Source organism: Fistularia commersonii, chromosome 9 (assembly GCF_037954325.1).
Source record: "Fistularia commersonii isolate RoL2024-O1a breed Wild chromosome 9, RoL_Fcom_v1.0, whole genome shotgun sequence".
NCBI classification, from domain to species: domain Eukaryota; kingdom Metazoa; phylum Chordata; class Actinopteri; order Syngnathiformes; family Fistulariidae; genus Fistularia; species Fistularia commersonii.
Genome location: NC_141292.1, coordinates 3,128,208 through 3,272,386, shown reverse-complemented (window position 1 = coordinate 3,272,386; position 144,179 = coordinate 3,128,208). Strand labels below are relative to the sequence as shown.

Sequence of the window (144,179 nt, the reverse complement as noted above, 5' to 3'; positions counted from 1 at the left end):
AAAGATGAGCAGAATCTTCTTCTTCTCCTTCCGGCTGTAGCCATCATCTGCCTCCATCTGACCGTATCTTCTGCATCCTCTTCGCTCGCATCAACCAACTTCATGTCCCGATTGAGTCCATCCATGAATCTCCTCTTCGTTCTTCCTCTAGACCTCCCGTCTGGTAGTTCCAACTACAACATCCTTCTACCAATATATTCACATCCCTCCTCTGATGGTCTCCATCCTGATCCACTTCTGTCCCCTAAAGAGAACCTCAACATCTGCATTTCTGCACTCTCTGCTTCCTGGATTTTCCTCAGTGCCAACATATCTAAACCAGTAATATCACTACTGTCTTTACACTCAAAAATGAGCAAACTATAGGAGTCAAGGATTCAATACTTTTATTGTTGTTATTGTTGTTATTGTTGTTGCAATGAAATTTGGAGATGGCAGGTCACAGGTTTGGTGAAATCAAAAACAGACACAAACCAACTTTAAAAGGCAGGACAACGCAACAACAATAGCAGCATCTATGAGTTAGAGATATAAGGCAGAAAAAAATATGAAAAAATAGAATATAAGTATAAATAAAATTTTATATTACATAATGATATAAAAATAACAAATGACAAAAAATATAAAATACCATCAAGAATAAAAAATTGATAAATATGTGGACAGAAAAATGGGAAACGTTGGAAAAAAAACAGTAGGTATGTAGGTGTGTGTGTTCCTTGGGGTTTATTGCAGTGTGCTGTATGCAAGGCGCAAGTGTTGGGGGTTGTGCCGAATTTGTTGCGATGACTGCTCTGGAGTAAAATATAATTAGCTAAAATCACAATGAAAGTGCTGTACCCCACTCAAACAAACTAAAAAAAAAGGAATCTGCTCGGGATAAAAGGGTTTGCAAAATGAAATCGCAATGTCCAAATTCAAGCAGTGAATACATCAGCAAGAAATGACATAAAACGGAATATATGTGAAAATGAGGAAACTATCTTGTCATGCAAATTGTGCTTTAATTTGGTTCTGTGATGCTGGGTGTAATTTTGATTCATGCCAAAAAGCATTCCTGTCAGACGGGAATAAAATTCAAAAATCAAACCAAACATATTCTGATAACGTGTAGGCCAATTTAACTCTTTAATAAATGTCACAATCATGACAAAATACAGGAAATGGGGTCTTACAACACATTTATTTCTGTCATCCTTTTAGAACCCCCCATTTAAAAAAAACTTTTTTGAATTACAATTCGTATGCAGTCCGTAAAAATCCAACAGCGTTTATTGCAAAAAAAATTACACATACAATGACACTATTAATGTCAATCAATATTAATGCAATCTTTTGTCTTCCCTATCAGGAAGTTTCATTCAAAAAAAATGTGCTGCATCTGTGCTAATCTCTCACTCCATCGGGACAAACCCTGTCATAATCTCAAATCACCAGTTACACACCTTTTTTTACTACAAACAGGTTGATATAGCAACGTCTGCATGGCGGTTGCAGAGAAAAGCAGAAGTACAGAAGTCCTTCTCTGATTGGCTGAAACTTGCACAAGTCATTCGCCGAACACTAGGCAAACATAGTCATGATGCTGGAAAGCTGTGTAATTTTCTTTTACTGACACATTTTATAAACCTGTGCCGATCTGTTTGCAATCAGCGCTTCATTTATTCTTCCTTTAAAAAAATTTAAAAAAAAAAATCGCAACCATGAGGTTCGCTAGATTGACAAAGCGCTGTTGCCGCCCTCTACGCTCTCTGTTCATGTGAAATGTCGTAAATTTGGTGGGAAGTGGACATATGGTTGACTATAGGCGATTTATTTAACAGCGGTAATAAATGCAAAGCACCATGAAAGATTCACAGATTTTGACAATCCGTGATCTCCGAAGCCCTGAGGGGTGACGCGACAACTAGCGCGTCTTCATTTCCAGTCCAGCTGGTGACCTTTATTGCATTTCTTTTCCTGTTACTGTTGTTCCCATCTTCCCTGTCGGTTACCTCTTAAAGACCCAAACAAACGACAGAATTTGTGCATCAAAATCTGATTCTGATTAAAGGGCATTCAACAAATGTTGGAAATTGATTGAAGGCAATATTGATAGGGAGATTAAAAGCCCAACAAGGTATATTTCCCTTTTGGGTGTAAGTAAGATAAGATAAGAAAATTATTATTCATAGTATTATTATATCTATGTCCAGCATATCTGCATTTAAGGTCATGTGTGAAACACAAGAAAAGATAAGATTATTTATTATTATTATTATTATCATTATTATATCTATGTCCAATATATCCGCATTTAAGGTCATGTGTAAAACATAAGATAAGATAAGATAAGATAAGATAAGATAAGATAAGATAGTTATTATTATTATTATTATTATTATTATTATATTTATGTCCAATATATCCGCCTTTAAGGTCATGTGTTAACCATAAGATAAGATAAGATAAGATAAGATAAGATAAGATAAGATAAGATAAGATATTTTTAGTAGTAGTATTATATCTATGTCCAATATATCCGCATTTAAGGTCATGTGTAAAAGATAAGATAAGAAAGACAAGATGAGATAAAATAAGATAAGATAAGATAAGATAAGATATGATAAGATAAGATAAGATAAGACAAGATGTACTTTATTGATCCTGTCAGGGAAAGGGTTTTGTCACAGCAGCATAACTATGACAATATCAATTACGATAAATGAGTATACATATAAATAATAGAGACAATTAAAAGATAGGAAGAGACATCCACAAAAAAAGAGACTGCAAAATTACCAACAACAAGGATAAAAAAAGGCAACAAGTTTAACAGTTTATCGATTTGCATCGACTTGTTACATATTAGTGCTTTTTTTTTTAAATAAATAATAATCCAAAGCAGCCGTAGTTAGTACTTATGTAGAAGTAGGAAAAACACGTTGAGTAAAGCCCACTGGCAAGACATCCGTCGCTGTCCACACGGGAGCAACACAAACACAGACCGGCCAACATCTCTAGAGTCCAACCAACAGTGAGGAGAAAAGAGGAACAAAAAGCCTTGAATCTCTTGGCATTAAAAAACCTCCCAAAACAAAGTGGCAGTGATCAACACAGACCTTGACTATGAGACAGAGAGATTCTGTTTAAAGATCAAGAATGACAGGACACAGAAAGTCCCAGAAAGCCCGGTCCAAGGCCAGCAGGCAGCAGGAAATGCAAAGACTCCTGATGGAGAGAAGAGAAAACAGTTGACGAAGTGGAAATATTTTTATTTTTCACGAAAAGAAGAAAGAACCGTCAAGGATTTGTTTTTTTTTTTGTTTTTTTTTACGCCGACCACTTTGATCTTTTCAAGGAGAAGACTGACTTCCAAAGAACAACCAAAGGCATAAAATGGTCATAATCCCAGATGAGATGCCATGAAAAATGATGAATGAATGATGGAAGCAAAGCTCTTGGGATCGCCGACGAACCTTCTCCGTGACCGTGAATCGCCCGTGAGGTCAACCGCCATACCGTTAAAGCTCAATAAAAACGCATAGTTTATAAATATTGACCCGCAACCGAAATTCTAAAAATACATCTTGGCCTAAAGAAGACTCAGCACCCAACTTCATTGTCAGGACGTTGAAAATAGACTGTTCCCCAGAACGAAAACAACCGTCCGATACTGTTCTTGGATCTCAAACTCACATCTCACGTCATCATATACAGGCGCCGCCGTAACTAAGGGACAATAACAACCACAAGCACAAACGGAGCACCGGAAATCCCGCGGCATTTTGCTTCTGAAAGGCCGGCACACCGATGAAAGGTTGCGCGTTGATGATGAGCTTGAAGACGGCGAGCCTGCGCAAACCGCCATCAGGAAACCATCAGTGGCCTCGAGCTATTCGACAGTCACTAATCTTCCCGGGAAGCCGCGGCTCTTGTACTTACTGTTCGGATTCCTGCCTCAACTCATGTGGCCAATTACCGTCTACAAGTGTGGTTTTTATCATGTCAAGTGGCCAAAGAGTCGAGTGACTAGCCCGAAGGGACGTCTCCTGGGCAAAGGGCTCGACGTATCTCCCGGGGAAGGAATTCAAATGTGGCCGATCGCAGTCAATGATGACACTTAGAGAATATCGGTACTCGATGGTAAGAGGTTCTCCCGCCGCGACAGCATGCCGCATTCGTCGACGCAGAGGAGGATTTGGCTTTTGAGAAATGAAATTGAACTGGCAAAAGGCTACTCCGTCTGAACGCTGGCCCGGAGAGGAGGAGGTTTACGGCCAGGAAAATTGCCAGCGAAGCTATCGGACGACCGGATTGTTGCCGGATTGACACAAACGTCCCGAACTCCTTTTTTTTTCTTAATGAGAAAAATGGTTTCGAAACGCATGATTCGTGTTACTCGCCTGATGAATACGCTTCATCAATGCGTTTAAATTAAATATAAAACCAAGGGAAGCCAAAAAACCGAGTCCGTTTGGCGACGAGAGGGAGATTTTGACAAGAATTTGTTTATCAAGACACAGGAAAGTTCTTCATCCTTCATCGCCGAAGAAAAGAAACAGGTGGCCGATCCCTTGCATCTTGAGTCAATCCCGCTGAATGCAGACAGATGGGGAAACACATGCCGACTTGGACTCGCATTTCTTCCTCAAAGCGGCAGCAGCCAAGGGGCCACCGGCTCAGGTCGCGCCGTCCAGTTCCCGTTTGCGTGCCTTCCTTCGCCGACCGTCTCCCGGGAGGATGCCGGTGAAGATTGAGGATGTTTTATTATTCTGTCTGGGGCGGCTGAGCGACACGCCCAGATCCCATCCGTCCGCAGTGGACCCGCCATGACGGAGACGGACGGGAATGAAATTTAGAGATTAAACCAAATGTATTCTGATAACGTGTAGGCCAATTTAATCACTTCAATTACGGCAAAATGCTGGAAACGAGGTCTTATCAGCCAACGACGCGTCTCTTTCCGTCGTCCTTTGAGAACCCCCTATCTTAAACAATTTTATTTTTGCGTTACAGTCTGTTTGCGGTCTGTAAAAGTCCAGCTCTTTGAGCTATCAGAATTTGTTGGATTAATGAAGAATGATATCAATACATACATACGATGACAACATCGATGTTGAATGATGAGGTTTTAATTATTGTTATGTTTCACCCTTTGATAATGACCTGCGCTGATCTGAAAATACCTAGATTCACAGAATGTAAACACCAAATCCGAGACTGGATGATCTGAGATGGCGAAATATATGGAAGTCTTTATTTAGCCGTTATTGAACCAGGAAGTCCCTCGACTTTGAGATCTAATTTCAGAGGGAGACCTGGCCGAGACGGCTCCCCGGTCACAGTCAAGACGGAGTTGAAACACAACAGAATGAGATCACAGATATCAAATTTCTGTGATTAAACGGGCTTTTTAGCATTTAAGCTGTAACATGTTTAAAGGATAGGAATACTTCACTTATGGCACATATAGCAAATGTTTCTGCAGTGCTACAGGGTTGGGTACACTACATAAAACGAATATCTCTATAATATTTTGAATTGGATTTTATTGGATGTAAAAATTGTGAAAAAAAATAACCTTATGTATTGACCATCTGTATTTTGCCCCACCCTAAACACATCACTTTTTTTGCCCCATCTAATCATCAATAATAAATAAATCAAGAGGAGACTCAAAAAACAGATACAAAGGTGCATGTAAACACACGGGTTGTAACGTGCTGCAGTATTTTTAGGAGGGGGTTGTGACATGTTGTCGATGAATATACAGTCACTTGCTCTGACTTTTACATTTATCTATCTATCTATCTATCTATCTATCTTCCTGTCTGTCTGCTGCAGTGACCTATTTCCCCCAGGGGGGCCATTAAAGTTTCATCTAGCTCAATCTAACTGTGATCGAAATGCAACACTTAAAGGATGTGGCACCGGCGGATAGGAAGGGGAGAAAAAGGGGAGTGGAGTCGTCGGGTGGGTGGAGGCGGGAGGATGGCGGGGGGGGGGGGGGGGTTTCGAGGCTGGCTGGTTGCTGACACACGGAGCTGGGAGTGCGGTGTGTTTTTTAAGGGCCTTCCAGATGGCATGTTGACAGGAGGGTTCCGGGGAAACCGGCCCCTAATGAATGGGAGGGAGAATCACCTGAGGGGACAAGAGACATCAAAGAAAGCTTTCTCTGCTTCTCGCTCGGCGTTCCTCTTCCTCCTCCCTCATGATCGCTTTGTGCCGACCGCTCTCCACTCTTCATCCTCTCCTCGCACCGCCGTATCTGATCTACGCGCTTAATAGTTCCCTCCAGTTCACATTTTCCCAGCCTCCATTTTTCCGCTCGGTTTAAAATGTATCATAATGAATCTCTCCATTCTTTCTTCTGTGTCCCCCCCCCTCTAGTTTCCCAAACTAACCCTTTTCCTCGCTTCCTCTCCTTGAGCCTTATCGTCCCTTGGTGTTACTCACAAGGCATATTTACTTTTAATTTAGACTAATCATGAAGCTAGTTCATCTGACAAGAAACAGACAATGTGCAATTTCTCCAGGCTAAATCATTTTTCTCACCGTCAAAGGCGGTTTGTCAGAGAAAGTTCATTCAGTCATGAATGTGGGCTGTTTTTTTTTTTTTTTTTTATGTCAGCTGCAAACAACATGACACAGCAACAGCCGAATATAATGGAACTCCTCAACCAGAAAAGAAAATCGGTATCAGCTTTTATTTTATTCAGAGAGTCCGTGGAGTTGCGAGGCGACAGGCGAAAACTACCAACAACTGAGAAAAACAAATTCAAGTATCACTGTTACGATCTGTGCGTGTGTGTGTATGTGTGTGTGTGTGTGTACAAAATACTTAAGGTCACTTGTTTAACTCAGTGGTGATGAAATTGTGTCAACCCAGTTGAATTTTACAATTTAAAGTGTCCACACCATATAATCATATACAGTATTATATTTTTTGCCAACAGTGCATTTGTTTTTTTCAACAAGTTTTTGGTTTCCGAGGGTGTGTGTGTGTGCTTGTGTATGTGTGTGTTTCCCTTTCATGGAGGCTATAAAACAATTGCATATTGTAGCGTCTCCATTTTTTCCTGAATTGCCTCAAAGTAAGATATTGCAGTTCTTTTTTTTAATTTTTTTTTTTTTTTTTTTTTCAAGTTTCCACCTTGTCAAAAAGGCGTTACATGCATTTCGACGCTCACATCTCATCTTTTGTGCAGTGTGGGAGACGCTTCTTTGAGGGTCTGTCCTCGTGCAGAGCTCCTCAAGCAGCCTCCCGTCTTCTCGCTCCAGATACATTTTAAGGCAGTGATATCCTTCATGACGACGGCCTTGAGGTTGATTTCTGAGTCACAAGCACGGAAACCAATAATATTTTTTCTCCAGTTAAAATCCTGGAACGCGTGTTTGTACGCCTCACTCTGGCTGGTAGATGTCGTAGCACGGAAATACTGTTTTTGCGCTTTTGGCTCGATGGTTAAGGTTTCGATTCCCATGTTTTGTGTTTCCTCTCGCAGTGCGGAACCGGTGACCCTGATGTTTGGAAGGTTTGACGTCACTAATGACGCGTGAATGTTGCTTTTCGTGACCCCGGGATCGAATGGGGGGGGCGCCTTTTGCCCAATGGCACCTGGGATAGGCTGCAGCCCCTGAGTGCCATCTACGCATAATGAATGAATGAAAGTTTTCCAGTATGGGTGGATGGGGGTCTTATTGTTTTTGTTTTTTTTCATTACTATTTTTGCAAAATGTACTCAATGTACACAATGTAACTCCAAGTCAATCACACTTCTGTGAAATCAAACTGCCCACTTGGGAAGCAACACTGATTCATTTTGACTTGTTTTACATCAACGTTGGATCAGCCTGTTGTGTGTTTTTCCACTTTTGACTCCAAATCCAGACCTCCATGGGTTCATGCATTAGATTTCCATTGATCATTTTTGCGTGATTTCGTTGTCAGCACATTCAACTGCGTAATGAACAAAATATTTAATAAGAATATTTCATTCATTCAGATAGAGGATGTGTTATTTTAGTGTTCCCTTTATTTTTTTGAGCGAAAATTCAGACAGAATTTCATCGCTTGCATCGTACATCGCTTGCAAAAAAAACTTAATAATTTGGATAAGGTGAGGCTTTCATTCCTGTTGATGCTCAGTCTCAATTTCCTGATTTCCCCTCCTCTCCTCTCATCTTCTCTCCCTCTTCTCTTTTCTTCGTCTTACATTCCTCATGTTAACCGAGATAGCCGCGGGGCAGGTTTAGCTGTCGGAGACGGGGGCCCTGACATTCATTGACGCCAGCGGGTTCTCCTGCCGTAAACATGTTAACTGCCCTGACCGGAGACACGAACACAATCCTGGAGAGAGAGATAGAGAGACAAAGACAGTTCAAACATGCGTAGCTGTGTAGTTTATCAGGCTGTTGGTAATGATCACTTAGAGAGACAGAGTGTGTGGGAGGCAAGTGGTGAAAGGGGAGGTTGGGCTGCTTCAAAGATTAATACATTCAGGCACTTTCACATAAATATGTGGGTACTTTTCAGACTAAACTGTGAGATATCTGAGAGTTGGTGCATGTGAAGAGCCATATTTTATACATGCTTTTAGCTCAGAGACAAAGAATATGTATTGCATTTAGCTGGTTAGGATGCCACAGAAAAACTACCTTTTCCAATGAAGATAATATGTTGGAGATGATTTTACATGTGAATAAATATCTGATGTCAATATCAAATAAACACATTTTCACTTCAAACGTTCAACTGCACATATGATTTTTGTCTATGAATCTATAGTGAATATGATCTAATGATTTTAATCCCATTAAGATGACGTGGCATCAGATTAACCTTTAGTTTATTTTATGGCCTAATAACATGGAATTTAATTTTTTATTTATAAAAGATTGATTTTATAATAGTGGTATTGATTGTATCAAATGAAAAGAACGGAAAAATGCCGTAACGATGACAAACTGTCAGAAAAACAGAAGACTGACAAAAAAATCAAAATGAATGAGGCCGAATGTGGGAAGTTAAAAGAGTTAAAAGAAGGGCATCATAAGTAAAATAAAGTAGTATCGGGTATATTTTGCATTCAGAAATTCACACAGATTTTTACTATAAGTATGAACAGGTTTTTAGCAGGCCATTCCTGTACACAAACATTATATTCACCATTATTAAATCTAAAAATTGGTGGAATTCAGGTTGCAATGTATTTAATTTTTGCTGTTAGAGAGTCACAAATACTAACATTGTAAAGATTATTTTTCATGATGTTTGTGATGCACATCAAACTTTGCAGGTAAGCTTGCCTGTTTCATGCCGGTCGCTTGCCGGAGCCAGTGTTCACTGTTCCCTTCTATTTTTACCACCTTTTTTCTCCTGCCAATGAAGGTGGTTTCCTGTGGAGAACAGGTTCTTGTGGTGATTAGTCTTGGTAGCCACCATCTTCCGCCATCACGGGACTTCTTGATACTCTCACGTTGAGCTGAAAGCCGGGAGCTTCAACAACTCAACAGTCCTTTTAGGTTTTATTTTATTTTATTTTTTGCAAGAGGTCAGCACAGCCTCAGAGGGGTTCTACTGATACTGATTCAGGCTGCTTGGTCGCATAGGAAATCGCAAACTGTTTGTGCAGCACGTAACGTACTCGAGACTTCCGGTCTTGCCCTCGGTCAACTTGAATGGCGACAACATTATTTTATCTTGCAGCTTTACTGTTTAGACTGGGGAAAATTGAGGAGCCAAATGCAAGATAATAGCCAGGGATTTGGCGATATACAAGCTAAACTACTGATATGACATGAGAGAAGTTTACAACGTTAAATCAGGCAGGTAGGGGCAGAGGGGAGAAGACGCCAGGGCCGACATCAATGACCGACCGCCGAGACACAGGTTGAGATAATGGATCGACAGGAAGTGGGACGCCCGGACAGCTGGATAGCAAAATTAAACAGGAAGTACCGAGACAGAAACAGGAAAACATTGAAACACAGTTGAAACATCATTATAAAATCAGAAAACACCAACATATGAGCTGAAGTCCAGCCAAAAAAAAAAAAGAATCAAAGTCTAAGTTTCCATTTAAAAACCTTTAAAGGGCATGTCTTAATATTGTAAAAGTCAGTTGCTCATCAGCTTGTTATGAAACATCCTGGGGTTGTGAGGAGCTTTTAAATAATGAGGGAAAAAAAGCAGACTGTGTCAGTAGGGGTTATCTCAGTTTGGACTGGAAAAATTCACATATTTTAGCTTCAAGGAAAATCTCATCATTGTGTTTTAATAGCGTTTCCCTCAGTAACTTTGTGAAGACCATTTCATTTCCTTTGTGACTCAAATGGTAACTTCAACTTTTTTTGATAATGTGTCCAATCCAGCCGGCATCATATGCTTCAAGGATTCAAGACTTTTATTGCCTTTACACAAAGTGCAACCAAATTCTAGAGACAGCAGCTCTCAGGTTCAGTGGAATCAAAACAGACAAAAAAACAGCCTTAAAAAACAGGACATAACACAACAAAACAATCATAGCAGCATCTCTGGGTTAGAGATATAAGACAGAAAAAAATATATACAAATATTTTTAAAAATATATAGAAGTATGAAAAATATAATATAAATATAAATAAAATGTTATAGTGTACAATATTATAAAAATTAGAAAAATAAATTGATAAATATATAGAAAGATTAAAGTAAAAAGTTAAGACGTAAAAAAGCGAAAAGTGAAAAATAAAAAAGAGTTTATTGCATTTTAAAGTATGGGAGGTTCAAGTGCTCAGGGTTGTGCCGAATTTAGCACGATGATCGCGCTGGAGTAGAAAATGTTTTTTCAATCTGTTTTGGTCTTAAATTGTCCAAAACTGCCGTCTTGATGAAAACATTTGGAGTTGATGATGACCGAGGTGGGATGGACCTCATGTGATGGGACAAATATATACGCACCTATAGTATTCCTCCTTTGTGACAGAGAATTTGCCGGGGTGAGGATTTTGCTTTTGCGGAAATTTGTCTGAGGCACCCGAGAAAGCCACACTGGCCAGCCGTCGTTTATTTTCCTGACATGTAGCTTCAGTTTTTTGCGGCACAGGTCAGATGTCAAACTATATAGTATAAACACCAACGCCAATAGTGCTTTTAGCCTTTAACACACAACGATAAATCCGGTGTCCGATCTAGCCGCACCCTTTATTTCAACATCCCTGAAGAAAACAAGCAAATAGATTCTTCAGTTAGTCAGATAGTTTCCTCTGAAGGCGCACTAACCTGAAGAACTGTTTTCATTTGTCTCTCACGGTTAAATAAAATCCCTAGACAAAGTCTGCATTGGTTCAGGGGCAGGGCAGCACAGGGATGCAGTGGTTAGCGTTTCGGCCTTATCGCACAAAGCACCCCGGTTCGATTCCTATACTGGAGTTTTAATGGTCTGCGGCCCCCGTGGGTAAAATGCAGAAGCTTCATAGGGAAAATTGTCCAGATGTGCCGATGAGAGAGTGAATGGTTTTCTGTGGTAGACGATGGATGGGTGGCTCAGCCGCCCCTAGTGGTCAGAAGCTGGAAAATCATTGTTGTGATTTATTTATATAGAATAAAATGGATTTTATTGAACAAGAATTATGCAAATATCACATAAAATAAACATGAAAATAGCTACAAAAAAAAAATATCTAAATATCTTTTTTTTTTTTAAACACGCACACACCGACGCTGATATGTCTGTGCAGTTCTGTGAAATATTTTCAGTTCTAATAGTTTGTACTCCATTGGCTTGAAGCCATGCGTGCTCTGTGTGGGAGGTGAAATATCCCCCTTTAAGAATCTTTTGAATTGGAAAAAAAAAAAAAACTTTATCGTATCGTTGAGTTTTATTTGTCTATAATTGCATTCTTAGACCGTCACAGGAATAATCACCAAGACAACATGTCATATGATCTCAGCTTCATTTCAGTCCCCAGATCTTTCTGGCCTCGTCCCATTCAGTCTGATTTCCAGTGGATTCATGAAAACCGGGTCGATCGCAATCATTTATCTCAGGTGCTGCGGATTTAAAACGAGGTCCCGCCGAGAAAATAATAAAAACACTGAAAATACCTCTATGAATCAGCATTCGGCGTTGAGATCCGGCTTGAGTGACCTTGATGGTTTGTTTACTTTAACTGATGACACGCTGTCGATTTTTTCGCTAAGCGTGTTAGTGTTATGACGGCACTTGATTGCAGCCTGCCATTCTCAGCACAATTTCACACACACCAGTGCCGTGTTGTGTGTTGCGTCTGATTGGGAAACTATCAGTAGATTTTGTTGTGCAGCCGCAGACCCGGCACAACTCACCCGGTCAATTTGACCAGAAAGTAAGAACAGAGGGATAGTAAGTTTGAAAATGTAAAAACAATCCGATTAAACAAAAAAAGAGCTATTTTTCTTTTCTTTAATGCAATTTCAGATGCTCCAACACACACCTGCATCCACTTTACGGATGCATCTGCGGCGCCGCCGCCTCTGAAAATGCCATGCTGTCACTGCATGCATTACTTTACATGAATACCAGAACATGTGCTCTGCGACTCAGACGTGGCATTTGTCTCGATGAAAGGGTCACAAGGTTGCTTCTCAAATGCCTCAGACATTTCCAGCTTGACCCGTGCATGTTGTAATTCGGCGAGGGCCACACACACACACACACACACACACACACTTGACTTCTGCAGCATTAGTGTGCCTCTTAGTGTGCCTCTCTGCCAGATTAGACGAAGAAAAATTAATTAATTCTCTTTTCAGGTGAGAAATCTTGCAGCTCTGTCTGTATTTCCTCTTTTCCTTTTCTAATCCCCCCCCCACTCCTAACAAGCACTTAAGACAAGAGGATAACATTCATATTTTTGCAAGTGATGTACAAACGCCATGTACCTGTCTGTGTTTCCACATAGATACTCCGTGTACACACACACACACACACTAACGCTCACTCTCAAACGCCCCGTGGGCAGGAAGCTGCAGCGGGAGGGGAGGAAGTGTTTTCATAGGCTTGAACCAGATGCTGCATAGATCTGCTTCAGGAAAAATGTCTGCCAGTAAATACTAAATCATTTCCTTTCTCCGCGTTCTTTTTTGTTAATGACAGGCCGATTATTTATGTCATCTTTCTGAGTCTGACCCTCTCACTCTCTCAGCCCTTCATCTCCCCTCGATTCGCGGCACAGAAGATGAAATATGTTATTTGGGATACGATTCATATATCAGTTATGTCACTGCGGGAAGTGGAGAAAATGTGTCTGTCGTCTCGTTTTTCTATTTGTATGTAACCCCTCGTTTTTTTTTTTTAGTCCTGGAAGATTTATTGAATCTGCTATGTGAAGGAGGTTTTTGTGGGATTTCTTTTTCAATATGGAATAAGTGGAATGAACACCAGAGTGAAAAGGTGGAAGGAGAGACAGTTTTTAAAAACTGGCCATCTCGACATTTGACCTCAAGAATCTTTTATTTCTTATTTTAATTGGCGCATGAGATGAAATGAACCGATTCGGTCTTTCAGAGCATCACCGATCTGATCTACTGAGCTACATTTTCTCACTTTTTCATGCTATTATTTCATTTCCTTGCCCTTGCTGATATGTCCGTTGCAAATTTCTTGCTCAGGTTGACCACATCGCTGGCTGATATTGAAACATTTTACGGATTACTTTTTGACATCTTGTTTTTTCGCACCTGCTAATTTTATGATAATATCCTGCATACTAAAGCAATTTCTTGCACGGTCGCACCCAGCAAGAAGGCTCTGAGTTAGAATCCACTGGGCGACTGAGCCTTTCTCTGAGGTTTGCAAGATCTCCTTCAGACTGTGATGATTCTGAAGGGCCTTTCTTAAATTAAGTGTTAGATGATTGTTTTTTTGTGTGTAATACAATGTCTCCAACAACAATGAAACCTGAGACAAGATGAGATGTAATGATCCCACGAATGGGAAATTGTTAGACATATAAGAACAAGGCAGTGGCAAGATAAAAATACAAAGTAAAAAATTAAATTAGATTAGATTAAATTACATTAAATTAAATTAAATCTGAAGTGTAAAAGTATTAAGTATAATCTAAAAAAGAATGTCTATACATACAGGACTGTCTCAGAAAATTAGAATATTGTGATAAAGTTCTTCATCTTCTGTAATGCAATTACAAAAACATCATACGATCTGGATTCATTACAAATCAACTGAAATATTTCAAGCCTTTTATTATTTTAATATTGCTGGTTATGGCTTACATCTTAAGAAAACTCAAAAATCCTATCTCAAAATATTAGAATATCATGAAAATTAATTTTTGTTTTTTTAATTGCATTACAAAAGATGAAGAACTTTATCACAATATTCTAATTTTCTGAGACAGTCCTGTATTTACATATACACAGGAATAAATAATGAGCAAAATGGCAATGTGAAGTAGCACAGTAAGTGATTAGAGTGAGTTATTGTATAAGGTTATGGCATGAGGTGGGAAAGATTTTAGTTTGAAAGCTCTCGACGATTGTCCTCCGTACATCAAGTCGATACATAATCTGGGCGGATCTGGTCAGTGGACGTGGCTAAGATGGAAAAGGAGGAAGTATAGAAATCTATGCAACACAAGAGGAACCCGAATGTTTTTGCAAGAAGAAGCGTGTCTATTGCAAAAGATGGCGATGTCTTTGCCACAAATTCGCAAGGGCCAAACCGCATGTTCATATAACGAAAAATGGCAAAAGGAAATAGTTCCCAGCACTGTGTGCCTCGTGCCGCGGCTCAGTCCTCACATGAAACAACGTAAAACGATCACCAACGTCACTATTTCACTTTTACCATTGTTATCGTGTGTCGGCTCCCGCGGATGTTACACCTGGGCGGGGTCCGTGAGGACTGCCCTCAAGTTCTGCACCTGAGTTTCTCGATAACTATGAGACGTCCCGGCACAGAAAAACCTCGCAGACGCCGTGATGGTGGATCAGATTTCTTTCGCTGAAATACTTGTGGGGGCTCAGCGACTTTGTGCTCATGTGCCTTATGCATTCTTGATCCCTGCCTTCAGGTGGGTTTCTTTTTCTGTTGAAACGGGCATTTATATTCTACTAATCTGCTTTACGCTATGAAAGCTGCTAAGGTTTTTTTTTTATTCAGTTTAACAGGGTGAAGAATGAACAGAAAAACTTCCTCTTTTTGCTTTGCGTTTCCTAACGTGCAAGATCTTCACCTTAAAAGAGAGGATGTTATAGAGATAAGAATGATCTTCTTCAGTTCTGGTGCAGGTTCTCTTAAGTTCCTCTTTGGTTTATCAGACAAGAAATGACTCCGGTAATTTGCTTTTTGGTCAGTTGTTTCCATTTCAGTAGCAACTCAACACATCGGCTTCTTGCTTCCTGCTTTTGCATTAGCAGTCGGCTGAATTTTATTAATGACCAGCATTCAGTGCGTAATGTGAATGTCCCGTTCCTGACAGTCAGAGAGTAAACATAGCGACGAGGTTGCTAAGAACTCCTCCCGTCCAAATTCAGAGTCTTCTTGGAATAGATTATATTTTCATGTTGACACCAGTCCCTTTAAAAAGCCCCATTTCGTCAACTCTACGAATCACTTTGGTACATTGGCAGTGAGGGACAGTGTGTGCGAGCAGTTAGCCCCGTTCCCTTGTCTTGCAGCAAGTCCACCTATTTACCTTTCACTTTATTCATGCAGCACCAAGGCTTTTACCAAACTCAACATCCTGTGTGAACCAGAAATTGCTTTAGCTGCGAAACCTTTTTGCTGCTTGTGCTGTTAGATTTTCAAAAAGCAGAGGATTCATTATTGCCCCCCGTCTTGGTGGAATAATGGTGATACTGCAAATTGAAACTGAAAAACAGAACTTAAGATTTGTGAATTTTCCTGTTAAATTACCTCCACTCTTGTTTAGATTAACATATACCGCAGATTACAACAAACAATGACCGAAATACTTGCTATGATATCAGATATTATAATTACATGAATAAATACAATTAATGAATAGGGACAGAAGTGGACCGTGAGGATTTCAGTGTGCTTCAGTTTTCTTGTCCATGCATGATAATCCCAGGTCTCTGTATTACTAGGAAATAATTTATATTTTATATTTTCTATAAGTCAAGGTGTTGGGAGCAATGATAGAAGCTCTGTCTGTGACCAAGCTGATTTCAGCATGGAGATATTTGCAAGTATAATGTTCCTTGTCTCAGTTCATCTTGCTCACAGGTTATTGATTCTGTCATTAATCAACGCTTAACATAAAAAAAGCTAAGCTGATGGTAATATGTGATTAGCATTGCAGGGGTTTTTCCTCATAAATATAGCTACAACACAAATTAAACTTGGAATACATTTCCACTCCAGCATAAAAACATTACAGTATCAGTGGATAATCATCAATATCTCCAAATTGTTTTTGGAAAGGAATCTGTCTGCTGACTGCTCTGTACCAGTGTATATTTGTGCATCTAAAATATCATCACTGCCAGTGCCAAGATATGAGATAAGAAGATTATGATAATGCTATTATTTATGTAAATAACGAAACAGTGCACGATTTTGTTTTTCTGAACTCGTAATACCGCCTGTTGTCAGACCACAGAAGTATTCACATTCAAATGATTCCTCAGAAAACTTTAAAAAATAAACATTATCATGGCCTGAATGCTGCAATGCCAAACAGGAAATGGACACTTGTTTCTCTCCATTAACAAACCCTAAAAGTGGTGGTTCAGTCAGTGGTGTTGTTATGTAACAGAGTTTTGTCAGCAGACAAAGGGGTATTTTATTAGAAAAGTAGTGAATGTTAAAGTCGTCAAAATACACGAATACATAAAATGGATGAGACCTTAAAAAATTAAATTAAAATTGTTTGGGTTTTTTTTTCCTAAAAGCACTCAAAAAATACTTGAAAATTAATTGGAAATAAAAGTAGGAACTTAATTAATTCTCATCTGGCCAATAAAAAAAAGCCAGACTTTTATTTGGGCTTTATGACTTTAGCTGGAAATACTTGAGTCATTTATCAACCCGAAGCACCGAGAGCTGGATCTGGTTCCCAGAATAACCGAGATGAGAAGAGACGTCAGTTTGCTTCTATTGCAAATGGAATAGTGGTGTGTTTTTGGGCTGTTGCTTGGGGGAAAAAAAAAGCCAGTTGAATATGTCATCATTGGCGTTTTTGTCATTATTTTAACGCCCGCACACCCCGGCCGGTGCTGAACTCCACCTACAGCATTGAAAAATGTTTCAAAAGTGAGCGAGGAGCCGAGAAGGGTGGAGAGGGAGTTTATGTGTGGGAGGAGGAAGTAGATGTGAGACGTGACCTGGATGAGAAAACAGCAGAAGGAAATTACAAGACAGAAGAAACCAGAGTCGTTTTTTTTTTCCACAACTCCAGGATCCAATGATTGATGAGAAAATTTGAATCACCTCACGTGCTGCCAGACTGAACAATGATCTTACAAAGACATTAACACGTCTTTTAGTATCAGTGCTTCACAGACAACCTACTCTGAAAACATCAGAAAGTCAATGTTTATACTTATTTGATCAAATTATAAATTGACATCATAACAAGTCATTAACACTATCTAATATTCTTGTCAAAATCTTCTTGTCGTGACAACTGGACTTGAATTTCTTCACTTGAAGACATTTCGGCCATAAGTTCAGAATCAGAATCAAATGAAATAATATAAAATGAAAATTAATAAAATAATAAAATTAAAAAGAAAAAAGAGAGAAAAATTAGGATAATATATATAAATATACATCTATATAAAAATTACTTACATTTATTATTATCAATTTGTTATTTTATTTATTTATTATTATTATTACAAAATTGCGCAGTATGAAACGTCTTCAAGTGAAGAAATTCAAGCCCAGTTGCCAAGAATTCACCGTGGCCTGGATGACTGAGAACCTTCAGACTATCTAATATCATCTCACTGTTCACTGCAGCAGGTGGAACGGTGGCAAACCAGTTAGTGCAGGGGTGTCAAACTCATTTTGGTCTGGGGCCACATACTGTCAAGAAGGCCGGACCAGTAAAATTGTGGCCTAATTACCTAAATGTAACACTAAGTCCAAATTTCTCATTTGTTTTGGTGTAAACGAGAACAGGCACATTTGAACTGTTCCTTTAAAAAATACATGACGAACAACCTTAGATTCATTAAGAAAAGTACCGGTATGAGCAATGTCAACAACACTATGCCTCAGTTGTGTCTTCTCAGTTCTCCGTGCATTTTGTTGAATTTTTTGCCACGGCAAGTCTCTTAGTGGCACCGAAACTTGCATACAGGTTTGTTATTAACCTCGACGAACAAATAAGAAGTGATCAATTTTTCTTGGAAAACCCTTACACTCAATGTCCACTTTTGTCTTTTTTGACAGCAGAAAAGCAGGCACATTTCCAACAATAAGTAAATATACTATTTACAGACCCGGAAGTCGCATTGCTGCCATCTGCCAGAAGTTCTGAGCCACATAGTGTTTTGCCATGTTGCTAACACTGACTAAAACAGTGCACCCCCAGCAGATAATATAGAAACTGTATTTTTATTTTAAAAAAGTAGCTCAATATTTTTATGTATTTTTTCAAATTGTAGATATATTCCGCTGGTCCCCTGGCGGGCCGATACTGGCCCGCAGGCCGTACGTTTGCATGTTGTGAAGTTTGCATGTCTTCATCGGTCTCTTCTGGGTTCTCCCGTTTGCTTCCAGTCCAAAAATATTTAGTAGATTCATTGGAGACTCAAATTGCCCAGGCTTGTGAATGAGAGAGCGATCGACTGGTGACCGGTCCAAGGCGAACCCCGGCCAATGGCTAGTGGAATAGGCTCTAGCACCCCCGTGACCCCGATTGCAGGTACAAATAATAGATGAGCGTTCATTAATACACAGGACAAGGTGTTACTGTCCCTTGTGCCCAAATCCTAGGAAAAAAACACGTAGAGGAGTCCAATGCGGGCTGTAGAGAAGCTATCTCTAATAAAAACAAGCCAGCTACCGGCAGGCTACCACCCCACCAAACAGACACCACTTACCTACATTAGCCAACAACAGCCTGAAGCATTTCATCAAGGTTTTCAAGTGGGCGCCTTCCATCATCCATGATTCGTCGAGTGAGGCCCACGACACCTCAAGAAGGCTTGTCAGTGAACTCAAACATCCTGGAAACACCCCGCTCCATACTACATAGTTGATTCAAAAGCTAACCGTCTTTCTTTAACAAGCTCCCCAGCTACCATGCTTCCTCCTTAGCCACAACCATTCACTTGCTCATTCTGGTGCCCGAGACATGTTGCTGACCGCAAGTTTCAGGCGAATGGCCAACTCTGTCAGTAGGGCAACGACAGACTCTGCTGCAAATGCACGACAGCCCACCTCTACAGGCCGCACCCGAACCAAAGAATAAACGTTTTTCGGTACTGTTATTCTGGATTATTGAGCGCACCTGATTATAAGCCGCACCGGCTGAAAATAACTAATGGTCCCCAACCTTTTTATCACATGCTTAACAATTTTACCATGAAACGGGGGAGAAGAGGGGGGAGGCGGTACATGTAGATTGTTTAGATTGCGACTATAATAATAAATGTGAATCCACTGTGTGAATCCACTTGTTCCCCTTTCGAAAAGAAACTTTTTCGTCTGACGTCTTTTGACGTCGTTTTTTACTCATTTTGTGGGTTACATTTTTGCCGCTCACGTGACCGAGATGTAAACGAGAGGACGTTTTTCAAAGTAAAATATTTTTCAAAATAAAGGTTGTTCAGAATCAGATAATGAATCCAACGGAAATAATTGGTTATTTCTTGCGCGACCCGATACCAATTGATCCACGGACCACTACTAAATAAAATATATAGGCCGCACTTGTCTATAAGCCACAGGTGTCCAAGTTGAAACATGAGATATTTACATAGAAACCTTTTTATTTTAACTTTTAATTAAACGCATAGCGGTAACATCCACTAATACATACTAGAAATGCTTTTTTCTGAATAGTGCCTGTAACATGGCTGCTGACAAAGATTATCAATGAATAACACAAGGAAAAGTCCATCCATCCATCCATTTTCTATCCCGGCTTTGTCCGACTCCAGCCGATCGCTATCGTCGTCTTCCTCCTGCACGCTAAAACCACTAAAATTGTCTTTTATTACGATATTACGAAGTGGATTGTGAGAAAATATCGGAAAAAATAAATCAATTTTTGGATGTCAAATGGTTCAACATATTATAATGTTGTTTTTTCCACTTCCCCCCCTGCCATCCTTGGCTATCGAGAGAAACTCTGGCAGCCAGCTGGTTATTTCAGGTGGAGAAAGAGAGAAGACTTGTTAAAAATATGAAAAAAATGGTATTTCGATGCCATCAAGAGTGAAATAATCATTTAAACCAGACTCCTGCATCAATATGAGCAGGACCAATATCCTGACATCCGCTCAGGGCCGGCGGGTCATGTGTCTGATACACAAAGCAAACAATCTAACCTCATCCCAACTTAATCGCTAATCAATTATGGTGTTAGACTGTCTCGGTCGTAACAGATGGTCGTCTAAAAATGTGAAAAATAAGTCTGTCCCTAATTTCTGTTTCATCCCTTCATATTTTCTAGTCGGTACTTACAGTTGAATTTTGTGGTGTATTTTTATGGTGATTCTCCCACACTTGGATTTCTCACCAGCTATTTGTTATTTTTCATATTCAACGGTAATTCAACGACGGAGTTTTCTGCTGATTTTAAAAACTGCCGTTTACAAATAAATTTAATTACCGACGGATATTCACAAACAGCATTTCAGCCAGAGATTGAACTTTCTCTGGGTATAGATAAGATAAGATAAGATAAGATAAGATAAGATAAGAATAACTTTATTGATCCCGAAGGAAATTGTTGTGCCAGAGTTACAGAAAATATAACAGTAATAAATAATAAAATAATAAAAAGAAAAGGCAGAATTAGAAATAAAAATAAACTATAAACTATAAAGTGTCTCAGTGAAACTATAAAGTGTCTTAGTAAACAAGTGATAAAACTATAAGTGTCTTAGTAACAAGCGAGGTAAGGAGTGCACAATAGTATGATACTGCTATGATAGAGCAGTTATAATAGAGAGAAAAAAAAACATGATACAATAAACTAAATTAAATATATATTGACATACTGTACTCAGCCCTACTATTAAGTTAAGAAGGAACTGAGCGAATGACATCATGATGATTTTTTTAAAATGATATTATTCTGCTCTACTCACCTACATCTCCCTGGGCACCTTCTCCTCAAATATCCTCTAACGCGTCAGTGGAGGTCCGGCTGGAGCGACGCCCTGTCTCCATCGATTCAGCCGTCAGTCGGAGCACAGGCCGGTATTCACTCTGGCCGTATACTAATCCTTTCATTGAGGCCCGGCCTGTCAAAGGCTTGACTGTGTGGGGAATTCGAGCGAGACCACGTCCGACACACAGAGATACATTTACAGATACATACAGCAAGTCAAACACTGAGACCATTTACCGCAAAAACACATTCTCGCTCAAGACTCACATTCACAGCTCAGTGTCACTCACCCTTCCCCAAAATGTTTTATATTTATTCAACTTTACTATCTTATCTTGCATTTATTACTTCATTGCTTTGTGGGCAATCTTAGATATCAAATATTGAGCAATTACCCTACATGACCCGTCATTTCAGGAGCTATTAATGCAGATCCAGCGAAATGGCGCAGAGCCCCTCGGCCGCTTTCTAGGAAGAAAAAAACACATACATGAAGGGATGTGTGAATGTACCTTTAGATGTGTGAAACATCTAAAGCACTTTTAAAAACTCTAAAGAGTGGAAGGGATTTGACCAAAATGTATAGGATTTTTAAGATATTGTGTTAAAAAGCACTTTGTCTCATTTCGCTGTTATTTTTCCACTTGAATGGTAATTTTTTCAATTTTCTTCTCTGTTTTTCAAGTCATTTGGTCTTTATTTTTATGTCTTTGTGGTTTCATTTAAAGTAAATAAGTCACTGGTATGTTTGTATCTATGCCTGATGTGATTTGTAATTTCTGATCGTTTGCTTTGTTTGTCGTTTGAATCCCCGATCCGATACGTTTTGCATCCTTTCTTTCCGATCATTTTTTCGAAAAACAAAACACGTATATTAAAGGTCTAGCGGGCCGAATTACTTGGTAACACCACCAGCGAGTCCCCGTGGGGGGTTTCTCCCCCAGGGACCGGATGAATAATCCAGCCATGACTTCGACCACGTTGTCCTTTACTTTTACATAATTTAATTTGAAGGGACCTCTAGAGATTAAATGACCATAATCAGCTTTGCTATATGTGTTCTCATACAAGGAATTTGCCTCCAGCTTTGTTTTTTTTTTTTTTCCACAGCCCTGCAGTGCTTAGACCAAATAGCCTATTACTATTCTAAAAGGCAAATAGTTAACATAAGAAAGAAATGCCGGACAAGGTGAGAGTTGTGTCATATCACAGTAAGACAGAAATGCAGATTGATGCAAAAACGCGGTCGTGTATCCAATTTGTATTCAGGTTGCTGAGATCGCTCAGGATGTATTCTGCAAAGTTGTTTTGTAATTTAGGTTTACAAGGCGGTTTGGTGTCTGTTTACATGCAAGGAGCTGCACAAATTCATTTTGGGAATGAGCAACGTGTCATTACAGACATAATCAGAAAGTATTTTCCGTACAGATTGGCAAGCTATTTAGCAGACAATAGCAGAGGTGTTTATTATTGGAGAACTCCAAATAGAAACTTCCGGGACGGAAACGTGAAATCACTGTAAAAGCTTAGAAAAAAAAAACAAAAACCACTGCATATCCTCAGAGAGGAGTTAAGACTGAATCCAAAGAAATGATATGTTCACAGATTTAAAGAAATAATATTTCGTATGTTTACAGGGTACTGTATGACAAATACAAACTTTGATAGACATATAAAATAACGCTTTGCTTCTTCAATTATGGAGAAATGCGCATTTTATTTTTATTATTCCATTTCTGTATTTCAAAATGACGTGAATATTAAAGATATGACCGAATTACAAATCTACAGATTTGTTTCACAATAAAACACCAAGCTAAACTTGCTTCATAACTAACCATGCTAGAAAGAAAATAACCAGAAAGTAACTTCCGTCTTTACTCCACAGTGCTTTTGATAAAGTTACCCTATCCTGTTTTTTTTCCGTCAGTGGAAATGTCTCGTTCCTCCTGGACTCGGGTTCAAACCGGCTGCAGATCGCCCTCCTCCGCCTGCCTTCCGATGTTTTGCTCACTGACACAAAACAGGAAACACTTCACCATCATGACACACATTGATGATTCTCTTCATAGCCCATAAGGTTGACTCCTCCTGGAAGATCATTCGCTGATTTCTTTTTTAACACATTCTTAACACATTTTTGCAGAGATTAAAAGGCCAACCTCTCTGCATGCCATAACTGTTGTTTATCAAGTACAATTTTAGACTCCCAAATATAGGGAGTTAGTGACTCAGCTGAGCCATCTAATGTGATCCATCTTGAAAAGAAGACACTGAAGTGTCAGAAATTATAGCTTGTAGTATATATGCATGAATTTGTAGATTCATTTCATTTAATTTTCTGTGAAATAAACCGGAATGAGTCATTTTTAGGACACTGTTCATCTAAGCCACGTGTCAAACTCAAGGCCCGCAGGCCAAATGTGGTACACCACATTAATTCATGTGGCCGGCGAGAACATCTTAAAAGGTCTGATTGTCTTTGAAAATAAAGAAGTCAAACGCATGCATTTATCATAAACTACATTTCCCACAATTCACGCTGATCATGTTACCCGCAAAATGAGGCTGCGTAGCCACATCAATACCATTTTCAACAAGTGGAATTAAGAAATACAAATGATCCCTAAATGTCCAGGAAGAGAATAGTTGATGCAGGTGGAAGTCTGTTTGAAATAAGATGGGAACATTTTGACACCCAACCCTGGAGCTAAGTATGCCAACGTTAGCCTTCCAAAAAAAATAAAACATTTTGCTTTTTTTATCCGGCCAGCCAAACAATTTTCTTTGAATATTTCAATCAGTATTTTCATTCAATATGAAATTCAGACACTCTTTATTTTTTCCTTTTGTTTAACTTTGTGTGGCTGATTACATACAAAATAATGTCGGTACATTTATATGATCATCAATGATTTTAAAGTTGAAATAAGATGCCAAGAAATATAAATATTTAAATTGCAATTTTCATTTTTTTCCAATCCCTAGTTGGCCCGCGCACAGAAATCAAATAAGAAATGTGGACCACTAGCCAAAGTAATTGCCCACCCCTGACAAAGATGTATTTTTGCATATATGGATGTTACTATTGGGGACTTTGAAATAATTATACCACTTATTGTCTACGTGCAGTTTTTAATATTAATAGTTTTTTTTTTGTTTTTTTTTGTTATCCCTATCTACATTCAATTCTGTGATTAAATCTTTTATGGTCAGTAAAAAGAAAAGTCCTATTAATGATATCAAGACGAATTGTCCCCTGAATATATTCAATAATCTTTTGTTGAACCTGGCTCGGGTGTAATATATGAAAAAAACATATTTTTAAAAGTATTCGTATTTCAACAATTAAAGAATTAATGCGTGTAAATGTAATTTAAACTGTGCTTATTCACATAATAAGACAGCCAGCACTCTGATGTATGAAGGAAATGTACAGTAGGCTTAAATTTCCTAAACTCACAAAGCCTTGAAAAATGGATGCCTTCCCACATAAGTGATGTATTAATGATAGTGATATATTATTAACCACATTTTTTCAATCTTTACTCAACATTTCCCCTCATTTAGTTTGAGTTAATTATACTGTATCTCTTGTGCACTTAACCAAATAGAAAGCCTAAGTGTTTTATCCGAAAAAAATTAACTTCCACCTGATAACTATGCCATCATTTACTGTACCACTGAGTGTGAGGAAGATTAAAATTTGTCGGTGATTAACATTGAGAAAACAGTGGGATCGGGCAGAAATGACAATAACAATAAAGTTTTAAATTCAACAATAAAAGAAAGAAGAGGAATTGACAATTGACAAGTTGAAATGAGATATAAAATGATGTAAAACCTAATAGAACAAAGATGAAGCGAATTGTTTTTAATGGCGAGAAAAGGTTGGAATTTTAAAAAGTTTCGATCAGAACAGTCCCAATGGAGCCGTCTCAGCGAAATTATTCTGCCCTTTCAATTTGCCATAAAAGAAACCTCATTTGTAAATCCTGTCGGAGTAACAGCCATTCCAACCGCACGTTTTCACAATACTTTTAGAGTTTTTGTTGTTTTTTTTTTTCTTACAAGGATGGGGATAAATCAAGATCTCTTTGAATGGATATTATATCTATGCGGTTTAAAAATGGAAGAATGAAATAGAAAGCAGTCTGGCAGTGTGACACTAAGCTCAGCCAGTGTTTACATTTTATACCAAAACCAAGAATAGATGAATGTACGAGGCTGACCCACTTACTTTTCTCTGCATCCAGTGAGCTCAAGCTCACAATAACACACACATAATATTGCTGCCTCTGAGTCTCGCACATCCATGACAACATTGCTATCAAGGATCTGTAAACTGAGAGGAATGCTTAGTTTGGCGTCAGGAGTAACTCTTAGCCATCCTAAACCAACATGTCACAGTTGTCTGGAATCCTTCTGATTTGTTACGCTTCGCAATGACATTGCAAATATTGGGGTTAAATAAGTGGAAAAAAAAAAAATTGTAGAGGGTCAAGAATAGGGCTGGGAAAAAAAAGCAAAAAAAAAAAATCCACTTTCTCAAAAGTGATGTGTGTCATATCTGAACATGTGCAGAAAAATCACATGTCGGCTAGCCAACACAAATAAGCCGAGTTAGTCCAAAACACAATGAGGGGCATTTTGGACACAGGAAGGGAGTTTGTTTGAGGTGTTCTCTGGATAGGCATACAATCGGGCTTTAGAAAAGAAAAAGAAAAAAAGCTCAGAGGCGCTCTCTTTTTTTTCAAATTAATGAATGCTTTTATTGTCGGGGTGTAATCAAGGACAGGGTTTCGTCAAATCAAGGATTACGCAGGAGGCCTGACCGTAATCGACCGATAGGCATCATCCCCTTTGGCTTGCAAAGAAAATTCAAATGAAAGGATGACAAGTTCTGGTATTAAATGTGACTTCACAGTGAGCCGATGTTCAATAGATAAAGTCAAGATTATCACCTAACAGGCTTTTCCTTCTCTCTCTCTCGCTCTCTGTTTTCAGGATACCGAGATGACGAAAGCAGCGTTGGCCAAGGAGGACATGCTTTCTTATGGAACGTAGCATTGTTGCTAAGCGTATCATCGTCGTCGTTACTCATCCTAATGTGGATTCAATTATTACCAAACACTTCACCTCCTTTCCCGGAGACATGGGAAGGCGGACAGGAAGTCGCTGACTGACCGTGAGGGTCGGTCGCAGTACATGCGAACAGATGAGTCACACATGAGTGATAGATGATGTAACAGTGTCTGGAAAGGAGGCTTCCTGACGACCATGGAGCTGATTTCGCGGAGGGGGAGGGAGGAAGTGTGTTTTCACAAGCCTTTCGCCCTCATTCGCTGACAAAAGCGACAAAAGTGATCCCGAGCAGTGAGGATGAAATGCAGATCGAATGACCTCACGCTGAATAAGCAGCCGGGTGATGGAACTTCATCACAAATGGACTTTTATCATTGCGGCCGGCGTGTGTGAGGTTACTTGATACTTCGATTTATGTTTGCGCTCGCGTATGAACTTTATACTTAATGCAGCGATGTTGCGGCGGGGGCTTCTTGCCAGGGTCTCCCGCGTCGGTGTCGTTCTGGTGCTTCTTTGCTGCTCCTTGCCGCTCCTCTATGTGATGACCTGTAGCCCGCCGCACTCCGACGACCCGCCGCTGAGTCGCGCGTTGCCCCATGCGAATCCAAACCACCCGAGCCTGGGGGGTCTGGGCCCTGGAGCGGGAGCGGGGGCCGGCGGGACGGGAGGAGCGGGACCCGTGCAAGGCGGCGCACCTCCGGGTGTCCAGTCCTACCAGTTGCTCCTGCAAGAGCGCGAGGAGCAACACCGACTGCATATTACTTCCTTGAAGAAGCAGATCGCTCAACTGAAAGAGGCGCTCCAGGAGCGCAGCCAGCAGCTGAAAGGTGTGCAGGAGAGCCTGAAGAGAGCCAGCCTAGCAGAAGGCCATGAAGCCGCGGCCGGATCCCAGGGTGGCGAGGCTCAAGGAGTGAAAAACCAGCAGGCCGACCTCCAGCACTTCCTGAGGAACCAGCTTTCAAAAGCGGAAGTGACAATCGGCTCCAGGTTGCCCAGCGAATACGCGGTGGTGCCCTTTGAGAGTTTCACCTTGCAGAAGGTGTACCAGCTGGAGATGGGGTTGACCCGTCACCCCGCGGAGAAGCCCGTGAGAAAGGATAAGAGAGATGAACTGGCGGAGGTGCTGGAGACCGCCTTGCACAGCCTCAACACCCCTTCACCCCAGAGGGACGGCCGCGCCCCCGCCGACAACGCTCAAAATAGCAAAGTCTACTCGCCGTCCGACTTCATAGAAGGTGAGGATCCGGCAGGCTGCTCGTGCACCGCGGCCGCATCTGACTTCGGCGTTGCGCTTTACAGGTGTTCAAGTTGCATAAAACCCGATTTCCTTACGATTTTTAAGTTACTAAAAGCAAATTGTTAAATTCAAGTCCAAAAAATACCACCTTTTTCCCCTCATCACATTTGACAAGGTGTCATCTGGAAGAGCCTCTCCCTTCTTCTATGTGATGCTTCGAGCGGCAACATCGCATTCCTGTCATTTTGGACTACGTTTAAAACCTTTTTTATGTCAAAATGATTATAAATGAGTGTGAAAAAAATGGATGAAAATCACCCGATGGTTACTCACGTGTTCACATCGCAGTCCGACACTCGGAAATATGTATTTTAAAGGCTATAAACAGCGGCGATTCAGCGGCTGGGAGCATTTTCACTTGCTTGCAAATTTCCTTTTGGTCTCTTCATCAAGTAATGAACTAAATTTCCGCTTCCTTGAGTTTCTTTGATCCCGTTTCTTTTATACAAATCCTTGGAAGGTCAAAAATATGTCTATTTTTGTGCAAGTGCAGCCAGGATATCCTCCTAGTTTGTTCTGCTGTGATCACAGCTACCGGAAATGAACGCAGCTGCTGCTCATCCACAGTGGAGCATCTCTTCAAACAGTGTGTGTGTGTGTGTGTGTGTGTCACCTGCCTCGCAAGATATGAGCCGTAGTTCACTTTGTATACGAAGCCTATTAAACACACCCTTGTGTTTGATCTGATGGGGTGTTTTTACGAGCGGGTGGACGTTGCGTGTCGTGTGTGAATCAGCCTTTCCATAAACACCCGGCGTTTGTTGTTCGGTTAGAACGAAACATCCGCTCAATCCTGCTTTTTTCCTCTTTTTTCCCTCTCCGTTCTTGGTGGGATTTAATTTGTATTGATTTTTACGGCAGACCCGGAACATGCAGTATTTTAGTCGAGGCCAGAATAAACAGCCGAATTGACAAAAAGTGTGTTCAGGGCGCTTTAAGAGGCGCATTGTAAAGAAAACGGCTGAGCTGAAATGGCACACAAAATGCAAAATGAAGCTTGGCAAACCTCTGAGGTTCTGTCTTGATGAGTTGGACTGCAAAAAAACAGGGACAGGAAGTGAAGGCAGTTGGGCTAAATTGCTCCACATATTTACAAAATTAAAGTGTCCCTCTGGGAAAGAAGGCCTCCCATCACAGGAAGCCGGCCAGTTTGACAGGAAGCCTTTAATTCGAGCTGCTTTTAAAACTCAAGATCTTTTTTCTTTTCCGTTTTCTTTTATTCCCCTTTCTTCTGCGTGTTTGTTTCCTCTTCCTCTTATTTATTTTCCTCTCAGTTATTTCCTCTCACTTTTAGACGCCGTGCTTTTCTGTTCTCTCTGACCCCAGAAGGTCAATTTGCATGTAATAATCTGAGTAATAGCAGAGTAATTGAAAAACAGCCTCTCCCCGGAGGGAATGGCTGACTAAAGAGTTACAACATGAACATTGGTCAGAGTGATCAGAATAATCTCTCTCTCCATGGGGGATGTATATGTGTGTGTGTGTGTGTGTGTAGCTCAGTGAAACACAAGAACTATTCCAGATACCCCCCTGTTATCTCTCTGCCACCAACTATACAGTTATTTCCGCCGCACAAAAGCGTAGAGATTAAACGTAAAGTGAGACTTTCAGCCCAAATCGTCCAACGATTGTTATTTTATTGTAAATATCTTTGATAGATTCTGAAGTTTTGAGCTGATACAATCAGGACATTTGGAATTATAATCAACAAGACAGTATATCTGGATGCAGCTGCCAAATATCGATTCGAGTTTCGAGTATTCGAGTTGAAATAGTTTTTGATATAAATCCGATTTCCCTGTTGTTCTTTAATTTATACTGCGTACGCGCCTCAAAAAAGGCGGCGGCTGGCAGCGGAGATCGTCATTACTTCTTTGCTGGCGTTGCCAAAAAGATGCAGAAATCTGTCACTTTGCCCAAATTCGAAAGTTAAATCACTGGGCTGCGCAGAAGACTTAATGTCTCTTTATCAGTGTATCTCCTCAGTAAACACAATTGTTGTCTTGTAACCTGTAAAAGGAATATAAATTCAACATTTATCATGAATATGAAGTATTAATGAAAACCAAACATAATCCCGTTTTCAACTTGAGCCCAGCGCAAAGTGATGATGCTGACATCTGAGAGGCCAAAATTAAAGAACGGAGAATATAAAAAAAAAAATGGGTCCACTTGGGATTGTTTTTAGTAAAAATGTTGATATTTCCAGAAAGGAATTCTTTGTATGTTTTTTTTTTTTCAACTAGGAAATGAAGTAACACTCCCTCACCAAGCAGTGGCATTTGTACTTAAATGAGTGGAGTAATAATAATCTCAGTCCATGTCTTAGACTTACCTTCAAGAAACAGGTAAAAACTTTTCTCTTTCAGGACTTTTTACTGCGCTGATGCCCCAGATCAGGTTAGGCAGCAAGTTAGGCCATGCAGTGTGTGTGAGTGTGTACGTTTGTGTATGTCTTTGTCAAAAAAAAAAAAAAAAAACTCACTAACCCAAGCTTACTGTTCTGTATATTTCCTGTGCATCGTGTATTTGCAAGTGTATTTGCAGTCCTTATGTCCTCTATTGTAAGTCGCTTTGGATAAAAGCGTCTGCCAAATGCAATGTAATGTAATGTAATGTCTGGCATTACAGTTAATTGTTGCAAAATGATCTCCAGAAAAGAGTTGCAATTCTTTAAAATGGCTTTTTTTGTGTTTGTGCGCTTTCCCGCCTCCAGGTATCACACGCATGGAGAAGGACAAGGGGTCGCTGTACGAGCTGACCTTCAGAGGGGAGGCCGCCAATGAATTCAGACGCCTCGTCCTCTTCCGTCCTTTCGGGCCCTTGATGAAAGTGAAAAACGAGCGTGTGGACACGTCCAACGTCCCCATCAACATCATCGTCCCGCTTTCGAAACGCACGGACAAGTTCAAGCAGTTCATCCAGAACTTCAGGTCAGACTCCAGCGATGAAACGTTTGTCTGTTTTTCGCTCGCAGCTATTTATTGTAAAAGAAGTCGCAAACGTGCAGCTCGAACCAAAAAGCCTCTCGCTGAATAATTCAAGTAGCGTTTCTCTCCATCTCGAGTAGTTAATTTACAAAAACGGGATCCTCTGATTTTTTTTTTTTTTTTTTTTTTTTTCTAGCCGTGTTTTAAATTTTAATTGGGGATTAGACAGACAGGGACGGTGAGGGAGATTAGGGGAGAAAAATTAACATCAGAGATGCTGTTTTTCCTCTTTTCAAATGAACGCGTAATTAACATTTGGAAACTGTACTCGTACCGTTATCATTAAATTAATTTTGGCGCTGGTAGACTTTATCGGAATGTAAAGTCATCGCGGATTTAAGTCGTTCGGGTAAGAATATAAATAAAGACGATTTTTAGACCCCGGGTCATTTTCTTCCGTGGCCACATGACCGTAGAATATGGGTTTCACATCTAACGAGATGCTAATAGGCGTCTCGAGAATACGCTTTATGTAAATAATATCTCAAGCTAAGTCTTGGATCAGAAAGTACGTGAAAATGCCGGCCTATTCGGAACAATCCCAATGATTTGTTCTTATGCACGGAAAATCAAGCGTCAGAACAACAAGGTTATCTTTCTCCTCTTGGTTTGGAAATGATTTACGGGAAACCCAACATCCCCGAGAACTTTGGCGACGGTGGGGAGGAAGGACTGCCTTTTTTTTTTACCTTTTTTTAACCTGATCCTGCTTCATTGCGGGCGGCTTTCTGTCTCTTCTGCAACCGAGAGAGCGTGAGAAAACGGCAGGGAGACGGAAAGCAAGCGTGCGACAGAGACAGGGAGGTTTGAGAGGTTTTGAGAATCTCATCCTAATAATAACAGTAGCGCTAACAGCGACATGTTCCAGCTGATGTAATACAATCATAGTTTTAATATTCATCAAAAAAATAATAGCGGGACCGGATCTCCGATGAAATGAGAGCCCAGGGACTCGGGAGAAGATTTATCGTTTCAAGAAAAACAGCACAAATGAGACATTTGTGTTAAGAAAGCTCATCTTTCTGCTGCCAAAATTCTCCGGCGGCCGGTTCTGGCTCCTCGGCCCGTCACCATCCGTTTCATCCTCGGCGGTGTCTGATTTATCGCTGCCGGTACCGTTGCTTATCACTTTTCTTTTTACATGGTAAATCTTGCTTAGAAGCAGGGTTTCAGCCCATTAAAATGACCTCCTGGGCAGACCAGCAGCAGTTGATATACAGCACGGCAAGAAGTGTACTTACTTGAAAGAGTTGTCGAGTCGCTGAGCAAACATTTTACCCTCATCCATATTAAAGGTGCTTGCGCGCGTGCATGTGTGTGTGTGTGTTTGTTGGGATACGTGTGTGTTTAGAGGGTGATAAAAGTGAAAAAGTATGTCTAACTGGAAAATAACTGAGATATGTTTACCCTGTTTAGAAAGGAGATAAAACTATGAATTCACGCAAAATACTTTGCAGGCACTCGGCGGTTGAAAAGGCAAATCCCCGCTATGATTTAGCCGCACGATGAAATGATAACAAACTCACGTCGCACAGGAAATCTCTTTACTTCGCACGCCTTCATTTAAGGATAACCTTTTTTTACGCTTCGAAGAGTATTATTCATGACTTTTTTTTTTTAGTATCCGGTGATCATCCAGATGAATAATGTTAAAAACGTCCTCCCATTAGACGCTCGGAGGACTCGGATCAGGTACGCCTTTTGTGTTTATCCACAATAGTGAAGACCTTTACAAAGAACGGTTTGAGGTTTAATGGTCCCCACGCTGTCGTATATTGTCTGCTGTTCACACGTTTGCGTGGCTGCTTCCTGCACGTACCCAGAGCTGTGAGGACAAAACATGTCATCGATATCTCTCAGGACTTGGTGAAATGAAAAATGAACACAAAATATGTGAAAATTGACAGGACTAACAAACAAAACAAAAAAAAAAACTGTATTTAATGTGCCTATTTACACAACTTCATTTATTTGTTGTTCTCTGCAGCCTTGCAGCAGTGCTGTTTCCCACTGCTGCTCTTTCTGGCACTTTGCATTTTTTTTTTTGTTTTATATCTTTTTAGTTTGCATCTACGCTTTAACGGATGAATCCACCCATGGGCGAGAGAGAAAATATTGGTTTGTAGATGCAATTATTATTATAGAAGTGACAGTATGTCCTCCCATCCTTCGACATTTTGACATCCCATCGGACAACCAAAAACGGAAAACCTTCCTTAACACAGACATCCGTCTTCATCTCTGCTGTTCCATCATCATAACCAGCAGGGGCTGATCGTTTCTCTAAAACATAAATTATCAAAAGTAGAACGTGGTTGTATTGTGCTGCGAAAAAAGACAGCGATATCTCCCCCCCTGTTATTTTTTTAAAAATGTATCACGCAATGAGTCAATCAGACCGAGGAGTAGGAAAAACTAGGCGAGAAAAACCAAGAGGTGTGATTTTTACATATTTATTTCCTTGTTGCGATCCTGTGGTTTTTTGTTTTTTTTTTTGATCCGAAAGACCGATCACTTGACCGTAGCAACGCCCTGAGCAGAGCCTGAAATGCTACCGTCAGTTTATATCGAAACAATCAGCCAGTTAGTTGTCAGCTCAGCCCGCAGACACTCTCTCTGGCTTATACGGAAAGACGGATTGATTTGTTTTTATCTGAAGTCATAGATCTTAATCATGATCCACTCTGGCTTTTTTAATTATTTTGCCCCATTGCTGTAGTTACATAGGGGAGCCTCTTAAGTGCCTTTAGCCCTGGTGTCTAAAGTCAGTGTCTCTGTGCATTATGTTAATACTCTACAAATACTTGCACCTCGCCGGCGTCCCGAGGGACGGGAGTCATCTTCAGCGAGTGTGTGATGTATTTGACAAGTCTCCCTCAAAGCGCCTGCAGGCGTCTCCCACCTGGTTTCCTCCTTACCAACATACAATCCCTCTCTGTGTGCTTTGACATCTTTTTGTGTCCTGATGAGGAAAGGTTGTGTTTGGTCTGGAGTTATTAACTTTTTTTTTTTTTTTTAATTATTTCTAAATTATTGTTGTTCTACATGGGCTGATTTTTCACCAATACAGTCCCGCAAGGGAAATATGAATTAGTGGAAGCGTAACAGTGGAAATGAAGTAAATCATCAGATGGAAAATTTGAAGAAGAAACCATTTTGGCATTAAATCCATCATGGAGGGCGGAGGAACGGCGAGGAAGAGCGCGGGAATCGAACCAGGAATGTCGGGTTCCAACCCAACATTCTGATCCCCTGAGCCACGCCACCCCGAGTCACATTATATATTGTAATTTACCTGACAAAAAACGAGAAACCTAGGATTAACATTTACTTTCCCTGGGTGCTCAATCATTAACTGTAATTAATATTAATTTCCACACATTTAAATGTTTTACAACCCCTTTGGCTTCTGTCTTTTTACAAGTTTTAAACCCAGCGCCAACAGTTCAGCAAAAATATTAGCTTAATTTATCTCATGTCAATTTCATATAAAGGAAACTCGACTCCCTTTTCCGTGGAGAAAGGCATCATCAAGTTACTGTAAATGCTATATTTCTGGAATAACTGTTCACGCTGTGTTCGAGGCTCTTTGGAAAGTTGAAAGTTATCATTTCTATAATAATGTACGGTGTAATGTGGATATGTAATGAAATAAAACCCCTCGGCCTGTCGGACTGTATCGTCATCAGTGAACCAAGAACAACAAATACACCTGAACTGAACACAGATACCGCAAAATTCAACTTTGATATTCTTTTTTCGCCTTTTTTCGACGGTGTAAATGCCCCATTTATGCTGTACATATTTTCCTTCCACCATTGCTCATCTCAACTGGGGTGGGCGGTGTCTTGGGTTACACCCTTAATATATGAAGTATCATAAACTGCTAAATGTACACGAGGTTTCAGATGTCGCAATATTTCATATTATTTTTTTTACATCAATCCATATTCTGAAATCCAAAGTAATCAAAAGACAATTTTTACGACGAACACTCAACATCTGTAAATGATTGCGCATGACAAGGCTGATCAATAACTAATCCATAGTTTTTTAATTATCTAATTAATCATCACCACTTTTGGACACGGTCGCAGGAAAAACGTTCATGCATTTATGTGACTTCCTCTCTCTGCTACTGTGCACGCAGGGAAGTGTGTGTGCGTCAGGACGGCCGGGTCCATCTGACGGTGGTGTATTTTGGGACGGAGCAGATGAGCGAGGTCCGCAGCATTCTGGAAAACACATCCAGGTGGGTTGGGAATTGGAACCGCGGCCAAGATCGCATCTTTGAACGCAATATAGTTCGCGAAATGAAGGAGGCTACAGTTCGAGGCGTCCCGGCTGTCGGCGAGAAAACATTTCCACACGTTTTTTTTTTTTGTTTTTTTTTCACACCGTGTCTCAAAAAACACTCAAAGCTTGCATCCTGCCTCGGCCGGTCATCTCTCTCTAATGAATAATGGAGCAGCGTGCCACCTAAGCTCGGAAGCTCAGAGCTCGGCCGGCTCTGCCAGCCAACACGGATAAATTACAGCAGACCCCTGATCAGTTGCGACTCGCGCGGCGCTCTTACACGGACCTTGACACCCACACCCCTGGAGATGAGCGCCGTTATCCGATCGGAGTCCGACACGCAATGCCGCCGATTCCCTCGTGGGGGGGGTTGCCATGGTGACGCATGTCAATCGGCATCCCCGAGGCTTTTTTGTGTGGCCTTCAATCAGACGGACTATCTCCCAACACCCCGCAGCATCTCTTTGTCTCTGATGCTGAGGAGAGAATACTGTGAGGAATAAATAAATAGAACCTCCTCGAAATTTGGGAGGAACGTAGCCGAGCAAACCTGGTGTATTATTGATTTCAGCGTGGACTTCTTGAAAGGGCGATCGGCGCGGGTCGCTGAACGCAAAGCAGCCGAAGCAGAGATGAAGGTGCAGTTAGTGCGAGAAGAATGTTGAATAAAATATATCATCCTGTAATCTTTCTGCCGGAGCAGCAGGTCTACCTTGAATCCCTGCCTAACAATACACTCATCAGTTATATAGCAGCCTATCTGAGTATGAATCAGTGCCCGCAATCAACTCCGCGCTCTTTTATCTGGCTTCTAGATGGATTTTTGAAATGAATGGGAATCATTTATGTGACAAAAATACCTGTGGTTTTATTATCTTGGAGCGCAGGGGGGGGGGGTTTCCCATAGATGCTGACGCAGGCACACTCATAAACACACACACACGTGCATTTATACAGTCGTACCAAATCAACAGCAAAGAGTGCACTTGTTCAAGGAGGAAGATGCAATCTTGAACATGCAATTGACTTCCAGCTGTGGAACATGTTCTTAATTCAGTCATAGTTTTTTGTTTTTAAAGGTCATTGTCGCTGCTCAAAACAGGTTGCGGCCATAAATCAGCACGATATCTCTGTAACGCTTTGATTGTATTCTTTCTTTCTGGAATGAGTGATTATATTCGCCGAGGGTCGAGGACATCGTGATCGCACAAAACATATTTTGGCCACACAGTCGGTGGAGAATTTCAACATTTTTACTCAAGTGTATTTCAAGATACAGAGAAAATAGTGGTGGATGGAGGAGGTCGAACTCTGGAGGGAGCGGCGTTTTTTTGCAATAAGACTATAAATGTATTTCAAAAGGAAATGATGGTGATGATGACATTTGAAACCCAAAAGGGCAACTTCGATATGACACTATAATGTTCCTAGAAAAAAAGACGTTTATCGTGTTCTGGAGCCTCAAATTTATACGAACAAACCACTAAATATAGTACATCAACCCGTCTTGTCAGTGGAATTTGGAGCAACGATCCAAAGATGCAGAATAATGACACGAATGAATCTTTTGTTAATTAAGCCATGAGTAATGTCTTAAAAGTGCATATTTGATGTTACTAATAGACAAGATGGGGGGAGACAGTTGGAGCCATCAGAATCACAGCAGGATCTTGAAGCAGAATTATTAATCAAATTCCATAAAAACAAAACAGGAACGCAAAGAGGCTAACAAGATTAATGACACGGAATACGAAACAGCACATCTGACAAAGAGTGAATCGGACAGAAGTGAAATGCAACAGAACTACAAACGGGAGAGAGAAAAAGAAAAACATTTGGAAGTCAAACGGTTGATTAACAGACAAGAAAGCAGGTGAACACACACAAAAAGCAAAACAGGATCAAAAACACACAACAGGCACGCCAGATAAGAACTTCCCAAAATAATAGAGAAAGTAACCAAAACAGCAGAACACGGGGGAATATTGACTTCAAACCAAAGATAACACAGAAACCAGTAAAAGACCAAAAGTTCGCTCTGGAAAAACTGGAAAAAAAAAAACAAAACATAAAACAAATGTGTTATTCAGCCGTCCAAGTGGGAACGGGACTCTGCTGGGAAAACTTCAAAGATGCATTTCTTAAAAGGCATGAGAGAAACCGACAAAGACCACGCGGGTCAATTTATTGAAAGAAACGCGGACCGTCCATCGAACGGAAGGCGCACTAATTAGCAAACATACGGCTCCTCCGAGCTGAAGGTAAACCTGCTGAGGAAAAGGTGATCGACCGCGGCGTCGATGTCAGACAACGGCCGGCGGACAAGTTGGTCTTCTCTTCCCCCCCCGGTGTGTTACATACGATGTCAATTCCGAAAACGGTTTGCGCAGAGTACAAAGCAGTCGGCGTGCCGGTGAGAGCCTACGAAATAGATATACGTTTATTTTTTTTTAACCTCTTCTCAGATTGACCAATCACCTAGAGGAAGGGAAAGACCAGGAATGAGTCAATTCCAAGGGGTTTAGTTGCTCTGGCGTTTGAAATAAAGCAGGATTTTGGAGATTTTTGGGGCGGGTTCAAATGATTATTCAACAAGTACGAGGAAGGAAAACTGATTTATCAAGCCATGAACCAAAGCCAAGGAGAAACAAGCAGCCCTGGCATCCATTATTGACAAGTCGTATGCTGTTACCAAGGGTGTTAGGAACCCAACACACTCTCTTTTTGTGTGGAAATCGAGTACTGGGTAGGCTGTCAGACGAGATTAGACAGGAATCTTCATGGATCATGATGTTTGCAGATGACATTGTGATTTGCAGTGAGAGCAGGGAGCAGGTAGAGGAACATCTAGAGAGGTGGAGGTATGCTCTGGAAAGGAGGGGAATGAAAGTTAGTCGCAGCAAGACAGGATATAGGTGTGTGAATGAGAGGAACTCAGGTGGAACGGTGAGGCTACAGGGAGTGGGGATCAAGAAGTTGGAGGATTTAAGGTACTTGGGGTCAACGGTCCATAGCAATGGAGAGTGTGGAAAAAAGGAAAAGAAACAGGTTCAAACAGGTTGGAATGGGTGGAGAAAAGCATCATGGGTACGATGAGATAGAAGACTATCAGGAAAGGTGTACAAGACAGTGTTGACACCAGCGATGCCGTAGAGACAAGTAACAGTTACAATGACCAAAAGACAGGAGGCAGAGCTGGAGGTCGCAGAGATGAAGATGTTGAGGTTCTCTTTGGGAGTGACCAGGATGGAGAGGATCAGGAATGAGTCCATCGGAGGAACAACACATGTGAGATGCTTTGGAGAGAAGCTCAGAGAAGCCAAACTGAGATGGTTGGGTCATTTACTGAGGAGGGATAGTGAATATATTGGTGGACGGATCCCGGAATTGAAGCTGCCAGGCAAAGAGGTCTAGAGGAAGAGAAGATTTATGGACAAAAAGAGAGAGGAGGTTACAGAAAATAGCGTTAGATGGAGTCTGATTCACTGTGGTGACCCCTGAAGGGAGAAGCCCAAAGGACTAGAAGAAGAAGAGTGTGATGGTTTAGTTTGATCTGACCACTTTGCAAAGAGCAGTTAAAAATTTTATAAGGTGATAAATCACCAAAAACAGGGGATGACGACCTAGAAAATCAGAGGGAAGCTGATGAATAATTGAAAGACTGCAAAGTCAACTGACCAGGCAGTGAAAAACAAATCCGGACATTTGTGACGTCTATTCAGAACCGAGATTTTGTCGGTCAAGTCCGTCTTGGGCAGAGTTTGCGTGTTTTCCTCGTCTTCGAGAGAGCGGATGGTCGTATGTCGTTATATGTGAACCTCACCTGTCGCACAATGACCCCAAGTGCAGGATAAGCGCTACAGATAAACGAACGAACGGTTATTCATCCCAGCAATGCATCATCGACACCAAATGTGACCGATTGACGAAAGTTCGCACACACCCAAAGCTCTTCGTCTAATTTATTTCCAACGTTCGCAACCCAACAAGTGGCAGCTGCCCCAAATTGACCGCAAGAAAATCTATGGCCCCCAAAACCCTCTCACCAATTATCTTTCATTTCTAAAATAACATGGACTTTGCGGTTTCATCATAGTGCACCAACCTTAAATTGTCTAGAGGAGCATTTACAAGACTTTCAGAAGCCGGTTCTTAAGTACATGAATAAAAATTTCCCATGAGTCTCACTGCAAATGGCTGCGAGGCCACAGTTGGCATAATGTGAGATATAAATTGCCTTGGATATCCACCTGCTTTCTAACCTCCATCAACCACTCTTCAGGGCTGAAATGAGAGTGGAAATGTGCTTTCCGCTTCTGGTGCTAATTATCTGAGCGTATATATATATATATATATATATATATATATATATATATATATATACTGCTCAAAAAAATAAAGGGAACACTTGAACAACACAATGTAAGTCCAAGTCAATCACACTTCTGTGAAATCATAGTGTCCACGCAGGAAGCAACACAGATTCATTTTGATTTGTTTTAAGGACATTACATCAAAGTTGGATTAGACTGGAGTGTGTTTTTACACTTTAATTTTGAGTGTGATTCCTAATCCAGACCTCCATGGGTTAATACATTTAATTTCCATTGATCATTTTTGTGTGATTTTGTTGTCAGCACATTCGACTGTGTAAAGAGCAAAGTATTTCATAAGAATGTTTCATTCATTTAGATCTAGGATGTGTTTTTTAAGTGTTCCCTTTATTTTTTTGAGCAGTGTATATATATTCATATACGTGTGTGTGTGTGTGTGTGTGTGTTCGGCCGTGACAGCGGACAAATCTCGGGAAAAGGAGCGACGTGGTATCGAAGCGTTTCATCAGACACCAGGAGCATTGTTTAGAATAAAAAAGATCGGTAGCTGATGATGGAGCTCCTCCGTCCACATTTCAAAGATCAAACTCATCTGAGACAACGTCGGGGTAATGTAAGTTTTAGAGCCTCGCATGCTGGAGAATCCGAAGTGAAAATTACACGAGATGAAGAGAGAACACGAAGACAGAGGAGGGAGGTTGTGTGCGAAGGGAAAAGTGAGCCATCTGTGTAAAGAGATAGCAGACGTTACGTATAAATTATTGCTGCCCTCACAAGAAAAGCTGAGGGGAGGAAAAACAAGATAGCAAGCCAGATGATATTCATGAAGATATGACAGGAACGTAAAACTTAAAAGAGAAAGACTTCCCAGCTAAGGATGAACAGTGTCAGTGGAGATCTCCGAGGTAATGGGATGCAAATAAAGAGAGGAAGACGGCTCGGGCTGAGAAATAAACAAATATTCGCTACTTCTTTCATGATGCATTTTTTTCGGCAGGTCACAGACAGGTCGACTAATCACCCAAGAGTGAAGCGAGGAGATAATGAACGGACGAAAATGACAAATAGATCATGTACGGTTTAAACCCGTACTGGAAATGACCGTCCTGCGGAGCGGCGAAGCGCGTTAAAGAATCGCTCGTAAAAGTTGGGAAGATTCGGACGAAACGTTTCTAGAAGTGAACGCGCTTCTCTGGGATCTCAGAAATGCGCGGAGACGGAATTGAACCCCGGGTGGCGCCGGCGTGAACGAGGGGGGGGCTTATAGCCGAGACGCAGTAAGTCATCTAAACTCTAACCGTATGCGAATACGGGTGAGCAAATATTTGTTTACGCGCATGCAGAAAAAACCCAAAGAGAAAATCCAGTCTTCTTCCCTCTTCTGTCCTGAGCAGAACTAACAGGATAAGGTTTGCAGCTGAGACGCAACACGGCAGCTCTTTACAGGCGTCTCACTCTGACACAATTTCATCAATTTAGCCCTTTTTCTAGGTGTCAGCCATCACGCCCACAGTAAACAAGTCGTCTATTTTAGGCCACAATCAGACTCCCAGGCCTGTGGTGGTAGAAGGATGAAAGCGAAAGGAGGATAAAAAGTCGTTCGGAGAACAAGTAGCGGTAGCGGAATTAAAAGTAGACCTTTCTGCTCAATTCTTAGGCTGTTTGTTTTGTCCCATTCTGTTGTCCATTCTTATCCTTGACGTTGTTGTTGTTGTTGTTTGTGGATGTCTTTTGCTATCTTCTTCTAATTGTCTCTCTATTTATATTTATATTTATATTTATATTTATATTTATGTTTATGTTTATGTTTATGTTTATGTTTATATTTATATTCATTGATACTATAATTGTTACACTTGACAGAAGAATTTCCCCTATGGGGATCAGTAAAGTATATCTTATCTTATCTTATCTTATCTTATCTTATCTTGTCATGTTTTATCTCATCGTAGCCTGTCGTATCTTATCTTATCATATTTGATCTCCTCTTATCAGATTTTATCTTATCATTTTTTTTCCATCTTATCTTATCTTATCTTATCTTATCTTATCTTATCTTATCTTATCTTATCTTTTATATTATCTTATCCTATCGTATCGTATCTAATCTTACCTTATTTTATTTTATCTTTTTTTTCTTATGTTAGCTTATCTTATCTTATCTTATCTTATCTTATCTTATCTTATCTTATCTTATCTTATCTTATCTGAATACACAACAACAAGCTCACGCTCACGTATTTTTTGTCTTATTGTGTTTTTTTTAAACAGCGAATGAAAACAGCATGCTCAGTGACTCATAAGTCACGATTTTTATCAAAGTTCACTCCTGTCAATCACACTCGAGTAGCTTTTATTCTTTCCTTTTCTTCTTATTACCAACCAATCAAACAAAGCGTTTCTCGGGCGTCTTTTTTTTCCCCCCCTCCTGTATTTGACAGATATGACTGAGCTCCCGAAAAGTGACAAGAAACTCGAACCGTTCCTCGACGATTTAGGAAAAAAGTGACAGTTCAGTGACGGTCGTCGGATTCAAACCATAAGCGATTCATGCGAGTCATTGTCGAGACCTCCCTTCCCTATTTGCTAATTTATAAGTTGAAACTGTAGTTTACTGTGACATTGTAGCGGACAGACATTAGCTGTTGTGCTTTCTCAGCTCCATCTGTGGATGCTTTCTTGCCAGCGGGTGGTTCCTGCTCTCCTGGGACGCCGCGAGACAGGCCGACTCTGTTCCGATGCGAAGACGTGACTGTTTGCCGACGGGGCCGAAACGCTTTTGCCAAAACGCACGCATACATGTTGTAATTCTTTCTGCAGTTTAAAAAAAAAAAAATGAGCAAACATTTTCCCAAAGTGTAGACTTTGTGTTTCTTGGCTAGTTGGACTTTAAAAAAAAAAAAAAAAAAACACGCTCATGCTTAATAGAGGCGGTGTCATAATATTTCTTCAGGATTTAAGACAGCGTTGTCTAGGATTTGTTTATGTTCAAGGCTTAATGGATAAAAAGTAAGACAAGGACAGGAGTAAATGCATAAATAGGCGCAAAAAAAAAAAAAAAAACGCCGTAGGAAATGATTATGTGGAGCGTGATTCAAGCCGCCTCTGGCAAAAACAAACTGACCGTGCTTCCTTTGGTCAGCCTGGCTTCCTCCACCGAAATGCCTGCCTCTGTCTACCTCCTCTCTCTTTCTCTGTCTCTCTCGCTCCCTCCGGATTTCTGCATGTGTTATATCACCTGATGCGGCATGAATGAAGGAGGCTTTATTTGTTCCGCCTTGGGACAAAACATGAGAACCAGTCTCATTTCTATGTGACTGTGGCTCCGTGAGTAAAGCATTAGTCACTAACAGGGTGAATTGTTACGGTTTAGGAAAAAAAAGCTACAGCTGTCTACATCTGGCCGCAGCTGTTCACACACACACACACACACACGTCCTCAAAGTACTTCATGCAGGAAGGTTTTGGCATGATTTCACTCCAGGTTAGATGCGGGTTTGAATCTTCTACAGAATCGGTGCAAAAAAATGTGAAAGTTGAACCGTCGTTATGATGATCCACGCATATTTGAGTGCATGGCTACGAAATTTAATTCAAGAGCGTCCGTAAGTTCTCGATCGTGGGGATGTCATCTCTCGTCTTCTCGGGCTTTTGTCGTCTGTATCCATGAAATCGAGCTGCGTGAAAAAAATGGGCCGTGGAAATATAACACGGGCGATCGCGCAAACATTATTAGATGCGGAAATGACAAGAGGAGAAGCGTAATTTTAACGTGGTGTCATACATTTGAGAAGATGGGAAAAGATGGGTTTATGATTCCACCGGCCGGGTTCTGAAATCAGAAACAGACAGAAGAGGGGCCGAGGCGACGACCCCGCAGAGCGAAAGCAGATTGGGATGATGGAGTTTTTGAATAAGGTTTTCTGATGACTCGTGTTGTCCTTTAAATTTCGGGGACAGATGGCGGAAGGCAGTGACGCCCCCCCGGCCCCCCGCTGACAAAACACTTAACTAAACTAAAAGGGATGGATCCGGCCCCAGACACCCGCAGGGTTCTTGGAGAGTCAGTGCCTTCATGAGCTACAGCTCTTTTTGTGACACTCGGGGACATTATATCGGTTTTAATGTTGTTTTTTTTCTAGCAGGAAAGCTTTTTCATTCATTCATTCATTCATTCATTCATTCATTCATCCACAGATGGAGACCCGCAACCTATACACACACCCGATAGTGTTTCCCGACCACATTAGTGTGTCGGGAGGGATCATCAGGTGTGTCGTGGAAAAATGTCCGCTTTCACCTGATTGGTCCAAAAATGTTTATTCAATGCAAATAATGCGCATGTTTACATCTATCTGTGTGAGCAGCATGCAGTGACAGGCAGAACGATCAAATGCTCTTCCACTAGATGGCATCAGGTAGTGGATAAGATAAGATAAGATAAGATAAGATAAGATAAGATAAGATAAGATAAGATAAGATAAGATAAGATAAGATAAGATAAGATAAGATAAGAAAAAAATGTTAAAACAAAATATGACAAGTTAAGATAAGATAAAATATGATTGATTGATTTATTGTTTGTTTGTTTAGAAGTTCATTAGGACAGTGTAGAATGACATTAAGCACAGAGGCCGAGATGTTTGTACTAGATTGTAGCTCATAGCTAATGAAGCTAATGTAGCTAATTTCCATCTGTAGTCCTGGACAATACAAATATAAAACTGTACAAAATAGACAATATATATAAAATATACAGATAGGCAATAAAATAACTATACAATATATAAACAGGCAATAAAATATGTACTTTGTAAGTTGAAAGTGCTATTGTCGTGATATTATTACTTTGGTCATCTGGGGGCCATCAGATGTTACCCAGATTTTGATTCCCATCAGGGAATTGTGTTGTGTCAGTAGCGCAACAGTAACCATAACAAAAATATCAACATAAATATGACATAGAAGAGTTATATAAATAGAAGAAATAAGTGACAAGAACAGCAGCAAGGGTGAAAATAGATTACAGAGTGAAAAAAAAAAAGATGAAGATAAAGGCCCAAGTATGAGTAGTGGTCAGAAGAAAGTGAAAAGGTGAGCTCAAGACAATATAATGAAAGTTATATAACATTTCCTTTGTTTCTGCAAGAATATCAGCTTTGTTTTCAACCAAACAAGGCCAGATTTCAAACTAAGTTAATTGGGACTATAGTTTCATTCGATTTTATTAAAAACATTTTTTTGACATATTTATTCGGTGGTGTGCCATGGCTCACAAAAGGTTGGGAAAAACTGCTATAGAGACATATAAAAAAAAAAGAAAAATTAAAAAAATGACATGTAATCATATACATGTACTTGTAAAAAATGTATATACGTGACATATATTTTAATGTATTTTTACATACCTTTAACTTTTATTTATTGATTGATTTATTTCATTGATTTATTTACTGTTCTTTTTATTTTTATTTTTATTTTTTTTTATTTTATATCGAGTTCTATTTTGATTATTCCCCACCTGACTGTAGCAGGAGCCGCTTTCAACGAAAAACAATTTTCCCCCCCTGGGGGATCGATAAAGTATTCTGATTCTGATACAACCATTCCGTCATTCATGTTGTGTAAAGAAACACGACATTCACACGACGTATTGAGACGTGAAAGCGAGGCGTTTTTATTTTGAGTGAATTCGAGGAAGGGTTTCCCTTCTATGTTCCAACCGCGGCGAATCTGTCTAACCACGGCTGTCTCTGCAGGGAAGTTAACTTTAAGAACTACACCCTGCTGCAGTTGGACGAGGAGTTTTCTCGGGGAAGGGGTCTGGACGTCGGCGCTCGGTCGTGGAAAGGAGGCAACGTGCTGCTCTTCTTCTGCGACGTGGACATCTACTTCACCGCCGACTTCCTCAACACCTGCCGCCTCAACACGCAACCCGGTGAGACACGTACGCGCCCAACTGTCCGAGCTGACCGCCGCCTCTTTGTCTGACACGTGCGTCGCTCTCCGTCTCAGGTAAAAAGGTGTTCTACCCGGTTTTATTCAGCCAGTACAACCCCAGTCTGATCTACGGCAGTCCCGAGCACATCCCGCCCGTCGAACAACAACTGGTAACAGCCAAGATATATTCTCTTTCTACCTGTATTCACTCGGGAGGCCACTCGTGGAAAATATATGCAGTGCTTTTTTTTTTTTTGTTACAGAAAAAGTTTGCTTTCCCTGCCGCCGGGTGTAGAAATCCACAGATGCATGATCCTATTGAAGCATCTCCCCCTGAGTTAAAAGATTTTCCTTCATGGCTCTCTGAGTTTTGCACTTTCTTCTCTTCTCAGGTGATAAAGAGAGACACCGGGTTCTGGAGGGATTTTGGCTTCGGTATGACCTGCCAATACAGATCCGACTTTATCAACATAGGTAACTATTAAAAAGTACTAGAAAAAGGAAAAAAAAGTGCAGACGTCCGCAGCCCGGTCAACCGAGTAGAGGTTTGAAAAAATCTGCATGCCAAAAGTGCTCCAAAAATGAAGATAATTTATTTCACATAGGGTACAAAAGACATTCTTGCATGACATTTCGTGCAAACGTAGGTTTTTTCCTCAGAACACATATCTCCGGTAAGCATCTGAGGAATAGCTTATGTTTGCTCGAATATGTTTATTGTAAAAATAAATAATATTTATTTTTGGAGCACTTTTTTTTTATTTATTTTTTCTATTTTTTTTTTCTCACCCCCGATATTTCTGCTACTATGTCATGTTCATGTCATCAAATTTAATGCGGTATATGTACCTATCATATCGAGAAAGACTGAATAAAATTTTAATTAAAAAAGCATATTCGAGCTTACGTTTGCTGGAATATGTTTATTGTACTCTATGTAAAATAAACTGTATTTATTTTTGGAGCGCTTTTTTTTTTAATTCAATTTTTATTCAGTTTTTCTCAATATGACAGGTACGTATACCACATATAATTCGATGACATGAACATGAAATAGTAGCAGAAATATCAGGGGTGAGGAAAAAATAAAAATAAAAATAAAAATAAAAATAAAAATAAAAATAAAAATAAAAATAAAAATAAAAATAAAAATAATAAAAAAAAAATCCACTCCACATAGGTAATCTAAAAGGATATGATGCTCATGTCCAGTCCAAAATTCTTTGAGTTTAACTTTATATGTTATACATATGTATTAGGTGCTCATCGTTTAGCTTTCGGTGTGCAGATTTTTTCAAACCTCCACTCAGTCGACTATTAAAAGTACGACTTGATGTCGTATCGTTGCTGTTGGAGCTTCCAGATCTGTGCAGAGGCGTCATGTAATGGGATTCCTGGATGACTATGAAAATATGTTATGTTATTAGCGCTTTCATGGGCGTTGGGGAATCAGAACGCAAATGGGTCAATATTACATTGCTTTTGTTAACTTGTGCAAAATGTTATGGCGTTACTTTGCAAGGATGAAGCTCTGAGCGGCGGCGGCAGCAGCATACATTAGCATATTTCATAGCTTTATGTCCTCCTCGCTCGCGCGTTAGCGGGTAATACGGGCTCTCAGGACAGATTTACATCACGTTAGTTTCCCTCCAAAGTGAAATCAGTTAGGGGGCTGCGGTATTTTATTTTGTAGGGCCCCGAACACACACGAGCATACAAATGTACTTGTAACTATTTTGTCATGAAAGTAGGTTCCTTGATGAATACATTATTCTGAGCGAGAGAGGAGAACAAGCGAGATAGAGAAAATTGATGCAAAAATGGCCATATATGCTTTTTCATTTTATAGATCCAAAAAAAAAAAAAAAAAAAGAAATGAGATATTACGCGTGGAATTGAGTTTCAAGGTCAGGAGCAGTATCTTTGAATCAAGCGTGACATTTGCCGTCGAGAACTGCAGCTTTTTGAAACCCAAGGTCATTTCAGATCAGTGTGATATAAGTACTTACAACTGACTTTCAGACAGAAATGTATATATTATAACAAGAGGAATATTAGTAATAGTGAGTAGAAAGTAGTGAGTGTTTTTTTATTTTTTTGGCACAGCAGGCTATCTTGTTCCTTTGTTTACGTTTATGCAAAGTTAAGCAAATTGCCTCCTGACTTCAGCACATATCGACCATAATGTATTTTCTAAAATGCGAAACGTCGGAAAGAATCATTTATGCGCAATGTTTTTCTTGAAACTGTCGCCTATATTTTTTTTTTCAAGCCACGACTGAGGGAATCAGATAGAATGTATTTATTCGTAATTTCTGGGCCAATAAGCACTCTTTCGTCCACATTGTTTGTATTCATCGGACAAATGATTGTGTTTTTCCTAATCGGGATGCGGTATCGGAAATACTCGAGGAGAAAGCGAACGCTTGAAAAGTACATTTCTCAGAATTATTTGAATATAAATACGCTGGATTTCTCCACTTTCCATACCTGAACCGTTTCCTGCGGTGATGCAATAAATATTTTATGTCGTATTCTGTCACCTCCAGGAGGTTTCGACATTGACATCAAAGGTTGGGGCGGCGAGGACGTCCACCTCTACAGGAAGTACCTCCATAGCAATCTCCTGGTGGTGCGAGCGCCGTCGCGCGGTTTGTTCCACCTGTGGCACGAGAAGCGCTGCGTGGACGAGCTCCCGCCGGATCAGTACCGCATGTGCATGCAGTCCAAGGCCATGAACGAGGCCTCGCACAGCCAGTTGGGGATGTTGTTCTTCAGGCATGAGATTGAAGCTCATCTCGGCAAGCAGAGGCGACAGCAGAACCCCAATCCCAAAAAGGCGTGAGGACGTCGAATCAATCCGTTACTGATCGGATCGATTCTTCTGAGCTACTTGAAGTTTGATGGAATAAGCTTATCCGCCGTTGATATCTTTTGGAGTATGACATTGCGGGGTAGCTTTGCATAAAAATGCCTGTCCTAGTTTTTTGGACATTTTGGACGCGTTCAGTCTTCCTGGTTGGTTTACGGCGGAATCGTCGATAAACTTTGTTTTCAGCAGAGCAAAGCCGGTTGTTTTCACGGCGTCTGTTTTTTTCTCCGCCGAGCCGAGCCGCCCATCACGGAAATGTGAGAATTATCGATCTTTAGAGTTCATCTTCAGCAAGGACGCGGATTTCTCAAACAATAAAATAATTCTTCGCTCGAGAATTTTTTTTTTACTCTTGCGAGACCCAGAATGTTTTGGGAGTTCTGGAAAGGACATTATCTTTAAATCCCATCATGACACTGATCTTTAAAACAGGAGAGGACACACCATTGGAAATTAACCAATACATTTCCTGTCTGATATATCCATCCGTATGCAAACGTGCACTTGTATAATCTCCTGTAAATACGGCGAGGCCCCATTTGAGCAAAACAATTAGCATCTCAGCTATAAGTCTTTTTCAACGGTGTGCCTTCCGAGGGCAAAACCTAAACACTGTCTTGCAAAGATGAACAGGGGCCTCCAAACATCGAGCTACATATCATTTATATATTGGTGAATAGCGCCATCTAGTGGACGGAAAATGAAAAGCAGGTGCAAATACTAAATGCTTAAAACAATGAAGGACTTGTTAAAATTAGCCTAGAAAGGACTTGTAACATACAGTTGAAATATAAATTATTGAGCATGTGTAGTATATTTTTTTTAATTTATGTTCCTTATCCTTGTGTAAATGCAACCATTTAAAGTTTTTTTATTTCCCCATGATTTTTTAAAAAAAAAAGCGATTATGATGTGGCATCGAAGGGCAATCTGTTATAAATGAACACATTTGTAGGTTATTTGTTGTAATGAAAAACACTTGATGAGCATCATGTGTGTATTTATGCCCACGATATAAAAAATACATATATATTTTAATTTTAATATATACATAGAGAGAAAAAAAATAATATTGTGAAATTAATTTGTGAATATAAAAGACTGGTCACTGTTTTGATGCTGACGATGACTTATCGGGTCAGAATGTGCCATTAATCATAACATCTTCGTTTCTGTCAGTCAAATGTGACTGATTTAATTTGAGTTGGAAAGAGATAAGAGTGCAATAAGTAATTCGATGAAAACCAACCACCCGTTTCATGTTCGGATTAATGTAAATAGAGACGCAGGTTTAGACGACCAACAAACTGAAGACAGTAAAATGAGATTAATCAATGCAATAAAGGCAATTCTTGTGATGTTGTTAAAAACAAAATATTGGACTGTTATTAGCGGTGCTAACAGATCAAGGCTTCTGTTTTTCACAGAGGTCACATAAAAGAATCCTTGCATGCTGTGAAGAATGGATGAAGCGATCAGTGATGGTCTCCATGGAAACACACCATCAAATCAGATTGTTTTTATGAAGTGTCAAGAGCACATCTATCTTTCCGTTCGCGCTGAATGCCAGAAATTTTGTCGAATAATTTTTTGATCTGTAGTTTTCAAAAGCATTCTGGGGTGATACAAGTTAGTAGATACAAGTAACGCATTCTTAGTTTCTGCTAAATTGGTGGAAATTTGTAGAATTAACCACGCCACAGGGAACGATGTGGTTTTTTTTTTAGAAAGAAGATCGTCTCTTGTCACTTCATTTATGTTTTATACGAGTGTAATAGAATGATAATCACACATGACATTCTGCTTCTGCACTTCAGTCCACCAGAGTGATCATGGAGGCGAATGGTCGACCAAAGATTTGAAAAGAGGCACTTTTTCTACCTTTATTGTTTGTTTGTTTGTTTTTCATTTTTCTTTTCTCTTCTTTTTTTTTTTACTGTTTCTCCACTTGTGTGCGAGGTTAAGTCAAATGTATTTGTCCATTGTGTATACTTTATTAAAAACTATTTGAATTTGCTGACGTGGCTGTTTGTAGTTCTTTTCCAGATTCTAGTTGAAAACTAAAACTTCCTGAGTAAATTTAGATGTATAGCAAAGACATATAATGATTTTTTTTTTTTTTTTTTACAGGTAAAGGTGATATTTCAAATAGGTAAAGAAAAAAAAAAAGTAAAATATTTTCCGGATGTTTTATTATGTCGTGTTCCTAATTTCAAAACGCCAAAGTTTACAACAAATGTAGAAGAATATTGTTTAAATTCAGACTCCCCTTTTAAACAAAAATTCATTCAGGGTTTTATTCCTTTTAAAGAGATGAATTGTGTGTCAACAAAACCTGGCATTTAAAACGGTTACCATCGTGAAATTATTTAACAGTTAAATGCCAAACAGATTTAGCTCAAATATAAATTAAATTAAATTAAATTAAATTAAATTAAATTAAATTAAATTAAGCGTTGTGAAACATTTTTGACAGCTGGCAAAATACATAATCCATGTAAATATTTATTTTATTTCTTGAATTTGTCCTTCTTCCAGGATCAAAAGCCAAACAAAAAAATGTGGTAACTAAGTGAAGTTCATTGATTGTTTTAGTTAAAAGGGAAAAAAAAAAAAAAATATATATATATATATATATATATATATATATATATATATAAATATTTGAATCTATGATACATGTAAATATATGATGAATATAATAAATATATATTTATATATATTTATATATATATATATATCTTTATGTTATCTACACATACACACACACATACATATATTCTATTCTATTATATTATATTATATTATATTTTGCACTTTAAAATACTTTTAGTTACAAAGGTTACAAAAAGAAAGAAATAAAATGAGTTCAAATGTGAGACCCTGAAAGACAATGATACAAAACAAACATCAGAAACTAGTTGATGCATCGAATGAAGATTTGCCTTCTTTTCTTCCACCAAAGCAACTGACGACATTCACTGAATCTCTAAACTGCAATGGTTGATGGCAACTTCATCTTTTATTTATCATACTTTGGTGAATTTGCGCAACATGCAGTGAGACTCTGCTGAAATTTAGAGCATGTCGGCACAGGATCACTGCAGCCGCAGGCGATGTTGTGTCTGGAGGTGGAAATCGTTTTAACTGTCAAAAGATACATGTCTAATCGCATCAAGTTTGAAAGGTATAACTGGAAAAATAGCTTGCATTCACTTCTGTGCTACAAACAAACACCTGGGAAAACAAAGGGGAGTAAAAGTTAAAGGAGCACACCGTCTTTGGGAAACTCACCCATTTGCCCAAATCCCTTTGCTCCTAGTAAGATGTAATAACGTTAAAATAATAATGTTAAATTCCAAAATTCAGAGCATAGAAAGCAGAAAACAGCTTTACTGCAGTGACTTCGGTCACAGGCGGGAACTGTTCATTCTTGCAGTGACAAAACCGGCTGTGCTGCATTTGTCCTTGAGAGAAGACGGAAAATGTTTGTTTTCTAAACAGAATTAATTCTTGTTGTCGTTCATTGTCTGCAGCAGTTATCCTGCACCCAGGCTGGCTAAAGACATACAACTATTCACTCTCATTGACACATCTGGGTAATTCAAGGTCTCCAATGAACCTCCTGCATGTTTTCAGACTGTGGGAAGAAATCAGAGCGTCCAGAGGAAACATGGAGGCTGGAAAGGCCCCTGTCAGAAACTTGCTGTTTGGTGGAAATTGCAGAAATGCAATAGAATTTTTTGTACATTTTAATAATAACTGAAGCATTTACAGTTCACCTACCAAGTATGTGGCTACAGACACACAAGGAGAATTTATGTAACTTTATGTAACGCTGCATCTTGATGAAACTCACTCACTTGTGCAGAATAGTTTATTAAATTTCTGTTTTTAAAACATGTGTGGATGAACAGCGTAAGTTATGGTGACTTTTTAAGGCTCTGTCAGAAAAACATTATCATTGCTGCCTTTCTGCACTTTCTGCACGGAAATATCGGGAACCGGAGGCCCAAATGGAAATTTGACGGTGGAATTCTTAAAAAACATAGTCATGATTTTTCATCTGGCAGTTGAGCGTCTGGCTGGAGAAAACTATGACTGCTCTGCATGGAAAGGGATCGTGTTGCAGAGAAGACATAATCCTTTAAAAATCAAAATATAACCCGTTTCAACCAGGAACTTTTATTGTCTGTGTTGATGAAAATGTGATAAATGATACCAAAATTCATTCATTTTATTTTACTAAAGAACACTAGGAAGAGAAAGATTTAGAAAATGTATTTGTTTTCTAAATCATTCCCATTTTCCATTATTTTTCCAGTGTATGTAAACCTCCCGGACACAAGATGGGGCTAGTTAGCAACTTTATCCCACACCATTTACAACAACAACTGTCTTCAACCTTTCTGTCAACCTTTCTTGACACTGAAGTAGAATATTATTATATTATCATTACTATTATCATTATTATAATTAGTAGTATCATTATTAATAATAGTAGTAGTAGTATTGGTAGTGGTAGTATTCCCAGGCAGTTATAGATTCCCATTTTTTTATCAGGCGATGGCTTCTTCGCATTTGCTTCCATGTTGAACGACAACCTATAATTTTAAGATTGTATTACTTCAGTATATAGGCAGGAAAATATTATGGTTTGGTTTACAACTGAATATCTGGCGTATTATAAAGCCTGGCTATCCATCCCTCCAGCAGACAGTCTTAGGAAACATGAAACTGTAACATTCGGGTCCTTGATTAATTATTTAAAGGATTTATCTATTGATCAATTTCTTTATTCATTCAGTTATTCAAAGTCAAATGTTGAGTTTGGCCGGAAAATAGGATTTAAATCCAACATAATCAAAACCCTGATCACCTCATTGTTATCCATCTCAGAATTAAAAAAAAATGTTTGTTTTAAGACAGAAGTATGATATATAAAATCAGTCAGCGATCCAGTCCGCTGAGTTAAAGGGAAGAAACACGATGTGTTTCGTATTTCCGGCAGATCAACGGGCAGTAAAGGCAGCAATGTGCCGAATAGAAGAATCGAAAGATTCGTTCGAAAGATTTGTTCGTTGAGTCATTCACTCGTCCCTTTAATAACGCCCGTTTTGAACAAATAAACGATTTTTAATAATTTCGCTATGAACTTACGCACTAGCAAGTGCACTAAATATGTGGCCGATTTCTTTTATGTGGTTTGTGGTGAAAAAAAAGAAGAAGCAAATTGTCTTCTGTGGGAAAGACAAATGAAGACGTCTATTTCTTCATTGCCACAGCGATATTTGTGGAGCTTGATGGACTTTGCTGCATCTCTTAATATTACCAAAACAATTTCACATGGAAATGTTCAGGCAACAACCGATCAAACGTTTATAATTTACATGTGATTTCCACAATGGGAGCATCGAGGTTCAAGCAGAAGTAGAACTTACAGGTGGGTCTGGGCAACCTTCTTGGCTGGGACTTTAAATATGGCCACTGTGAGCTCTGGTTGAACCATTACATCACATTATTTTGTCAGTTTCGCAGGAAACATAGATTTGAAGAAAATTAAGCTTGAATGAGAAGAAAAAACTAGGGTTGGAACTGCCAGGCAGGAGGTCTGGAGGAAGACCAAAGAGAAGATTTATGGATGCTGTGACAGATGATTCACTGTGGATGCATTGTTGATTCACTGTGGTGATCCCTGAGGGAAGTAACCAAAAGAAAAAGAGGTAGTCGGTCAACTTGTAATGCAAACTCAGAGATCCGCAAGCCAGTGTCTTTTTGAGCCGGTCCCAAGCCCAGATGAATGTAGACAGTTTGCGTCAGGATGGGTACCCGTCATAAAAACAAATATGGCCAAATATGCAAATGTACAATATGCAAATACAGTATGTGTGACCTGGGTTAACAATGACTGCCAACCTAAAGGGTGCCAATGGAAATTGGGCTACTTTGGGTCGAAGAAGGGCAGGAGGAAGGCGTGTTAAGAAGCAGAGAAAGAAGAGGAAAGGCAAGAGTCTGGGACTAAGAGTAGAATATTGGGAGTTTGTTGACATGATGCACAGACGGAGGATGGATGTACTGTCTTTTCAGGAGTACAGGTGGACCTGCGATCTTGAAAGAGGAGTTTGTTAGGAATGATTCAGAGGTGAAAAAAGCGTGAGATAAACTGATGTGTCTGAAGTTGGGATGCGAGTTAGAGAAGAGGGCGAGATTCTGGAGTGACTTCGATCAAATGATGCGTAAGATCCCCGTGGGTGAGGGAGTTGCAATGGGTGCAGTCATCAGTGGACACGTTGGTGCATGAAGAAGTGATGGGCAGGTTTGGTATCTAGGACAGGAACACAGGAGGATACCCAGAAGAAGGGGTTTAAAAAGAAGTGGGACACTGAAGAACTGAAGAGAGCAGACAGAAGTACAGGGAGATGCACCACAAGGTAAAGATAGAGGTACCAAAGGCCAAACAAAGGGCGCATGATGACTTGTATGCTTGGTCGGACAGTAAGAGAGAATAATATATACAGGTTACTAAGCAGACAGGCAGAGATGGGAACGACATGCATCAGGTTCATCATCAAGGATGCATCAAGGATGGAGAGGGAAATGTATCCATTGGTGCCAGACGAGTGAAGAGCTGAGGAAAGAGGAAAAATAGAGGGAAAGTGTAGAAGAGGTGGCCAATGTGGACCAAGAAGTTGCAGAAATTAGTACAGGTGAGGTGAGGAAGGTACTGGAGAGGATTAATTGTGGAAAGGTGGTTGGTTCTGATGAAATACCCGTGGAGGTGGAGCATGATGAGGTTGTTTTTGGGAATGAAAGGGGTGGATGGGATTAGGAGTCTATCAAAGGGAAAGCACATGTTGCTTGTTTTATGGGGTTTCAGAGAAGCCAAACTGGAACGGTTTGGTCATGTACAGAGGAAGGATAGTGAATATATTGGTAGGAGGCTGAGGCTGGAACTTCCAGGCAGGAGATCAAGAGGAAGACCAAAGAGAAGATTTATGGACGGAGGAGGTTGATTTGCTCTGGTGACTCCTAAAGGGAGTAGCCAAAAGGGGCAGAACACTGATATATAATTTAATCTTGTTATCGCAGCTACATGGTTGGAAACAGTAGGATTATAGGTCTAATGTACACATGTTTTCTGAATTTTGGGATCAGAGATAAGAGACTCCGGTTGCTCGCATGTGTTTCCTTCCTCGGAAATACCTACATTTCCTAAAAGCAGTATCCCTCAGCCAAAGACCCGTTTAGTGTTCTAAAACACAATTGTACAGAATGAGTCACCTTTTATTTTCACCCAGGCTTATTTCACTGTCTCTCCCAATTTATATACGTTAAATTCCCGTTTGGCCACGACGGTTGAATCGGTCGAACCGATTCTGTTCGAATCACCGTCAACCGATACATTATCGAACGATTCGTCCACCAAGCACATCCAAACGGCCACACGCCAGCTGCTCCGGACAGTCCATGGAAAGCTCGGCAGAAACCGGAATATATCCCGGGACACAGACTGCGTGTTCGTTTCACGCAATTTTTCTAATCCTCGGATCGATTGGGAAGAACCGGTCAAAGGAGGAGCATCCAGTCCCGCGTTTATTAACGCGCGGAAGGAAACGCAGCGGGGTTTTTGTTGGGAAGGAGACGAACAGGAGACAACATGTTCGACAGCAGAGGAATCCCTTTTGTCCTCCTGGACTTCGCCTGCCTAATTCTTGGTATGTGCTTAACACACACTTGTAAAACGTTTTAATTCAACCCCCATAATGTATATGTGTGTATCTACCTGGGTATTTCTCATGTTGATTTATATGCTGTTATTTAAGGATGATTTGATGCAATGAACTGAATGTTGCTCCTGCTAGATATCACGACCAAAAGCTTTTCCGCAGAAAGATCGAATAAGGGCCCGGTGGATTATTGATTTCGAATTGGGCTCGATTGACCCGTCGGTTTGCCGATATTAAGGTGTAGTTCACACTTAGGACTCGGTGTTACGATCCTTGATGGAGGTCCTCGGCTAATGGAGCTAAGACCACAACAGGAGACCGAACAGCGGCTCTTCATCCCTTGTGCACCTCAATTGTTTCTCTCCGCCGTGGTACTCGCTGCTTTGTTTGGATGGATTTTCTCTGGGCTTGCCTCCTGATCCCCAAGTCCTTCGAGAGCCTCATGGCGGAATTTGCGGCAAAGCCTCTGCGGCTCACTTCGACCGACCTCGCCTCAGTCCTCAGACCTCTTGTCGGATTTCCAGCCACCGGGTCGGAGTAACGGAGTCTTCTCCATCCTAAGGCGTTCTCCCAAGGGAAGGGCGACTCGATCGGGAAGACGAGATCCGGACGGAGAGTGGTCGCTGCGAAAATACGAGTCGCCGGTCCGAGTAGACAAGCATTTCTCGGACACTGTGTCCCTGCAGTTGTCTGGGAACCTGTCAAACAAAAAGGGCCGCGATGTTAGTTTCCCTCCCTCGCGGACAACGGCGTTGCCCGACGGACCTGGTCTTGGGTATGGAGAGGCACGCCGATGTCCGATACCCTCTTGGTCCCAAGCTCTTGGCTCGGACTTGGTTGTGCCACCATGCGAATCTGCCTTTCGTCAGGTCGGGCTCGCGTCCTGCCGTGCTGTAGGATGCTCCTGATGTGCTCGTGAGGCCGACGATGGACGGGCTCCGACCCAGAGATTCAAGCCGGTAGGGGACGAAAAAGACGTCGTACGCTGCTTTGGTGACGAAACCCACATTTGACTCCAGTCCCCGCTCCTCTGACCGGGTCATCTTTCTCTTCTCAACGGCATCCAATCTCGTGCACAAGCCTCGTTTGCCTCGCCTTCCGCGGATCTATCGGCTTCCTCGTGTTGCTCCTCCACCACCAAGTGTCTGCGTTGGCCTTTCTCTTGCGTTCCCCCTCTGCCTTGCCGGATGCACCCAACCATGTCTCGGTACTGGAGGGCAGCTTTAGCATCCAACACCTCAAGGAACTTGTGCCGTTTTCTTCCTGTGTCCAGCGTCGGGGCAAAATCTCTTGCCACAGGGTCTCGAGTTTGGGTGAATGTTATCTCCGGTGTTCAAGCACTATTATACTCGTCAACCAGACTGGAAATGAGCAGTGACATTTGGTTGTGTCATCCCAGGTGACACGACAGCTGGTGAATATTTGGTCAGTTCAATAAATTTGCCTGACTTGGCCTACAAGACAGACTGTGGTAGAATTATGGAGAGTTCGGTTGTTTTTCTAATCATAGACCTGAAAGTGTGTGTAGGTGCACTTTCAAGGATTCAAAATTTTTTGTTTATTGTCATTCCACTCTGAGAGAATGGAAGAAAACTTCTTTTTTTTTTTTCCCTTAGGCCAGGTAGACAGCCAGGAGCAGCGTTTCGAGACGTAATGAGATGTGAATGAAATATACACGATATAGGGGTAGGATACAGAGCAAACCGATGAACTAAATACACAAAACAAGTTGATAAATAAGCGTTGGCATGATAATGTGAACGCTGCCTCGTCAGCACGGCCACTACTTAGAGGGATTGTGTCTTCTAAATCTGATTATGAACTATGACTCATCTGCAGCGTCTCTTTGGGGTCGATCGAATTTGGCTATCGATTTTAACGGCTTTCGCGCAAGGTTGCGATCGACGAAGCGTTTTTCACCTCTCTGCAGCTGGGATGGACTGATGGAGAAATAAATGTGGTTGTTCAGCACAAGAGACGTTAAATTGTAATGGAGCTTGAAGCTGCTGGTTGCAGTCATGCTATACATAAGTATATATATATATACACTGCTCAAAAAATTAAAGGGAACACTTAAAAAACACAAATGAATGAAATATTCTTATGAAATACTTTGCTCTTTACACAGTTGAATGTGCTGACAACAAAATCACACAAAAATGATCAATGGAAATCAATTGTATCAACCCATGGAGGTCTGGATTAGGAATCACACTCAAAATTAAAGTGTAAAAACAAACTCCAGGCTGATCCAACTTTGATGTAATGTCCTTAAAACAAGTCAAAATGAATCTGTGTTGCTTCCTGAGTGGACACTATGATTTCACACAAGTGTGATTGACTTGGAGTTACATTGTGTTGTTCAAGTGTTCCCTTTATTTTTTTGAGCAGTATATATATATATGTGTGTGTGTGTGATTAAGTAATGCATAATCTCAGGAATAAGTTACTTCATTTGACCGTTGATATCCTGGGTCTCACAAACAGCAAATATATGTAATAATGAATGTGCATTTTTTCCTCCTCAGTGTCCTGCCTTTGCAGGATAAATCGGAAAAGCAGCGACTGAACGTTAGATTTACAAAGATACAGGTTTCAGACTCTCAGCCGACGACGGAAAGAATGATTGATGGGCTTATTTCTAACTGCGCATGATAATAAAAAAACTTCAGACAATATAAAATTGTTATATGAGGAAATCAGATGTGCTATTTGATCATTGATTCTCTCTGAATTGCTATATTTACCTGCCCGTCACATGTTGGAAACAGGTTTTCTCTGATAAATCTAATAACTTGATGAAGTGCAGATTTTCCTGACTGCATCGCTGTTTGTTCTGCTTACTTTCCCGTCAGATTTTATTGAGTCAAACAAATAAATATGGAGCATTAGTGTTTATTTCTACTATATTCACGCTCAGTTATCCACATCTTTCCTTCTCCGGTTGGGTGTTTTGGTTGGGAAGCCTTCAGCTGACAGAGATGAAGCGTAACACTGTGAGCGCGTGCTTCTTTTTTTTTTTTTTTTAAAGTTTTTTGGCATTTCCAGCTGCCGTAGCCGGTCAAGTAACGCTGACACGGCCAACAGCTGTAGAAACGACAGCGAAGACGGAGGGTTTGGCTTCCCGACAGTCTGAGGACGAGGACTGGATGAATCCCCGTCTTTGCGTGACACCACGTGTGTGTGTGTGTGTGTGTGTGTGTGTGTGTTCTGACACACGCTGCCGATAGGGGCGAAGGGCGTGTGTTTCTAGCTTGGTGTAAACAGGCCAGAAGTGACAGCGGCCCTATTTTTCAAGAGTTTGGAGCGTCAAACGGTCAACGTAATCTATCTTTTATCGCGTTCGGCCTTTTTCCCCGACACCTTACAAACCGGAGCTCCAGCTGAGACCTTCTCAACCCTCACAACTTTCCAAAGAGGGTGTCGTTTTATGTGCTGTTAAATTACCATTGGGCATTTTTTTTCACAGTGTAATAACACATAGATACTACAACTGCCCTTCATATTTATAGATTATTACGACATATTCCCCTGTCAATAGTTAATTAAAGATACATCAGTGAGTCACGGTGGATCAAATGTCTTGAGTTTTTCCACCGACACGGGGTCTGTCGTCGACCTTAGCTGCACAGTTGAAGTTTCTATAAAGTGCCAAATGCTATTTTGTCTGCAGCTCAAAATAATCTGTCATGAAATGACAGCTTTCGTCCGTCCGTCACAGGATTTGACCTCAGCGTGTCGACTGGTTTGTGAGTCAGCGTGGAAAAACATGTTAATCACAATATTCAGAGCTCGGTTTTCCATCTTGAGAATGATATTGTCCTGGCAACTTTTAAAATCACACATCAGACGACAACAACAACAACAACAACAAAAATCGGATATATTGCCGGACCGAATTGTGAGAAATTGATCTAAATCCATTTTTCCTGAATGTCTCCTGAATGCAGGAACCTTTAAAAATCAGTGATTATAAAGTTTCAGAAAATGCATGTTTCTAAAAGTGTCATATTTTGAAGGTCATTTCCTTGTTGCATAATATCATTATTTTTGGGCCATTTTTTGGGATATATATACAGGACTGTCTCAGAAAATTAGAATATTGTGATAAAGTTCATTATCTTCTGTAATGCAATTACAAAAACAAAAATGTCTTACATTCTGGATTCATTACAAATCAACTGAAATATTGCAAGCCTTTTATTATTTTAATATTGCTGATTATGGCTTACATCTTAAGAAAACTCAAAAATCCTATCTCAAAATATTAGAATATCATGAAAAAGTAATTTTTTTTAATTGCATTACAGAAGATAAAGAACTTTATCACAATATTCTATTTTTCTGAGACAGTCCTGTACATATATAATTTCATATCCTGTGTTTTCCAGCAATCTTTTTGTATTTCTTGTTTTGTTTTTTTGTTAATTTCCTGTTGTTGTTTTTTTCTCTTTTAATTTAAGAGTTTGTAGTGTTCAGACAACTTGAGCGATGAGGCGAGACTTTTTTTCCACTAAATAAGTTAAGTTTAAGTGAGTAAACAATATTGAATGTAAACAAAAGCATTTTCAAGCTTAAAAGAAAACATCACAATCCGCTTTTGACACATTAAAAAAAAAAAAAAAAAAGAAGTCCCACCCTTCTATTGTCCCTCCTCTATTTTTTGGAATTTCAATTCAGTCATTGAGTACAGCGTAACCACCCGCTTTTTTTTTCTACTTCCCGGTATTAAATGCTTGTTTTCTCTCTTCCTCCGACCCCTCTCGATCTTTCTGTCCACAGGAGGTCTGCCTCTGGCAGCGTTTAACCTGGGTAAGATCCGCCCCTATCAGAGGGGCTTTTTCTGTAACGATGAGAGCATCAAGTACCCTTTCCACCACAGCACCGTGACCTCCACGGTGCTCTACACCGTGGGCTTTGCGCTGCCCATTAGCTGCGTAAGTAGGAGTCGCGGCTTTTCCACGGACGCGCCGGCCGTCTGGTGGAAAATCTGTTGACGTGTCACTTAAAATTTGTTTCGGCGTCTCTGCTGCGACGCATGCTGGCTCACGAACCGCCAGAGTCCCTTCGGTCACAATTAAAAGCTAAAAAAATAAAAATAAAATAAAAGCACAACATGACCCCGACCCCCCGTTTGGGCTATCTGCGCGGAGACGCGCCGTTCCGGATGATCCTTTGCCTTTGCGCTTCGCAGCTTTTTCAAAGAGGAACCGATATCACAAGTACCAAGATTTTATCCGGTCATGCTTTTAGAATTTTTTTTAAAACCCATAAAAAAAAATTGACTTCTGTTAGAAAGGGCCGCTTTTTATTTTTCCAGCCCGGCGTCGCTTCGTAAATCTCCAGTTTTTTAATTCCCGGGGGATTCCTGAGACATGAATCACAGTTGGAATAAACACTCTTTGACTGTCAGAGACAGTTTGTGTTGAAATGATTCAACAGAAGAGAAAGAAAAAAAACAAAAAACAAAAACAAAGTGAGAGCAGGATCACCTGGTTTGCTGCGGATGCGACGATCTTAGCGCTCCGGGGTTTTCGGAGAACGGGGATCGGATTTTGGATCTAATAGCGGGCGTAAACGCAAAGGCAAGGAGCGCGTCTCGTGACTGATCGCCGTTTAGAACCAGTTGGTAAATGGGGTCGGATATCGGCCTGGAGAAAGGCGCGTTAGAACCGGGGAGTCTGTTGAATAAAAGAACAACTGGCGGGGCGGTGCCACGAAAAGGTAACTCAATACGCCCGGTGGCGAGGCAAATGCACAACTGAAATGCGCAGAGTGTATAAAATTAAGAGGATGTCCACTTAAAATCAGTTATCTAATGAAAAAAAACAAACGTTCGCCTTCCGCACCAGATAAAATGTGGCGAGTGTCATCGGTTCTCCCGGACGCAAGTTTTTGATAACCGCCGTCGATGGCGGAATTTTCCTCCGGAACGCAAGCCGTTGTTTTTGCAGAGCGACGTCGGTGGGTGTTTTCACCCGCGTGCGTGACGGGTGGTTTCACACGCATCGCGAGTGATCAGCATTTTTCCTCTGTCCGAATAACAGGTCATTGTTGTCTCTTGAAGGAAGGTGGGAGAGGAATAAGAGAGCTGTGCTGAACGCAGGGGAAAGGATGTGAAGGAGGAAATGTGAGCTCCAGTGTCAGTATTCACTGCATCTTTTAAGGTCCCGCGTGCTGATGGATTCAGCTGCCGCCCCATGAAGGGTCGGCCGGGCATCCGAGTAACATCGCCTCCGCAGCCTCACCGAGCGCTGAAAATCTCCAAAACGTGGATTTTCTTCCTAATCTTTTGCTCCTAAACTTGACTTGTCTTGATTAACCCTCACTCTTAACCCACGCCTCTTCACCGTCAACGGTTCGCCGTTTCCGAGAATTCAACGAGGACGACTCCGCCGACCCGGAGAAGCAACCTTTGCATGGCAACCTTTCACTGGCATGCCGAACTGCATCAGGGATGGGGAGCGGGGTTTTCGGTCGGGGGTTGGTTGGTGTTACAAAGCCCAGTATCGTGATCTGATGACCTTATTTTTTATTTTTTTTTTGTCTCTCATTGCTTCTCTGCTAGCTGGACTCCCTTTTGCAATACTCAATATTCGACAGAAACCTTTCCGCCGAGGTTTTTTCTGTAATGACGAGTCAATCAAGTACCCGCTTAAAGAAGAAACCATTTCCCCTCAGTTGTTAGGAGGGATCATGATTCCCGTCACGATACTCACTGTAAGTGCAATGTTTTCTGCTTAACAAGTTATTTATCTATCGGTCTTCTCACATTCTCTCTGCTCCTTTGTCCCGTCTCGCTTTCTCTCCATCCATGATCGCTTGTAAAAAAAAAAAAAAAAAAAAAAAATTTAAGGAATGATGTTTTTAATTGCTTGCACAAAGGCTGTTTTCTAACCGCATGCTGAGAAAGTGCTTTCACCAAAGCTTGTTGCCAGATGGTGATCTAATACTCGCAGCTCGAAAAGAATCAGTCAGAAGTTGGTTGTGAGCACATCTAATTCAGCTGGAAGTATTGTTGTTTTTTTTTCGTCATGGTCTATGATTTGCCATGAATTTGATGGAAAAAAAAAAAAAAGCGATTACTTCAAATAAAATAGAGAACTTCATGCATGTGCCTGCAAAAAAAAAAAAAAAAAAAAAAAAACAATGGTAAAAGGCTGTTTCCTTCAATTGTGACTCAGCGCTTGAACGTCCAGTCGAATATCACATGGCGGGCCGGGAACAACACCAAAATGGCCTCATCTGGCGTTTGGATCCATCTCTGGATATTGATCCCGGCAAAACCTTGTTTAAATGAGGCATGACGTCCAAGCGTTTTTTTTTTTTGTTTTTATATCAAGTAACTTATTTACCGCTCATATCCACCCGCCGGCCCTGTTTCAGCTCGAAACATGGATGCGGTCTGGATGAACGGCACCGACTTGAAATCCGTGACAAAGACACCTCCTGACACGGGCTCAAGTTTTTCCCCTCGATTCCCGAAGTCATGTTAAAACATTTTAAATAAAACCGTCACGGTAAAGGACGCAATCAGCGTTCCAGCGCAACCTGGAGGTTCCAAAAGTTTCAAAGATCCAAGTTTTCGGGCTCGTAAGAAAACGAATCGTGTGGATTCAGGCACAAACGGAGGGAAAGTGAAGGGAAAACGACATTCGTTTGTTTCGTTTCCGTATTTGTTTTTCTCTCAAATGGATAAAATAACATTGACAGGCAGTGACAGATTTGACCTGACAGAGTGCAGAACTGCAGGGAGATGTTAGCCGCCGTCCATCATCACAACGGCTCTTCCTTTTCCTTTTGAAAACAGACAGCTTAATAACATAGCAAAGAAACCACGTGGACAAAACTTGTTTTTCCTCTTTTTAATTTAATTAAAAAAGCCCTCTGTGGTCTCGTCTGTCAGCGCAAGCTGGAAAGAAACACCCCTAAAACAATAGGTCACTGAGATTCAAACACCCTCAAGCAGACATCTTTTACCCGAAGTAATTTGTCGTTCAAAAAGCCAGATTAAATCACGATCCGGTTTAAAATAAAAAATATGGGCGAAGGCATTTGTATTAGTATAGCATCATTAAATCTGCCTTATTGAAAAGTATGTAATTAAAACAGAGTGCGGTTGACAGAAGGCCCCGTAGACCAGGGCGGGTCTTGACATCTTCGCGGTTGAGCCTAATTTGAGCAGCGTTTTTTTTTTTGCCAAAGTTCAAGCCGTTTAGATTCACCGGCGGGCTTTTGCGGGTTTAATTTTCAATGAGAAACATGACGAAACGGCTTTAGACAATAAGTAGGACATGGAAACCGGTTCTGGATCTAACTGGAAGCTGCGTCTCACCAGCGTCTGTTTGAATCTAATCTTAAGTGGACATCCTCTCCGACGTTACGGGACTTTTTTAACGCCTGTGTTTTTCGTAAAAACCCGACAAATCAGACGGTTGCATGCTGAACGGCGTGTACGGAAACATCATTTAACACTGTTTTTTCCCCGCTTCTCCCGCCGCCCCGCAGATGATCTTTGGCGAGTGCCTCTCGGTTTATCTCAATCGCCTGAAATCCAAGTCGTCTTTCGGCAGCTACGTCACTTGCCTCTACAAGGCGATCGGCACCTTCCTTTTCGGTGCCGCGATGAGCCAGTCTCTCACCGACATAGCCAAGTATTCTATCGGCCGGCTGAGGCCTCACTTCCTGCACGTGTGCAAACCTGACTGGAAACAGATCAACTGTTTGTCGGGGGCTTATATCGAAAACTTCACCTGCACCGAAGACCCGGCGATCGTCAACGAGAGCAGGTAGGTGCTGATCTGACCGTCTTTGTCGGACTGAACGTGTCTTATTCCCGATGTATTCAGAGAAAACGTGAAACATTTTTTTAACACGTCTCTAAAATGATAGTTACGGTAAAAAACATAAGCAGACAACATTGAGATTTAGCGTTTGTATAGCTTAACAGTGGTTTGTTAAGCTGTGTTTAAAAGTCAACAGAACACAATTGTCCATTGTTATGTAACCTTTGGGTTTAGTACAAAGTGCAAAGGCTTTGTGGATCTCACGGCTTCATTATTATTATTTTTTTTTCTTGTGAAGTTTTGCTCTTATTTTCCGGCCAGATGGCAAATAGAGCCTGACGGGGGGGCAGCGGCGATGGGGTAGAATATGATCACAGGAACGTAAATGTTATTTTGACTGAAGTCCTTATCAGCTCGTAGCAGGGGAGGGGATGTACAGTTGGAGGATATCCACAACTCATTTTGGCCTCAGAAGGAGGCCGACGATAACTATAGAAATGCCGCAGGGTGTGTTTGGCAACGGCAGAGGACGTCGACGCTGCCTCGCATTCTTTAAAAAGCACCGGCAAGAGGCCAAGGTGGTTTCCGTGAAAAAGCGTGTCAAACCGTCCCCTCGCCTTAAGCTTATCTCCTGTCGATTGGCAGGGCGTGGCGCATGATTGCTGGGATTTCCTGGATCTTTTCAGTCCACAAAGCTTTTAATATTCTGTCTGTATGCAGATTGGTTCTTTGAAAGAACATGATTCCGCAATAACAACACAATATTTGGGAGTGAGGTTGGGTTTCCAATGAACCTCCTAGAAAAACACCAAATATGTAAACAAATTATTTTTACAATTACATGAGTCAACTTGAGTAAGGCGGTCTAGCTGGAATCCAGATTGGGGAATATATATATATATATGTACACACACATGTATATATATATATATATATATATAAATATACATATACATATACATATACATATATATATACTGCTCAAAAAAATAAAGGGAACACTTGAACAACACAATGTAACTCCAAGTCAATCACACTTCTGTGAAATTATAGTGTCCACTCAGGAAGCAACACAGATTCATTTTGACTTGTTTTAAGGACATTACATCAAAGTTGGATCAGCCTGGAGTTTGTTTTTACACTTTAATTTTGAGTGTGATTCCTAATCCAGACCTCCATGGGTTGATACAATTGATTTCCATTGATAATTTTTGTGTGATTTTGTTGTCAGCACATTCAACTGTGTAAAGAGCAAAGTCTAGGATGTGTTTTTTAAGTGTTCCCTTTATTTTTTTGAGCAGTGTATATATAAATATATTTTTAACTTCACGAAGGCCTTGACTGGCTGAGTGAAAAAGCAATCCAGCGAGTGAGGGTTCACTTTTTCTTTATAACTTGTGACCTATCGTTGGCATGGTGCTGACAGCATTAAGCAACCAGAACTAGCACCGATTTCTTTTTTTATGGCACCGCTGCCCCTCCGCTGTCACTTAAACCAAATATTTACAACACACGCTTTTTACTGCTCCGTGAATCTGCCAACGACACAAAAACTGCCGCTCGGGTATCGTTTTGAGTCCCGACATGATGGACAGTTTTCCTGAATTGAACAAAAATACGGTGAAGTGCTGAGGCTCGCTTTCGTCTTACCTCTGCAGGCTGTCCTTCTACTCCGGCCACTCCTCTTTTTCCATGTACTGCATGATGTTCCTGGCTGTAAGTACTTCCCATATTACATTATGATACATTGACACAACATGCACACACACACACACACACACACAGATAGGTAGACAATGGACACATCTAGAGCAGTATGGTTATAAAACTGCTGTCTCAGGATTTATTTTTCCAAGATTGCAATTATTTCCAATTCCCTATTTTTGAATGGTTTACACTAACAAGTTGATTTCCTATATTGTAATCGGCATATCTAGTAATTATTTACTCAGAGCTATTACAACATCCACCAGTATCCTGGAGCTCTGTTTTCACGGTAGTCATAAACCTAATGGGCTGCTGATTCATCCATCTCCTGAAGATATAAATAGACTCAGGGACAAAGTCCTGGCTCGCACATAAAGCCCTGCAGCTCTGCAAGGAGAGGAAGTTCAAGAAACAAAAGGTGACATTTACCTACAGAGTGCTTCTCTCTTCCCTGTTCGGTTTGCCCCCGAGAGCCGCCGGAAGAGTGACGCGGAGCCGGATGAGGCCGCTTTTCCAGTTTTTCGCCGCTCAAGACCAAAAGCACACCGTGTTACTCTTAACACATAAACATACTTGCCGAGCTTGCGGAGGCAGATCCACAACAGATGTCGTGTGACATGTTATACCGGTTATACGGATTCAATCGTTAGGCGGCAAACAGACTGCGTTGTACGGATTTCTTCCGTCTTTGAATAAAATATTGTCTCAAGGCTATGAAAAGTCATTTCAATTAAAACGATCTTAGTGCCTCCCCAAAACATCATTCTGTTTTAACACTTGTCCTCTCTTGTCAGTAAATGCCAGGGACTCAAGTTTGTTTATGTCTCGCAGCTCTACCTGCAGGCTCGGCTCCAGGTGGAGTGGGCAAGGCTGCTGAGGCCTACCCTCCAGTTTTTCCTGATCGCAGCCTCGGTGTACACGGGGCTGTCCAGAGTTTCGGACTACAAACACCACTGGAGCGACGTGCTGACTGGACTCCTGCAGGGAGCACTCATGGCCATCTTGGTGGTCAGTTCTGGGGTTCTAACAAACTCAGGCTGTTTCGGGGCGGACGGGGGAGGGGGGGGGTTCGTAAACACTTCGAGCCTCCGGGCTAAACTGTGATTTGTAACTCGCATTGGGAGGTTTTCTGTCGGGCTCCGAATATTAGATCCAGGACTTAGCTTGCACTGTTCACATACTATCTGTGGCCACATAGCTAAAAGGCTGTTGGGGCTATTTTAGGGCAACCGAATGGTTCTCAAAGAAATGCTGGGAACGGCTAAAAAAAAAAAAAAAAAAAAAAGAAGCTAAAATTGGATAGAAGCCAAGTAGTATTGGTTTCTGCAAAGCTGAAAATACATTCAAAATTTCAAGATGGAATTTTGTGTCAGCTAAGGGGAACAAAACGGAAACGTGAGAAAGCTAGCCTGGCCTACTAGAGGCAACCAAGGTGACCCCCTTCTATTTAACTAACATACCAATTGTTTATTTAGGATATTGGCTCAGACAGAACACCGTGGTTTGGATTAAAATGCAACTATTTGGCAAGCAAGTCACATGATCAAGAATACTTTCCCAAACTGTGTCATTAAGCCTTCACTGCCAGTCAAAGTTCCAAATGGCTGTATGCTGCATATAGTAATCTGAGTTACTTGAAGGTTTGCCGTGTGTGTGTGTGTGTCCTGCAGGTATTTTATGTGTCAGACTTCTTCAAGCGGCCGGAGATTTCCCAGAAAGAAGCGGACATCCCGCACACCAGCCTCCAGGAGACCCCCACCAACGGAAACCACTTTGAGAGTCCCAATTAAGCTGAGTGAGCGCGTGAAGAAGCCTCTGCTCTGCCCAAAGACACCAACCAGGATCCCAGCTCTCTAGCCTTTTTTCATCCCCCAATTCCAATCCAGTAACCTGCACGGATTTACAGTCGGAAACACTCGCTACGGCACCACTTAAGACCTACCTCGGTCCTATTTAAGGTTTTCAGAAGAATTACTTTCTGCGTTTTGCTGTCTATTCCACCCCTTTCTCTCCGAGAAGGAAAGTCCGGAGGCAACCTGTCCACCCTTTTAAGATCCACTTCTGGTGACTGAGCGAGACGGAAGGCTAGAGATCTGGAAAGACGGGAACTATATATATTTATCTACTGATTCGGTGGGTAGATTTAACTGCATGCGCCCACCAAGGGGTCTGACCACTGCTGAGAGAAAGAGAGAGCGAGGGCCTGAAACCTGTGAATGTAAGCCTGCTTTGTGCTTTTCCTTAGTGGCGGTCAAATCTGCTACGGGATCAGCTTTAAGTTCAATTTAAGGTCACCTCGTTATTCAGAACTTCGCTGGATTATGAGGGCGATTGTATATTCTAGAATGTGCTCACAACCAAAGCTGACCTTTTTTTGCCCAGGGGGGGGAAACATAACTCCTCACTAGAGCTGTTGACCCCTCAGGCCGCGGCTGCCTCGCTCCGCAACTGTCTGACCCCGGATAATCCAGGAAGTTTTTGAGTATGGAGGGGTTTGAGAGCTGAGGAGTAGACGAGTCCGTTTGACCTCGGTCGGACCTGCTATTCGCCCGTGTCCTCGGCGAGCCCGCCGCCAGTCCGCTGCTCTCGGTGTGTTTAACACCTCGTAGACGTTTTTCTTTGATAGCCGTTTTTGGACGGAGACGGACAAATCCCATTTGTCGTCGAAGCGCTCCGAATGTGTTTCAGGGCTGGATCTCAGAGCAGTCGATTCGTGTCGGGCTCTCCGAGCGAATCGAAATAGCGGGTCTGAACGGCTCCTTTGAGCCCCGTGTTGCCTTAGCTGGACTGCTGCTGCTGCTGCCATCTCAGCTCCCTGTGTATCGAAGAACTAATATAAGACAAGTGATGAGTGTGCTTTTGTATAATCTGTATGTAAAATGTTATGCAAACAGACTTTTATTGAAAAAGTTAAATATATACAAATGTCTAAAATTTGAAAAAAAAAAAAAAAAAAAAAAAGAGGAAAATTAAAGCCATTTCAATTCTTAACATGAACATAATTGAGACGTGTTGGTTATTTCCAAAACAAATTTGCATTTCTCACTGTCAAGAATCAAAAAAAAAAAAAATCAAGATGTGGATTCTCCAAATGCTCCTCTATGGGCAGATAATTAAAATGTTAAATATTTTTCAGCCCAATTAAGTCAATCTTGTCTTGCTCAGCTGCAAAAGGCAAACGTTCCATGTCAAATCGCGAGGAGAGAAAACAGCATTTTCCTCTGGACTAGCTCTCCATGGACAGCCGAGCTCAGGGGAGACGAAGGGATGTCGGTACCAGGAAAGCGATCTGCATGGAAGTGCTTTTCCATTATGAACGCTTTAAGCTGTCATGTAAAGCAAATTTGACTCGTAGAATCAGAATCAATGGCCCAATAATTGATCCCTTAAAAACAATTGAAGATAGTTCACCCACAAGTAAAAGGTCAAAATTCACTTTATCCAACGGCAGTCACTGCTCGTCCTGGAAAGCTGCGGTTACAAGTACAGACTGGCAGCGAACACGATGTCTCTCTTGATCTTTGTTATGCCTGTACAAAAGCAGAAATACAGACCATCAATTTTAATTGCTGATACTTTTGGCTCGTAAATATAATGAAAAAAATGAGCTAAAAAGATTGAAACAAAGCCTTTAAATGACCTCATAAAATGAGATCATGTTAGTATTTCTTTAAAAAAAAAAAAAAAAAACACTTCCACATCTCACTGTAATAACTAGAGACAACAAGAAAAAGCCATGTTTGTGAAACACTTGAACCACCTACTGGATTTTTCCACTCTAAATCAGTTAAGTTACCACACTTCCTGCAAGTCCTTCACATTAAGTGTCTTGATGAGGGAAAAACAATTGATTCAATTAATTGTTCTCAAAATGTATTACGTTTTTCCAAAACTAGAATGACATAGGGTCCTTTTGTGGCTCAAACTGTTGCTAAATGATCCTACTGTGTGTCTCAAAAACATTTTCCCTTCCACTTTTACTTTCCATGTCCTTGACAGCACTAATCCAGGACTCTTGTCCAGTTCTACCTCGAAAACACGGCCTCCGCGTGAATCTGCTCCTTCTAGACTTCCGATAAACACTAGTTATATGTGGATTATCTATTCTGACAGGCTCGCTCTGAAAGACGAGTTCGCCGGGTTGCAGACCGGGTTGTTTACCTTCAGCAAACTTGTTCTCCAGCTCAGTGTTGCCGATGGCTTTTGCTGCTGAGCACATCTGTCTCAGGACTTCCTCCAGACGGCGCATGCAGCGAATGATGCTCCCTACACACACACACACACACGGTACAATTTAAAACATAATTGACAACGCCGCCCAGAGACTGTGAAAGCCTTGTTGTGAAGTCAATAAGTGACTGTGAATTGGCCAATCTAAAGTCACTGAAGTCCTGAATTTTCCTTCATGACACCAAATATTTCCGGAACACACAAACAATGACATTTGTTACCAATTATAGAAAAAGTGGGGGGGGAAAAAAACACTTTCAGATAGTATTTTGGTCTGAAATCAATTTCAAAGGAAGAAGAATCAAGTTTTCATTTTAACTCAAAAGATATATAAAATCAAGGGAAACTTCAGAGGAAACAAATAAGAAGCTGGTTTGAAAATTATTAAATCAAATACATGAAAATAACATGAACGTTTCATTTTGAAATATCTCAATTCTTGTCTTGCTTGTTCGCCAAGAAAACTACGCTGAAATATCATTTTTAGCAGAGCAGCTTGGCAGTTTAGAGTTTATACTTGAAATGTGTTTCAAACACAAGCGATAAATCAATCATTGGGCCTCACAGCCTGCGATGAAGCCACATACCACCGGTGAAGGGGAAGAGAAACAGCGCTGCACACGCTTCAGCGGAACACACATTCAAGATGCTTGAGAAATAAGTGATGAGAGGCTCTGTGAAAAAGTGACGCAAGGCAACCTGGGGACGTGCGTTGGAAAGCGCCCGCCGCGGCCAATGCTTCTTTGCGTGAGCGACAAACCTTCGAAGACGTCGGTCATCTTGCAGATCTGGGCAAAGGTGGCGCCGTTGGCCCAGGCGAACACCACGTCCATCAGGTGAGGCTTGAACTGCCCGAGGTACGTCTCCTCGTCCACCTCCAGCTTCGCGTCGGCAGACACCTTGGCGATGCGCTTCGCGCACTCCTGAGCGACAAAGGAGCAACAGTCACATTTCCGCATTGGGATTTCCAGGGTTGCAAGAAACTGAAGTCAGGATGTCAAGGCAAAACGCAAAATGAGGACTTGGTGTTTACATTAGCTGGCAGCACAATGGAACACAAAATACTGGCGCCATTTACTGTCACAAATATTTATGTGAAGGAAATGAAGTGCTTCACAAAAAGTGAAGGCAAAATTAGTGAATGACCGACTGCAGATGAAGACATCATCATTAAACATCTTAACAGTTTAACAAAATATGATCAAATAAAATCATTATTTTAACGTTGAATGATGTCAAATGACAGTATTGCTGGGCAATACTACACAGAAAAATCTAAATAGCACATGGTGAATGAGGAAAATGGCAGTAGGGACAGACAAGTGAATCCAGAACTGAAAGTCGCATATGAAGAGCACTGAGTGGGAGAATCAAAACTCAATGAAAGGGGACTTACTCTATTTATGACTTTTTAGTGAGCAACTGAAAATTGTCAAATGAAACGTCTTGAAGATGGCTGTGTGGAACCCTCCGTTTTTTTTTGGCTTGAACTGTGAGATCTAGATTATTCCATGTACTCTCACCTGCATTTGTCTGAGTGGTGCGGCAAGTTGTTCGGTCAGCTTTGGCATCTCGCTGGCCTGCGGGGTAAAACATTAAAATGTTTGTGGTGGACGGGTTATTTTGTAAAAGCATTCATTTTGTAAAAGCATTCAAAGCATTCATCGCTTCCCAGTGGACGGCCGGATACTTTATTGAGCATTTCAAATTTTAAACTGATTGGATCGCAGTCAAACCATTGATCCCGTGGTCTCCGGTCACCCAATGCACTGTTTTACGACTTATTTTGATCTTGACAACCTGAAAGATCTGTCTTTATTTGCAATAGAAATCAATTTATTGATGTCCTCTGAACCTTTGAGTTGAGATTGACCTGCGAGGTTCTGACTATCATATCATGCCTTGATGATCCTCTCAGATATCAAATGGCATCCATATCAATCCTAAAAAAAACAATCGCAAGATGCTGATAGCAGATGTACTTTAATTTATCTTTTGATTGTTTTTCTATGCGATACTTGAGTCACACTGATAAGCAAATTCTGTTTTGTCACTTGCATTTTGACTCATGGGCCAAACAGAATGAGCCTGTCACATAAGTCGGTGAAGGAACATGAATTGCTGGTAGGAAATCACCTTCAGAGAGACTGATCACTGATTTTAGAAACTGTGGGCGGATTAACTAGCAGCAGGCACTGTGAGCAACAGCTGCCTTGTATTTGTAGTCACAGAACATATTGATTAACCGCCATTGATCGGATGGAGTAAAACAGTGGGAGTGATGATTGAGTCGGGCCAGAAATGTGTTTTGTTCTGATGACGGGGAGCCAAAGAAAAGGGACAGAAAACGGACAAACATCGACGCCGGGGTCCATGTTTTTGTGTGCAGTGTGCGGCGGCCAAGGATGCAGCTGGAGTTACAGAATGGGAAGTGTTTATCTCATTATTCGGCTCAGACGTTGTTTGGAATTTGGAGAATCCTCCATGTTTGTGTTTGTCATCTTGCTCCTACGTTTTCCTGGAAGACGAAGCAGGACAGCAGGGCAGTGGCTTGTTCGACCGTGAGATCGTTGAAGAGGCCGTTGAACACCATCTCGGTCAGCAGGAGCTCGTCGGCACTGAGGACATGAAGCAGATTTGATACTCTTCTAAGTTGACAAGTACGTTTTCTTAGAAAATTGAGGAACACATTTCTTCTTCTGGTCTTGAAACGCTGGCCTGCCCTCAGCTTGACTAGTAAAGACGTTTTCTAAAGAAAAATTCCGGGTCCTTTTCTGATCACGCCCCCCACTTAACCGTCATTTAGAAAATATTCTGTGCTCTGGCAATGAGCAATTTCACAAAACCAGAAACAAGAGTTAGAAGAGGTGTTCTTGAATGTGTGAGAACTCGCCAGGTAACAAATGAAAAAGCAAGAACAGGTCATAGAGACATTTACTTTAAACTTGAAGCCCTTGACTCATTAAAAGATTTACATAAATATTCCAGTCCTGTGCAGGGGGTTTTCTGTATGAATATGGTTGTGGGCGGGAGCTTGAATAATAACAAATATAAAGTCCAAATGCAGTTAGAATTTTCACAGGGGAAAAGTACAGATTGTCATTGTGTGAAAGAACATGTCATATCTGAAGCATTGCAAAATACAGGATTCTTGCTGAAAAACAAATAACTTTCCTGCGAAAAGACCTCCACTGAATCCCAGGACGTCAGAGTTGATTCAACTAGTCTGATTCATTCCTTTCAAATCCCAAAGGTGGGCTCTGTCCTAAATATTTCCTCGACTTGCTTATGAGATACAACCTCGCAAAACTGCTCCTTGGAGGAGGCGTCTTTTCAGGTTGACGCGGCGCTTCCACGACTGTCCCGATGCTTAAGACAATTTCCAAGCATTTGAGCTTTGAAATTCAGACTCAAGCGCATTGAGCTAAACCTCTGCTGAATAGAAGAACTGTTTATTTTTCCGATTTTAACTACTGGATTTAATTTACCTGTCCATTTACCTGTTTAATTTTCCAAATTTGCAGATTCTAGAGACCAAATCTGTTGATCTATTCCTCATCATTATTTATGGGCAAGGTTGGAATTGACAGTTGGAAGGGGCTTTATGGGAAACCGTTTACCCACTGACACACAATCAAACCAGACAAAACGTTGACGTCTTTATTGATTTTGCACGACGGTGATGTCGCCGCCGTACCTGCTGATCTCACAAGCAACCCGCCCTTTCATCTCGATGACATCAGAAGGACTGGCGAAGCCGAGGCGCCGCAGAACTCTCTTCCTGCACTTCAGCTTGTCCATCTGCAGGACGGTACGAGCTTTTTTAAGCTCTCGCTTGGCTGTCCGGACATCTGCTGCAATCTGAAACACACACGTGAACACACACACACACACACTGTGTGAGATAGGTGTTTTAACCCTGAGAAGCAGGACAGAACCTCTGTTGTGATAAACGAACAACAGCAGACTTTTCAGACCTCATTACTAATCAGAGTTGAATAATTCAATTTTCCGGCATCAGCCTTCAGACTTTCCCTTAAAACCTCAATTGCACTTCAGGGCAAAGAAGCTCCGGCGCACAGAGGGACTGGGATCCGTCACCATTTATCAGCTGCCCGACTGTTGTTAGTGAACAGTGAGCGGAGCCATGACAACATTTAGATCTTGTGACGTCTGTGCTGTGGAGCGGGGGCTGCAGCTGCTGTTTGCTTCGTTCTGCCAGCTGCTACAAGCACAACAATTGATTGGCGGCCTTGAAATGTGACGCCTCCCCCCCTCGTGATGAGAAACACACACATCTTTCCCAGTCTCTGATCAAGCTGTTTTTAGTGAAAGCTGTTGTTCCTCTAGTTAACCTGCAATGAAACTCATCTGGAGGCGAACTTGCAGGTATTTGGGTTTTCTGTTCACGGCGGTTTACAATTTCTTTCGATCGTTTCTCGCAGAAATCAGGAGATTTCTCATGTGTTTGAGGTAAATTTCTCAACTCTTTTTAAGAAGCCTCTGACAAAACCTTTTGGATCATCTCGTAATTTTCCGAAATTGCTTGCTAAATTGGGGAACAGCTTGCTGATTTTGTGTGTTTACTTTACATGCTGTTTCTTATTATTCCCCGATTCTGTTTGGTTTTTGGAAAATGATCTCACCCACTCCCACTTCTATGTCTCCAGACCCCCCATGTTGGGACCTCCTGCCATTTGAAAGAGAAGGCCAATTATGAAGACAAAGGTTTTAATTATAAGCAGGAACTCTCCCATTGGTTTTTAAATTGTTTTTCCAAGGAAAACAAATGCAGGACATGTTTACCTTAAGGCAAAGAGAAACATAAAATGTCCATGGAATTTGAGTGGACTTCAGCCACTATAAAGTTTGTGCAAGACATTTTGATTTGCTTTTCTGAATGAATTAGGTGCTGAAACATTCATGAAAGACAGCGCAAATTATGGGAAAAATGTTTGGAAATTACACGTTTAGTTGGTTGTTTATCAGATTTTTGCCAATATTTCTGACTGTTGATATCATAACATATGAAATAAAGCGGTGGAAATGACTTTACTGCGAATGAATACTGAAAGACTCTCCCACAGCACAGTGTCCATTCTCTGCTTTCAAATTTTACCTGCAAATCTGGTACTATGTTTGATCACCTAAATCCATTCGCTTTGACATTTATTCTACCTCCGAGTCAGAGTGGCCAAGGGTGAGGCCATGTAGGAAAAGAATAATGTCCTTTCTTTCTTCCTGTGTTTGTCCGCCTTGGCATTTAAATACATATATATAGACATAGACAATCTGTCTGGCAGGAACACAATAGAATGTCAGTGATTTCTTCCAAAGGGAGCCAAAGTAAAAGAGAGGGGGGAAATAATCAATATTATGCGATTCATGTTTTGATAGAGAAAATAAAAGACCCCACCCTGTTGACAAACCTAACAGCAGAAGGGCTGGACGCTGAACATTTTTTAACTGAAAATATTCTTACCACCGCTTTTTTCTCGCAAAGAGAATAGGCGGATTCCAAGTTGGGGTCGCTGTGCAGAGAGTGGGAATACATGCGGTGCTCAAAGGCCTCCACTTTCTGAATGACTTTCTTCAGCGCCGGGTCCTTAATGCCCATATCGTCTATGGGGTCGAGTAGAGGGATGCCATCAGGAAAACGCTTGTGCACTTCCTGCAACAGGACGGAGGGTGAGAAACAATGAAAGAAAGGTTGGTTTTCCCCCCGTTCTGGTTTCAACAGTCATTTTGGGACGTCGGCTATTTGCACCTGTATAGACTTTAGCATGAGCTGTCTGTTGTCAAAGGGCCTCAGGTCTTTGGGGATGTACAGGCGGACTGAGCTAATGGAGGTGAGGAGATGGAGCATCACTGGGACCACCTGAAGACAAACAACATCAGTCTACAATACATAGCCACTGCATTAAATGGGGTTATGGGATGGGAGGGGTCAGTGATACACTGGATGAAGTATTAAGGAGTTGAAGTATCTGCTCCTTCATGGGTCTCTTAAACAAATAACAGACTACATTTCCATGACAACTATTCAACTTGGTCAGCTGTTTTGCTGGAGGACTCCAGGAAGTTTTCATGAACCACGATTGCTTTCCGAGTTATATAATTTTTTTTTTTTTACCAATCGGGATGAAAACAGACAATTCCACAATATACATACACATCAGCCTAGATTCTTGGAGAACTTGGTAGGGTCGTAAATTAAGAAAGCTCACAGTGCTAAATCATTTGATTCCAATATGGAAAATGAAAAACGCAGACCATGTAGCTTGAGTTATGGAACAAATGTATAAATATTGAAAGGAAGATATTTTGGGAAAGGCCAATTTCATTGACGGGACATGAAAACGGGCAAAACAGACAATTTAGATTTAGATCCTGCTTTTAAACAAAAAGTACAAGCACTAGTATAATCGCATGTAAAATGTGGTAAATGCGGAATTGATCCAACACATCCCACAAAGCCAGTAATTTGCAACATGTATAAACATGAATACTTTGCTTTTGAAGAGATACACTCTTTGCATGCTCATTTTTGCGATTCGTTAAAGGAAGAGTAAAAGATGAGAAATGAGTTGGTGGAGGGAAGTGGATACAGGGAACAGGGTTAGAAGAAGGAAGTTGATAAGCTGCGGTGACCCGTGAAGGAAGCAGCTAAAAGCAAAAGGAGAAACAGAGGCGATGCCGAATAATAAGCCTTTCTGCTATTTCTCAGAGCCATCATTATGTATTGAAAAAGGCATTAAACCAGTGTTGATTGTGAGGTGTATCTTGCTCTTTGCGTGATAAATGTACAGCCACTCCAGTCAGCTGTATCTTTATTTCTGAATTGAAATTGTTAAAATTTGGAATTGAGGAAGAGTTATATTACTCTACCAAATGGGAATCCAAATATGCAACTTTACCCGGATGTGAATCCAAGTTTTTAAATCTGAATACTCCCCCGCCTACCTGCATCTCTCCGGTTTCGCCAGGAGCTGCAGGTTTGGCAGCTTCCGTCGCCGAGTCTTTCACGCTCGCCTTGCTGCAGTGGACCAGGACCTCGACCACAAACAGGGGGTCCAGGTCTGCATTTGTCTACATGAGGAAATGCTAATCAGTCACAATCCTGTGAAAATGGAGGAACTTTCACACGAAACCTACGTACCTTCACGTTGGACTTTTTACAAAAGTTAACGATAACTCCCCAGCCGAAGTCAGCCTCGTCATTCTTTACCTGTTAGAGGACAGCTCAGTGATGGTCAAAATCCTCAATCATATAAGACCAAATAAAGTAAGAGACCAAAATAAATAAAGGTCTACCTTTACAAGTCTTCCGGGCTGCAAGAAAGGCAAGCAGTATTTGGGTTTGTGGATGAACTCTTGTATCTCTTTACCCAGTTTGGCGAGCTGCTGTCTGATTTTAAAGTAAGTAACCACGCTCTCCTCATTGGGAATCTCGATGGCGTGGTATTGTTCTTCCAGCTTCTTGATTTCTGTTCAGAAAAGTCAGATGTATATATATATAGTTATAATGCAACCCAGCTGTGAGCACAAATCATGAATTTTTGTAATCATCTGCACTTAGGACAACTTTGTGATCTCATCTCACAGTTTGATGCGGAAAGTTGTAGTAAATAAAGCAATGCCATCTCAGCCACAGAATCAGAAATAACCTGCACTCATTGACAATACAGGGTTTCAGTCTTCAAAATGTTAAAAAAGGTCACATGAACAATAAAGATATGCTGCATGGAGGAAATTGTGTTTTTCAATGTTGTCAAAACCTTTGTATTCTCCAAATGTACAAAGAAAAATTGAGAAACTCTAGACCCCCAACTAAAGTTGATGGTTTTGAGTGTGCAAAAGGCAGTAGCTTTAGGAATCCCATGTTATGCTCTCCGTCCGGTGGACGTACAGAGGAATCTCTCAGGCCTCAATCGTCACTTTTAGACTTGTAATGTAGCATGAATAAAGGTACACTTACTCTCCACTACACCGGGTAGAGCTCTATAATGTTGGAACTGGTAAAATGACTTTTCCAGCATGTACTCCGGGTTGATCTCCTCCACACGCAGCAGGTTCAGCACCATGTTGTAGGTGAGGTGGAAAGCACTGTTCAGAGGATCTGCTGAGCCCTGCACCATGGGAGAGACAAACGTCATACTGACTGCCTAATACAGACACAAGCTCATTTTCTTTTTAAAAATGTCCAGAATATAAGAATATATGAGGTCTTTTTTTATGATTTCAAAAGTAAGAAATAAAATAGAAAAATAAAATTGTCCATGTCTTTCCATTCAGACAAGTTTCCATGTCTAGGTCAACGCGTTTCCACAACAAAAAAGCGTCTGCTTCAAAAACATGATGTCACGATGATCGAGGCACTGCTTATCCAAAAAAAATAAAAAATAAAAAAAACAGGCTTTCCTGAGCATTGTATCAATGAATATAAAAATGGCTTTCTTGGCACATTCTACGACATGTTGGACTTAAACCTTGCGAGTTATGTCCGTCTTAATTCTTTACAAGGTCAACGTGGAATATATATTCAGTGGAAAGAAGTCTAAAGTCACGTTTCCAAAATAAAACACTGATGGGAACTCCGGGACCAGATGTGCTATCAAATATTCTTGGATAGTGACTGTGCCAAAAACACTTCCATATTAATGCAACCTCTTGCAGAATCTACAGTGGACGTACTTATTTATAGCCGTGAAGCTATAAATGTCAAACTGAAAACTAATCACAGAGAGTTTTTGGCTGCCATGGGTGTATTTTGATAAAAATGAATGGCCTGATCATTTAAGAGGTGAATCTCTTATGTTGTGACAATTTCCCTTCAATTGTTGAACAAATTCTGTATTTCATCTGTAACATGTTGGCAGATCTTAGGAGATCTGTGAAGATGTGATGGATGACTACTGGCTGCTTAGCAGCATTTTACAGTACAAACTGCTCGGCAGAGTTCTTCACTTTACCTTCAGCAGCTGTTTGCCAACGGCCGGACTCATCTTTTCATCCACCATGAAAATAACGATTCCTCGGTCGTCCATCCCTCTCCTCCCGGCGCGCCCGGACATCTGGATGTACTCACCTGATGTAATCTGGATCATGCAAAAACACAAACGCATTCAAGAATGAGGGCATTTTGGAGTGTATGGCTTTGTTGCCTGGTCTGGAGGTCATTTGTGATTGTGACTAATCCTAAGAAAAAGGAAAAATACATCTGACATGTCGATAAAGCGACGTGGAAAAAAAAAAAAAAAAAAGAGTACTTTTATGGATCACGCAGAGCCAGGTGTGTGATGAGACATATTCGATGTCTAAATCCTTTTTTCCCCCCTTATTTTTGGCCGTTGACAACTGTTAGCTAAATTTACAGTGAATTTGCATAAATTACTCTCCTAACTTTACCTAGTTTTGACAGTCATGGTAGAATGCCGCAAGTAAATTGGCGGTCACCTTTTCAAAAAAAAGGTCTAAAGTTCAGCAGGGAACTGTCTGACCCAAAAGAAATCAGAAGGGGAAACTAAAAGGAAATGCCAAAAAACATTGGCACTGAAAAAAGGCAGAATTAAGCCGTTGGGGACGGATTCCATTCATTTGTCTGTTTAGTGGGTACAATTTTCCCCTGTAAACAGATATAAGAGCGAGGAAGGGGCGATTGAATGTTGCACCAGTAATATTTTTACGAATCAATAGCCATACTGCTCAAGTTTGGCCAAAAAGGTGATGCTAAGGTGATGCAACCATCTCGAGTGAAAGTATAGAACAAGTTCTCAACAAGCTTAGAAAGCACTATAATCTGCAAAGTACGCAGCTTAGATTCAAGGGCAGATATCTACTTTGCCTTTTAAATCTAAAGACAGGTAAAAATGTCTTTTGAGTTTGAATGATCGGGTCATACTTTTCAGGCACGCCATGAGACGAGACCCTGATTTGAAACACAGTGTTTCAGGAATGAGAGCTGTGTGTATTCAGCAGTGTGAGTGCCTGCGTGGAGCTTTGGCAGCTCCACAGTCACCAGATGTTCTTGATGAATCGCTTGGAGAGCTGTTTTCTTCTCTCTTACATTCTCTTCCAGCTTGTGTGTGTGTGTGTGTGTGTGTGTGTGTGTGTGAGTGTGTACTGAAGGTGAAGAGTGCTTAGGAGTGCTCTTGTAAACAATACGTGGCTGTTTATATGACAATGCAAGCTTCAGCAGTTTAGGACCTGATGAGGACCTCATTGTAGCACACAGTGTTGCAGTTCTGCACATGGTGTTTCCCTTCTCTTCTAGAGATTATATTCCAGAACTTTTCTTAGAAAGTCTAGTTTTCAATCAGTCAACCTGCTATTAAAGATCCTCTCTCCAATTCATTTGGAGTGTGGATACAAAACGTTCATCCCTATCACAGGTGAATTAAATATAAAAACTATATAAACGTTCATGGGAAAATACCATTTGACACTACCTGACATTAAACATGAAATTAGCTAGAAATCATCACTAATAAATCAAAACAAAAATCAGCAACCATATTTACTTGTATATATTGCAAAACACTTTAAGTATCAAAGAATGTCATTATTTGTAGTCGTAAGAAATATGGAAATCATATTACATAGGTCAAAAGAACAAACAATGCCAGAAGCATTTGACAAGCACTTAAAGGGGGAATTAACCTGCATCTCTGTACAGTGCTCTCTGTGTATCATGAGAATGGGTTACTTTTTTTGCAATTATATATCCTGTTAGTCATTTAATTTTAAATTAATTGATTATGATTTGCAAAAGCATTGATCAAGCTCTTTTTTTTTTTAAATCCATAGACGAATTCCAAGTTTGCCATTGTGAGACATGCCTAAAAGCATAAACCACTGGTTTCGGATGTTCAGTTTAAGTCTAGTATTGCAAGTGAGGGAATCTGAAAGGATAATTCATGCGCAATAATTACACGTTGTGTGCATTTATGTGTTTGCTCTTACAAAACGGTGATTCTTGCCATCAAACTTGCGCGCGCTGGTAAAGAGCACGGTGCGAGCGGGCATGTTGATTCCCATGGCGAACGTCTCCGTCGCAAAGAGGGCCTGGGGTGAGAGTACAGTTTTGTGGGCGACAGAAACAGGCAGATAAATCAAGGGTCAATTACTGCAATTACACTCGAAAGAACTAAACAGAAAATCTGACCTCATGGATTGGAGTAATTACCACAGTAAATATAGAGAGCTGGGGAAATTTATATCTATATTGTATATAAACGATGTCGAAATATACTGTATGTGTATATATATACACATAGATATATAGCATGTTTAGAGACACATTCTAGGGATATTTTGAAAATATATTATGTATCAACCTGTGCAAGTGTGTGTGTGTTCTGATATGCATCTTAGATAGAGACGGTGGCACCTTTAGCAGGCCCTCGGAAAAAAGGATCTCTATGGTTTCCTTCAGGATGGGCAACAGGCCTCCATGGTGGATTCCTATCCCCCTCTTCAACAACGGCAGCACGTGCTCTACCTGAGGAAAGTAGCAGCGGATTGATTGACAGGCAAGTGTTGGTTGTACAGAAGAACCTCAGCTTACAAAGCTATTTTTTTTCTTTGACCCTGTCTGCAAACCAAATCAATTTTTCCCATTGAAATCAATGTAAATCCCATTGATCTGTTCTCCACCCCCCACCCCCCCACCCCCCAAAAAAAATCCTATCCTCTTTGGAAACCCTATTATGGGTTTACTTGTGGCAAAAATACAGAAAGGAATTAAATATAAACCTTAAACCTTAATTATTACTGTGTTTCTGGAGTTCTTTCCTCTTCTTGCCAGAACTTGTACTCAGCGTTTCCTTCACTAAATCAGCATGCTAAAGTAAAGCCTTCTTGCATGAGACCCTCGCTAATGCTATTCTCCAGAAAGCTGTATTTCATGAATCCAAGCTAATCAGTTTTTTACTTCTTCTAAGACTTGAGACCTTTGCTTCATTGACAAAGTTCCCCCTTTAGCCACATCATCCCTCTTTCGCGCATCTTTATTCTTCTGGATTGCACAGGTGGTTTACTTGTGCTTGGTGACGTCTGTAACACAAACCCCACTAACATTTAGCTATTACCAAATCAACTGGAATTCTTAACTAAAAACCACAAGCACAAGTAACCTTTTTGATTGTCATAACAAGGGCTGACTTACTGCAAAAAAAAAAAAAAAAAAAGCACAAATAAGCATTATAACAGGAGAAAGAGTGATGAACAATGTAAACAGCCCACGCATGACTGCTGCTGTGTTACAGCACCACAATGCAGACAGCCCATGAGTTTGTTTTGTTTGTTTTTGTGTTTCTGTTCCGAGGTTCGTTAGAAATGTTGATTGAAAACACAGGCCGATTTGTTTGTAATGAGGGAGGTGTTCATAAGCCAGAATTTGTTAATAATGTTTAGTGACATAAATATCTGTTGCTCAGATCACAAACACCATAAAGGATGGTCTTTCTGCTTTTGGTTTGAACCAAAACATTGTGTCCATTTACAGCCAATACTTTGACATTGCTTCTTTTCATTAAGTGATTCAGCACAGCGGAAACAGACGGACCCATTACGACATGAAGTTTTTAGCCGTTTGATTTTTCAAGGAAAGCAACTCTAAGGTACACGGTGTCACCTTGCAAGTTGGAAAAGGTGGGTTAAAGTGGTCTGGGAGAACCTTGAATTGTCATAAACATCATTGGAAACCATAACGACACAGGAGTCAGGTCACCTCACCTGAGGAAGTTTTTTGTCCTCGTCTGAGAGACAGTCCACTGCGTTGTTGAAAACCTCCTCCACGAGACGTTTCTCATCATCTTGAACACACAAAATGTGCAGCTGATTAGAAACTGACTGCATTTGGGAACAAAGCTACTTTTCAAATCCTGAATTTATGATACCTTACAAACTAAAGATTTTCAGAAATTTCAAAATGCCACTTCCCTCATTTAATACAAAACTATGCAGAGATTTTTTTCATTGGAAATTGCTTGTCAGGGAGGACATTGTGACTTGGACAAAAACAAATTGTTGTAACATTTTGGATTACATTCACATCATGTGTAATTGAAAGGCCACAATGTGACAGCTTTATACTTCTTTCATTCGGAAAAGTATTTACTTCTGTGTTCAAATCATTTACAAATTTCACCCTGTTGACTGGATGATTGTTTCAAAGTATCTTTTACTGGTTGACAGTAATATACTAAATCATTTAAATACTGGATATTGGGTCAGACTGTACCACTGTCTTCCTATTGAATTATCGCCCGTGCAGGGACTTGTTCTCAAGCCATGCAAGTTCTCATCGGTCTGTCTTTATTTATGAGACCACCCTGGGAAAAAAAAAATTATCTACCATGAAATGAAGGATTACATCATCAAACCAGCATTTTTCATTTGACCACAAACGATTCCATTGGTTGTGGGATTATTCATAACAGCTTAACAACAAAGAAATACCAGTTACACAATCACATGAACTCGTGGGACAGCCTGCAGATAAACAGAGCAACAAACGCATTTGGATTTTTTTTCAAACAATTTGCCGAGAGGGAAGCTCTCAAAGAGAGCCGTCCATCGGGGCATTCAAGAAGTGTCTTCTTGGGAACATGATAAAGCTGAAAAATGGATGGAATTCTGCCGTGTCTATTTTCATTTTCTTGTTTACGACCCTAAATGTTGATCCTGATTACGTTGGTTGCAAAGGGAACAGCAGAGCTTGGCTAAAAACATGGAGTTGACCCTCCAGGGACTATAAAATATCCACATCAAAACTCAGGGTAGTTTTCTAAGGAGCCACCATTGCTGATGTGATGTCAGCTCATTCTGTTCACTGATGTTTTTTTCAGCCCTTGTTTGGCCACTGGGATCTTGTTCGACATTGAGACTTGATTATCACCCTGTTGCCGTGCCTAACAACATGTCTGACAGTCTTGCTTGTCTACATGAAAACGCTTTGGAAGACCTGGAGTTAACAGGCGGTGTCTTATAAACCAAAACAGTGGTATGTAACAGCAGGAGTAGAAAAATGATCCATACCATATGCCTACTTCTTTTTGAAACCAATATAATGCCCATCTGCTTATCATTAAAATGAAAACTCGGTTCAATAATCCCAAATTAGAGCCACGTTTTAAATATGCTGGGTGATGTCTGCTAATTTTTCAAGGTAACTGGTGTCTTGATGAAGATGTGATGCTGAAAACCCATCAGTTACCCCATGTTTACGACAGGCACGTCCTTTGTCACGTAGTAGTTAGTGGTAATAGTAGTAATACTAGTAGTAGCAGTAGTTGCTGGGGCCACGTGGATGTTAAAGTGTATTGAACCGGGGAGGAAAACTTTTGTCTGCAATGATGATACAATTAGAAATAGTAAACATTTCAGGTGAAATTAATTTTTATGACAAATTCATGTTTCGTGTAGTTCGCAGAGTCAGGCAATTCTTTTCATTTCAGGGGGAACTGTTCCTTTAAGTCAGTGAAAGACGATGAGCCAATTGCGGACTATAAGACATCATTAGGAGTCAGTCCTTGAGGACCAGAAATGGCAAAGCTTTGACCATTTCTGGTAAAAACAACCATAACACTGTTCTGGGGCCAAATAATTCCAGTTTGCAGAACTGACAGACACAGTGCAGCCTGACAGCAACGAAACACCTGCCAGTCTTTGCATGAAGCACTTTTTGGAGTTGCTGTTCCAGTTCTGCACTCTGTTGGTCCGTGATTTGGCACCAGTTGAACCCTTGACTCCAACAGTGCTCTGCCAGTGCACAAACACTGCGCAGAAACTGTGTCACAGAGCACTGGGGGGGAGGGGGTCAGAAAAAAGGACAAATGGAAGTTGGACAAAACAAAGTAAAAAAGAGGGAGATTTGGTGTAGAAATCACTGGTTGTGAAAGAGAAAAACAGAGGAGTCACATTGCTTTCCCTCCTCATCATGTCTATCAGCTCACACACACAGAAAGCCAACACCACCACTAACACATCTGCAAATATACTAGTTTGAACGATCTGGCGCCTGGAGTTTACAAAAGACAAATGAAACCCTCAAACAAAAACTTGGAAATCAGCCCCCCAAAAGGTTCAATGCTGAAACTCAAATTGCATCACGATGTTGGCCAAGTATTTGAGCCGTATTGAAAAATAAAAATATGAGGTACAATTTTTCTGTGGCCACTTTTCATCAGAGGGCTTCATATCTGTTGAAACCTCGACTGAATAATTTAGCTCTATTACAAATTAGATTTCAACCTTTCCCTGATTGGATGATTAAATTATGGGAAATAACCGGATGCCGAGTGCCTAGGTTTCAAAGGAAGTCTAATTTGTTCAAGACAAAAACTTCACAATGGAGTAAACTGACAGAAATGAAAAATTATGGTTGCCAGTTCTTGTTTTTTTGCAATATGAATACAAAGAAATTGCTGTCAGAAAAGGCTTTCAGGAGGTGGACGCGCCGACTGTTGAAACCGACTTTGTTATTGATAGGAATTTGCCAGGAATGAGAAACTATAGAGTTTGGCATTTCATGTTCGGCTTCATTAGAATGTTTATTTTACTTGAGAAGCCTTTGTTGAGAGATTTGAGCAGAGATGTAATTATTGCTGGATTTGGTCTCACGCAGGCAGACATTTGCCCTCATCACTTATCTGCTGGACGGAACAGCAAGATACACTGGCACAAAAACTCATATTCTTGGAATTCACTTGGCGGAAATTCATTCAGCTTAACTTGTCAATTATTCAACCTTTTCCCAGAGATTCCCAGAGCTTTTGCCTGCCTATCTTGGCCATTTCCCACAAAAACTAAAATTGACTCAATAACTCCAATAGGTGCGGAGGAAATGCAACAACTGATTATTTTTTGTTAGCCAGGGATTCACAATATTACAGCTGTTACAGCTAGACAATTGATAACCTGAAATGGCTGAATCTAACCAACCAGAGAACAAAATACCATTCCATAATGAAAAATATGTTGCATGCCAACAATAAAATACGTTTATAAGTGAAATCATATGTATTTAAAAACAAAAACTGATAATAATCAGCTGAGCTATGCCTTTACACTGTATTATGGTGGTCTTTGGTGGATACCATCACAAACTGCTTGTAAAAGTACTGCAAAAATGCAGATTTAACAGCTTTTAAATATCCTCTTTATTTGTTTGCTGACCACTCAAACAAATAGTGCAAATATATGTAGGGTGGCAGGCCAAGTATAATATTGAAGCTCCATTTAGATGCTTAGCATTCCTGAATTATTGGCAGCGCTAAGGGGACAGGACCTAACCACTTATATTTCAAGACTATCTCCAAATTATCTGGTCCATTTGAATTATGACTAAAAGTTGATGAAATCCTTCAATAGATGCTGGAATTTCTGACAGCTGCACTTGTTCTTTGGGTAAATAAAACATAAAACTCATGTTTCTACACCTCAGTCAAAAAAAAACAACAAAAAAACGAGGAAAACACTTGCAAAAACAAGTTTTTGACCCAGTGCTCTTCAAGCACATGGTTGACAATAAAAATCTGCACCAGACAAGTTCTCCAAAAGCAAAAATACAGAACCAATAACCTTCTTCTCAAAAAAGATGTCAATCAATTTCCATCTCTTCCTATTCTGCCCTGGAAAAGCTCACACAGTCAAATCTTTAGTATGAGGAAGCCATTTCTCCACAAGTGTGAAAATACATTATATCAAAGTTTGTCCATTCAGGCTGATTGTATTTCTGAACATTTAAGCAGAACAAGCTAATACAGCTCAGCCGTCCTCAACCTATTTTGCAACATGGACAGGTTTAGAGTACGATAGTAGTTTTCAGCGATAAGACATATTCCACTGAGGTGCAATTCTTAGTGTCACAGGGGGTCATTGGTCATAAGGCTGTTAAACTTGGTCTGGTAATAAAATAACAATATCTCATCTCACTATCCAGCAGGCTGTATTTGCTGTGGTTACTTATTTATCTTAAAACCTGATACAACTTACCTTAATTTCGGGACTATAAGCCACTACTTTTTTAACACGCTTTGAACACTGTGGTTTAAACGACGATGCAGCTAATGTATGGATGTTTGGGGGGCTAAAGTGCTTCATTCAGCCAAAACATTTAGCCTTGTCACATTGGACTGAAACTGAAGATTAAGACTTGATGGTTTTACTGGCAGGAAGAAGACAAAGATAGCATTCAGCTGGACTAGGACAAAGTGGGGATAGAGAAATGGACGGATGGACTTTTCCTTGTGTTATCTATTATTACTCTTTTTCATCAGCCGAGTGACTGCACTGTGCGGAGAAAAGCATTTCCAGTACATATTTTTGAATGTTACAGTATGTATTTAAGTAAACGTTTAAAAAAACGTTTCCGTGTAACATCTTTCTGTATAAATATCTCGTGTAGCAACCTGGACACCTGCAGCTTACAGACAAGTGCGGCCTATACATGTACACTTATTTTTATTAATTTTTAGCTGGGGCAGCTTGCATTCAGGTGCTCTTAATAGTCCAGAAATGATGTTATGTTTTATCATCTTTATTCATCTATTTCTGTTGATCTCATCTTATTTTTACTTTTTTCCATCTCTTTCTGTATGGAGCAGCTGGAATCATACAATTTTCTCCTGGATCGATAAAGTATTTCTGATTTTGATATGTTCACAGGCTCTTATTATACCAAATAATATTATATGACCCTGTAGGAAAACAAATATAATGCCTGTGACAAAATTCAACTCACCAGAACACGGGATCTGTGTGAGCCCTGAGATATTATCATCACTGTTGTTTGTTCTTTTATTCATTTTGGCAAAATTATGGGCTTCCTTTTTGGGGGCACGTGTCAAGAAAAGCTTATTTATGTGTCGACAGAGAGAATCCAATCATTTTTTTTTTTTTTTTTATAAAAAGGACACATCTTTCACGCTTATAATACACATATAATAATATACATTATTTTTTTCTATTATTATTTTTTCCCTATACATAAAGGCCACCCGGTACTGAATGACCAAAGGCCCGATGCCGGTCCCGGCCCGGTGGTTGGGGGTCTCTGTTATTGCTGATCCTAGCTGCTCAAAATGAGCTCGCTAGGTAGGGAAAGAAAAGCTCCCGATCACCAACATAATCCGTCTAAAACGTTCCTAGTGTATTTTGCTCTTTCCACTTGTTAATTTAAGGCTCTGGCAGAACAAATAGGTTTTCCTGACCTGTTTGCTAGGGGGACAACAGATGCCAAAAGAAAATCTCCCTAAGTGGTTAATTTTTGTCCGACTGCCAATTATAAATTAATATAACAGAAACCTGTGGTCCTTCTTGAGGTTGCCATGCCCTCAAGCATATCCTGCATTACCAGCAATTTTCACACAAACACAACAATTATTAACTAATGGACATTATGTTGTCTTGGAACACTCTTCAAACTTTAAATGAGCTATAAACTCACTCAGGAAAATGTTTACTGAAGAAATCATTCCAATAAGTGACACATTTATTCAAACAAACTGAACTCTAATACAATTTTGCATTGACTTCCCATTTCAGAACCGAGGGCGCAGCTTTAAAAACTTTGGCCTTTCTTTTACGGACTCATTTGTGTAGAAAAGCATGATATAGATGCACATACCCCTGTTGAAGTCCAGTTTGGCCACCTGCAAGGCGTAGGCCTCACACTCTTTCTTGCTGAAGCTAAAGATGATGACAGGCTGGAAATTTCTCTCCATAATCATCTTCACTATTTTGAAAACGCTGGATGGGCCTACAGAGACAACACACGAAAAGTACTCAAGTTCCATTCATTGAATAAAAGGAATCCAAATTTGTCTTATTGATTTTGATGAAAATCACAAGAACCTTTGGTTCCTCCTTTGCGTCCTCTTGGGTCCCACTTGCCACCTCCACTGCTTGCCCCAGAATCCCCAATGTCTCTCAGAACCTGCATTGCGGTGTTGAAGTTTTCCTCTCTGAAGTCTCCCTAAGTAAAAGCAAAGAAGTAAGATACTTTAATCCTGCTCCATGCACTCATGTGTGTTCTTTATAAATTAGAGGGAAAATACAACAATCATGTGGAGTTATTTAATCACTTATTAGTTAACTTTTGAACACTAGCAGGGTCCAGTGCACCAAAGAGATTCTTACGTTCTCATCTACAACCAAGTGGAGTCCATCGCCCCCTGCTGGAAAGATGTAGTGTTGCAGTGGAGTGGGCCGGTAATCTGTATAGATGACATGGCATGGCTGCAAAACACATGAAAAAATGCCTTATTTATTGAGAAATAATAATAACTAAAAAAAACTTCAGCGGGAACTCTCATGTGTATAACATTTCCAATAATATTATATACATTGCATTGTGCGTTCTGGTTGACCCAATAGCAAATGGACAGGTTTCGGCATTTACATTCACACAATTTGTACAGCATATTTGGAGAGCATACATAATTGTCATACTTTGTTTTCCTTGCAAGTCATGTTCAATGAACGCACTGAATAAAAACATGTATATCTTAAAACTTTCCAACCTGCTTATGTAGGTGACAAATCCATTCTGCAAACTGTCGAGCATTGGGGATGGTGGCAGACAGGAAGACATAATGCACATTGTCAGGAAGAAGAATGATGGTCTCCTCCCACACCACGCCGCGCTCTGAAATACACAGAAAAACAGTACTATTAAGGTGACAATCCACAGTGAACGTAGGTCGAATGCATTTGGGTTTGGTACAGACCTGAGTCCCTCATGTAATGGATCTCATCAAAGACAACCCACGCCACCTCTCTCATGATCTCAGAGCCTCGATACAACATACTCCTCAGGATCTGGGAGACATGAAGTTATTCTCTCATGAATGACAGTCTCCAATAATTATTCAAGTATGATTTTTTTTTTTTTCATTTCAGACAAAACATCAACTCACCTCTGTTGTCATGACGAGACAGGAGGCAGTGGGGTTGATGGTGACATCACCAGTCATCAGTCCAACGTCCTGAAACTCCTCGTACATCTCTCTGTACTTCTGGTTGGAGAGGGCCTTGATGGGACTGGTGAAGATCACTCTCTGCTTCTCTCTGAGCGCCAATGCAATTGCATATCTGCAACAGAAACAAAACTGCATTGAACTGCTAATCTAACCTTACCACTCCTGATCCAATGAAAACTGAACATTAGATAAAATACGATTTTGCATTCTATAGTTGGACAATTTACAATGTCTTGTTACCAATGTAGATATATAAAGATAAGTTTCTAAACCTTGCTATCTAACCTGATTTCTCTTCAGTATTGCAAGTTTTCATGATCAAGTATTTCAATTTTTAGCAGCTGAATTTCATAAAGAACCAGCATTTTTGTTGGGGATTGCAATAAACAGACATGGAGCAATAAGTCTTGTGTGCAACTAAGCATAAAGGATTATCCAATACAGCAATACCTTCACTTACCAGTTTCATTCGTCTAGTGACCTGTGACAAGCTCATAACTCAGTTTACTAGTGTCTAAAAAATCAAATTTACCAAGCTTTTGTTACGTGTTTTTAAAGAAGAAAAATGTACCTTTTAAACGAGAATAAAATAACAATAATACAAAATTAAAGTGAAGATAAAGAAATAAACCTCTGTTTATTAAGTGTATTTACCTGGCAGGACGAAGATGCTGGCAGAGGAGATTGGGAGACTTTTTCATCTCATGCTCTATCGCATAACTTACTCACTACATACTTAACGCTACAATATTCTGCTAAATTTCACTTGCACTTTGCTACACTTCATTGCTAAACTTAATTTTGCGACGGAGCAAATGGCAGTACTCTTTTCAAAATGATCAAGCCGTTCCGACTGGCTTTGAATGACTCTTTCGATGGCTCTTCCGTTTATGTTCCAGCCTGTAAATTTGTTGCTCCTTCTCACTGATGATGCTCTCGGTCGCAGTATCTCACCACCAACAACCTCTCCATCTTGTCATGATCAAGTTGACAACACACAAACGCCTTGCTCATGTGTGATGGGAGGCGCGTCTGAATGTCTTTTAAACTCCAATTCACAGAAAGCGGCAGACACGTCGGTGCCAAACACTTACTAGTACCACAGATCTCAACTCGCATCAAAGCAAAGAAAAAGAAAAAAACGAGCTGCAGTTTATATTGCAGAAAATTTGTTAGTCAAGGTTCCACTGAATTATTATATCACATTTTCTTTGTGTGGAAATCCTATTTTTGAGGATACTCACTCTGCACAGACAGTTTTTCCAGCTGAGGTGTGTGCAGACACAAGTACAGACTGGTTGTTATCTATACATAGAATGGCCTCACGCTGGAAAGGGTCAAGGACAAAGGGATATTCCTGAAAGAAACAAAAACAGAGAATAAATTATCTCAAAGACTGATTCTGGTTTTAAACTATTAACCAACCACTGCAAGAACATTTCTAAATAATAGCTACATATTGCGGGTTATAATTTACACCATCTATATATATTGTCCACACTTTTTATGGTTTACTTTTAGTTTTTCCATTCTTACACTGTCCACTTTCTGCTGAGTGGTTGAAATTTCCCCACTGTGGGACGATTAAAGGAATATTCTAAAAATCGTTGAATCTACCTTTTTTTGTAAAATAACAGTCAATTAAAAATAACAAAGTTGGAGTACAGTTTCAATTGTATTACTGAGTGACTGTGCAAAATAGTCTGACAAGCTGATAGCTCATTATACCTTTGCTGCTTTTCCAACCCGAGGTTTCAGAGGTTTATATTCATCACTTGCAGGCAGAGCCACCTGGTGGGGAAAGAAGAGTATCTTTAACAAGGTCTGACAACTGAACGAAACTACTCAGGTTACTTTATGTGGATAACCTCACCTCATGTGAGCAACCCTCTACAGTCTCAACTTGCTCCACTTTGACTTGAGGCATAAATTCTGCAAGACTGTGGAAAACAATATGCCATTTCCATTGAATTATTACAACAAACTCGAAACTACACAAAGCGTCAAGACAAGAGTACCAGCAGAGAACAACATGCACTTTGACTTTAACAGGTGGATTTAGTCCACACTAATGCCAAAAAGACAGCATGGGGTCTGCTCTGGCATAAAACAGGGGTGTCAAACATGTGTCCCGCAGGTCGGAACCGGCCCGCAGGATAATTTGAAAGTGAAAAAAATGCATAAAAAACAAGAATTCAATTTATTTCATTAAGTTCAGTTCAAGAATGTTCCGCTAGGGGGCGCACTATTTTGGTCAGAGTAGTAGACAAGTCGCATCACTGAGACGGACCAATCAGCAGACGTTATCAATACGCCATCCGCTGCTTGGTACGACGTTGTTTCTACCCTGTTCTCTACGTCCCCACGACACTCTCATTCGCCAAAATGTCGTTATCAAAACAGAGAAAAGTTGATAGAGTGTAGAATTTTCAAAGAAAATGGGCTACGTCCTATTAATTTACAGAGACGCATGGGAAACCTTTGTGCTTGGTGTGTTTGCAACAAGTTTCGGTATGTAAGGAATATTATATTTGGCACCACTACAAGACTCATCACAGCAAAAGGAAACCTGCAATAGCATGCAAGGAAAACTGAGAAGAGATTAGATCAACGAATTGCTGGCGGGTCTGAGGAAACAGCAGTCCACTTTCACATATAGCCGAGAAATCAGTGCAGCAGCGGTAAAAGCCAGATACCTAATTGCTAGCGAAAATGTGCAATTTAATGTCAGTCACCAGCTTCACTACAAAAAGAGTATGGTGGAATTCTACTGTTCATGCAACTCTATACATTTTCAGTATGGATTGTATGTGTATGCATGTTTCATGTATGAAGTTTACACATTTGCAGGACAGGTGAATACTTTCTTCCTTACACATTTAATAGCACTCTCTTTAGTTTGTAAGGTGTAGGCAGGGATTCAATTTAGATTTTATATGCACATGTGTATATGGTTAAAAAATTTCTTTCTATCTAAGTCTCATTTAATCTCAAAGTGCAATATTATATTTTTCAATACCAATTACTAGTTAAAATGTTGTGCCTTTGTACAATCAGTGAGATCAGTTGCAACGCATACATATGAATGATAAAAGTAAATTACACGTTTGTCTAAGGAAATATGAGGTGTTTCATGAAATGCTTTGTGAAAGGATTGTTCATTAAATTCCAAGATTTTCCTAAAGTCCTTGTACTTTTTTACACCAAAGCAGAGAAAAAACATGATATTTTGGTTATTTATTGCTGAGTTTGCTATTACACATGACATGACATCTACCTAGGCCGTATGTGGCCCGCCATGAGAAATGAGTTTGACACCCCTGGCATAGAAAATGACATTGCTAATACTACTTTGATGACAAATACACATCCAAAGAGAGGTCTAACCACTAACAAAACAAGTTTAGTTTTAAAGTTCTTTCGAGTTTCAAACGAGAAATATACATTCTCCACTTACTTCAAGTCACTGGCAGAAATCGTCTCATGTCGTGGTTTCTTCCCGAGCATGATCTCCTCTCCACCGTCACCCTCTGCCTCCCTCTTGCTCCCAACCAATGGACCAGCATCCTTGACAATTTTACCGGCCGCATTGCTGAAAGAAGACATGATAACGAAGTGAAGCGGACGACTGGTCAAGAGGACAATTCACCATAAACCCCGTAGTTGTCAAAAACACAACTGTTGTGTTCAAACGGTGTGTTTGGTGCGAAACGGGCATGCTAGGTTAGCCCTGCTAAGTTAGCAATGCTAACGTCAGCGCTGAGCAGGTACGTGCACGATACCAAGTTCTGGACTCCAAATACGAATAAAAGGAATACATTATAATGTCAAAACATGTAGAATTTTACCCAGTTTCGGAAGCAGCCGTGGATAATATCTTCTTACTAGGGGCTGCTTGTTGTTCATCGTCAAACACGCTGAACAAACCATCTCCGAAGGCGTCCGCCATGATTGTTTAGGCAAACGACCCACAATTCAACGCGGGCCGGCCCGTCATCAGTCGGCTACGGAAGCCGTGCGGTCCGGGTCCCGAAGAGGGGAAACGCATTGACGGCTATCTTCTGGATTTTGATCGCTATTGAAAATATCCCCCATTTTATCATCGCCGATGACCCGACGGGGGTACCGCGGTGAACAGGAACGGTAACCGGAAAGCGTTTTGTGGATCTCATGGGTGGTAAAAAGAAGAAATCGGCGGCGGCAGCTGCGGCTATCGCCCGGGCGGCGACGAGCAGGGCTACCGTGGCTGCAGCCGGGAACAGCGCGGCTGAGGAGCAGAAGCAGCCGCAGAACAACAAGCAATCCACGGCTGCCAAAGAAAACAAGTCAAAAGGTGATTGTGGTGGTGTAACAGCAAGGCAGCGACAGAAATGCTATCTTGTCATCCATAGAGACAGTTTCGTGTATGACTGCGTGCAACGTTACAGAGATCAGATGGCCTTTGAGAGAGATAAAAATACAGTTTTCTGCAGACCTGCATCACCGCCTTGTTGTTTTTCTTCAACTTCAACCACTTATGTGTCGTTTGTTTTTATTGGAGTCATAAAGAAATAATAAGTATGAGTTTGGGCACATTCTGTCTATCCTCAAGTTTCTTTTTTTTGATTATGTTCAACTTGTTTTCACCTTTGTAACACCCCACAAGGTCTGGTCACTTGTGATGGCTGATGGATGACAATGTCTTGATGTAATGTTAGGATCATGCAAAAAAAAAACCAACTTTGATAGGTAGTGAATAAAAATGTGGTTCTCTTTAGAAATTCTTTTACAAATGCGCATTCAGTCCCGCTATAATATGCCGATAAAACTTTTCTCCCCGCAGCCCCAAAGACCTACAGTCTCGCCAACACAGCCCAAGTGGAAACCGGTGGAGCTTCAGACAAATCCATCCTCAAGGTAAGATTTAACACTTTAAAACACCAAATATTATTAAGTTCAGAAGCTGTTTATCCAATCAAATTAGGAATATGATTCTGGTCAGACTGTTTTCAACCTGTTCTCACCCCTATTTCTCATGGGATCTGAGTCACATCTATTTTTCTAATGAGTACATCGAAACAAGTGTTTCATTCAATTAAAAACGCAACGCTCAAGTGGCGTAGACACTGAACATCAACATTGTGGATCATTATAATCACTGCCATATTTATCAACTAATGCCGAAGTAGAGGGCAAATATATAGAAATATCATTGCAATAATGAATTGTATGCCCTTTTTGACGACAAACATTATAAATGATTAATTCTAAATAATATAGTTATAGTAATTATGGTTATAGAGAGATCCTTTTATAAGATGACGTCTGTGTTACAAAAGTTAAAGATAGTGAAACCTCCTCTTCCTCCTCCAATGCAGGTTTCTATCCAGGCCGAACTGGAGAAGAAGATCATCAAGCTGATCAATGACTTCAGACAGGAGAACGGCGACAAAGGCCCCATATCAGGCAGACTGACCAACAAGAAACTGCTGGTAAACCGAAAATCCGAACATCGCCGTTTTCGTCCCGGACGAGTGTATTCATTTTGCTCGGTGTTGTTTTCAGGACCTTTACACAGCTCTGCAGAAGTTCAACTTCAAGAGAGAACACATTGAGGAGGCAATGAAGAGTAGTGTGATGTATGGCGGCGATCTCCACTCCGCTCTCGACTGGCTTTGCCTCAACCTCAAAGATGGTAACAGGGAGGATGTTTTGACATCGCGCACAAGCTCCTCAGGTCACGTCGCTATCAATCTTCCATTTTTTTTTGTTCATCAGAGGAGCTTCCTGAAGGTTTCACTCAGCAGATGCAGGAAGAAAGCCAGAGGAGCAGACCTAAGTTCAAGCCGATGGCTCAGCAGAAACCTGCAGCCCCCAGCCCCAAAGCACCTGACGGCCGTGGCAGGGAGACAGCCAAGGTTTGTTTGCGTGTTTCTGAGCCCTGGAAGGAAAGCGTGTGTTTTGTGGAACAACATCAGCCTTAAAGGGTGCACCGTTTTTCAGGCCAGTGTAAAGGAAGAAGCTGCAAGTATGAAGGAGTGGATCTTAAGGTATGCAGAGCAGAGCAGTGAAGATGAGGAAGAGGAAGAAGGAGAGACGTCTTCACACAAACCCGAATTGGAGAAGTTTGATCCGGTCAGTAGGGCTGCATGATATAACCATATATTTTATAAAATGTGATTTAATGTCACGAATTCTTCCGTTATCTGACATCCCGATGCATCATTTACATACGTGCAATGAGACATTTAGAGAGGAAATTCAGCAAGAAATGTATAAGCAGTTACAAACAAGGTGAGATGATAATCTGATAAATGAACAAAATAGGATAAAAACGTCTTATGAAGACGTAACACCACTTTTCAGTATTTTTCAGCTTTAGCATGAAGTCAGCGGGTACTTCTGATTGGTTGAATAGCAATTCAATTATCATTCAGAGTAGTGTTGTAATCCTTTTTTTTTCCCCTTGCTGCTTCTAGAACGACAGGTATTTGATCCTAACAGCTCAGCTGTACGATGCCAAAGAAATGGCAGTTACCGCCAAGACAAAAGGGGACAAGGCAGGCCAACGGACGTCTCAGGACAGGATACGAATCATACAGCAAGGTGTGTTTGCTGCCAGATATTATAAAGAGTTTTGTCGGGGCGGAAAAAAAAAGAAAACTGGAATTTAATTGAACGACTTTATCTTTCGAATCTAGAAATGAAGCAGCTGGAGTCCCATCCCGTGTTCAATCCAGCTATTAAAGTAGTGGATGAACCTCCGAAGGCAAAGAAAACCTCCCCCGTTAATGAGGATAAAGGCGAAATGGGCTTCAAACTGTTCGAAAAGGCTGAAAAGGACCCTCCTGTCCAGAAAGGTACAATTCCCACTTCATGAGATGAGTTTGTTTATCGAGCACTTTGACAGCAAATTGCAATATTTCAAAATCTAGGTCAAATCCTTGTGACCAATGATATAATATGATCATATACGCTGTACAGATATTAATATCTACAGGTAATTTAAAAACATCCGCAAGCAAAATCCAGATGCAGCATTTGTCAGATGTTAGCATTTCCTTTATTTTCTGAATTTCGGAAAATATGCAACGCTGATATTTCAAATTAAATGGCCTTGACAACAATAGCAGCGCGTCACTCCAATTTTCTTTGAATTGCCTCAATCGGTTAACCAGTGTGGCCATATACTCACCTTTATGTGAGTAAGTTGAGGAAAAGATTTAACGTTTGTGTGTTTACAGAGCTTTTTGCTACTTTTATGGCAAATTCAGCTTTGCCTTTAACGTCCCTTCGCAGTTGCCAAAAAGGATGAGCCAAAGGACATCCGTAATTTTGACTACACGGCGCGCAGCTGGACCGGCAAGTCTCCCAAACAGTTCCTCATTGACTGGGTCCGAAAAAATCTGCCCAAAAGTCCCGCTCCGTCTTTTAACAAGGTGGCTGCTGGTCGATACTGGAGGTGCAAGTAAGTGAGCGTATCTTCACCGAGTCCACGTGGAGAGATGTATTGCAGGAGGGAGGGGGAGAAATAATACAGACTTTCTATAGTTCCATTGGGGTGGACAGGAGAACTTTTAATTCAGCTGAATTTTGTCAAAATCTAAAAATATTATTCAAACACCTAAGCCAAATATTGGCATTAATGGTATCACTGTTCAGTTTTCTGTGCTTAAAGCCGAAAGATAACATAGAGGTTATATGCCATCTGATTCTTAAAGGGTTGACATTCAGTCTTCCTCTTTGCATTTACATGTAGCACAGCTGCGCTCATTTTCAAATGTAACTAATGCCATTTAAACGTCTCTCCTCTTTGCACCTGCACTGTGTGAGCTGCCAGCACTGTTCATATTTATAACAATATTTACGCTATCTATTTATTATCAATACAAATCAAATTGCACTGCGAACAGCAAAGTAAGAATTTCATTTTACATCGCCGTGTGTTTCCACACTGTACATTTGACAATAAACATTGTAAATCTTGAATCTTGACTGTATTGTTTATTTTTACTCGAAAGCCTATACAAGGTAGGCCAAAAAAAGCCAAAGATGATAAAAACAGTGGCTTTATTGATAATGAATGCTTCCTTTTATTTTACATATTAAACCTAAGGATTTTTATTTCCAATAAACATGTTCCCTTTTTTTTTTAAATTTATTTTTCATTTAACCTTTATTTAACCAGGAAAAAAAGTCCCGTTGAGATTAAAAACCTCTTTTACAAGGGAGTCCTGGTCAAGAGGCAGCAATAAGTTACAGACAGAACAATATTACAAACAGTTAAAAGATGCAATTACATTTTGACAAGTTGACCTCTAGTGTTCTCAGTTTGGTTTTAAAAGCATTTAGTGAGATAAAATTAGGGAGTTTCAAGTCTTTTTGAAGTCTGTGTCATGCAGTGGAATTGTTGCAATTGTTGTGCTCTTAACTTAATTTAGTAATATTTGAATCTTCTTCTTTTCCTCATGGCATGGCTGGTCTCACCACTGCCCTGCATATCTTTATTTCCGTTGATAGTCGTCTATAAGAATTTAGTAATATTTGAATATTGTTAATTTATTAGGGTGCGTGTTCAGAGGATAGACGATGCCCTGGAAGTTTGTCCGACCATCCTGACAGAGGACAGCATGCAGGCTCAACATCTGGGAGCCACGCTGGCTCTTTACAACCTGGTCAAAGGCCAGGTAAAAATTTGTTTTTTGGAACCTCTCATTCTGTTTTACCCTCAAAGTTTCAAAATTCAGATGTTTTTCTAGTAACTGAAACAGCCCATTCATACCCAGTCAGTGCACCAGCTGCTCCCGCCAACCTACAGAGACGTCTGGCTTGAGTGGCGAGACAGCGAGCAGCAGCAGCGGGAAGAGAGTCGCATTGCTGCCAACAAACCCCGCGACCAGTTCATCTCCCGGCTCCTGACCAGGCTCAAACAGACGCAGAACCAGCACCAAGGCCAGGGATCCGGATCCCAGGGGCAGCCTGGGATCGGCGGCGATGGCGATGAAGAAGCTGAAGATTCCTGGGAGAACCTGGCTAGTCTGGATATTGGGGACGGAGGAGAGGAATTTGAAGACAAGAGCGAGAAAAGAGGAGGGACGGCCGAAAGGGAAGGAGCGCTTCAAGCATCCAGAGACCTCTTATTGAACCTGAAGAAGTCACCAGTGGCCAACAAACTCAAGGTGAATACATTTCAGGGTATTAAAGAAACGATCAAATCAAATCTGACCCCAAATAGAACCACGCTATTGATGAAATATCTCCCATTTCAGGCGGAGCGTGAGCAGCTCCCTGTCTTCCAACACCGCTGTCGTATCCTGGAGGCCGTGCGGCGCCATCCCGTGGTTGTGGTGGCGGGCGAGACGGGCAGCGGGAAGAGCACCCAGATTCCCCAGTTCCTCCTGGAAGACCAGCTGATCGGCGGCAAAGAGGCGCAGCCGTGCAACATCGTGGTGACCCAGCCCCGCAGGATATCTGCCATGAGCCTGGCCTGCAGAGTCAGCCAGGAGCTGGGCTGCGAGGAGGGGCCGGGATCGAGGGTGAAACGTTGTTTTTATCTTGACAAGTCGGCATATGGTGAAATGCACGGCGAGGCGCGCGGTGGAAAACAAAGGAAAACCTGCGGTTGCAATACTTTGGAAAACAGCCTTCATGGAGTTTAAGTACACTTATCAAAATTGTCTTTTCAAGGGGCAGCCTTTTTAAAATTGGACTAGGTCAGGGGTCGGCAACCTTTATAACTCAAAGAGGCATTTGGACCCGTTTCAGCCAGTAAAGGAAAACGTCAGGAGCCACACAACCCTTTTGAAATTTCAAATGATTTAACACGGCATATAACTTTTTTTTTTTTTCCTTTACGCTATGTATAAACAAAATGTGACAAAATTATATTTGTGCATGCAACAACACATTTTGAACTCAGAAAAAAAGACTTTGGGTTGAAGGTTACTTTAAAGCAAAACACTCAACATCTATTTGAGCCCTTCTTGTATTTTTAAAAAAGCTTAACCGGCAGTAAAGCGAAAATGCTGTCCTCTCTCTGTGTGCTGTCATCCTTTAACTGGTGTGAGCAGAAAGAGCGACTAAAATATTTTGTCACTTTTTATTCAGATATTACAACATCTCCATCATCTTCAAATGTAAAATGATATTTTAAAAATTAAAACAAAATATATTTTAATCAAATGCATGATCTAAGAGACACATTTTATGCGGCAGCCAAATTATTTTCTTTGAATATTTTAATATTTTCAAACAATTTTGAATTCAGAAACTCCTTCTTTTTTCCTTTTGTTTACTTTTGTTTGGATGATTACAACCAAAATACGTGCCAAAAAATTAAAATATTTAAATTGCAATTTTAATTTTGTTCAATTTACATGATACCTAGTTGACTCGTGCATAGAAATTAAATCAGAAATGTGGCCGGCCAGCAAAAACAATTGCCCACCCCTGGCATAGGGTGTTATGCTGCCCTCTCTTGGTTTGGAGTGTGAACTTATTTTTCTATCAGTCAGTTTTAAATCCTGATATCATGTGAACATATAATAAGAATTTTCCATCATTTCTATAATACCTAAAAAAAAAGACTGGTTTTAATTGTCTCTAATGTAAATGCATCATTTTGAAACCGCCTTCTAGACCTCGCTATGCGGATACCAAATCCGGATGGAGAATCAGTCGGGGGAATGGACGCGTTTGCTGTACTGTACGACCGGAGTTCTGCTCAGGAAACTGCAACATGACCGACACCTCAGCTCTCTGACCCACATCATCGTGGACGAGGTACAGCCGGGATCCGACTAGAAACCCAACCGAGCGCGGGGGGGGGGGGGGGGGGGGGGGTGGCTCCGTGCATTGTTTCTTCACCTCCGTCCCCTCAGGTGCACGAGCGCAGCGTTCAGTCGGACTTCCTGCTGACCATCCTGAAAGACGTTGTTCTGAGGAGATCGGACCTGCAGCTGATTCTAATGAGCGCCACCGTGGACTGCGACAAATTCTCCAACTACTTCAACCGCTGCCCGGTAATCAGCATCCCCGGCAGGACCTTCCCCGTCGAGGTGAGACGAGTCATGACTCGGGCAAAGAAAACCTTTTAAGCCAAGGACTGGAATCAGAACGATTGCACTCTTTAAAATCCCTGCGGTTTGTTTTAAGGTGTTTCATTTGGAGGACATAGTGGAGGAGACCGGCTACGTGCTGGAGAGAGACTCCGAGTACAGCCAGAAAATTCTCGAAGAAGAGGAAGAGGTCAGCGTCTCTGTTACCCAAAAAGGCGGAAAAACCCTTCAGCACCAGGTAACTGTAACTTTTTTTTGTACTATTCCCTCATACGAACACATTAGAAATAATCTTGTCTTTGCAGCTGGACTTGAATTTCTTCACTTGAAGACGTTTCAGCCCTCATCCGTGAGGCTTCTTCACTTGCGATGACCTATGGGGAGTTTTTGAATGTAACTGCCTGGTTTTTAGGCGGGTCTAGGTTATGGTGAATTGTTGTGTAAATGGAGGAGTTGACCTGCAGCGACTTAGTCTAAGATGTCGTGATGCTAATGGCGGTGTCGTTCGTTGGGACAAAAGAGCAGTTTAGTAGGATTTCCTGGATTGTAATGTGAAAAGGTAAAGCTAAACACGGGAGTGAAACCTGTTGGATCACATGAACCGAGGCTCATGTTTAGCTTTACCCTTTTTTTGCATTCCGATCCAGGTAATCCCACTAAATTGCTCTTTTGTTCCAACGAACGACACCTCCATCAGCGTAACGACCCCACCTTACACCTAGTTTCTTCAGATCAACTACCATTTACACAACAAGCCACCATAACCTCGACCCGCCTAAAAGCCTGGCAGTTATTTCCGGAAACTCCCCGTAGGTCATTAGAACTGAAGAATCCTCTGGGATGAGGGCTGAAACGTCTTCAAGTAAAGACAAGAAGATTTCGACAAGAGTCCACCGTGACCCCGATGACTGAGAACCTCCACAGACAAATTAGAAATAACATTTTGCCCGTCTTCATTTACTCCCTTGTACTTAAGACAAATGTTATTGATCCCCATAGGGGAAATTCTTTTGTCACAGCAGCGTAAAAATGATAGTGTCAATAAATATGTATGTAAATATAAATAGAAAGACAGTTAGAAGATAGCAAAAGACATCCACAAATAAATAGCAGCGAGAACAACGACAACATAAAGGATAGGAATGGACAACAGAATGGGGGGGCAGACAGACAATAGGCCACCAACAGGGATAGGAACATAAACCGAGTGACAATAACAATGACAAAAATAAACAAAAATAAGCACAATGTGAATGGGCTGAGACCAATGAGGATAAAATAGGATGAAACGTGTGAATGGGTGAGGTAGTGGTGAGGAAGCTAGCCAAGCGTGCCTCCTTGTGTTGCAGGAAGTGTTGATAAGAGACTCCCTCTCGGGTTGGGATCTGGGTCCGGAGCTGGACCACTTCAGCAGCAGGACCCGGCAGGTGCTGCAGTTCATGAATCCAAACAAGATCAACATGGACCTGCTGGTCGATCTCATCGACTATCTTGGTATAAAACTTCACTTTGGCCGTTTTAAACATCTCATTGCACTCTGGTTAGAGAATTTTTTTTATACTTTCTATGCTTTTTCGCTAGACAATGCGCCACAGTTTTCAGACTTGGGCGGGGCCGTCCTCGTCTTCCTCCCGGGTCTAGCGCACATCCAGCAGCTCTTCGACCTGCTGTCCTCAGACAAGAGATTCAGGGACAAAAATAGGTAACGCAAGCACCCCGTTATTGTCCAAAATCCAGCATAATTCCTGATTACCAGCACAGGGATTAAAAAGAAATACTGCTAAATCCTGTATGTTACTTAAAGGTACAGGATCGTTGCCCTGCACTCCACTCTTTCCTCAAAGGACCAGGCCGCGGCGTTCACAGTGCCCCCCTCGGGAATCCGAAAGGTACGACGACCTCTTCGCTGAGAAATCGTTAGATTGAACCCTCAGGGAAGAAAAATAGAAATAATTCATAACGTAATCCCCGAACTATAAGCCGCTGCGCTTTTTACACGCTTTGACACAGCTAATTTATTGTTTTTTTTCTGGGCTAACGATGCAATTACCGTGAATTCTGCGTCCGTGCAATTCCGACACCGAAGAAAACGCCGTTTTGGAAGGAAGGCGACAATAGCGATCAGCTGGAGTAGGACAAAGCGGGGATAGATGGACTTTTCCTGACAAATGTGAATCTCCATGCATTTTTTCTATTTCTATAGCATTTGATCAAAGGGTTTTTTCACCCACAGCATTACATTACATTACATTACATTTGGCAGACGCTTTCATCCAAAGCGACTTACAATAGAGGACATAAGCACCGCAAATAACACTTGCAAATACAAGATGCACAGGAAATATACAGAACAGTAAGCTGGGGTTAGTTTTTTTTTTTTTTTTTTTTTTTTTTTTAGGACAAAAACGTACACATACGTACACAAACACACACACACGCACACACAGCAGAGCCTAACTTGGTGCCTAACCTGATCTGGGGCAGCTCAAGCATCAGCGCAGTGACAGCTCTTGATGACTAATAATATATTATTATGATTATAAACTATTCCTGATCCGTTTCGTCCCTTTCAGATTGTGTTGTCGACCAACATCGCCGAAACAGGCGTGACTATTCCCGATGTCGTGTTTGTCATCGACACAGGAAAGACTAAAGAGAACAAGTGAGTACTTGTGAACATCAAAAAAAAAAAAAAAAAAAAATTAAAAAAAATACAGTTTTATGTGAGTTCTGGAGTTCATTGCGTGTGTGGTTCAGGTTTCACGAGAGCAGCCAAATGAGTTCCCTGGTGGAGACGTTCGTGTCGAAAGCCAGCGCTCTCCAGAGGCAGGGGAGGGCGGGACGTGTGCGCAATGGCTTCTGCTTCAGGCTTTACCCAAAATTCAGGTATGGAGTTCGGTACACCCTCCGTTACGGTGGAATCGGCGGCGCTTGTGGGTGAAATAGATCTCATGATGAGATACAGACTCATTCGTTCATGTGATTGTGTCCTTTCTTTTTTTTTTTTTTTCAACTCTTCCCTGTAGGTTTGATGCATTCATGGATTATTCCGTTCCAGAGATACTACGAGTCCCGCTGGAGGAGCTTTGTCTCCATATCATGGTAAACTGCTCGCTCCAAACTCCTTTACAGAAAACTCTAACATTCAGCCAAATGCAAATCCAAACAAAGATGTTTGGTTTGGTTGCCATGGTAACCATAAAATCGCAGCGGACCATCGCTTTTCGCGGTAGTTACGTTCCGAGACCCCCCACAAAGTGGATTTCCGCAAAGTAGGGAAGTGATATTTTTGATGGTACTACTGTATTACGCTTCCCAAACTCTTAAACAGTACACAAAACACTTTTGGATAGTTGTAACGTACAATAAACACTGAAATACACACCATTGAAAATACTTTAATTCATGAGAATGAATTTTCTGTGCAGTAGTTATGGCAATGTAATATATTGAGAAGTTTTATCTTTTCAGCAATAGTTAGCTACGCTTGGGGTGTATACCACACTTTTCGGTAGATGCTGGGCGTTTAGGAGGCATTGTAGAGCGTGTTGTTATACTATAGCGAGAGTTCATGATGCTGGGTATCTTTGTTTAGCAAAGGAAGGCTCGTATTTTATTTATTTTAGAAAATGAGTTTTATTTTAATTTTACTATATTTTCTACTGTTTCTTTGTTCTTATGCTAGAATATGGCTATTTCATCACAGAAAAAAAATTCAAAAATTACAAAAAAAAATGACCAAAAAAGCAGCGAGGGCGTGAAAGCTGAACCGTGAAGTAGCGAGGGTCCACTGTATTCCGCAAATTTTTATGTAATGAAATGGTAGATGACAGACTATTAACGATGCTGCAAGCGTTCAGAGCGGTCGTCCTTGGATCCGAACATTCCCGGTTAGTTTCCCGGCTCCTCCTAGCCTCCCCGAGTGTTGTCGAGCAACTGCATATGCTGCATATGCTCAGCGTTCATCCATGACGGGTTAAATGCAGCGGTCAAATTTCACTGATGGTTGTGCTCCATGTATGTGACAATAAAGGTCTTTCTTTCTCCAACATAGAAAAAGCCATTTTCTGGTTGTGATAACAAATGGAAAATTAATAATACCGCAGGAAATCCTATTTTGTCCTTTTCCTGACTCCCTTCTTTGGCAGAAATGCCAGTATGGCTCCCCGGAGGAGTTCCTGAGCCGAGCTCTGGATGCTCCTCAGCCGCAGTCTGTCAGCAATGCCGTCAGCCTGCTGAGGAGGATCGGAGCGTGCCATCCCAGCGACCACGTCCTCACCCCTCTGGGACACCACCTGGCCAGCCTCCCCGTCAACGTAAAGATCGGAAAGATGCTCATCTACGGTTCCATCCTCGGCTGCCTGGAGCCCATAGTACGTTAACGTTCTCTCTGTCTGGAAAACAGGAGAAACTGCGCCAGCTGAGTATTCTGCAGTTTCATGTTTTTCATTTCACTAGCTTTGTGTGACAGTCTAAGGTAGGGGACGGCAACTGTAAATAATTAACAAGTATTCAATTGAAATGTATCTTATTTTAGTTTGTTCATTTTTTAAAATGTAATAATGGCGATCTTGTCACTTCGAAGCAAAACTTTTTGGTCGCTCTTTCTGCAAGCGGCGGTAAAAGGATGAGAGCGCACAGAAAGAGGATGCCATTTTTTGGTTTACTTAGCTTCCGCTTTTTATTTGATAAATACAAGGGCTCAAATAGACATTGAGTATTTTGCTTAAAAGTAACCTTCAACCTGACGTCTTTTTTTCAAAATGTTTTGTTGCATGCAGAAATTTAATTTCAAAATACATTTTGCTTCTACATAGCATAAAGGAAGAAAAAAAAAACGTTATATGCCATGTTAATTCCTTTTAAATTGTTTTCTTTTCAGCGTAAGCTGGGAATGTAAATCGAATGAATATCTTATAACATATCTAGACGTGCGCGTTTTATTGGTGCCGGCAAAGTATCGGGCAGGCAGTTCCGATGACGCAATTCATGTAATCGCCACCTATGACTTTGTTTCAGGCGACTATTGCTGCGGCGATCACCGAGAAGTCGCCCTTCTCCACGCCAATGAACAGGAAGGAGGAAGCAAACCTGGCCAAAGCTGCACTAGCATTGGCCGACTCCGACCACCTGACCATATACAACGCATACCTGGGGTACACACCTCTCAATACTTACAGGGCAGTCATTTGAAAACAGAGACATTGACTCACCTTTAAAAAAAAACAAAACCTATGCAATAAAATATAATTATTAAAAATGATAATTTATTTGGAAAAAATGATCAAAAAATACAAAATAATCAAAAAATACAAAAATTATCAAAAAATATAAAAATTATCAAAAAAATAAAATAAAAAAAAAACATTTTTTTTGAACGTCTGAGCCAGTATTTCTTTCCCCGTGTCCGTCAGGTGGAAAACCTCACAGAGTGAAGGTCTGAAGGCAGAAATGTCCTTCTGTAGAAGACACTTCCTCAATCGTACTGCTCTCGTCACAATCGAGGTAGCGCAAACGTCCCGGCTTCACCAACCTTAAATCCCGTTGCTTTTTTTCTCACCTCACCTCTTGTCTTTGTCCCATCAGGCCGTGAAGGAAGATCTGATGAGGATGATGGAGCAGGCGGGTTTCTGGTCATCTCGGTCTTCCTCTTCTCACGCCAGGAAGCCGACGTCCACGGTTTCCAAGCAGACGATCTCCGTGCTCAACGCGGTGCTCACCGCTGGGTTGTACGACAGCGTCGCCCGAGTTTTATGCACCACCTCGGTGGACGTACTGGAGCGATTGGCCTGTATGGTGGAGACCCCGCAAGGTAGAGCTCAGGTCCATCCCTCGTCCGTGAACCGTCACCTGCAGGTACACGGCTGGATGCTCTACCAGGAGAAGGTACGTTCGGAGAGGCTGCGTACGGATCGGGGCGGAAGCGGACGCTTCATTTTTAGCTAATAAAAGTTTGTCCTCAGGTGAAATACACCAAGATCTACCTGCGAGACACGTCGCTCATCTCTCCCTTCCCCATGCTGCTGTTTGGAGGCGACATCGACATCCAGCACAGAGAGAGGCTCATCTCCCTGGACGGATGGATTCACTTCCAGGTCAGAGGTCACCAATTACCTCTGCCGGCATTCAGCTTTGTGCGATGAGTGAAATGATTGGTTTCAATAAACGTTGCTCCTCACAGGCTCCCGTACGAATCGGTGTGATCTTTAAACACCTGAGGAAACTGATGGACTCTCTGCTTGAGAAGAAACTGGAGAACCCACGGATGAATTTAGAAGGTATCGTGTTAAGATCCGGGTTTAAAAACGTCATGACTTACGACGGATAACTTTGATGGATGATTTCAAATCCCAGTTTACGATCAAACTAGCATTAGAAATATTCATCAGTACTTAAGTCTGTGGAGGTTCTCAGTCATCCAGGTCATGGTGGATTCTTGTCGAAATCTTCTTCTCGTGGCAACTGGGCTTGAATTTCTTCACTTAAAGACATTTCACCCCTCGTCCGAGAGGGTTGTTCAGTTCAACTGACTTGTCGGGAGGCTCTCCTGTGGGGATTACCGTAATTTCTGCACTATAAGGCGCATCGGATTATAAAGCGCACCTTCAATGAATGGCCAGTTTTAAAACTGTTTTCATATATAGGGCGCAGCGCATTAGAAGGCGCATATTTACACACAAGGTCTTTATACTCACATAAGTGTTGGGACTGGAATTCCCCTTTACCGTTTTTACCGCTGTTACTTCTGCGACGCCCCCTGACTACCGTAGCCATAATTAATTAATATTGATCCATATATAAGGCGCATCGGATTATAAGGCGCACTGTCGGTTTTTGAGAAAATTAAAGACTTTTACGCCTAAAAGAAGATAGCCACATTAATAAGCACAAATTACTTGTTTTGGTCACAAAGGTATTAAAATCTTTGGCTATTTATATTTAACACCATACGCTGGAAAACTTGGATATAACCGGGTTTAAATGTGCTCTGTCCGCTGCAGGTGAAAACACCATCCAGCTGATTCTGGAGCTGATCAAATCGGAACACGGCGGTTGATGTGGAACCCGTGGAACCCCGTCCCCCCTTACACCTGTCGGCGGGACGCCTCATCTGTGAATCAAGTGTTTCTGTTCAAACTCTTGTCGTTTGGGGTTTTTTTTGCAAGCGGTGGAAAGAATACTGAAATATAACGGTTGACGAGAAGCACCTTTTATTCACACTGAAGAGGAGTGTATTATATGAAATGCAATAAGACAAAAGGGGGTGCGAAAATTATGTCAAATGCCAAATTTGATGGAAATTAAACATGTATCATTTTTTTTCTTAATTTGAACAGTTATTTTCTCCTGTTTGATTGCATGAGAATGGACCAGCCCCAAAAAGAGCCTTATGTCCAAAGAGGACTTCAGATCAGGATATGCAGATTATTTTTACCTGCAAGAACCGTCATCTGTCAAAGGTCCGGGACCGGGAGATTGAAATGATAACAGGGAAGAATCTGATCACATTTCAGCGAATATATTTGCATATTTGAGCTGCCGGCCAATCATTATATTACAATAATATCCCATTTTCTGGTTACGGTCTGACTTGAGCAGTGATCGGGTTCTCCTTTCACATTTCTGTATTTCAGCCAATGTTTGTCGTGAAAGCAGCTCACACAGCTGGACAAACGGGTGGCGTAAAGTAAAAATGACGTGAGGAAATAGGAAATAAATAATGCAAAGAACAACAAAAAAACTCTAAATCAGTGAATAAATTATCTATAAATAGGGAAGACATCACCCCCAACATTTAGCAAGACATTACAAAGATATTGGTAACAGAAGAAGTTTCTATTAAAGAGAAGTTAGCACATGATCCTCACACATCCCTTTTTTTTTTAGCACAAGACAACCCATCTTTTATAACCCATTTTATAAAAGATGACGGGTTCCTTGAAGAAGTACCAACCAATCATTGTACGATCGGGGGAAAAAAAAAAAACAAACATTTGTTGTCTGATGTCATAAGAGTCAAGAATGAGCCTTTAGCTTCCAAGCCCAGGATTAAAAACAGCCTATGTGCTACTCTCACTGAGAGGAAATAAAAACCCCAGAAATAAAAAAATGACATCCAGTGCGTGTGGTAACACTGTTACGCCACAAATTTTCTATCTTGCGGAAAAAAAAAACCTAACAGAGAATGACAAATGAGAAAGAGCTGCATCTCCCCTGAGGCTGTGTGTTAGAACTGAATAACGCTGTATCCGGCATCTTGCACCAATGAGCGCGTCGTATCTGCAAAGAGGCAAACCTCGGTCAGAGTGGCTGCTTTTTCCCCCAACAACACGGTGACTAATTTGGATTCTATTTTAGAAGATGAAAAATAACATACCGCCGGTATCTCTTGGATCAGGCAACGGCCCCCTCCTTTTAAAAACACACAAAATAGTGTAAATCTTTTGTGAATGAAAAGCTGGGTTGAATGTGTGGACGGGGCAATATGGTAAACAAAAATGAACCTGGACACCAATTAAGTCACATGCATGTCCAGAACATTGAGTAATACTTAATACGTATCATTTATCGCTGCATTTCACAAGAAAACTATTTGCTGGTTTGTAAGACGACACGCTGCTACCATAAAAACAGTCTCAGGATGATAAATCAAAGAAATTGGCTAAATAAAAAAAATTAAAAAAAATAATATATATATATATATATATATATATATATATATATATATATTCAGCTAGTAAAAAAGCTATATATATATATATTTTTTATAAGCTAAATTAAAAAAAAAAATTTATTAGCTATATATATATATATATATATATATATATATATATATATACATTTTTTATTTAGCTAATTCCTTTCATTTATTATCCTCAGACTGTTTATATATATATATATATATAAATTTTTTATTTAAAAAAAGAAACATATATATATCTATAAATTTTACATTATTTTTATTATGTTTTATTTTATATTTTATAATGCAGCTTTTTTGAAAACACACAACAGAATATCACTGCTGGATGATATTTTTAGTGCCGGGTGGCTGGATATCGTAACTAGTCTTACCTGGTGACGGGCGGAGGCAGTCGAGAGGGAGGAACCCTGCTCGAAACCTTCTGACCGTTGTAAAAGTTCTCATACACCACCGGCGCTGTGGCGGCGAGAAAACCCATCAGACTGAAAGATGCAATTGCGTGTTTTATTGCGCTTCTGACTTCTCTATTTCATACCTGGTGGTTTCTCATTGGTGCGTCTCAGGTTTATGAAGTATTCGATATCTTCTTTGACGTCACACTGTTCCAGAGCCTTCCTGGTTTCCTCGTTCAACTGCACACGCACACACACACACACATACACACACATATATGCAGGCTGCCCAGGTAAGACTTAGCTTTAGATTGTGAGAATCTCACCTCATCAATGGTCAGACACTGCTGGGACAGCTGGTTGAGGTGAGTCCACACGCTGTTCCTCAGGAAGCGGATCCGCTCGATCGACTGATTTTCAAATGACTGTCGACAAAATAATGGGTTTGTTTTCTGTGCACGCTCACGCTCACGCCTTGTCGGCCCGACCGCTGCAGGAGTCTTACCTCACAGGCCTTGACGTGTTCCCTCTGCCATTCGTCGGTAATCTTTCCCAACAAGGACACATTCTGCAGGTACAGCCTGTCTGAAGACCAGTCAAAATAAACATCACATATCTTGTTCCTTTTTATTTTCCAACTATTTATACAACATATATTATCGTGTTTTTGTTCATTCAGCCGGCTCTTTATTAGGGAAGAATGATCAGCGTTTCTTCTGTTTGTTTTTTGCAAAAGAACAGTTCACAACTATATCCAAACTGACATTCATGAGCAAAATAAGAGAAACACATTAATAATACCTTGTTTCTGCAGATTATTCCAAATAATCTCTAACCCATATGCTTCTATTTATGATGTTTAACATCTTCATTCCCTCATTTCAAATTAACTTCATGTGCAATCAGTTTCCCAATTATCATCTAAAAATGAATCCAATGCTGTGAAAGTTAGAAAATAGGACCTTTTTTTTTTGAGTCCTTTACAAACCTGCTTCTTCTGCATTCTGTTTTGTCTGTTGTGCTTTTGCGGAGAGCTGAGAGATGACGGGAAAAAAGGAAGATATAAGTAGAATATATAACATGTAACAATGCAAAGTTTGAATCTTGTCACATTGATAAACCAGGTGGGGGAAAATCAGAAAATTCAAATGCAATGGAGACGATTTTCTTGAATTGGTTCATTTTCCCCTGCCGTGCTCAACGCATGCTCCGCCGTGATAAGATTACAAATGGAAACTGGACAATATGTCTGCCTGACTATCACCGTTGTGACACTTTGCATCATCATTTGCATCCTGATATGCCACATAGCCAGATCAGGATGAGGTATAAAGGGTACATCCAAATATCTAGCCACCTATCTTACTGAATGACCGCAAAGCCAGACACAAGACTCGTGCATTCACCGGACATGCAATTCGGTTCACTTTAATTTAATTTATACGGCATGAATTCATCGTGACGGCAACAACAGCGCTTTTCATGGTGGTTTAAGGCACATTCTCTCTCCTCCTAGCGAGAGGGTTTAGAGCAAAGTATGAAAATATCCCAAGGAGAAAGTCCACCGTCTGATGCTTTTCAACTGACGTCATCATTCAATAATTCTCTCACTCCTGAAATCAGGCTCGGTGACATTGGAACCGCGAGTCTTATCAGGACACGTTGGCCTCGAACCGTTATTTACCTAACCTTTAACCTTGCAAAATACAGGTTGCTTCATCAGGCAGTAGCAGACAGAATAGAAAATATTTGGTCTTGCATGCCTGCACACACACACACACACACACATATTGGAAGTTATAATAGCACCTTCTCCATCTGCCTTGTGTTGTTGGTATTCGTGTTTCGGTTGAAGTTCTGTTCTGCTTCTTCTTTATCTCTGCACTTCTGCTCATACGTCTTCTTTGACTGGGGACGGCGCCACAGTTAGCATCAGAGCTTTTTATCGGATCAATCTAAACATTTACGCATTAGCCATAAACAGATGATATTAATGAAACATCTAGACTAATTGGAAATTGATCTAGAACAATAAGATATAGTTTGATTTGAGTTGAGCGGAGTTAATAATTGTGGTTTTATATGTTGGCATCTAGTTCACTTCCCATTGCGGTGACCAGAATTTCTCAAAAAAGAGGAAGAACGGAGAAGCAATAACTGTGGAACAGGAATGTCTCTTGCAAATTGCACCTACAACTAGGTACTGCATGTACAGAGGTAGTTTCATGTTCTTTTTGTCTAAACAGAGATCGCTATTGCAGAGGTGTAAATGAAACAAATCACATTTTATCTATTTTCCAAAGTTAACTTTACCTTAATGGCCTTTACAACCTGTACAAAATGCAGCATCCTCTGCAGCTGCAGCTCCTTAACTTTTAGTTTTGCCTACTTGTGGCGATGAATAAAAGAGCGGAGATGACGTGCATCTTCTTCTTTTGCTTTTATCTTTCTCAGCTTTATTGTATTTTGTCCATGGACAATGTATGATAAGTGGAAGTCAGAATCCACCACCGGTTTTCACATTTGTCAACTTGCCTTTTCAGTTTTCGTTTTAATTCTTAATATAGCCACAATTGGAGGCTCCGGTGTTTTGCAATTGGAATTGTTTATTTCTTTTTATAAGTACTTTTTATTAAAATTTTATTTTCAATATTTTTTTTCAATTATTTTATTTTAATCATTATTTATTAAAATAAAGTACACTTTATAACAAACTTCTAATCAACCCTAACAAACACAGTACGGTGTCGGTACAAATATGAAATACTTGTAACACCCTGCACTGTATCAATGCAAGCGTTTCCCTTGTTGTTGATATTATTCATTCATGTATTTTACTATTTTCCCATTCATGAGCATTTATTTGTTTTATGTAATATTTTATTCAAAACTTTTTTTTTCATGCATCAAGATGTTTTCGCTGAATTTCAAATATTTGTGACGGACAGTTAACGATATGTGGATTTTAATTACCGCATGTTTTTGCCGGTTTCCTGTTTCTGTTTTTAGCTGCTGATAATAATATATTTTTGTTTTTTTGCACCTCTTTCAGAGAGTTCCCTAAAAGAACAGCAAGTATTCTGAAGGCTCCGTATTTGTTTTACTAAATTGTTATACAAAGAAGTCACTCGCTCTGAATCATACAAGGGTAACGTGACTCAGACATTAAACCTGTGTGAATTTACTCTGAATCACCTTTCGGTATGTTTCACTTTTTACTCACGTCCATTGTTTTCTTGAACTGTGCAGACTTCTGCTTGTGGATAGCATCCATATGTTGCTCTATCTGCAAAGACAAGTCAGTAACTAGTCACCGGCGAGGCGTGTAAGGACAGGATAGTTCTTGCCGTGCTGACACAATAACCTACCTTTTTCCTGACTTCCTTTTGCCTCTCTCTGAAATCTTCCAGTTTCTTGGCCTCCTCCCTCATATTCTGTGCCAGTTGTAAGTGGGATAAACTCACGTGTTCGGTCTCTAAAAACATCAAATACTTCTTTTTAAAATTCTGCTAAAGAGATAAAACTGAAGTGCAGTTGAATGAAAGTGCTCGTGTTGCTTAGAAAATACGAAGCACTTACGTAATTTGAACATATCCAGGGATCTTTTCAATGTGCTTAAAAAGGAGGGGGAGAAATTACAACAAGGGATGAGACATTATTAAAAAAAAAAAAAAAAAAAAATCCACTCCCCATTGGTAATCTAAAATGATTTTTTTTATTCATGATACTGATGTAGCAAAAAAACAAAATGAAAATTGAGATAGAAAAAAAAAAAGAAAATAAAAACAACCTGCCCTCACAGGGTTTTACTGCACTAAACATAAAAGCACATTTTAAAATCTTTTTGTATCAACACCATTTAATGCAGAAGTCAAATTGAGGGGGAGAGCAATATCGCTTTATGTGTATTAAACATCTAATCTAATTGTGATATTATACGGTGGATTTCTTCCCCTCTTAACTTTATTACTTGTTACACAGGGGACAGATGGAGGTCGCAGAGATGGAAATGTTGAGATTCTCTTTGGGAGTAATGAGGATGGATAGGATCGGGAATGAGTCCATCAGAAGGACAGCAGATGTTAGATGTTTTTGAGATAAAGTCAGGCTGAGAGGGTTTGGACACGGACAGAGGAGAGATAGTGAATATATTAGCCGAAGGATGCCGGGGTAGGAAGTGCCAGACAGGATGCCGGTTCGGAAGAACGAATAAGCGATTTATGGGATGAAGTTAGTCGGTGTGAGAGAAGAGCGTGTAGATAAGATGATTGGCAGTGGTCCGATCCAAAGGAAAGGAAGAGTAGTTAAAGAGAGACGGCAGATTAACAGTGAATGAGCTTTTTGGTCTCAGAAAAACATAAATAAAAAGCATTGGATGAGCTTTCTTTGAGGTTTGTTATTTAAAACGTCAATAAATCACAATATATACCAATATTTTTAAAATCCTAATAATAACTCCTATTATGAACAGTAGTCTTAGATAAGATAAACTTTATTGATCTCCATAGGTGTAATTCTTTTGTCGCAAGAGCGAATCAATAATTATGAATATAAATATAAATATAAATAGAGAGACAATTAGCAGATAGACAGCAGAGATGGACAGCAGAAAGAACAACAAAATCAAGGATAAGAATGGAAAAAAACAGCAGGGGAAAAGTAGACAACCAAAACAACAACAACCAGGATAGGAACATAAAAGAATGACAATAGCAATTAAAAAAAATAAATAAAAAAAAATAAGCAGATCTCTAGTGATTCCAAAATGTTTTTTGATCTAGTCATATACAGGACTGTCTCAGAAAATTAGAATATTGTGAAAAAGTTCTTTATCTTCTGTAATGCAATTACAAAAACAAAAATGTCATACATTCTGAATTCATTACAAATCAACTGAACTATTGCAAGCCTTTTATTATTTTAATATTGCTGATTATGGCTTACATCTTAAGAAAACTCAAAAATCCTATCTCAAAATATTAGAATATCATGAAAAAGTAATTTTTGTTTTTGTAATTGCATTACAGAAGATACAGAACTTTATCACATTATTCTAATTTTCTGAGACAGTCCTGTAGTGTACCTATTTTTAAATTTATTTGATTTGTTTTCTAGTTCTGTGAGAGTTTCCAGATGAACTATTATATCATCAGGCGCTTACTTCATCTCCGTGTGTCCACACACCTTCTTGGACAAGCTGAGGAGATCTTTTGCATACTTCTCTTCAACGGATGCTCTGAAAGACACAAAACCAAGTCATCTAATAAAAAAAAACAGTGCGTGTCGATGATGCTGCATGTTAGTTATAGATTTTAAAGTGGCAAACATATCCCTGTTTAATAAATATAATCAAACTGAAAATGTACAGTTTTGCAACATCTATAATAAAAAAAATAGTGAGGCATAATTTTACTGTTTCTATAAAGACACTGATTGCTATCAAGTAAAAAGGACAAAAATGTGTGAGAAATTAGGAACAAAATATATATATCGTGATGGTCATCATTAATGCTGACTCACAGTTCCTCTTTGAATTGTTTTAATGGTGTCGAACACCAAATGTATTTTGTTGTGAATTTAATTTTCCATATCTAAATTGATGCAAATTGAAAAAAAAAAAATACAAAAATACAAAAATTTCAAATACCTGGCCTTCATAAAATCCTCTACCTCCTTGCACGTCCTCCTGCCGTCGTTGAGATACTGGATGATGGCGTCGTAGCCCCCCGTGCAGGTCAGGTCCAAGCTCTGTCAACAAAATTGCATTTAACATCCGTACGGACTGCATCACCGACTAATGGGATTCATTATGATACTGCCTCAAACCCCAGTCTGCTGCATGACAAACATGCTGACGGGAAAACCACAAGATCATTGAGCAACTGCGTCAACCCAGGGTTTTAGTTTGGAAACTGGTGTTTTGAAACGCGCTCCGTAATTGAAGCGCTCGGCGGACTGTAAGCGTGAAATCAGACGGTCAGTGTCAACCAGTCTGACTTGGAGTAGATTTGAATGAATCTATCTATCTGTGTCATATATATATACATGTAAACACACACACGTATGCATATATTTATATACGTGTGTGTGTGTGTTTGTACATATGTACATAGCTTCTTTTCCTTTCAGGGAAAGCTTCTCCATGTAACACTATTCTCTGTATCCTCCTCTCACACCAACTACCTTCATTTCCTCTCTCACTACATCCATAAATCTTCCTCTAAAACCTTCTGCCTGGCAGCTCCAATTCCAGCATCCATCTACTTATATATTCACTATGTGTACACACATATATTATATATGTGTATGTTTACAAATACACTGCTCAAAAAATAAAGGGAACACTAAAATAACACATCCTAGATCTGAACGAATGAAATATTCTTATAAAATACTGTGTTCTTTACATGGCTGAATGTGCCGACAACAAAATCACACAAAAATAATCAGTGGAAATCAAATGTATTGAACCCACGGAGGTCTGGATTCAAAGTCACAATCAAAATTAAAGTAGAAAAACACACGACAGACTAATCCAATGTCCTTAAAATAAGTCAAAATGAATTAGTGTTGCTTCCTAAGCTGACAGTTTAATTTCACAGAAGTGAGATTGACTTGAAGTTTCATACTGTTGTTTAAATGTTCCCTTTATTTTTTGAGCAGTATAAACGTATGCATGCATGCATTCATACATGTGCACATATATATATATATATATATATATATATATATATATATATGTGTGTGTGTGTGTGTCTGTGTGCATGTATGCATACACTGTATGTATGCATGTACACACACAGCTATATATATGTATATATATATATATATATATATATATATATATATATATGAGTGTGTGTGTGTATATAAATCCTCAAGGTCCTGGTGTTTACAAACAAAAAAACAAACAAACAAAACAAACGGGGGTTTGAATTCCCACAAGGCTGTTTGTTATTTGTTTGTAAGTTTTACTCCTCATTTGGTCTCAAATTCAGGCTTAAAAAAGCGAATAATGAACACAACCCGGAAAGAAGGCGGGACGGGGAACCTCACCCAGAAGAAGTCCTTGAAGTGGAGGTCTTTCATTGCTAAAATGAAGCGTCGCTCCTCCGCGGTGCGGCGACGAGGCGGCGACTGAAACCCCGGCGCGGCTTCCCGGCTGACGGAGCCGGTGGGCGGGGCGAGAACGACTGGATGACGTCATACGTTACGTTACGTCTGACGTCAGGCGTAGCGTCATCGTGGATGGTGCTCATTCACAACATCAGACGGAAACAGACAAAAAAAACATTAGAAGGGAACAGAAACAGAAATGTTTTTTGTTTTTTGCAAAAGACAATTTGAGTGATACCTCAAATCCCTGGAAATAAAGAAAGGACGCTCAAAAGCACATATTAAAAATAAAATTAAAAAAATATCATAAAGATCAGAATAATTAAAAAAAATAAAGTTAAAGGTGTATAACATATATAGATATGTAGTGACAAGAACATGTATACAATGACATTAAGTATTTTATAGAAATAAATGTATTTATTGATTTATGTATTTTACGTTTGCAATTATTTATATATTTATACGTTTGTTTGTTCATTCATGTTTTTATCCATGTGTTTATTTTTGAATTGTTCCTTTTTTTCCCCTTTCATCTTTTCTTTTCAGTCATCTCCATCATCTTCTCTCACATCAACTAACTTTGTCTTTTTTCCTCTCTATATCCATAAATCTCCAAAAATCCATGGCACTTCCATCCCCAGCATCCTTCTATCAATATATTCACTATTCCTCCTCTGCACCTGACCAAACCATCTCAGTCTGGTTTCTATCACCATATCTCCGAGATATTTTTCAATTATTTGATTGCTATTATTTATTTTTCATTTTTTTATTTGTATATTAGTTTACTATTTAACCCTTTGATAGTAGGTCCCTCTTATGCTCTGTTATACACCGACATATCTTATAGTTAAAATCTGATGGGAAATAGTCATATTTGTTTTAGTTGAGCGTGTATGTAACATATTTCAAATACAGTAGGAAAAATCCGAGTAGGAAGTCACTTTCAGAACTTTATCATTTAATAACATTTACTATCATTTAGCTTTATTTTTAGTTTTGTGAAAATCTCATATTCACAAGACAAAAGTGATTGGAATAAAACTGTATGCATTTTCAAAAATGAAACCAAACAATGTAGAAACACATGACGTATCTATTTATAATTTTCTAAAACTATTGGTCTTAAGTATTCATTCTCCATCCCCCTGTGTGTCAATTTTGTACTCCTGACCTATAAATAAGAAGCGTGAAAAATACAACAAACTTTGTTATTTTATTTGTGTTGAAGAGGGTCTGGTTTGTAATCAGCACACGTCTGCCATCTGGTGATAAGCACAATGAAGTGAAACATTTTGCAAATATTTTCAGAAACTAATAGTTTGAGTTTTAATCTCCCTTTCTCAACTAAAAGCAGACATGACAAAAAGTAAATATTTTATTCTGAATGATCATCACTGTCATACAGGACTGTCTCAGATAATTAATATATTATGATAAAGGTCTTTATCTTTTGTAATGCAATTAAAAAAACAAAAAATACTTTTTCATGATATTCTAATATTTTGAGATAGGATTTTTGAGTTTTCTTAAGATGAAAGCCATAATCAGCCATATTAAAATAATATAAGACTTGAAATATTGCAGTTGATTTGTGATGAATCCAGAATGTACGACATTTTTTGTTTTTGTAATTACATTACAGAAGATAAAGAACTTTATCACAATATTCTAATTTTCTGAAACAGTCCTGTATGTTGACATTCGTTAAAGTTGTTTTATCATAGATTTCCTCCAAAGGACTCCAAAGTTCTCGTGCTGGCACACACACACACAAACAGTGGCAGTACTTTCTTAGCAACAGCAGGAAAAAGGTTGAGATCCAAACATCACATGAGATATTGCTGTGTATTAATGCTGATAAGTGTTTGTTATGGAAAACACTCTCAAGGTACAACAACGAAGGAAAGCTCACCGTGACTCTTTTACAGCCACGTTATCATTGATGACTTCATTATCAGGCTCCACTTGATAAACCAGTTTGTACTGGACATGTTTTTTTTCTCTCTCTTTTTCTTTATCAAATTGGTTTTCCTCAGCTTCATTATTATGTGGAACAAAATTTAAAAATCTTTTGTTTTCCTTTATTAAATATAAAATTGCTGCTGACAGGAAGTGATTCAGATCAGGTTTCAGCAGAGTGATGGGAGGTTGTGCATTCCTCTTCCCCGAAGCTAAATAAAAGAAGGGCGAGCTTTAACTTGTCTGATGTAATAGTGGACGTTTCTTGTCTCTTACAGTTCCTGTTTACCATAAGCCACCGGGACCGAGAGGAAATGAACATTTACAGAAAATGCAAACATGTTAGCCAGTAGCGGCTGTACGTTGAGAGTATTGTGTTAAAATGACTATTTGTTAATTTTTGAAATATTGCTTTATCAGCATACCTACCTCTTAAAAGTTAGACGCAAGATGTTTTTGTGTTTAAAAGACACACATACATTTATATCTCTATATAAAGATATATATGTATACTATATGTATACGTCTCTATATTTAGATCATGTATCAGAGTGAGCCATCACCTTAAAAAACACTTTTTTTTCTTGGACAACCTCCATCCCTATTTTGCACTACCTCCAATCACAGGGCACTTCTTTTGTTTCTCTCATATTTTATGTTTTCTGTTGTTTATATTGTTGCCCATATTTTTTTCTATTACTAATATTTGCACAATTTGCATTCCTGCTATGACAATTGAATTTCCCTATTGTGCGATCAATAAAGTCTTTATTTTTGATTTGACCTTCTTATTCCTCTTTTTAATCTATCGATTTCTAATTTCATCGTAAAATGTTTCACTTGTCGTTATTCAATTTAATTTTTTTTCTCAAACAAGTGCCCCGATTATCACTCTTCTCTCCAGCTTTCCTTCCGCCCCTGATGGTCACAAGGTCAGTTCAAATGAGGTGCGATAAATACAGTTTTCACCAATTACATCAATGCCGTTCTGTACATGTTGTTATTCTATGAACGTTTTCCATGAAAAAAAAAAAATGGCTGGGATAACAACCGGGGTGTTAAAACATCTTATCATTATCAGCCTGTTAGGACACAAAATCAGCCGCTGCTGCTCCCGTGAACTGCACTCGTACGTCAAACTGAAAACAGCAACGCATTTATGATAGGATTATGCAAGTGGTTTTGTTTGATATTTCATTCATTGGGTTTTCATAAGGCTTCTATAAAACATTGAATATTTTATCTCACAATGTGATCCCAACACTGAAAAGGGAAGAGAGACGTGTTTAACTATGAAACAGTCACATTGACTGATTTGTTTGTCTTACAGAATGTACACTATTGACTTCTGAACAAAACTGTATTTGTTAAATCATCATGACTAGTACATGATTTGTTGTATTAAATGCTAGTCCTGTCACTCCTGCACGCAAATACAAATGTCACCCACGTTCCGTCTCCGATTCACAACAGCGGAGAATCGGGAGTTGCCGTTTGGGCTGCCGTTTGTTTTTGGACCATGACGAGACCAGAAACCATTGACAGAACGGTCATTGGGACGGGAAGAGCTTCAAACAACCAGAAAGGCCTGTTCGGCTTCCTGACGTGACTCGTGACAAACAACCAAAAGGAAATTCTGCTGGTAATGTTTTCATCGCAGACGTCCGATTGACGTGTGGTTTGTGTACAAATGGCGGTACAGCATTTGAGCAGTGATTGAAACTCATATGTATTTTCTAGAACGTCTAATAAACGCACCAGCCGTCTATTTGTTCTAATTTGTTTGCAACTATGTATTTTCCCTACATGATACAACCCTTCCATAAGCCCTTATCAGGGAACAATGTTATTTCCATTCAAGAAAACTACACAGATAAATGTGTCATGGGATGTTTTCTTTTAGGCGTACAAGTATTTCATGCAACGTATGAAAGAAGAAGGCATGTGACAGAATTGTGGGAGGTACTTGGCCTCTGCTGAGGGGGATTCCGTTGCGTCACCAGCAGTATGTAAGCTTGCACAGCTATCATTAGATCAAACCTGTTCCTTCTTGAGAAGCTACAACAACACACGGGAGTTGTGTCTCACACTTGAGAGTTCTCGACTTGACCGAACAGAGAGGAATAAATATGAGCAGACAAGGTGAGTATCTACAAAGTTTTGAAATAGATATTTAGGTCGATTGAAATGTCACAAGAGTATTACACCATAGATACTCACCTTGTTTCGTCCTTTGACCTCAGATATGCCGGCTACTGTTGATCTCTGCGCACACGAGCTGCGCCATGTTGGAGACCAGCTGTACTGGAGATACAGCCTGCTGAAAATACTGCTCCAGAACTACAGAAGTGTCACCAAATTCAAGACATGATGCCAAATGGGAGCACTGGAAGATGGGAAAGTTGGCTTAAGAAGAGGAGTCTCACTTGAGGATTCTTCAATAGAGGCAGTTCTGGAATGGCTGACATCGGCGAAAACACCCCGAGGATGATATTCGTCTTTATCGGACTGGAAATCCACAAACACAGAAATCAACTGGATTTACAGCCAGGAGGTGAATGGGACATAGAGGAACACCTTGGCCTTTTTTGTTTTTGTGACGACAGGACAGTGGGGATAATGTTGTCCTTTCACAGCCAAAACATGGGTGTTTTGAGAGGGTGTTCACTTTCATGAGCATATTGATAAAGGTATGTTTTGCAGAAAATTTTAAACTCTGCAAAGAAGAAACGTGACAGAATTTCTGTCTGGCCCCTCAAAAATGTATTTCAGTTGATTTTAAAAATTTCAATTGTAAAATGACGCATTTATATACAAGATCCATAATAGGATATTTTGGGGATAAATGTTTCAATGATTGTTTGATTTTTTTTTCAATGTTATTGATTTCCCCAATACCTTGTTTTGTAACTGAAAAAAAATAAAAATGAATCCTGTGAAGAGAGAATAAATGAAATCCATGTGCAACTACAGCCCCCTACAGCAGTTAATATATATATTTCTACCAATTTTGCAAAAGCAGAAATAACTTACTTGTTATCCCTTGGGCTTATGACCGACACATTGTACCTGCTAAAATAAGCTAACAAAGGGCTGAAACTTACTAGTAGTGCCAACCAATGCCAATACATTTCAAAAAGGATAAGGTGCTAAACATGTGATAAACATAAGGTAAATACATTTTATCCATGAGTGCTAACATAATAATATGATCATATCATGACACATTTAAAGCAAGTCAGAAAACAAAGGGTGGTTTCTTTTAAATGAGATACACAAACCTTAATTCAAGGAATTAAGAGGCTCTGAAAATACCAGATATTAAGAATTGTAAAAGTTAAAAATGGTGCAAGATGCTTATTACTTGCTTTGCTTAATCATTTGTCCTACTTTCAACTCAAAGGCTACATTAAATTTTTTACAGCCCCCCAAAGACATTATTTGTCTGGCATTCTTAAACATCTAGTTTACAACTTTACAAAACAGGTGTCATAGAAACAAATATAATTAGGCTTGACTTTGACACGAGACAAACTGTGTAAAAGGAGTTCATTATTAAGAAATAAAGATGGCACAGCGGTCAGTGGCTTGCAGCGGGAAGGTCGATTTCGACAGGGACCTTCCTAAGGGGCGTCTCCATGTTTTCCCCATGTCTGCATGGTTCTCCAGCCAGTTCCTCCAAGAGTCCAAGAACATGCACATGGTTCACTGAAGACCCTAAACTGCAAAGACGTGTGAATTAGAGTGATGGTTTTATGTATCTACTCACGCCACCGTGATTGACTGGCGACCGGTGCGGGGTGAAACCCGTGCCTCTCGACAAATAAGGATTTATCAGCGTTACAGATAACGAATGAATGCTGAATGAATGATACAAATGATTCCATCAACAGTGCTAAATTCAGGCACTTAAAGAATCCTTATTTTATTTTCTGTGGTAATACAAAAGCATACAGAATTATAGAGGACAGGATAGTTGAGAAGATCCCTTTCATTTAATTCAATAAGGTCGTACACATAATGGGACTAGTAATTACATATAAGCCTTTTTTCTGTAGCAAAAATCTACAAGTACCCTGGCCCTCCACCATTAGCATGCATGGTCTTCTTGCTGTAAACTGATGTCAACTCTTCATACCTTTCCTATTTCTGTAGGTAGAAAAACAACAGAACATTAAGTATGCCAATAAACAATGTGCGACTCGATACATAGATCACATCAGGCAGAGCACAATAACGCGTACAGCCGTTTTGCAGCGAAACAGAACTTTTCTCACACTTTCCAGGAGGCGAGAGATGATTTGTTCCAGTGGATTCGCATGTTGCTGAACACTTTCCCTCCCGGGGGGCCGAGGTTTGGCCTGCCTTTTTTTTCCCCTCCACTCAAGGAATTGCCCACATTGGGGGCTACGGGGCAGAAGTCCCTGACAACAACATGTCAAATTGCACAAAGCAAAACATTATCTTGTGATAAAAACAAATTGCAGAAAAAGCTCATCAAAAAAAAAAAAAAAAAAAAATCTCTATTTTTTTCCATTTATATTTGGGAGAATAAATCGCAGAGTATTTCTTAAAGGATTATCTCTTCAGCAGAAACTCAAAAATTAAAATGTTAACGTGCGCGGCCGCCCATGTGTCGTCATTTCCCGTTCACCGTCTGAAGATAGAAGTTGGGACTCTCAGGACAAAACAACTTACTACTTGTCTTATGAAAGGAAACGTTAGCCACTGAATTAACTGGGTAAACGGCCCCTTTAAAAAAAAAAAAAAAAAAGCGACCCGGGTCCATTTGCCAAACTTTTACCTGCCTTGTTGAAAAGGAACAACTAAAAACGGCCGCACGTCGAATATTGTGGAAGCATGTGAACAGATCCAGGTCCACGACACGTCTCGATTCTCAACTTGTGCAGAATATGCCAAATGGAATGCTTTTTAAGTATTTAATAAAATATAATAAACTGTAGATAAAAATGTGAGATTTCTATGACAGTTTCAACTCTTAATACTCTTCAAAGTTTGATTACTGAACCCCCTAAATTAACATCCAGTCTACAGGGTTATTGACTGTGCAAAACAGTGGATATATGGCAAAACTATTCCCAAGCATCTATTAGCAACAAACAGAAATGGAAGACTAGTCACATTCTCTGAACGAAAAAGAAACCATTGCATAAATCAATAAAACAAGTAATTATGTAATTCTTCATTTAGAAATCGTCAGGGCCAATTTATCCGTCTCATTCTGGGTGATACAGCAACTAAATAAAAAGCAATCTTTTTCAGTCCTCATTTTCCTCCTCAAAGTCAGGGAAGGAAAAAAAAGAAGACACTTAAAGACGTTCAGTCTATTCAGTGATCGTGTGTGTGAACGAACTCCCCGCAAAAGTGGGAACGAACAGGCGGAAAAGGGACACCTGCGTAGAGCAAAGAGCATAGTCGGCCGTGTGATCGTAGAACAGGATTTATTCTGGCCACATCTTGTAGCCGCGACGAGATGGGGTTTCCTTCGGGTGAAAGGGAAACTCGGCCCCAGTCAAAATCTTCATATTTACCAAAACCACCGCCGCCGTCTGCTTTCTTCTACCACGTTATCAACCCTAGCTCAGCTAACCACCGGAAGAGTCGATGTTGAGGTACATCCAGCCTCGCAAGGGGTTGAAACTCTAACTCTCTTTGTGAAAGTGGCGGGATGTTCATCGGTAAGAGAACGTTCCCGCCGGGCAAATGTTACTGGTTGAAGCCCACCACCGATTAGATTGCACTGCATTAATACGGACTGCGGCCAAAATGTCATCCAGAATAGATGTACCAACAGGCTCCCCAACCAAAATAGATTGTCTCAAAGTGAAGTCCTTCAACTTATTAAATAACACAGACCATAGCCAGATCTTCCAGTCCAAGGGGGTCAACTGTTTTCATTTAGTAAATGCAGCCACCACAGCCCACATGAGTTCGTTCGCATTGGGCTTGGCGCTCTCCTTCTCCGGCTCCAGGTCCAGCAGAGTGTTGACTCTCTTCATGCCCAGGTCGTACTGGTCATCTTGAAGCGGTGCGAAGGCATTCTCAAGGACGTCGGACGAGTGGGCCAAGAGGATGAGGGCCAGAACTCGCTTGTCCATACGCTGAGGGTCATTGACCCACTTCTCCAAAACAGAGTCCTGGACCTTCTTGACAAGGCGCTGGAAGCAATGATAGCAATACATACTTTTCACAGCTCAGATTCTGCAACCGGGCGATAGAATTAAACTTTGTAAAATATATTATCAATACTTGATATTGTGGCTTATTTCTTTCCGTATTGAAATGATGACTTTGTAATTCTTGCTAGGACAAAACATTTTTCCCTTTTTTGATAGTGCTAACAAAAAAAATAAAACTCAAATTGCTGAAATCACCTTTGTTTTTGAAATGAAGGGACTTTACGGTGAAAATAAAAAATACAGAAACTACTAGAATGGATTTTTTTTTTTTGGAAATAAGTCAATTGAGGTAAACATATGAGGAGAGTATGAAGGTGTGGAGGAAATGTTCACTGGCCAAACCTATTATTTTTGCAATTGCCTCCAGAGGACAAATAGTTTTTTGAACATGAATTATGGTCTTGAGGACAAACCGGTTTCGTGACTGTGTTTGGCCAACATTTCCCGGGCACGTTTATAAAATAACAAGAACCACAACCATTGAATGTACCTGTTTGATTGTACTGTTGGTGAGCGGATGCGTAGTCATGTCAAAAAGCAGGAAATTTTGCTTCTCTGTAGTGAGGACGCCTTTCTCCACCAGATTTTTTGCCAAACGTTCTCGAACATTCCTGAGCTGATAGTGCAGCTTCATGGGATTCCAGGTCTCTCCTGAAGGTACAAAAGGTCAACATAAGTACATGTTAATGCACATTGGGTGTCAAACTCATTTTCACCGAGAGCCACGTCGGCATAATGGTCGCCCTCAAGGGGCCACATGTTACGGTAACAGTATAAATGTAATCAAATGTAATGCAAAATAAATATGACTACTCCTTAATGTTAAATAACCCATTCAAATCCCAAATTTTACATATGCATTCTCAACTTTCTTGAAACGGCCTTCCATCTGCATCAACTTTTCGGGGGAAACATGATCGGCATGAGTTTTTCAGTCAGTGCATGCCTTATGTGACTTATTTTAAGACAATCGGACCTTTTAAGATGTTCTTGCTGGCCAGATACAATGACGTGGCGGGCCACACCTGGCTCGCGATCTTTGAGTTTGACACGTGGTGTCATGCCATGGTGGGTCATTTCAAATGTCATCCATTAGCATACGTATTTGAATTGGCTTATATTACAATACTCTGCTCCATAAGTAATTGCGGCTGACCTCAACAAATGTCAACTGCTGAAATCACCCACAAACCTGACAATTGAAAACATTTTGAAAAATGCTTCCTTATCTGCCCTTGACAAGCGGAATCACACAGATTTTACACTTGCAGCACCTTCTACTTGTATCTTTTCTCAGTCATTGTTTACCACCTTATGTAAGTCAAACCACGGCCAAGGACTATGAGTGAGTTAGTGTGTGTGTGTGTGTGTGTGTGTGTGTGTGTGTGTGTGTGTGTGTGTGTGTGTGTGTGCGCACGCGCATGACACCCAGTTACAATTACAGTGACGTTAGACAAGAAAAAAATTGCAGAAGGAAACGATGTCATATAAGAATTAGTACAAGACTGTTTTCCCCATCATGGTCATCTGTGTGACATCACTCTCTGACTTCCATGGAGTTTGTGCCTGCCTAAGCAGATGAATGCATGATGGCAACAAAGACAGTGTTGTGGGGAACAAATATAAATTTCAATTTAAAAGACAACTGAACAAGAAAGTGATGGGAAGAAGACTTGAAGAAGCCCCACCAAGGAAGAAAAACACAACACAAATAAGTGATTGCAATGACTCAATCACTGACAACCCTGTAGCCACCCTTAGTGACTAAATATAATGTAACTATGCTTTAAAGATTGAGTCACTGTTTATGCAGTGGGAAAACGTTTTGCTCATTTTTGCTATAATTACGGAACAGTGATTTGTCTTTTGTTATATATGGCTGAGACTTCTAAAGTAGACACTTTACGATAATATTTGATAAATAATTGCATGTGGTTTATTTTCTCCACAAGTGTCACAAAGGAATACATAAAAAAATGAAAAGTTGGTAAAATGACCAAAGAGTATAAATAATTTACCATCCTCTGATAAATGTCATTGTTTTAAGTTGAGTTAATTTGCACATAGCTTTAGGAATATTATGTTTATAAATTCATGGCTATGTCATGAATAAATTAGGAACTATAAAGTCTGCAGGGAAGAATTCCTTGAAATCCAAGAATTAGCAAGAAATGACCTAAAAAGAAATTAGCAACAGATGAATATATGTATGAGAAATGTACTCTGAATCAAAGTCTCTTTAGTGGCCAAATGTACAATGTCCACAGGAATTTGTCCGTGCCTTGTAGCAGGAAATTTAAGAGAAGAGTAAGGAGTTAGAAAAGAAACATTATCTTAGCAATTCAAAAGTTAAAGAATATTCATTAAATGGGATAAACTGTACTGCTTTCTGGCCAGGGTAATAAGCGCAAGCTTGTTCAATTTATTATTTGACACTAAATCACTGGGCAGTTATTTTTTATTTTTATTGTTATATGAGTAAGTCATGTTACGAAAAAACAAAACAGATGCAAAACAAGGACCGTGACGAGATACCGATGGACAGATGACATGCAAGTAAAACCGGTTTTCGGTTCAGCTCACCGCTCAGCAGCTCTATCCAGCACTGAACCGTTTCTGGAGGCTGGGTTTCCTTTATGTGCCGCAAAGCCTCATCCAGCAGCACGTCGCCTGTCGGAGCATCGGACTTGCAGATCACCTTAGCAAACAAAAGGAAACAATAAGACCGGCGTGACGGGTCCCATCTGCTCCGCTCACATCCGTGCGGAGCAGGAACCACTAACTTATATCTTCTTGCAGGGGAGTGAAATAATTTTAAATTTGAGTATTTATTTCTCACTGAAACTTCAATGTTAAGAACACAGAAAGAAAGCCAAGTCTCTTATCACAAGGTGCAGTCGGATTCTGCATTAATTGAAATATGTTAGACAGCAATTCTGACAGTTTGACGACTTTCTGAAACGCCATCAGTCATTTGACTTTTCACTTGAGGAGTTCAGTGATAAGAAACTTTTATGTTTTTTCACACTCTTACTTCCCATCTTTTTTTCAGCTGCAGATTTTCAGTTCATTTTAAAAAGGTTGTTTCATAAATTCTTCTCATAGCCATATGATTTTCATGCTTCAGGCAGTGTCATGTCAGACCAGGTTTTTTACTGTCTTTCAAGGTGTGCCGGACAAACAGCACATAAGGAAATGACATGGCCGGTAGAAAAACAAATATAAAGTGTGTAAAAGGATCCAACTCACCGGAACGCTGAATCAGAGCGCTCTGAGCTACCGTTCTAATTTTCATTCAGGGTAATGTTTACTGCAACAGGCGTTATGACGTATATTAAGAGGCGTTGGCGGATGCAATCGTAAGAGAATCACATCGGACATCCTCACACCGATCAGCGCCAAAGGGAGCAGAGCTTCCGGCCACTTTGGAATTCACTCCCAGCCGACATCACCAATACTGACTCTCTTCCCATTTTCAACCCCAACCTCAAATCAATGAGGTATATCTTATCTCATAAATTTCAACTTAACAAACTCCCTCTAATTGCACCGAGTCTTTTTATATTGTCTTTCTTTGTCTCTTTTTTATTGTTTACCATGAGTGTCTAGAAAGGCTGTTACAAACTTTAAAGAGTATCATTAGTATACTTTTTATGCATGGACCTGCAGCAGCTTGCAGGCCAGCGGTTGAGGAGCATGAGCAGAAAATTGGACTGTATAAGCACAAAAATGTGCCTTTTTAATAACCTTAAGCCACATCTTTATGACTTGTGACTACACACAATCATCTGTAGTTACCAGCTGGTCTTCTACTTATCACTGAGTCACCCAGCCCTTGCCAAAACAAAAAGTGAGCGTACAGGAGCATCTCAGAAAATTAGAATATTGTGATAAAGTTCTTTATCTTTTGTAATGCAATAAAAAAAAAAAAAACTTTTTCATGATATTCTAATATTTTGAGATAGGATTTTGAGATAGGAGTTTTCTTAAGATGTAAGCCATAATCAGCACCATTAAAATAACAAAAGGCATGCAATATTTCAGATGATTTGTAATGAATCCAGAATGTATGACATTTTTGCTTTTATAATTGCATTACAGAAGATAAAGAATTTTATCACAATATTCTAATTTTCTGAGACAGACCTGTGGATCTTACAGTGAGTCTGCAGGAAGACGAGCTCCCTCCAGAGATTCAACCATCATCTCACCTTCCTAGAGCGCAGGCTTTTCCTCCTCACGCCGCAGGCCTCCAGCTGTAACCTCCCTCTGAGGGCCAGCTCCACCAGCATGCACCCTCGGAGGCCGGAGGATATGCAGTCGTTCCAGAAAGACGTGTAACCCTTGAGAGAGAGAGAGAGAGAGAGAGAGAGAGAGAGAGAGAGAGAGAGAGAGAGGGGAGGAGGAGAGAGAGAGAGAGAAATCTGCAGGTTAGACGAGCCACGCTGACGTGTTGGTTGCCTTCAGCGCTCTTAACACCTTCCTCGGGCCGAAGAGGAAAAGCGTTGTTCGTGGCAACTTGTCAGGGAAACTGCTTCGTGGGGGTGGAGGAGAAGGGAAGGGGGGGCAAAGACCACGCAGGGATCCAAGTCGTTCAAAAACACAACCAACGTGACGTGTTAAAGAAAAAAAAACAACAAAAAAAAAACTCACACACTGACAAAATAACACTGCTAGCTGCTAGCTAGCAGAACCAGGTGAAATTAAACCCCAGCGAGGTTTGTTGACTTTCCGCGGACTGATCTCCGTTCCTCTCCGGTGAGCCTGAAAAGAAGCCGCTAACCCCCCCGCGGAGGGTTTAAAACTAAAAAAAAACCCTTAACCCACCTCTCGGTCCTTGAGACCCAGAAGTAACACTTCCTCCATTAGAGTGAGTCTTGTTTCTTTCGAGTCCCCCTTGTCGTCCTCCTCCTCCTCCCCGCGGCGAGCCTCGTCCTCCTCGCCGTCGGACTCCTTCTCCCGGTCGGCGGCGGCGCTGCGGATGGCCTCGGTCCTCCGCTGGACGAGGCCCGACGTTCTCTGCGCCAGAGAAGTCATATCTAGTGCGGGCGAACGACGGACTCGGGGGGAAAGCGTCTTTCTCGGCGGTTTAGAAAGACACCCGGCATGAAACCCGAGTGTCAGGGGTGAAAATGTTAAAATGGCTGACCGGGCGAATAAAGACAACCGTTAATGTTAAGCTACGAATTGAGATTCCTGCTTCGACTCAGCCCACTTCCTGATCCAACATGGTGGAGCGGCGAGTGACGTTGAAAGGGGAACCTGAACGCATCACTCTTGGTGCGTTCATGGGTCGTCGGAAAAAACAGAACTTCTCAAACAGCGACGGTGTAACGTCAAACAGTGATGTTATCACAACATTACGAAATAATGATTTTTTTTGTTTGTAAATATACTATATAAGAAAAAAAAACAGATTGAAAAATCTTTTTATTTAACCCATCGCATTAAATTTGTCACAACCCTGAACGTCTGAATGTCACATACACCAGAAACACATAATCTAACCCTACAGTGCAATTTTGTCCACTTTTCACTTTTTTTTTTTTTACTCCATTTCTTTCTACATATTTAGCAAATCTATTATCTTAGTTGTTATTTCTATTTATTATATTGTTGGTCTTCTATATTTTCTGTCTTATATCTCTAACCCAGAGATGCCGCTATCGTTGTATTGTTGTCCTGCTTTTTTAAGTTGTTTTTTTGTTTATTTTGTTGCCACTGTACCTGAGAGCTGTTAGTTGTAAATTTTGTTGCACTCTGTGTCATGACAATAAAAGTCTTGAATCCTTTATCATTCTCGTGTGAGAGAAAAGCACATACATTTTTTTTTTTTTTTTTGCAGAAGTGGTGCATGTAAGATTAAATCATATTTGTTAAAAAAAAAACAGTAAAATGATTTCACTTCAAAACTTGAATAAACTTTTTCTGAATATTTTCATGATTTTTGTGTACGCTCGTTTTACTACCTGCATTTTGACATAGCAAGTGTTGGAGAGGAAAATATGTAATTTAAGGTTTTGGCACAAGGTGGCAGCAACTGTGAAGGAAACCAAGCCTCCTCTCCCGAGCCTGTCGAATGCAGGCAGTAAAATATCCTCCTCAGTTTATTTAGTCATTCATTTCCAAAAAAGATTTGCTTGTAAGACACTCAGCCACAGTGGAAAATTGTTCCTACTCCACACTTTCTTGACATATTTCCTTTCCTGATTCTGAATATAGTTGGCATAGGGAGACCCGACTCTTAGTCGGCAGGTGTCCTCTGGTGAAAATTACATGGCAAATAAAGTCCTGTACTTGACCTCTGTCCCCTTCCATCTCCTCTTTTCATCTGGCCAAATATTTTGTAATAATAAAGGACCAAAGTGGCCGTGAAGGAACAGCAGGAGTGGACAATCAGGAAATGTTATTGTCTCTCAGCATGTGGACTTTTAATATCATAGCAAGGAAATATAAAATAATTTCAGAATTTATCAATTGGATTCATCACAAAAAAATGGAAGCCTTTAAACCATCAAATTAATCAAATTACTAGTTTCATTTACAACAAAAATGAAAAACAGTGACCAGAACTTTGGAAGAAGACTGATTAAATTTAATAGATTGCTACTCTGCCACCAAAGACAACAAATATATTCTGTTTCCTCTTTTTTTTTTTTAATTATACAAATAAATAAATAGAAAAAAAATATTATTAAAACATATGACCAAACAAATATATTCAGTTTCCCTAATTTAAAATGTATTTATTATTTTAATTAATTAATGAATTAATTAATCAATGTATTTATTTTGAAAATAAATCAAATAAATAAATAAATAGTCAAAAATATATATTATTAAAAACATATGACCATTGCTTGATATTCAAACAAGCACATATTCTGAACATTGCCATACATACTGAACATAAATGAGCAAAGGTAATATGTAAAGCCCATACCAAATGCCTCAAACATAATACGTTTGTTATTTTTTAAATCTTTTTTTTCATATTATTTTTTCTTATTTTTCCATCAACACATCCTGAAATATTCGTCGATGGACACAGTTTAGACTCCTCTAAACGTGCACATCGTCCATGGCTCCATCTGAAGATGTGTAGAAATACACATGAATTTGATAGTTCACAAAATGAATTAACAAACACGTCCTCTGCAAGGAAGGAATGATTCATTTTTATTTTTATGTGCACAGTCTATAGCCCCGTGGGTTTCCCAATGTGGGGTATATGCATTATAAATGTGGATGGATGATAGTTATACATTAAAATACGATGTTTGTTAATCATGTTTTTTTTTTGATTGAAGCATTTGAATCCATTGAACATGCTGCTGCTGTGAGGAGCGAGCCTGCATGCCATCTGTCAGTGAAGACTGAAAGGTCGCGTCTGGGGAGACGCAGCTTCCCTTGTATGGTCTCACATTCCACCAGCTGTGAGCACTTACAAAAAGACGAAGATCTACAGTGGAAATTTATTGCAATATGTGTGCGCTTTTCCCCCCAGCTATTGAAATGTCAGGTGTTCAAGTACATATCCGTAAAGTTTATACTACTGTTACTGAATCAATCAATTGAATGGAATAGTGGAAGGGTATTTTAGTTATGTCTGACTAGTCTAGTCAGTGCACTTATAATGTGACTTTGCCCTTTTTTTGCGCAATTAAGTAGATTTTACAAGCTATTAATTTCCGGTTGGAGACAATAAACTGGAGGAGACTGAGGCAGTTTGCTTTAATTTTTGCTTTCACTCAGACTGATTATAAGGTCAATACAATAGCAATTTCTACATTAGAAAAAAAAAAAATCAGATGAAATGGGCATTACATCACTTATTTAACATCATCTTTATGAGAAACAACAAATACCCTCCCCATTGCTTTCATAGTCATTGTGGCTCATTTTATTCGCGTATTAACACAAACCAGGACTGTTTTTGGAAGGATATTACTGTGTTTATTAAAGCTGGTTTTGAGGTTCTTTGTGACAGAAATGTTCATAAGGTTAATAATATGTTAAACAGCTGAAAACCAAAATATAACATTTAAACATTTCATTCACAATAAAAATGTCCACAGCAATTGAATTTTTGATTCCTTCCTCAATTCTCTTTCAGCAGGTCCTGACATTTGTTTACAAAAACTCAAGGCCTCTGGGGTCAACTCTTCCTCTGTGCGGTTGTTTTTAGTTATTATTAAAATAATAACTATATAACCAAATAAAGTAATGTAAATAAATAAATACAATGAATTAAATTTAAATATTTTTATTCCTAAGATTTGATTGACTACTTTAGGGAGATCATCTTTTAAAATGTGTCCAAAAAAGAAGATAAAAAGCAGGGATAGACCGATGCTTTACCCAAACCCCGAGCATTATGGACTGAAATGGCAATTTCATTAAACGTGCACATTGTAATTATGTTTTCTAATGACAAACTAAAGCACTCGACCCATATGTGGAACTTCACAATTGAAAGTATGTCTCTCACGTTAAAACCATGTTGACTCTTGACACAGCAAACACTTTGGTTAGTCATCAGTTGAAGAATAGACGAAATAACAGGCAAGTTGGATTATAATGATAACCTATAGACTGTTATTACAATAACAGCACAGCTATATAGTTACCCTGGCCTACACAAATGACAATCATCCCAACCTGATCCCATTAACCACTAGGAAGTTCAGTCCCATATACGTATGCATTTAAGATAAGATGATTCCTTTGTCACAGAAGCGTAACAGTTATAATGTCAAAAAAAGATATGAATATAAATATAAATAGACAGTTAGAAGACAGAAGATAGCAGGGAGAACAACAACAGCAACAACATCACGGATAAGAATGGACAACAGAATGGAAGAGTAAGGGTGAAAAATAGACAACCAGAACTGAACGACAATATAAATTGAGTGACATTAGCAATGACATGAATAGAATAAATAAACTGAAATAGGCAGGATGCATATATGCGGTTCAGCAACCTTTTTTTTCTTGTACAAAATAAAAGATAAACCTATTTCCCGAGACCAGAAAAAGCAGTCGGTCTTTAAAGTTAAATGCAACCCAAATAACTGTTGGATTTATGACATGGAACTTTGGGTGCTCATCTTAGGTATGCCAATAAACTTTTATCGCGTCGTTACTGTCTGGGTTCGTGGGTAATTGTATCACAGGTTGTAGTCGAAGAAATAACTGTATTAAAAAAGACACTTTTGGGTTCCAAACATTATGCAAAGAGCGTCTTACTCTCCCATGTTTTCTTTTTTAGAGATGAATTGCGCTATGACAGTAAAAGCGCATCACAAGTGAGCTCTAAATAGCAAACATTAGCCTCTGTACTGAGCCGACAGGGCCCTGAAAGTTGGTCCAAGAATTCCTTGGAGAGATGATCCCCCCAGACATTTTGGAAAGTCTGCATAAACAACCATCTCCACAGCAAATTCTGCCAAGACAGTCGACTGACACTTTGACCATCTAGGTAGCATATTTGTATGCAATCCAAGATGAGGAGATGTCCAAGCTCCAGTCCTGGAAAAAAAAGTCCAAGAGCAAATCTCTTCAAGTTTCCTGCATGTTTGGATATTAATAGAAGAGTTACAGGTTTGGATTGTCACAATAACCTTGGTTTATGTGCGTAACTAATGTTTCCCAAAACGATGAAATATGAAATCATTTAAGAATTTATCCATTAGATTCATCACAAAAAATGGAAGGTGAAGCCTTTAAACCCTCAAATTACCAGTTTCATTCACAACAAAAATGAGAAACGGTGGCCTGAACTTGGGAAGAAGACTGATTACATTTGATAGATTGCTCCTTTGCCACCAAGGACAACAAATATATTCTGTTTCCCCCTTTTTATTTATTTATTTATTTATTTATTTATCTATTTGAATTATATAAATAAATAAATAAATAAATAGATAGATAGATAGATAAATAAATAAATAAATAAATAAATAAATAGGAAAAAAACATTATTTAAAACATATGACCATTGTTATTTTTTTGAATATTCAATCACTTGCATCCAAGGTTGGACAAACTTTTTCTTTTTTTTCAAGAGATATCAGCTCATCATCTACATACTCACTGACACTATTAATAAACCTTCGGTCTTCTGTGAAGCCCGCCAGAGACTTATGGTTTCAAACGGACTGAAAAAAAAACATCTGTATTTTTCACTTTGTACATTTCTTCTCACTGATCCGGGAGCTCTGGTCTTGAAAAGAAAACTAAATCACTCCCCAGAGCTTTCAAGGAGGCCACACTCAGGCCCATATTGGAGCCATTTCCTGTCTCAGGAGTGGGCAAAGGGCTGACCCGTATTGCCCCCTCTATATAAATGCATACGAACAGACACACAGGCATGCACACAGGTACATGCGCTGGCGTGTGCATGCATACACACACGTGCACACATGCACACACACACACACACTCTCTCTCTCTCTTAAGACAACACCGCCACAGAGGGTCTGAGGGATTCACTTACCATTGCACTGAGGTAAGTGAATTACTGATTCTCAATTCACTGCATCACTGGAGAGTAATGGTTGAGAAAATATAATTATTTTAATAGCTTATAATATTCAGAAGTGTTGGTGATACTAGGAGACTGAGAGAAAACAGATCACAAAGTAGGGCTCATGCCTGGATGGCATAGAAATAAAGATTTTTCCAATTTTCCTGCAGCTTGTAGCAATAATAAGAAACGAGATAGGAGAGGAGGTTCGGTTGTATAGAAATAATTGCGGAGTAAAAGCTTACATGTGCAAATATCACAGAGTTACATTTATCCGTGCTGCTCCGGTGCGATCGTGGAGGTGAAACAGAAGCTCAGTGTAATTCCCATATCAAGGACAAGAGCGCACTGGCTCCAGGTGGTCTTAGCAACCAGAGAAAAGACAAAGATCAATGTTTTACCGTGAAACGGTTGCTGTTAAGAAAAGAACATTTTTGATTTCATAAACGCACTTTTTCTTATTTTCACAGCATATTTACTACTACTATAAGGTATGTCAAGATGCATTTTTTGCTGCTTAATCTTCATAAAATCTGATATGCGATATCAGCACAGATAGAAGCGTTTAATGTTGCAAGGCATGGGTAGTCAAACTCTGGTGCGCGGGACAAATTAGTCCCGCAGTGTAGTTACATTTTGCCCGCTAAGCCATCAAAAATGACTATTAGAGCTGGCCTACGGCGCATGTACTTCTAATACTACAAATCCAAGAATGCTCTGCTGGCGTTTTGGCACGAAAATCACAACAGGACCCATAAACGGCCTCTCCTCTGTTGACGGCAGTCATAGCGACCTTACGCTAATACCGGCACCGTGCTATACCTCTGAAAAATGGCGAAAAGAAAGGCAGAAAATAGGATTTTGCACGTGTGCAATAATAAGTTATATATTATGTAGTACATGTGTCAACCTCAAGGCCCACGGGCCAAATGTGGCCCGCCATGTCATTTTGAGGCCAGCGAGAACGTCTTAAAACGCCTGACTGTCTTAAAATAAATAAGTCGAGGACGTGCATTGACCATAAACTACATTATTTTGTAATGTAATCAAAAAATCCAAGTACAATACAGAACATATGTCGTTCCTTACTTCACCTGTTCACCTTCTTCAGTTCAAATTTTTTCTTTCCTCTTCTGGCGGCAATCAAATCAGCATCACCCAATGGCAAGAAAACCAAACAAGAAAGTGAATGATGAAGAATAATGAGGTGAAAAAGCACAAAATGGCAAAATAATGCCAGTTTAAACATCTGCTCTGACTCTGCACAATTACAGGAAGTGCTTTGCTTTCTCCCAGTTGACAGTGACATGAATAATAAACATCACAATCAGGCAATACATCTGTATTATGTAAAGCAATTGAACAAAATTGTGACTCTGCCTCCCAGCTGGGACAAAAAGGGCATTGAAAGTTATATATCTAGGAAACAGATCAGTCGAAGGGCCGAGGGAGGGTTTTTTTTTCGACTCAATTAAATCATTGTCGTTGGATTTGTTTGATCCAGATAAAAGTTATGCTTGAACTTTTGACTTAGAGTAAAGTAATCCCGCTTGTATTAAACTGGTTTACGGACCACAGTTTACTATCACGCACACAAACAAGGCAAAAACAAAAACCAATCCTCGTTGTATCTGATGTTTTTTTTTTTCTGAACGTGAAAAGTGAAATGATCTTTTCGCGTTTCGCAAATTCACACGGTCTTCCCTTTCCTCTGCTCTCCCGAGTAGAACTCTTGCAGAATTCAGCAGGAAGCCTGGAACAATGGGACCTCTCGAGAGAATCTGAAACGCAGCTGTCCGAGAAAGCGACTCACACTCGCATTTATGTTTGCGTGTACACACACACATGTTTACGGCACACACGAAGGGGGTCGTCCATCCATTAACTTGGCCGTGAAATATAAACCATCAACTCGGGTGATGAATGGACGGTATTCAAATCCAGGTCAAAGCACGTGCGCGCACACACACACACACACACACACACACACACACATCGATGGGGCGGCTGCTGACAAGGAGCCAACCTGATAACATATTCGCACATTCATGTGCTGATAGGGAAGGCACCAGGAGTTGTTAGGAGCTATGGTATCTAAATGCAACAGTGCTATTATGCATCTGGAGAAACACAAATAAGACAAATAAGGCCTTTCATGGCCACAGCTGAGATTTCTCTCAGTTTGCATAGGTATTACATACAGGTATAACACAGTTGGATCAGCCGATCCAAAACTGTGTTTTCACACTTTCGTTTTCGGTTTGATTCCAAATCCAGACCGCCATGGGTTCATACATTTGATTTCCATTGATTATTTTTGTGTGATTTTGTTGTCAGCACATTCAACTATGTAAAGAACAAAGTATGTATATAAGAATATTTTATTCATTCAGATCTAGGATGTGTTATTTTGGTGTTTCCTTTATTTTTTTGAGCAGTGTATATCGTTGCCTTCGCTGAAGTCATTTATTCGAATTTTCAGAAGATGCAAAAAATTGGGCCGTTTGTTGAATGAGGAGTTGATTTAGGCAAAAAATATTTTTTTTGTTAAAAAAAATGATTGAAGGAAATATTTTAAGAAGAAGTGATGATAAAATGTATATAAATACTGCTCAAAAAATAAAGGGAAAAGAAGCAACACAGTGTAACTCCAAGTCAATCATAGTTTTGTGAAATCAAACTGTTCACAACACGGATTCATTTTGACTTATTTTAAGGACATTATATCAACGTTGGATCAGCCCGTTGTGTTTTTCCACTTTCATTTTGATTGTGACTCCAAATCAAGACCTCCATGGATTCATACATTTGAATTCCATTGATCATTTTTGTGTGATTTTGTTGTCAGTACATTCAACTACGTCAAGAACAAAGTATTTAACAAGAATATTTCATTCATTCAGATCTGGGATCTGTTATTTTAGTGTTCTCTTTATTTTCTTTGAGCAGTGTCTTTGTAACAGCAACCAGCGGCAATTTGTAAAGTTATATGGCAGTGCAGTTAAAAAGCAGCGGGTCGCATGCGGAAGACAAAAAAAATGTCACAGTCACGGTGAAATATACATTTTCAGGTCATAAATATATAGTCGCAGCGAGACAGGATATATGTGTGTGAATGAGAGGAACTCGGGCGGAACGGTGAGGCTACAGGGTGAGAAGTTGGAGGGTTTTCAAGTACTAAGGGTCAGCAGTCCAGAGCAACTGCGAGTTTGCAAAAGAGGAAAAGAAACGGGTTCAAGCAGGGTGGAGAAATGTGTCAGGGGTAGGAAGAGATAGAAGACCAGCAGCCAGAATGAAAGGAAAGTTGAACAAGACAGTGGAGGGACCATCGATGATGTATGGACTAGAAACAGTGGCAATGACCAAAAGACAGGAGGCAGAACTAGAGGTCGTAGAGATGAAGATGTTGAGGTTCTCTTTGGGAGTGACCAGGATGGAGAGGATCAGGAATGAGTCTATCAGAGGAACAACACATGTTAGATGTTTTGGGGAGAAGCTCAGGGAGGCCAGACTGAGATGGTTGGGTCATGTTCAGAGGAGGGAGAGTGAATATATTGGTAGACGGATGCTGGAATTGGAGCTTCCAGGCAGGAGGTCTGGAGGAAGACCAAAGAGAAGATTTATGGATGTAGAGAGAAAGGATATGAAGTTAGCTGGTGTGAAAGAGGACGACCCAAAGAATGGAGAAGGTTGATTCGCTGTGGTGACCCCTGAAGGGAAAGGCCGAAGAAGAAGAAGAAGTAGGGTTTAAAATTTGCAAAAAAAAATCTGCAAAAAGTTTGCAATTTTAAGTAGGGTTATTGTTACTTTCAAGTACCGGAGCACTGGATGCATGCGTTGTTGGACATTCTTAACTTTAGTTTCAAAACAATAAAATGCCACTTTATTCGTGAGGAAATTTCAAAAAGTTAGCTATTTTTCCGCCATTGTGGAAGCCATCACTTAAAAATACTAACAATAATAATAAAAGAGGATGTAAAGTTAGTTGATGTGAGAGAGGAGGATTCAGAGAATTGGGAAGGGAAAAGCCGAAGAAATATATAGATTGTACAATTACGCATAACATTTCAGCCGAACAGTGAGTATGTGGTGTTTGGAGGCAATTTGAAATAAGATTTTCATTACAGAACATCTTTCCAACTTAAAGAAACTTTCATACACACACCCTCCCCGGCAGGCGTAACAATGGCTTCTGCAGGGATATTTTTTGCAGCAACTAAAAACAGGAAATGGTATCAAAAAGCTGAATCAAAGCATCCTTTGAGTAAACTCTGGACTGTTTTGACTTAGACCCAATCTAAAAAAAGAACCACGTTCCTGTCCTTTCGGTAATTCAGAACGTTGTCGTGTTTAGATAAAACGCCGAGTTGTTTGGTGGGACGTCGCTGCTTTTCAGAAAAATATTTTGAACACGTCGAGACGCGTCGAAGTGTTGGGTGAAATGTTGATTCCTTCTTGTTTTTTGAAACGTTAACCTTTAAGGCCGTCGTACTCAACTATTCCCCGACAAACACGGCGCTGCCGGCGAATAATGCTGACCAGATGACTGGCTGGTTCTGGGCAGAGGCCAACTGATGTTCACCCCTGAAACATGTGACTTAAGGTTAAAAATGTGAATTTAGCGAACATGATGAGGGAGCATGGAGACCTTATGATCTTGATCATTATCTGATTACACGGAGGGGAGGCGGCGTACAGGAAGGTCAGAAGCAGACGTGAACTTGCAAACATGGACGTTCACACACAAGATATTCCCACTGAGATTAGCGACGAACACCTGAGGAGACGCTTGATACTCACATCTGCCAAAACTGGACCTGGTTAAAATTATCGCGTGCACATTTATAGAATTATACCCGTCGACAAAATGTTAAGTGGTAATACAGTTGAGCCCTCGCCTCCAGTTTGACCTTCCAATTCGTTGCTTCCCGGTTGGTCTTGACGTTTTTAAATACTACACCAGCAGCGACAGTCAACCGGTTAACATCTTTCTGGCCTTGTATGCGGAGGGACTTCCTGGCGGTAAATGCAGAGTTTTTAAATAAAAGATAATAAAAGTCAGGTGAGTACCCCACACGATTTGAACAGTCGCTATCGGATTACATCCAGACCACATGAGGGAAAATGTCAAATAAGTATAACAAAAAGCATACATGTCAAATTTGGGGATTCAAGCCTTGTTGTGTTCTGGAGCCTCAAGGTTACTCTTTGGACGCCCTCTAGCAGTGTCTGACAACGGTTTCTAGTCATTAACTTCAGTAAACGGTACAAATGGGACACTACAATAAAAGTCAGCCATTTAAACAACTTTGTGATTATAATTTAAATGGACAGATGTATAAGTAAATCACAGTGCAGTTATTTACTACGTTAGCTTGATGCTGCAATTGCGGCGCTAGCTTGCGTTTGAGTGCCGAGGATATCGAAGTTATTTTATAAAACTTGTGAAAACTGCTGGGGAATTGAATCGGTAACACATCGCAGTCTTCTCCAGGGTCAAACCAATTATTTTGGTATTCTTGTTGAAATCTTCTTGTCGTGGCAACTGGACTTGAATGTCTTCACATGGAGACGTTTCACCCCTCGTCCGAGAGGCTTCTTGAACCGAAGAAGCTGAAACGTCTTCAAGTGAAGAAATTCAAGTCCAGTTGCCGCAACAAGAAGATTTCAACAAGAATCCTCCAAGACCTGGACGACTGAGAACCTCCACAGACATGTTTCAGTATTGTCAAAGAAAGTACACTCATCTCAGCCAAAGTCAACTTTATTGTCAATACTGCCATATGTTCACACATATAGAGCATTGGAATAGCGTTACCCTAACACCCATGGTGCAAAAGTACCAAAAATTACAAATAATATGCAGTAATAGCAGTGACGGGGGTATCAAAGTGCGATTTTGATGTTATGTTTGACGTCATGTTGGACCTCTGCAGAAGGTGTCGATCGGGGCTGCGGGTACGCTCTTCGGGAGTCTGGTTTCACTAAGCCTGTGTTATTTTTAATTTTGGCCCTTACGCAATTGAAACAAAACTGTAATCTACTATGACGAGTGTTTATGTTGCTCTTGAGAATTACCACAACCTGAACTTCATCTCCATTAAATCACAGACAGCAGTGAACTTGGATCCTCTTCTTTGAGCCAACGTGGAAACACTGCAGTCTAAAAATAAATCGCGTCAGTTTAGACGTCTGGGATTGAAATTATTACCAAACAGGAAGTACGGAATTATTGAAACATAGGATGTGAGCTCATTTTCCTATAGTTTAGTCGAAGTTCTTCTGCTGTAAACCAGAAAAACCTTCCGATGAGTCGAAGTAATCTCATACTGTCTGTTGACCGCCTGCAGATGTTACTCGGGACACGTCATCGGTTATGTACTTTGCGATTCTTTGAAGTTTCATCCTTTTCTTCCAACACGCCCCCCTGCCAAGGCCGGCTCGCCACCGGACCATCGGTCTTGGGCGTTTGTTCCGATCGAGCTTTTTCGCCGTTCATTTGGCAACTGGACGAAATTTTTCTCTCTCTGAAGAAGTTTCACCTCTCATCCAAGAGGCCTCTTCAGTTCCAACAAACAGCAGGGAGTTTCCTGGATACAACCGCCGGGGTTGGGCGTTGGTCTAAGTTGAAAGGGTTCATTTGTACGAAAAGATGAAAAGAACCTCGGTAAATGTGTTGTTAATCAAGTGTTGATCCACAAAAGCGATCGGAGAAGTCAAATCGATGGACCGGTGGAACAATGTGACCTCGAAAAGCGATACTCAGGTAAAGTGCAAGTACCCCTTTGGAACTTTCCATCACTATGAGGGGGGTCCACATTGTTTTTTAAGAGAACAACTGGATGGATGCTGCTCTTTGGCCTCCGTCCCTGGTCATCACGGCTGATGGACATGCCAAGGAAATGATGTCACATGCTGGGAACGCCTCTGCATGAGAGCGTTCATGTGTACTTTGTATTTCCTACATGTCAGTCCGGACAAAAAGTCCTTATTGCCGTCAGTTCCTCAACAGCAAACCTCTTAGCGTCACATTCCCGGCGCCCGCGGGGAGTGACTGCAGCTCGGCTTCTTTAAACAATGTATGTTCGGGGTTTGGGTCCAGGCTTTGACAGAAATCACAAACTCTTACTCAGACAAAGCAAAAGATGCAGACAATGGGTTGCAGTTTGACTCACGAAAAAGGCCAGGAGGAAAGAGGGGGACGAACCGTCGTGCTTGAAATCGCATTCTCGCTCATTCCTGCACCGCCTCCTTTTCTAATTCTCACTGAGGGATTTATTTCAGGGGGTTCCAAACTATATTTTGAGTTCTCGAAGATGACTATCACTGAAATGGAAACCCCCATTTCTGCTCAATAGGGACCCTTGTTCCCTATTTCACATATGCCGTCACATATGTTCTCTTTTATTACCACAGGGACAATAAAATCATATCTGATCCTAGACGTAAATAGGATGCCTCAAAGTTATTCATCCGTCTGAATTATCTATTTATTAGTAAAAATTTGAATGGATAATTTTCTATAACTATAACCAGAAAATGACCAGGAAATAGAAATGTAAAGAAAGATTTGAAAATGTAGATTTATGGACAGTTGCATGTTGTATGTAAAAAAAAAAAAAAAAAATTTAAGATTGTAAGTTTTTTTTTTTTTTCAATTTTCCTGTTATTTCTGCCTATTTAAATTGAATATTTAATCAA

General features: G+C 40.3%; 6 protein-coding genes and 1 long non-coding RNA gene across 10 annotated transcripts; 4 read left to right on the top strand and 3 right to left on the bottom strand.

Moving 5' to 3' along the window:
- Positions 1 to 26,654: 26,654 nt before the first annotated feature.
- csgalnact1a (chondroitin sulfate N-acetylgalactosaminyltransferase 1a) lies at positions 26,655 to 50,117 on the top strand. Its single transcript, XM_086151950.1, has 7 exons — positions 26,655 to 27,605; positions 30,384 to 30,600; positions 34,808 to 34,909; positions 45,047 to 45,225; positions 45,303 to 45,397; positions 45,620 to 45,701; positions 47,777 to 50,117. Exons 1-7 carry the CDS (start codon positions 26,801 to 26,803, stop codon positions 48,070 to 48,072), a joined length of 1,776 nt encoding a protein of 591 aa, XP_086008076.1. The 5' UTR covers positions 26,655 to 26,800; the 3' UTR covers positions 48,073 to 50,117.
- A 5,450-nt stretch (positions 50,118 to 55,567) lies between these two features.
- plpp1a (phospholipid phosphatase 1a) lies at positions 55,568 to 69,316 on the top strand. Of its 2 annotated transcripts, none has more exons than XM_086151948.1 (6): positions 55,568 to 55,814; positions 60,609 to 60,763; positions 64,335 to 64,615; positions 66,271 to 66,328; positions 67,151 to 67,327; positions 67,990 to 69,316. In XM_086151948.1, the coding sequence occupies exons 1-6, from the start codon at positions 55,757 to 55,759 to the stop codon at positions 68,107 to 68,109; spliced, it is 849 nt and encodes a 282-aa protein (XP_086008074.1). In that variant the 5' UTR covers positions 55,568 to 55,756; the 3' UTR covers positions 68,110 to 69,316. The 2 variants fall into 2 exon arrangements, with proteins under 2 accessions (XP_086008074.1, XP_086008075.1); XM_086151949.1 differs by lacking the exon at positions 60,609 to 60,763 and adding an exon at positions 62,395 to 62,546 and having other exon boundaries at positions 55,612 to 55,814.
- A 421-nt stretch (positions 69,317 to 69,737) lies between these two features.
- On the bottom strand, positions 69,738 to 94,506 carry mtrex (Mtr4 exosome RNA helicase). Its single transcript, XM_086151947.1, has 27 exons — positions 94,383 to 94,506; positions 93,992 to 94,126; positions 92,408 to 92,474; positions 92,263 to 92,325; positions 91,779 to 91,891; positions 90,472 to 90,646; positions 90,283 to 90,373; positions 90,076 to 90,200; positions 89,693 to 89,791; positions 89,408 to 89,528; positions 89,181 to 89,312; positions 83,285 to 83,364; positions 81,939 to 82,049; positions 81,512 to 81,613; positions 79,522 to 79,647; positions 78,528 to 78,678; positions 77,864 to 78,036; positions 77,709 to 77,777; positions 77,513 to 77,638; positions 76,317 to 76,427; positions 76,032 to 76,220; positions 74,247 to 74,410; positions 73,062 to 73,167; positions 72,073 to 72,129; positions 71,310 to 71,472; positions 70,481 to 70,585; positions 69,738 to 69,849 (listed from the first exon to the last, which is right to left on the bottom strand). Exons 1-27 carry the CDS (start codon positions 94,481 to 94,483, stop codon positions 69,797 to 69,799), a joined length of 3,108 nt encoding a protein of 1,035 aa, XP_086008073.1. The 5' UTR covers positions 94,484 to 94,506; the 3' UTR covers positions 69,738 to 69,796.
- A 41-nt stretch (positions 94,507 to 94,547) lies between these two features.
- dhx29 (DEAH (Asp-Glu-Ala-His) box polypeptide 29) lies at positions 94,548 to 109,680 on the top strand. The gene is made up of 28 exons (XM_086151940.1): positions 94,548 to 94,867; positions 95,357 to 95,430; positions 95,892 to 96,005; positions 96,079 to 96,208; positions 96,292 to 96,431; positions 96,517 to 96,648; positions 96,993 to 97,119; positions 97,215 to 97,373; positions 97,813 to 97,981; positions 99,080 to 99,200; positions 99,300 to 99,692; positions 99,783 to 100,049; positions 101,152 to 101,295; positions 101,394 to 101,570; positions 101,668 to 101,808; positions 102,920 to 103,064; positions 103,152 to 103,272; positions 103,375 to 103,459; positions 104,144 to 104,232; positions 104,328 to 104,456; positions 104,597 to 104,672; positions 105,719 to 105,943; positions 106,590 to 106,726; positions 106,985 to 107,075; positions 107,157 to 107,456; positions 107,534 to 107,665; positions 107,752 to 107,848; positions 108,572 to 109,680. Exons 1-28 carry the CDS (start codon positions 94,705 to 94,707, stop codon positions 108,625 to 108,627), a joined length of 4,134 nt encoding a protein of 1,377 aa, XP_086008066.1. The 5' UTR covers positions 94,548 to 94,704; the 3' UTR covers positions 108,628 to 109,680.
- Positions 109,681 to 109,707: 27 nt separating this feature from the next.
- Positions 109,708 to 117,808, bottom strand: pstpip2 (proline-serine-threonine phosphatase interacting protein 2). Of its 3 annotated transcripts, none has more exons than XM_086151941.1 (14): positions 117,723 to 117,808; positions 116,314 to 116,414; positions 115,828 to 115,902; positions 114,246 to 114,280; positions 114,035 to 114,141; positions 113,890 to 113,952; positions 112,476 to 112,574; positions 111,655 to 111,700; positions 111,172 to 111,251; positions 110,993 to 111,091; positions 110,810 to 110,906; positions 110,646 to 110,730; positions 109,948 to 109,982; positions 109,708 to 109,850 (listed from the first exon to the last, which is right to left on the bottom strand). In XM_086151941.1, exons 1-14 carry the CDS (start codon positions 117,753 to 117,755, stop codon positions 109,798 to 109,800), a joined length of 1,008 nt encoding a protein of 335 aa, XP_086008067.1. In that variant the 5' UTR covers positions 117,756 to 117,808; the 3' UTR covers positions 109,708 to 109,797. The 3 variants fall into 3 exon arrangements, with proteins under 3 accessions (XP_086008067.1, XP_086008069.1, XP_086008068.1); XM_086151943.1 differs by having other exon boundaries at positions 115,851 to 115,902; positions 117,723 to 117,762; XM_086151942.1 differs by lacking the exon at positions 112,476 to 112,574.
- Positions 117,809 to 121,742: 3,934 nt separating this feature from the next.
- Positions 121,743 to 123,921, top strand: LOC147230965 (uncharacterized). The gene is made up of 2 exons (XR_015106565.1): positions 121,743 to 121,889; positions 121,991 to 123,921. It is a non-coding gene; the product is annotated as an uncharacterized LOC147230965 (long non-coding RNA).
- On the bottom strand, positions 123,636 to 131,169 carry LOC147230964 (Golgi phosphoprotein 3-like). The gene is made up of 5 exons (XM_086151889.1): positions 130,775 to 131,169; positions 130,159 to 130,290; positions 128,531 to 128,645; positions 126,438 to 126,598; positions 123,636 to 125,926 (listed from the first exon to the last, which is right to left on the bottom strand). Exons 1-5 carry the CDS (start codon positions 130,982 to 130,984, stop codon positions 125,663 to 125,665), a joined length of 882 nt encoding a protein of 293 aa, XP_086008015.1. The 5' UTR covers positions 130,985 to 131,169; the 3' UTR covers positions 123,636 to 125,662.
- Between the last annotated feature and the right edge of the window lie 13,010 nt (positions 131,170 to 144,179).

Coding starts and splice junctions, on each gene's coding strand:
- csgalnact1a (XM_086151950.1), top strand. CDS start 26,801: ATGAACTTTATACTTAATGCAGCGATGTTGCGGCGGGGGCTTCTTGCC. Junction 34,910..45,046: donor ATTCTGGAAAACACATCCAG/GTGGGTTGGGAA, acceptor CTGTCTCTGCAG/GGAAGTTAACTTTAAGAACT. Junction 45,702..47,776: donor ATCCGACTTTATCAACATAG/GTAACTATTAAA, acceptor TGTCACCTCCAG/GAGGTTTCGACATTGACATC.
- plpp1a (XM_086151948.1), top strand. CDS start 55,757: ATGTTCGACAGCAGAGGAATCCCTTTTGTCCTCCTGGACTTCGCCTGC. Junction 66,329..67,150: donor ACTGCATGATGTTCCTGGCT/GTAAGTACTTCC, acceptor TATGTCTCGCAG/CTCTACCTGCAGGCTCGGCT. Junction 67,328..67,989: donor CACTCATGGCCATCTTGGTG/GTCAGTTCTGGG, acceptor TGTGTCCTGCAG/GTATTTTATGTGTCAGACTT.
- mtrex (XM_086151947.1), bottom strand. CDS start 94,483: ATGGCGGACGCCTTCGGAGATGGTTTGTTCAGCGTGTTTGACGATGAA. Junction 89,313..89,407: donor ACGCAAAGGAGGAACCAAAG/GTTCTTGTGATT, acceptor TTGTCTCTGTAG/GCCCATCCAGCGTTTTCAAA. Junction 71,473..72,072: donor CACCACTCAGACAAATGCAG/GTGAGAGTACAT, acceptor TTTGTCGCTCAG/GAGTGCGCGAAGCGCATCGC.
- dhx29 (XM_086151940.1), top strand. CDS start 94,705: ATGGGTGGTAAAAAGAAGAAATCGGCGGCGGCAGCTGCGGCTATCGCC. Junction 94,868..95,356: donor CAAAGAAAACAAGTCAAAAG/GTGATTGTGGTG, acceptor TTCTCCCCGCAG/CCCCAAAGACCTACAGTCTC. Junction 101,296..101,393: donor CCCACATCATCGTGGACGAG/GTACAGCCGGGA, acceptor CCGTCCCCTCAG/GTGCACGAGCGCAGCGTTCA.
- pstpip2 (XM_086151941.1), bottom strand. CDS start 117,755: ATGAAAGACCTCCACTTCAAGGACTTCTTCTGG. Junction 111,092..111,171: donor AACACGTCAAGGCCTGTGAG/GTAAGACTCCTG, acceptor TTTTGTCGACAG/TCATTTGAAAATCAGTCGAT. Junction 109,983..110,645: donor CTGCCTCCGCCCGTCACCAG/GTAAGACTAGTT, acceptor TGTTTTTAAAAG/GAGGGGGCCGTTGCCTGATC.
- LOC147230964 (XM_086151889.1), bottom strand. CDS start 130,984: ATGACTTCTCTGGCGCAGAGAACGTCGGGCCTCGTCCAGCGGAGGACC. Junction 130,291..130,774: donor TGGGTCTCAAGGACCGAGAG/GTGGGTTAAGGG, acceptor CTCTCTCTCAAG/GGTTACACGTCTTTCTGGAA. Junction 126,599..128,530: donor CTGGATAGAGCTGCTGAGCG/GTGAGCTGAACC, acceptor TTGTACCTTCAG/GAGAGACCTGGAATCCCATG.